At 43.2% G+C, this 144,179-nt stretch overlaps 2 protein-coding genes across 3 annotated transcripts; one reads left to right on the top strand and one right to left on the bottom strand.

The window, feature by feature from the left end:
* Positions 1-24,126: 24,126 nt before the first annotated feature.
* gngt1 (guanine nucleotide binding protein (G protein), gamma transducing activity polypeptide 1) lies at positions 24,127-34,262 on the bottom strand. 2 transcript variants are annotated; one of them, XM_055662708.1, is made up of 3 exons: positions 33,410-34,262; positions 33,175-33,273; positions 24,127-30,475 (listed from the first exon to the last, which is right to left on the bottom strand). In XM_055662708.1, the coding sequence occupies exons 2-3, from the start codon at positions 33,253-33,255 to the stop codon at positions 30,350-30,352; spliced, it is 207 nt and encodes a 68-aa protein (XP_055518683.1). In that variant the 5' UTR covers positions 33,256-33,273; positions 33,410-34,262; the 3' UTR covers positions 24,127-30,349. The 2 variants fall into 2 exon arrangements, with proteins under 2 accessions (XP_055518683.1, XP_055518674.1); XM_055662699.1 differs by having other exon boundaries at positions 33,175-34,262.
* An 8,215-nt stretch (positions 34,263-42,477) lies between these two features.
* tfpi2 (tissue factor pathway inhibitor 2) lies at positions 42,478-108,063 on the top strand. Its single transcript, XM_055649953.1, has 7 exons — positions 42,478-43,405; positions 55,246-55,434; positions 60,221-60,508; positions 66,330-66,596; positions 92,180-92,365; positions 92,459-92,632; positions 103,727-108,063. Exons 2-7 carry the CDS (start codon positions 55,281-55,283, stop codon positions 103,786-103,788), a joined length of 1,131 nt encoding a protein of 376 aa, XP_055505928.1. The 5' UTR covers positions 42,478-43,405; positions 55,246-55,280; the 3' UTR covers positions 103,789-108,063.
* The last annotated feature ends 36,116 nt before the right edge of the window (positions 108,064-144,179 follow it).

The following is a 144,179-nucleotide window of genomic DNA, read 5'->3' as shown; positions in this document are numbered from 1 at the left end:
ACCTCTTCTTAATAAAAAAAGAGTTTCATATTATTATGAAACCTAGGCATCTTGTCCTTTCTTGATTTTTTTTTCAGCTAAAATTCATCCAGGCATTTTAACAATTACTGTTGACAACTTAGCTGCTAAGGTTTGTGAGAAATTAATTCAACTAGAAGATTTTCGGAGCCGGCAATTTTAAAATACAATTTGAAATTTGTTGCAAAATGCAACGAGACAAGCCAAAATGTATATGCTATCACAGGTTAGAAAGTGAAGTTGGCCAATAGCACAATGCATTCTGTGCTCACTTTGAACAGAAGGTCAGTGGAATGGTGTTACCTGCCCTGACAGCCTTAGGTGCATCTGTACGCACGGTCACTGTTGCGGATGTCCAGAGTGAACCTCAGAAAGAAACTGGCCTGGACTGACACGACACAAGTGGCAGGAGTATTCACAGACATCATTGACCTCTTGAAAAATTAATTTCACTTGCACTTATGTGCAATGTGACAAATAAACCATATTGTATTGTATTGTATTGTATTGTATTGCTACTTTATTCTGAAGTTCCCACCTGCTTTACATAGAAACATAGAAATTAGGTGCAGGAGTAGGCCATTCGGCCCTTCGAGCCTGCACCGCCATTTAATATGATCATGGCTGATCATCCAACTCAGTATCCCGTACCTGCCTTCTCTCCATACCCTCTGATCCCCTTGGCCACAAGGGCCACATCTAACTCCCTCTTAAATATAGCCAATGAACTGGCCTCAACTACCCTCTGTGGTAGAGTGTTCCAGAGATTCACCACTCTCTGTGTGAAAAAAAGTTATCCTCATCTCGGTTTTAAAGGATTTCCCCCTTATCCTTAAGCTGTGACCCCCTTGTCCTGGACTTCCCCAACATCGGGAACAATCTTCCTGCATCTAGCCTGTCCAACCCCTTAAGAATTTTGTAAGTTTCTATAAGATCCCCTCTCAATCTCCTAAATTCTAGAGAGTATAAACCAAGTCTATCCAGTCTTTCTTCATAAGACAGTCCTGACATCCCAGGAATCAGTCTGGTGAACCTTCTCTGCACTCCCTCTATGGCAATAATGTCCTTCCTCAGATTTGGAGACCAAACTGCACGCAATACTCCAGGTGTGATCTCACCAAGACCCTGTACAACTGCAGTAGAACCTCCCTGCTCCTATACTCAAATCCTCTTGCTATGAAAGCCAACATACCATTCGCTTTCTTTACTGCCTGCTGCACCTGCATGCCTACCTTCAATGACTGGTGTACCATGACACCCAGGTCTCACTGCATCTCCCCCTTTCCCAATCGGCCACCGTTTAGATAATAATCTACTTTCCCGTTTTTGCCACCAAAATGGATAAATACTATCATGCATTGTAAGTAAAGCAAGGTTGTGTGCTTTAATAATTACTGTCTAGTGGCTCTGACATCCATGATCCTCAACTACCTTCTGAGGCAGAGAATTCCAGAGATTCACCACTCTCTGTGTAAAAAATGTTTTCCTCATCTCGGTCCTAAAAGATTTCCCCCTTATCCTTAAATTGTGACCCCTTGTTCTGGACTTCCCCAATATCGGGAACAATCTTCCTGCAGTTAACTCCTGGGAGCTAACCTCGTGAATCCAAGCTGCACTCCCTCAATAGCAAGAATGTCCTTCCTCAAATTTGGAGACCAAAACTGCACACAATACTCCAGGTGTGGTCTCACCCTGAACATCTGCAGAAGGACCTATTTGCTTCCTTCTTTCTTGGTCCTTATCTTTTGAATATAGTGCTCCACCCGATGGTTAATTTGAGAACTGACATGAAATCCCACTTTTGGTTTGACATCAAGTTCCTCAGAAACACAGAGAATAAGAAGGCCATTCAGCCCTTTAAGTCTTCTTCCTCATTCTATATGATTAACTATCAAAGCATCATTTTCCCCTTCTCTCCCCTTAGTACCTGATGCCTTTTGCTTCTGAGAAATCCATCTATCTGGGTGGCACAGTGACGCAATGGTAGAGTTGCTGCCTCAAAGCGCCAGAGACCAGGTTTGATCCTTACCATGAGTGATGTCTATACAGAGTTTGTACATTCTCCCCCTTGGCCTGCATGGGGTTTTTTCTGGGATCTCCAGTTTCCAAATCCCCAGTTCCAGATCGCGTTCAAGAAAAACCCACTCGTAAGATGATTTAAATGACCGTTAATTTACAGGTATTAAACATAAAATTCCTTCCAATTGGCCTATAAACCCATAACAATGAGCACGTGCCATGAGTAATTACTCAAGATAGGCACTAGGCAGTCAGTCGACTTTTAAAAATCATAAAATGTGCACATGCGCAGAAAAATCGTAAAACCGTGCATGCGCAGAAAATGGTAAAACCGCGCATGCACAAATCGGTCTTGAAGCCAGTCAGTTGACTTTTAAAAACTTTAAAAACGTGCATGCGCAGGTTGGTTTCCTCTCCTCTGGGCAAGCGCAGCACCTTGCGCGCAGTCCACGGTGCAAAGGCAGAATTTTAGCTGCCTTTAATGTCCGTTGTAAGTGAAGGCTTGAAGCAGCGTCCACGGCATGTGAGTTGAACATACTTACGCGTTTTACGCATACTGAGGATGAAAAGCACGGGAGAATTATGCCTACCTAAGATTGATTATTAGAATAATAACCATTTAATAATAAATACTGAATTTACTAAATGAATTGGAAATCTTTACTATTTATGTTTAATAATTACCTTTTTTTAATATTAGTCGGGGTAGGGGCTGCCTACTTTGCCTACCTTGACGGCACGTGCCTGGTCTCCAGTGAGGTCGACAGTAGCTCAAGACCTCTTTCTAGTTGTTAATAGGATGATTCAGTTGCCCGATAATAGCCTGGGAAGTAACCTGAATCTGGAGGTTTGTGTTCTCACACTTTTGTACTTTTTGCCCAATGGGAGCAGGGAGATGAGGTAGTGTGAGGCTCGTCCTTTATTATGCTGGTGGCCTTGCCGAGGCAGTGTGAGGTGTAAATGGAATCAATGGAAGGCAGGTTGGTTTGTGCACTTGTCTGGGCTGCGTCCACAATTCTCGGCAGTTTCTTACACTTTTGGATGTTCCCAAACCATGCTGTGATGCATCCTGATTAAATGCTTTCTATGCCGCATCTGTAGAAGTTGGTGAGAGTTGATTGGAACAAGCTGAATTTCCTAAGTCTTCTAAGGAAGTAGAGGCAATGTGTCCTTTTGCTCTTTTGTTCTCCATGGTTGCGTTGCTGTTTCTTTTCCATTTTATGGCAGGTAGCAATGCAGTGTTCTTGCAGTTCTTCAAGTCCAAATTTATTTGCCACATGCACCATTAGATGCAGTAAAATTAGTTTACCATGCAGCGTTACAATTAAAAAAGGACATAATCTATATTACTAAAACTCTGTTCTTGACCGCTTTTCGCGATCTGTGCTGCGATTTCCGAGAGAACGCCGCCACCTACAGCCGTCATTTTTGGCCACCTCGCTCAGAGCCCCCCTCCGCCGCATGTGTGCCGAGGAATTTTCCAGTTGATGAAAATTGACAGAGATATTAATGATTTTACAAAATTCCCCATTCTCTCTGCTGCCCCCGCTGGTGGCAGGGGGGAGGGACTATAAAACCAGGAAGTGGTGTGCCTCACTCACTCTTCAAGATGGAGGAAGGCAGAGGGCCACGTTTCTCTGAGCTGTGAATAACACTGAACACATCTCTACTCAAATGTAATTGCTCTTAGTGGTTCTAAAATGCTTGCAGAATGTGTCTATTGGTTCTAAAGCTTTCAAAAAAATGTCTATTGGTTCTAAAGCTTGCAAAAAAATGTCTATTGGTTCTAAAGCTTGCAAAAAGTGTCTCTATTGGTTCTAAAGCTTGCAAAAAATGTCTATTGTTTCTAAAGCTTGCAAAAAAATGTCTATTGGTTCTAAAGCTTGCAAAAAAATGTCTATTGGTTCTAAAGCTTGCAAAAAATGTCTATTGGTTCTAAAGCTTGCAAAAAGTGTGTCTATTGGTTCTAAAGCTTGCAAAAAAATGTGTATTGGTTCTAAAGCTTGCAAAAACAAGCTTATTGGTTCTAAAGCTTGTCTATTGGTTCTAAAGCTTGCAAAAAGTGTCTCTATTGGTTCTAAAGCTTGCAAAATGTCTATTGGTTCTAAAGCTTGCAAAAAAATGTGTCTATTGGTTCTAAAGCTTGCAAAAAAGTCTATTGGTTCTAAAGCTTTAAAAAAATGACTATTGGTTCTAATGCTTGCAAAGGCAGTACTTACTGCAAATGGTGGCTTGGTTGCTTTGGCTTGAAGTTGAAAGGCACTACTTACTGCAAATGGTGACATGAAGTTGAAAGGCACTACTTACTGCAAATGGTGGCTTGGGTGCTTTGGCTTGCAGTTGAAAGGCAGTACTTACTGCAAATGGTGGCTTGGGTGCAATGGCTTGAAGTTGAAAGGTATTACTTACTGCAAATGGTGGCATGAAGTTGAAAGCACTACTTACTGCAAATGGTGGCTTGGTTGCTTTGGCTTGAAGTTGAAAGGCACTACTTACTGCAAATGGTGGCTTGGCTGCTTTGGTTTGAAGTTGAAAGGCACTACTTACTGCATATGGTAGCTTGGGTGTGGCTTGGGTGTTGCTTGAAGTTGAAAGACACCACTTACTGCAAATGGTGGCATGAAGTTGAAAGGCACTACTTACTGCAAATGGTGGCTTGGTTGCTTTGGCTTGAAGTTGAAAGGCACTACTTACTGCAAATGGTGGCTTGGGAGCTTTGAAGTTGAAAGGCACTACCTGCAAATGATGGCTTGGGTGTGGCTTGAAGTTGAAAGGCACTGCTTACTGCAAATGGTGGCATGAGGTTGCTTTGGCTTGAAGTTGAACGGCACTAACTGCAAGTGGTGGCTTGGGTGCTTTGGCTTGAAGTTGATGGTATGAGTGCAGGCAGGTGGGACTAAGGGAAAAAAGTTGTTCGGCACGGACTTGTAGGGCCGAGATGGCCTGTTTCCGTGCTGTAATTGTTATATGGTTATATGGTTATATGGTTATATGAAAGGCACTACTTACTGCAAATGGTGGCATGAGGTTGACAGGCACTATTTACTGCTAATGGTGGCTTGGTTGCTTTGACTTGAAGTTGAAAGGCACCTCTTACTGCTAATGGTGGCTTGGGTGTGGCTTGGGTGTGGTTTGAAGTTGAAAGCCACTACTTAATGCAAATGGTGGCGTGGGTGCTTTGGCTTGAAGTTAAAAGGCTTCATTGATTGTATATTGATTTTAGATAAAAAGCTACCACTTGCCGCTGTGATTTTTGGCCATCTTACTCAGTCCCCCTTCGCTGAGCAGCTGCAGAGAATTCTTCCCATCAATAAAAAATAAAAGTGTTATAAAAAAATGTTGAGAATCTCTCTCCTGTCAGTCACTCCATGAAAGCCACACCTTTTCCGGTGGGGGGTGGGGGGGAGGGGTTATAAAACCCGGAAATGTGGATGTGGCTCAGTCTCTGCAAGCTGGAGGAGGGAGAGGTCACGACTCGCTGTCTTTAGTGGCTTTGCACCCTACTTCAAATGGTAAGAATATGCACTTGAATTTGGTGGCCTTGCACCCTGCTAGAAGTGGTAAGAAACTGCACTTGAATTTGGTGGCCTTGCACCCTGTTTGAAATAGAATTGCAAGGATTAGCCGTGAGTCAACTACCAGCCCACCAGCCATGAGTGAGTGAGTTGCCAGCACAACAGGCTTGATTGACTGAGAAGCCAGCCCAAGAATCCATTTGGCGCACAATTTGCATACTAGCCCTCTGGAAACCAGTCCCTTCAGCCCACAACACCCATACTAGCGCTCCAGAAAGCACCCCCCCCCAACTGGCCACCGATATTAGAATTGGTGGAGAGGTGGAATATTGCATTGGATGACCAGCCCTCCTGTGTGATGCTGGGACCCAACGGGTCCCACTTAGTCTAGTATACAATATAATTTAACACTGACCTCGACCACAGCATTCTTCACTGTGGTGGGAGGCAACACAGTTCAGACAGTCCTCCTCCTCCTTGTTCACCTGTGGTCGGGGCTTTGGCCCTCCGTACTCGCCGCGACGGACGGCCCGATGTTCCGGCCCTCTGGTCGGGATGGTCGGAACGCCGACATCTGGACAGGTCAAACACACCCGGAGCTCTCAATCGGCGACCTCCGTACTGGAGACCGCGGCTTCCAGATGTTGTAGGCCACTGGCCGGTGGACAGAGCTTTTCTCTGGTGACCCCAGGCGAGGGATCGCCCATTCCATGATGGAGGGTCCACTCCACGCCTGCCGCCAGAAGCTCCACAGACCAAGGCTCCAGGATGTTGTAGGCCACAGGACAGCGGTTGCAGTGTTACTCCAGCAACGGATCGCCCGCTCCACGATGGAGGGTCCACTCCACGCCTGCCGCCAGAAGCTCCACAGACCGAGGCCACAGGATGTTGTAGGCCACGGGACAGCGGTTGGAGTGCTACTCCAGCAACGGATCGCCCGCTCCACGATGGAGGGTCCACTAGTAGGCCACAAGCCAGTGGTCTTGCATATGTTCCTAAAATGTTAGCCATTGTCTTTCCACCATCAATGATTTTTAAGGAAGCTCCGCAATCAATTAGAGCCAACTCACTTCTCACACTTCACTGCTTCCCTCTGCTTAAATTTAGAACCTTGGTTTTGGATTGAATGACTTCACTTTCCATTTTAATTATTTCCCAATGATGGGAATGCCACATTGGCGAATCTTGCAGCATATTGTGCAGTGGCATTCAGTAGTAGGCTCCTAGTGTGTTTATAGCTTTCAATGTGGCAGAACCTGAATGAGAGTCAGAAGCATGTAAAGCATGATGATCCAGCCCTCATGGCAGTGCAGTGCATGAAATATTGAAGGCCGGCATACCTATTGGATTACCTATGGATTAAAGCCCTCTGGATATGTAGGAATGGGAAACTCTTTTCATCGTCAATCATGGTTTGTATGGTAAGGGAATAATGGCTATTGGGGTTATAATGGGAAGTGCAAAGCTCCTTTTGAGTGCCGTGGATTGGTGCCTGGTCCTTTGAGAAGCCCACATGGCTCATGCATTCCCAAGACTGTGTTTAGCCCGAGAGTCTCCGCTGAAGCCAAAGCAGAAGGGGAGCATCTCTGAGAAGAAGGCATTAGAGGTTATTTCTGCTGTGGTGGACTTCAAGCTAGAATCAATATTCTTGGAATATTGAGGGATAAGGGTTAATTTTATTGAAACATTAAAAATCCATGGGAGTCAGGGCAGGACAGATCGCGAGTTGTTTCCCCCTGCGGGTGAATCTGGAATCAGTTGGTGAACATCAGTAAATGTACGAGGGTGATCATTTAAAACTGAGATTCAAACTTCTCACAGAGTGTGGTGAATATCTGGAATTCTCCAGGGTTGCGAAGGCGAGAGTATTTAGAGAAGAAGTAGCTAAACATTATTGGTGAGGCAATTGAGGGCTATGGGCAACTGGAGATAAAGCCTGGGGCACATCAACCATGGCATGTAGAATTGCAAGGCAGGTTTGAGGGGCTGAGTGACTTCCTCCTGACCAAATTTGCTCATGTTCTAAGTGGTAATGAGCAATGGATCAGCTACTGTTGCTGCTGCTATTGCTGCTGTTGGTAGATAAAGAGGCTAAGAAGTTCAGGGAGACTTTAAGCAGTATACCAATCCAGACACAGGTGTATGATAGGACTAATGGACACAGAACATGGCAGATTTCTATCACCATCTATCTATATATGATATTATAAGTCACGTCTTGTATGTATGTGAGTGTGTGTGTGTGTGTGTGTTATTGTATCTTCGCCAAAACGGTACGCAGTAGCGCTAAAATCTTTGCAGAACCTTACTCAGATTTTTCCCGTTGTCGATGTGATCAAGTTTCACATCGACAACGGGTTGCATTGAGGGAATGGGTGAGTGATGGAATCTTACGTTGGGGAATGGGTTGCGTTGGGGGACCAGGCTTCCCGTGTGACAGGGACCCAACGGGTGAGTGGTGGAATCTTACATTGGGGAACTGGGTTGCGTTGGGGGATCCAGGCCTCCCGTGGGGGCTATGGGTGAGTGGTGGATTATTTAGTTGGGGGAATGGGTTATGTTGGGGGAAACAGGTGAGCGGTGGAAACTGGTTACGTTGGGGGAACGGGCGAGTGGTTGATTATTGCGTTGGGGGATACTTGGTCTAGTAGACTTTAAAAATCTTAGCCAGTGGAAAAGTTGCATCTCAGACAAGTTGTTTGTGGGGTGTTAGGGTTCAGGAATGAGAGGTTCACGCTGGCTATTTTTAGCCAGTACCCAGACAAATCTTCCTGTAACTCCAGCTAAAGCTGTGGGATTATCACAAACCTGTTTAACCTGTGTAAGTGGCCCTGTATCTCACACATGTCTCTTTGGTCGGAAGGAGCAGGGTTGAGAATCAGCCGTTGGTGATGGGATAATTCTGCAGCTGACCACTAAAGATGTGCTGAATGCTTAAATGCTTCTTCAAATAGCACTGCTTTGCAGAATGCGCCACTGTGAAAACACACTTCTGCTATGACTGGCTAATGATTACTTTGTCCTGAAAATACATGATCTAAATTCTTCAAGCTATATTTCAGAACAACTATATTCATTGCAAAACAATTTAAGTCACATCAGTCTGAAGAAAGGTTTCGGCCCGAAATGTTGCCTATTTACCTTCGCTCCATAGATGCTGCTGCACCCGCTGAGTTTCTCCAGCATTTTTATGTACCTTCTATTTTCCAGCATCTGCAGTTCCGTCTTAAACATTAAGTCACATCATGCTCATTTTCTGTGGCAAGTGAATTATTAACAAATGTGTGCATCATAAGAGGAAGTTCCCAGTCAAGTTTGCTGTGTGTAATTCAGATAGAAAAAAACAACTTAATGTAACTAACTAAAAAAAATGATGCTCAAGTATTGTGTGCTGAAAAAGTCAAGGGTTTGGAAAAAAAATTATAGACAGCTGCATCCTCTCAAATAAAGCAAGTGTGTTTATGCTAACGAAATGTGCCCTATTTTCTTTTGGCCGCTATTTTCTATGGGTTGCCTGATGCCTGAAATCATGAAAATCATAAACTAGATACAGAGCATTGGATCTGTTATACACAATGTTAAATTGATCTAAATTAGATAATATTATGTAAATTGAATCCAGCAGGTCATCTTTATTTAACACGCTGCCAAGCACTTCATCTGTTATTCACATTATTAACTATCGAGTGGAGAGTACAGGCAAATTCTGTCAAGTACTCTCGTGATTGAAGAATGGATAAAAGGCATGGGTAGCACTCACAGATCCTCAGCTCCTCATTTGAATAGTTGATGATATTTAATCACACATTATTAAGGTGCTACATTATCAAGCTGCCTTAAATATTCAGTGACATGATTATGAGAAAATAATAAAATGGCAATATTGCCACCATGCTGTTTTCATATATAATAGTAAGATTAAACGAGAACTTACCAGTTTGAAGTTTGATCTGTATTTTATGAGGAGTTACGATGAGGGATTACGTGAAGAGCCCGCTCAGCACGCATGCGCGGCATACTTCAAAGCTGCGGTGTGGAATCACAGATAGACACAGTTATTGAAGTAAACATAGTAAAGAAAAGGAAACATCAGTTTATCAGTTTGACCCATATTATTGAGGGTGGGAGCGGAGGGCATGTAATCCCTCATCGCAACTCCTCATAAAACTTCAAACTGGTAAGTTCTCGTTTAATCTTACTATTTTACTTCGGAGTCACGTTAGTGACTACGTGAAGACTTCAAAGCTCTGTGATTTCGAACTGTGTAACAGGTATTACTTCACGCACTGCCGAAGTCCTTGAGGGAGGAACTGTGTTATCATAATCAACCAATGAATCTGTTTGTAGAAAAACACAATGGTATTTTTTTAACAATAACAACAAAGAAATTAAATTGCTCCCCTGGGCTTAAATTAAATATTTGCAGTCTGTAAAATCTTTTCTGCAAATAAAACAGGTTTTTCCAACGGCTTATTATAAAATTTCTGAACGGGCTTTCCCCCTACCATCCTGCTGTAGTCAGGATGTGGTCTATAGGCACGCCCATTCTTTTAGCCGTCGACGTGGATGCTGCCCTGGTGGAATGAGATTTGTACATGTTAGTGTTTATCCCAGCAGCTTTTAGCACCTGCTTGAGCCATCTCACAATGGCCAGTTTGTGTTTAGCAGATACTTCAAGATTCAAGATTCAAGATTAAAGAGAGTTTATTGTCATGTGTCCCATATTGGACAATGAAATTGGTGCTTTGCTTCAGCACAACAGAATATAGTAGGCATGAATACAGAACAGATCAGTGTGTCCATATACCATTATATAAATATATACACACATGAATAAATAAACAGATAAAGTGCAAATAAACAGATAATGGACTATTAATGTTCAGAGTTTTGTTTGAGTTGAGTTTTACTTCGGAGTCACGTGAGTGACTACGTGAAGAGCCCGCCAGCCTGCATGCGCTTCATATCATCTATCGCATTGCGCAACGACTGGCTGGCAAGCGCGCTGCTCATCCAGCGGTAAGTTTCAAACCTAAAGGTAAGTTTTTCAACTTATTTCCAGGTTCTGTTTTCCTTGCAGGAAAGCTCTTTACAGAGTTTCCTGCTGGATGGACTGCGGGGAAGTATAATATAAGCCGCGGGGAATCCCGGTCGCACTGCGTGGAATCGGTTATGACCGCGGGAAATCCCAGTCACGGACCGCAGGGAGAACCGGCTACTGACCACGGGGAAGCCCGGTCGCGGACCGCGGGGAACCAGCTACGGAGACCACGGAAGTGCGAGTCAGCGACTTCCGGGTGCCTCTTGAATCCGCCGTGGTTCCCCAGAAAGGGGGTAAAACCAAGAGTAAGATGGATAGGAACCGCGATGGTTCCCCAGAAAGGGGGTAAAGCCAAGAGTAAGACGGACAGGCCTGTCGAGATAGGTACGTCCTCGGACGTTTAACCCAGATGGAGCATTGATAGCGGCCTCGGGCATTTATCCCACAAAATGTGATGCTCCATCCTGATATGGTCCATGGAATGGGGCCATATCAGCGCAGGTCTCCTCGGGGCCTGCAGCAGCACCTGTTTCAAGGCTGCATACAGATCTCCCTCTCTGTGGAGGGGACTGCGAGGGGTCAGTGCCTAACTTACTCCAAACTAGGAAGGATGTCCGTGGAACATAATATTGTTTTCTTTTTTTTTTCACTTACATTATTATTGATTTTTAAGAGATATGTACAAAACAGTGCAACTCCATCACCATAAATAAAACAAAGTAAGAAAAACAGCAAACAAAATTAAAAAAATAAGTAGATAGGGGGAAAAAAAAGTAAATTAAAAAATAAATTGGAATAAGACCATGTGGTTCACTTACCAAATTAAAAAAAGAAAAAACATTACATTGATTAGTTATCTGGAGATAATTCAATATTCATACAAACATACCATCTAGTTCTACATAACACAATCTTCCCATATCTAGCTTGGCATTTATCTAATTGGTGTCATGGCTCAAATAAACGGTCCATTTTTCCCAGATCTTCTCAAATGAATTCTCCTTGACTCTCAAGGAATATGTCAATTTCTCCATATTAAAGATGTCTCGCCCAAATTCTAACCACTATTCCTGTTTTGGATTTTTTTCATTAAGCCACTGCCTGGTAATGGCCTTCTTACTTGCTGCAAGATAAACTTTAATCAAATATGTATCTTCTATTTTTACAATATCTTTAATACACCCCAGATACATCACAGGGCTGGTGTTTGGGATTTTATAACCCAAGATATTTTTTACAGCTGCATTAACATTTTCCCAGTATGGCCTTATCTTTACACAGTTCCAGAAATTATGCGAGTGGTCTGCCTCCGTACTCCCACACAGCCTCCAACAGTGTTGTTGGACAGCGAGTTGTCTGCTTTTTATTTTGGCTGTTATGAAAAAGCGAGATAGATTCTTCCAGCTAAATTCTCTCCATTCTAGTGAGCTTGTGGATGAACATTGTGTTTCACACATTTGATACCATTCTTCTTCTGTTATTTGAATCTTTAATTCTGCTTCCCATTTTGTTTTTATGTAGAGCGTTGATTTTCTCCCGCTTCCCACCAGAGCATGGTAGAAAGCAGAGATGACCCGAGACCCCTTCTGTTTGGATGCATCCACAATCACCTTGATCACATTATTTGAAGTTTCATCTAGTTCTGGTCATATCTCTTTTGTAAAGTAGTCTCTTAATCAAGACCATACTTTGACTTTAAATCTTGGAAGCTCATAAACTCGCCATTTTCTGAAACTGTATACATTGCCGTTATGCCTTTTTGAGCCCATTCTTTGAATTGTGAATCATACACCTCTGGCTTAAACTTTGAGTCATATGCGAACCACTTCAATGCGTGAACCCCTCGTTTTAATTTGTATTTTTCCACTATAGCATTCCATATTTCTAACGTAATGCTACTATTGGATCCATAGCATGTCTCAAAGCCCCTCTCAGATATTTGTCTCCCACCAAAATCTGGGTCTGGTAACCCTGTATCTCCCTTTCCATTTCTTTCCATTCATAATCAGGTCTACACCAACAAGCCAGAGGTCTGAGTTGAGCTGCATAAAAGTATTTCATCAGATTTGGTAAAGCCATTCCACCCTTGCTTTTCGGCAGTTGAAGTGTTGTTAGTTTTATTCTTGGTGTTTTGCTATTCCAATTAGGTTCTGTTTTATAGTTTCCTCCCGGTTGAGGGGGGTTACTATTATCATTATTTGTTCATTAAAAAGCATCAACATCTATGTCATGTCTGAATGCATTATTAATGTTCACTCATCCTTGGTCAACTGATGCAATGTGTGACGCATGGACTCGTTTCCACAGCATTAAATCACAGAGCTTTGAAATCTTCACGTAGTCACTCACGTGACTCCGAAGTAAAATAGTAAGATTAAACGAGAACTTACCAGTTTGAAGTTTGATCTTTATTTTATGAGGAGTTTCGATGAGGGATTACGTGCCCTCCACTCCCAACCCTCTATCATAAAGGTCAGCTGGTATTCTAGTTTCTCTAATCTTAATATATTCAGTTCAAAAACTGTTATCTGTGATTTCACACCGCTGCTTTGAAGATTGACGCGAATGCGGGCTGGCAGGCTCGTCACGTAATCCCTCATCGTAACTCCTCATAAAACAAAGATCAAACTGCAAACTGGTAAGTTCTCGTTTAATCTTACTATTTAATAGCCTGATGGCTGTGGGGAAGTAACTATTCCTGAACCTGGACATTGCAGTCTTCAGGCTCCTGTACCTTCTACCTGAAGGTAGCGGGGAGATGAGTGTGTGGCCAGGATGGTGTGGGTCCTTGATGATGCTGCCAGCCTTTTTGAGGCAACGACTGCGATATACTTTCTATACATTCTATACTTGTGTGTTTCTGTAAGAGTATAGATGTGTTTTTTGGGGTGGTTTGGGATAGTTTTAGTTTAGTAGAGGAATAAGATGCAGCAGTTTTATATTCCCACCCAACTCCTTCACATTTTATATATATTGTGATCATAATATTCCTCTCTAAAATGCTTTCCCACAACTGTCTTGCCTTCTCTGCAGAAAAGCTGGTGTCTAACAGGAAATCAGTAAAGCCAGATCGCAAATCATTTTATAACAAACAGATTTCAGAAGGCAACTGAGGGAGTTAATAATAATAACTCCTTTCTATAAATGTTACAGGCCATAAGTGACTTCTAAATGTCACTGGTGGCACAGTAAAATTGTAAGTGAAATTGAATGCTATTTTTAAAAAGCAAGTAAGACCATGCAAGGTCAACAAATGTTTATGTTTAGAATTTCTACTGCACTGCCATGTTCAGTTGGTTATAACCCTGGCAAATCATTATTTGTAATTAAGCAAATAATTCCAGTGTGGCTTTAGAGTTTTGACAGATTTCATGGACATTTATTAAATTAAATACATTGGCTGTCTGTCATCTAATTTCTAATTTCTTTATCATAATTGAGGGTTTTGAGTATGCTGTGTGGTCTTCAATGTAAGTACCAGCATGTTGAGTACCAGATCACAATTGAGTCCCAATTGTGCTGCAATAAAGTTGTTTAATACAATTCAAAAACATCCAAATACAAAGATAGATTTAACCCCAAGTCCCAAGGGTGCAATCATCTATATGGACATAAACAGTGGCATCTGATCTGAAATTTAATAATTCCACCCCACACCACAATGGAATTGAAAGCCAAAATAGACCCAATGAAAATGTGAATGCTTTGTATCCTTATTTTATAATGCACAGTAGCTGCACTTTTCATTAAAATATACCGGTACTCTGTGAGAATTTTGCAATGTGAAATTGCTTCGAGTGTTGACAAAAACATGATGGGCTGAATGGCCTTCTTCCGCGTTCCAAGGAAACAAATTATTCAAGAACATATCTCAGATTTACAATGCCTTATGGGCAATCTGTACACTTTTAACTTAAAGTTGGAATTAATACAGAGCTGTTGTCAGGATCAGTTGAGGCACAGCGGAGTGTGGAATTCATGAGGCAGAGTATTCTGGTGAAGTTTCTTCACCGATTTCTACAGCTGGAAAACATGCTTTAGGAGAACTGTTTTGCTATTTTGCCTTTGCACATAGATAAACATCTCTGCTTCGGATAGGGTCAAACCACAATGCAGATCTTTAACCCAGCACAGTCAACTATTCTCTCAGTAGAAATGGCTTTATATAATTGCAATGTACCAGTTGAGTTTTGACATATTTCATGGGCATTTATTAAACTGGATACAAAGCAAACTTTGCACAAAAGCAAAATACTGTGGATGTCAGAAACTTAAAGTGTGAGAAAAAAGTTATGGAAATCCTCAGCAGGATCCAGCATTGAGAGAGAAAATTAAATGTTCATGTCTGTTACCTTTGTTTCTCTCTCCACAGTTGACCTGCTGAGGATATTCTGTGTGTTCCTTGTTTTTTTGTATGAAAGTGCATTCCTTACTTTATTGGATCATTATCTCAGGATAAGGATTGGGATCTTGAAGTGAAAAACATGTTTCTCCATCCAAAGGAAAGGGATTCATTGGAAAGCTATGGTTGTTGATTGTTTGAATACATCTAAGACTGTGCTTGGTGTTCTTCGTAAATACAAAAAATTAAAGGCTACAAAATAAAAACAGAGCCATGATCTTATTGAACATCCGAGAAGGATGAAGGGGTAAGATGGTCTATTCTTTTGTGACATCTTATGCCTTTTGAAAAACTGTAATTTTCAGTGCTCTATGCATTATCAGCAATGGGCAGGAATCCCTGAACGTATTTCTTTAATAAATGTTGGTGTTTCCTGCCAATACATAATTAACTCCCCCTAAAATAATGGCAGAATTGGCCAAAGTGTGTGCTACTACTGTGTGCCTGGCCTGGGGAGTGTATCTTAAATGTCTAATGTGGTGCAGCAATGTGTTGGAGGATGTACACAATTGGGTGAGGTCCCATTTAAATGCTAGTTTTAGTATGTTAATCATCCAAATAACATTTCAAACTGGAATTTGGCTGCTTTGTGTGTCGGTTGACTGTTTAGTTAGATAATGTCTGTTGTGCAGTCTTCATTGGTGAGCACATGTGCGGCTGGTATGACCAACCCAAGAGGCACAAGCTGCACGACACTTATATTTTCCTTAACAAAGAGCTTTTATTCAACTAATCCCAAATACAGAGTACGGAAAAGATCAAGACTGCCATTGACAGTTTGTAAATAACAAACATTGATCAAATTACAATGTTGTCAACCTTATCCACTATCCACTCGACCACCCCCCTCCCCTCGGTGATAGCTACATGACAGCAGGGCAAAGATGCTGCAGCCAATGTAAATGCTGAATCCTTCCTCTGTTCTCTGGCTCCAGTGACTCAGCCCCACCTGCGGTCCAATCTAAGGCATGGTAGAATTTTTACAAATCACAAAACCTGCACATGCTGGAACAAAGATAAAAATGCTGGAAACACTCAGCAAGTCAGGCAGTATCTGTGGCAAGTTATAAGAAACCTCTGTGTAGATAGTACTTTCCGCCAGTGGTAATGTGGTTCCGCCAGTGGGTTTTTTCTCCCTGTTGATTATTTGAAGGCGTATTTCCATTAACTGGTCCATCTTACCTTCACTGGCAAATATCAGAAAGTCACGCACCCAACTTAAAGCAGAAGTACTGAAACATAGCATGAATTGAACAATTAATGGTCTGAATTGTGCTAATTGACAGGCAATGGTTCTGAATAGTCGTACGACCTCAGTAAGTCTTGGACCAACAGCCTGCTCCAACAATGTCCAGGAATCAACATTCAGAATCAGCCTTGTCCCCTCTTTTATCTTCTGAACAGTCCGTCTATAAGCTAGGGTACTGTTCAATTTACTTCTACCCCAGTGTGGACATTGACTTTATTTCTGGAACTCTTACACTACAATGTGCGACAATGATGAGAATTATATTCTGCCCACTGTATCTTCCCCTTTGCTCTATCAATTGTACTTGAGTTTGTCTCGATTGCATTCATGTATCATGTATCAGCATGCAAAACAAAGCTTTTCACTTTACCTTGGTACACATCATAATAATGAACCTAAACCTAAAGCTGCCACATGCAGGGCTGTGTCACTTTAAACATAGACCCACCTTATCAGCAAATCAGCTGATCATAGGATCCATAAAAAGTAAGCACAAACTTTCTCTGTGTCAATGGCATCAGCAACTACAGCCACATTACAGAATGTTCAAAGTATTTTGTATGTAAATCATTATTGGTTATTTATTAAAATGATACCAAACAAGAAATATCATTAATGTATTCTTCAATTACTTTCCAGCATAGAATTTAGCTTCTAAAATTACACTGCAACTGTAACTTTATGCAAGTTTTCATAGAACACTACACATTATTAGAACTAGTTCACCAATGTAAGCAGAACTGTCACAATAAATGAAAACTTTTATAAAAGTTCTCAAATTATTGTCTCAAATTCTAAGATCAACCAATTGAAGTCCATCCTTAGCTGAATTCTACAGATATTTACCTGTTTTATGAATAATCTCATAGAAACACCTTGTCCGGACACAACGTTTTGGACACAATGTACTGAATGTTAACTGCTGTCTTGCCTTTTCACCAGTGATTTATTTTGGTTGCTTGCCAAAGTGACATCTTCAATGTTTTTCAGAGTTCTCTTTCCGCTTTGCATCTTTGCTGTTCCATTCACAGTTTTTCACACAACCCACTGATATTTTCTACTCAATTTCCCCCACTAAATCTATATGTTGCGATTTTACAAAAGGATCTTGCTCAATTATTCAGGCAGCATCAGTGGAGTGAAATGGACAGCCAATGTTTCAGGTCGAGAACCTTCATTGAGAGTGAAAGAATAGAGGGTAAGTAGCCAGTATAAAGATGTGGGGGAGAGGAGTGGGGCAAGCGCTAGCAGGTGATAGGTAAAAGGTGAGGGAGGATTGAGTGACACATCAATTAGGAGGGGGAGGGAACGGTGGAGATAGTGACACAGGCTGGAAGGTGGTAAATGGAGAACAAAAGGCTACAGTTCCCAGCATTGTTTTTGCATTGCATTGTAGTGTAAGAGTTCCACTGATGAAGTCCATTGTGCACAAAGGGGTAAAGGTTAATCGGGCAGCATCCTAGCTTATGTAAGGACTGTTCAGAAGCCTGATTACAGAGGGAAAGAAGCTGTTCCTGCATCTGAAAGTGAGTGTTTTCAAGTTTCCGTACCTTCAGCAGGATGGAACCAGGGCAAAGAAGGAATGACTGGGGTGGGACAAGTCCCTGATTATGGTGGCCACTTTCCCAAGGCAGAGTGTAGTGTAGGTGGAGGTAATGTGGAGAAATCTGGTCTGTGTGATGGGCTGGACTACATCTACAACTATCTACAATTTCTTGCGGTCTCAGTCAGGGCAGTTCCCAAAACAGGCTGTGATGCATCCCAACAGTATGCTCTCTATGGTTCATCTGTAGAAGTTTGTAATGCCCCTGTCCCACTTAGCAAACCTGAATGGAAACCTCTGGAGACTTTGCGCCCCACCCAAGATTTCCGTGCGGTTCCCAGAGGTTCCCGGAGGTTCCCGGAGGTTTTTGTCAGTCTCCCTACCCGCTTCCACTACCTGCAACCTCCGGCAACCACCTGCAACCTCCGGGAACTGCATGGAAACCTTGGGTGGGGCACAAAGTCTCCAGAGGTTTCCGTTCAGGTTTCCTAAGTGGGACAGGGGCATTAGAGTCACTGATTTCATGCCAAATTTCCTCAGACTCCTGAGGAAGTAGACACGTTAATGTGCTGTCTTCGCTATCGTGTAAATGTGGTTGGTCCACCACAGATAATTGGCAATCATCTCAGTGCAGACAGAGGAGAAAAATAATGATGGGAGCAATTCAGGAGTTTTATAAAAAGGTGTGAATGGTTGAGCGACTACAACTTGTTCCTCAGAAAAGAAAGCAGAAATTGAAAGTGCACTAATAGCAGGAGAGATCAGGGTGGATTGTATAGAAGGATAGCGAAGTTTTAGTATTTAGGATTAAAGGGACATGAGTAAGCGAGATGAAGAGAATAGAACATAAGGCATTCTGAATGATCAAATAATCACATTGATTATGTTAGACAAAAATGCTGGAGAAATTCAGCAGGTGAGGCAGCATCTATGGAGCAAAGGAAATATGCGATGTTTCGGGTCGAGACCCTTCTTCAGACTGCTTCTTCAAACCCTTCTTTAGACATATTGATTATGTTGGCTACTTTCCCGAGGCAGCGTGAAATGTACATTGGATTGGTGGGGGAAGTTGGTTTGTCTGATGGCCCACGCTATATCCACAACTCTGCAATTTAGTTTAGTTTAGTTTAGAGACACATCGCAAAACAGGCCGTGCAGCTCACCGAGTCTGCACCGACCAGCGATCCCCGCATAATAACATTATCTACATACACTAGGGACAATTTTACACTAATACCCAGCCAATTTACCTAAAAACCTGTACGTCTTTGGAGTGTGGGAGGAAACTGAAGGTCTCGGAGAAAACCCAAGGGGTCATGGGGAGGACGCACAAACTCCGTACAGACAGAACCCATAGTCGGCATCGAACCCAGGTCCCTGGTGCTGCAAGCGCTGCAAGGCAGCAACTCTACCGCTGTGCCACTGTGCCACCCTTTTTGCAATCTCTTGCAATCTTTGACTAACCATGTTGTGGATGTAGGAGGTTTCCTACAGTACATCTGTAGAAATTAATACAAGTTGTTTGAAACATACCAATTTCCCTTGTCTTCTGAGGAAGTAGAGTCATAGGTTTGCTACCTTGGCTGTAGCTTCAATGTGATTGAATGAGGACAAATTATTAGTAATATTTACACCTTGGAACGTGAAGCTCTCGACCTGCACCGTTGATGCTGACTGGAGTGTGTCACCATCTTGTTTCCTGAATTTGACGACTAGCCTCATCACTTTGCTAACATTGAAGGAGATGTTGTAGCCTTGACTCCATGTTACTAAGCTCTACCTCTTTCCCGTATTTTGTCTCTTCATGTTCAAGATCTGGCCCTCGACAGTGGTGTCATCTGCAAACTTGTAAATAGAGTTATAGCAGCATTTGTCTGTGAAGTTGTGAGTGTATAGGGGGTAAAGAAAGGGGGCAAGAATATATCCTTGCTGAGCACCATCAGTGTTATTGTGGAAGATGGTTTGCTCCAGATTTCTTCATTTATATTCTCTTGTGTATGTAATTGAGAGTCACAGATTGAGCATGCAGAATGTTAGTGTAATTGTTAGGGATCTAATAAAGAAAGTGTGTAGTGGTTGCTTGAGAGCGCAGCTTTGCACAGTCTAGTTCATTTCTAATATACTTCAGGGAAACTTCTCTTGGCTGGACCTTGTGTTAGCTATTTGAGGAGTGCAGCTTGGTTTCATGTCAAGTTGGAGAAGGTTTAGATCAAAGAACAGATGGAGGAGCAGAGGGTTAGGCAGGGTGCTAGCAGAAATAAATAAAAGTGTCATAAATCTACTGATTCTGAGGAGGTGGAGGCAAATTGAGAAGATATAAAGATATCAATGTGCTGGCAGATCAAATGGAATATGCCTGAATAATAACTCATCTTCCTCCCTTTGCCAGGCTTGATAAGCAAAACCTAGTTTCTACAGTGATATCATTGGTACTGATTAAACAAAACACAGCTCAAATCAACAGGATGGTTCAACATTTGACAATAGTAGCAAGTGGAAAAAATGATGGGAGCCTAAAACAATATTTTTGTCTTCCGGATGTTGAAAGTAAAAGTTGTGACTCTTCCAAGATAAGCCCAGACATGGGGCCACAGGAGGTATTGGGGAAGTGGGACTGTATTATCAGTCGCCACCTGGCCTCAGAGGAATGTCAGTAAAAGACAGTGAGATGAAAACAGAGCGTCATGTACATAGCATGGAAATAGGAGCTTCAGCTCAACTATTCATTCCAACCAAGTTGGCATTGGGCTAGTTCCACTTTGTATTCGTATATCTGTCCAAATGTCTTTGAAATCCGTAATTGTCTCTCCCTCTGCAGCTTCCTCTAGCAGCTCGTTCCAGATATGGAAAACCCCTGTGAGTGAAACGGTTGCTCCCGAAGTCCCTCTTAAATCTCTTCCCTCTTAACTTAAGCCTTTCCCGTCAAATTTTAAAATCCAGAATCCTCTACTCTGGGAAAAATCACTTTGGGGCTCTGAATATGCCAACTCCTTTCAGAGAGATGGAATTGAATCTTCCCTGGGAAGTTGTATGAAGCTAGAAGGCACCAGAGGAGGGTGAAATGTAAACTAGTTTGTCCTCTAAAAAGACTGTGGAGTATAAGCAGGGTAATTCATTCCCTGTTACAAGGGCTTGCTCCTTTCGTTCTGGAGGGGAACAAGATTTTACCTTGCTCCCGCCACTATTTTTCAGCATCATCAGTCCTTGATCCTCTTAATAGTCCCTGCGCAATGTTAACCAGACATTGATATCTTTGGCTAGGATTGCCATTTTGCTACGAAGAAGATAAAATGTGTACATTTAGAAGAGTGAAGAACTTTATAAGAGGAAAGCAACATGCCCAAGGACCTTAAAAATACGGTAATGGATGAGAATAAAACAGTTGAGTGGAAATTCTTTGAGGAAGAAATTATGTCTTTAAGAGGAGTGATGGTTCCTTGGATGAGAGAAACATACACACACATATATATATATTACTCCATTGTCACAAGATATTAGAAAAGAAAGTTGGTGGTCAGGAATTGAATCAAGATAGAATTATATAGGAGATAAGCTTGCAAAGAACGGAGAAGTGGCATATAATTAAGAGATATAGAGTCAAGATTGAGTGTTGTAGGAGACTGTGGAATGAAACCAAGGCCAATTTGACTCTTCCCTTTTCCTCTATTTTGTGATCCATAAAATGCATTTAAAGTTTTTAACAAAAGAAGTGGAAGAGGCCATATAGACTTGCACTTACTCCATTATTCAAATAAATCATGGCTGATAATTTACTTCAATGCTATTTTCCATCATTCCTTGATCTCTTAATAGTCCCGGAATGTACCAGTCCCTGACTTAAAAATATTCAGTATCTGAGCCTCCATAGCCTTATTTATTATAATTCTAAAAGTTCTCTGATTAATATACAGCGGCTTGCAATGGTTTCCATACACCTTGAACGTTTCCACATTTTGTCACGTTACAACCACAAACGTAAATATATTTTATTGGGATTTTATGTGATAGACCAACACAAAGTGGTGCATAATTGTGAAGTGGAAGGAAAATGATACATGATTTTCCAATTTTTTTACAAATTAGGAACTGAAAAGTGTGGCGTGCAAAAATATTCAGCCCTCCTGAGCCAATACTTTGTAGAACCACCTTTCGCTGCAATTACAGCTGCAAGTCTTTTGGGGTATGTCTCTACCAGCTTTGCACATCTAGAGACTGAAATTTTAGCCCATTCTTCTTTGCAAAATAGCTCAAGCTCAGTCAGATTGGATGGAGAGCGCCTGTGACCAGCAATTTTCAAGTCTTGCCAGAGATTTTCAATTGGATTTAGGTCTGGACATTGACTGGGCCATTCTAACACATGAATATGCTTTGATCTAAACCATTCCATTGTAGCTCTGGCTGTATGTTTAGGGTCGTTGTCCTGCTGGAAGGTGAACCTCCGCCCCAGTCTCAAGTCTTTTGCAGACTCTAACAGGTTTTCTTCCAAGATTGCCCTGTATTTGGCTCCATCCATCTTCCCATCAACTCTGACCAGCTTCCCTGTCCCTGCTGAAGAAAAGCATCCCCACAGCATGATGCTGCCACCACCATGGTTCACAGTGGGGATGGTGTGTTCAGGGTGATGTGCTGTGTTAATTTTCCCCCACACATAGCGTTTTGCATTTAGGCCAAAAACTTCAATTTTGGTCTCATCTCACTAGAGCACCTTCCCCCACATGGCTTGTGGCAAACTGCAAAAACGGGACTTCTTCTTGCCTCACTTCCATAAAGGCCGATTTGTGGATTGCACAACTAATAGTTGTCCTGTGGGCAGATTCTCCCACCTGAGCTATGGATCCCTGCAGCTCCTCCAGAGTTACCATGGGCCTCTTGGCTGCTTCTCTGATCAATGCTCTCCTTGCCCGGCCTGTCAGTTTAGGTGGACGGCCATGTCTTGGTAGGTTTGCAGTTGTGCCATACTCTTTCCATTTTCAGATGATGGATTGAAGCGCTCCGTGAGATGTTCAAACCTTGGGATTTTTTTTTATAACCTAACCCTGCTTTAAACTTCTCCACAACTTTATCCCTAACCTGTCTGGTGTGTTCCTTGGGCTTCATGATGTTGTTTGTTCACTAATGTTCTCTAACAAACCTCTGAGGCCTTCACAGAACAGCTGTATTTATACTGAGATTAGATTACACACAAGTGGACTCTATTTACTAATTAGGTGACTTCTGAAGGCAATTGGTTGCACTGGATTTTATTTAGGGGTATCAGAGTAAAGGGGGCTGAATACTTTTGCACGCCACACTTTTCAGTTTTTTATTTGTAAAAAAATTTGAAAACCATGTATCATTTTCCTTCCACTTCACAATTATGCGCCACTTTGTGTTGGTCTATCACATAAAATCCCAATAAAAACATTTACGTTTGTGGTTATAACGTGACAAAATGTGGAAAAGTTCAAGGGGTATGAATACTTTTGCAAGCCACTGTATATTCACCACTGAATGGTCAACCACTTATTTTAAGTCTATGGCCCCAGGACCATAGAGTTTTTGGACAGCCAGCCAGGAACAATAGCATCTTTGCATCGACTATGTTGGGCACCCTCCACCACCTTTCCCCCTTACCACCTGCTGCACAAACCTTTCTCCCACCCTCTCACCACTAAAATCTCCCCACTCCTTTGTCCTCCACAATATGCTCAACTCTCATTCCCAGTCTTATATTTCCCTTTTACCCCTTCCTTTCCCATACCCTCTTCCAGCATTTTCCTCGTTCAAGCTTTACATTTCACTCCCCCACATCTTTTCTGATCTGACAACCCTTTGTATCCTTTTCACTTTCAGGCTTTGTCACTTACTCTACCCATCTGCAATGACATCATCCTCACCTGCATCCACCTAATACTCCCAGTTCCTCCATCTATGCCGCATCTGTGCCCAAGCTGAGGTGTGCCATACCAGGTAATCGAATATTTCCTCATTCTTTAGGGAACAGGGGTTCCACTCTTCCATTATAGATGAGGCCCTCACTAAGGTCTCCTCGATATCCTGCAGCCCAGCACTTATTCCCCTCCTCCCATTCGTAACAAGGAGAGTTCCCCTTGTCCTCACCTTCCACCTCATCAGCCGTCACATACAGCACATAATCCTCTGACATTTTCACCACCTCCAACGGGATCCCATTCCTAACTACATCTTCCCATCTAGACCCCTTTCCGCTTTCCGCAGAGACCATGCATTCCGCAACTCCCTGGTCAAATCATCCCTTCCCACCCAAACCAACCCTCTCCAGGTACTTTGCCCTGCAACAGCAGGAGATGCAACACCTGTCCCTTAACTTCCCCCCTCGACTCCATCCAAGGACCCCAACATCTTTTCATGTGAGGCAGAGGTTCACTTGCACCTCCTCCAACCTCAACTACTGTATCCGCTGTTCCAGGTGTGGTCTCCTGTATACTGGCGACACCAAGCACAGGCTCGGCAATAGTTTAGGCTGAACACCTCTGCTCAGTCCGCTTAAATTTACTTGATCTCCCAGTTGCCAAACACTTTAACTCCCCCTCCCATTCCCACACTGACCTTTCTGTCCTGGCCTCCTCCACTGTCAGAGTGAGGCCCAGTGCAAATTGGAGGAACAGGGTATTGAACTAAACATTGTTTGTCCATTCCCTCCACAGATGCCACCTAACCCTTAACTTCCTTTAGTGCTTAGCTTTTTGCTGAACATTTCAGCAACCCTAGTTTCCTGTATCTCCCATATTTCATACACTATCTGTTCTTAATGTTTTGTAATCAGTTTAGCTCATATTCCACTGTTAGCGTTGGCCACAAGTATGTTATTGGTAACTGAATGGAAAATGCTGGGAATACACAGCAGAATAGATAAATGCAGTGGAGCACAAGGCAGAGTTAACTTCTCAGGTCAAGGGTAAATTATTTAATTGATATATATGCCAACAACAGAACAGTGATATTCTTACTTGCTGCAGCTTAATAGGTCTGCAAACACAACAACAAACTTATACTTGCATAATAATTAATAATAAAATAAATAATAGCATAATACTAGTATCCATAATAGCGTAAAACTGAAGTCCCTGGTGCAAATTAAGGCACATTCCACAGGATCATAATTATTAAGGTTAGTGTTGTATCGTGTTTAAGACTATGATAGCTGCTGGGGAAAAGGTGTTCTTTGATCTTGGTGGTCACAGTTTCCAGGTTTTTGTATCTTCTTTGTGATGGTAGGAGAAAAGTGAGAGAATGCCCAGGGCCGTTGATGAAACTGACTGCCCTTTTGAGGTGAGACCTCATATAGTTCCCTTTGATGGTGGGAGATCAGTTGCTGTGATGGACTGGGAAATGTCTACCACTCACTGTACTTTCCTTCCTTCCTGAACATGTGAGTATTCAGGCTGTGATGCAACCAGTATTCTCTCTGCTGTACACCTGTAGAGGTTCAATGGAGTATTTGGCAACATACCAATCCTCCTCAATCTTCGAAGGAAGTAGAGATATTGATGATCTTTCTGTGTGATTGCATCAATATGCTGGACCCAGGACAGGCTTTCAGAGATATGCATATGCGTGAACTTGAAGCTGTTGGCTCCCTCCATTGCCAACCTGTCCATGAAGACTGGTTTGCTGATCCCCAGCTTTCCCCTCCTGAATTCGTCAGACCCATGGTTTAATTGTGTGCTGCAATGGCAACTCAAATTTCACTAAACCAATTGGTGTATGTGACAATAAATGTCCGTTGTCCTTTGTCTAATGCTAACAGCAATAGTGTTGTTCTGGCACCATTTAATCAGAATTTCAATCTCCCTCCTGTACTCAGATTTATCATTACCAGTAATTCTGGTCAACGAGAGTAGAACAGAGGACAGTGCACTGAGCTTTGTGGTGCTACTGGGTTGATGATTATTGAGAAGGAAGTGTTGTTGTCAATTCGTACTGATGTCGATGAGGAGGTTGAGGATCCAATTACATGGGGATGAGCAAAGACTCAGTTTTCTAACTTTGATGATGAATTTGGACGGGAGGATGTTGTGGAATCTTCTTATTGTCCAAATAGTCCAGTGCAGAGTGGAGAGCCAGTGAAATCATATCCCCTGTTAATCTGTAAATGGTTAGCAAACTGAAGTGGATCTGGGTCCTTACTAAGAAGTTGAGGTCAGAAGAAATGTGTAAGAAGGAACTGCAGATGCTGGTTTAAACCAAAGATAGACACAAAAAGCTGGAGGAACTCAGAAGTCAGAAGGGGATGCATCACAATCAACCTCTCAAAACACTTCACACCATGAATGTTAATGCTACCAGTTGGTAGTTATCAAGGCACATCAACTTATTCTGCTTGGACACCAGTAATATCGATGTCCTTTTAAAGCAGGTGGGAACCTTGGTCCTTAATAATGAGGTTAGAGATTCCCACAAAATCTACAGCCAGTGATCCATGCAATTTTCAAGAACTTGCCCAGACACACCATTGTCACCGAATACACCCTCATTAAAGACCTTCTGACTGCTGAGTTCCTCCAGCTTTTTGTGTCTATCTTTGGTTTAAACCAGCATCTGCAGTTCCTTCTTACACATTTCTTCTGACCTCAACCTCAGTGACTGAGAATACAGTTTGGCTATGGGCCCCCTAGAGGGCACATCAATGTTCTCCCTTTTGTTGTGGGCCTGGAGCACTGAGTTTATTGATATCTTCAAGCAAATCAATCAGATTCGTAACACACGATCCCCCATGTACAAAACTATGCTGACTATCCCTAGTCATCCCCTGTCTATCCAAATACATATATACCTTATCCCTCAGAGTACTCTCCAGCAATTTGACTACCTCAGATTTTAGGCTCACCTGTCTATTGTTGCCAGGCCTTTCCTTGCAGTCCTTCATAAAAGAGGCACAATACTAGCCACACTCCAGTCTTCTGGTGCCTCATGCAATGATTCATATATCTCAGTCAGGGCTCTCGCAATTTCATCTCTAGCTTCCTTGGATATATCTGAACAAGCCCGGGAGATTTATCTACCTTCATATGCTTTAGGATGTTCAGCATCACTTTGACCATAATACAGACTGTCTTTAAAACATCTCCATTGATTGCCCCAAATTGCCCTGCTTCATATCTGTCTTCATGGTAAAAACAGAGGAGAAATACTCATTGAGGACCTTGCCCATCTCCTGCAGCTCCACACAGAGTTGGCTGCTTTGGTTTCTGATGGGCCCTATTCCCCCTCTAGTTACATTCTTTCTCTTAATGTATATACAATCTCTTTGGATTTTCCTTAATATTATCTGCCAGAGCTATCTTCTGCCCCCTTTTTGCCCTCCTGATTTCCTTCTTAAATTGACTCCTCAGTTCCCGAAACACTGCCAGGGATACACTTGTTCTCAGCTGCCTATACCTACCCCATACCTCCTTCATTCTCTGACCAAAGCCTCGATTTCTCTCGTCATCCAAGCTTCCATCCACCCATCTGCCTTGCCCTTCACTCACACTGAAACACATATGCCTTGAACTTTTGTCATCACAATTTTAAAAGAATCCCACGTTCCTTTGCCCATAAACAACCTACTCCAATCATCCTGAACAAGTTCCTGTCTAATACCATCAAAATTGTCCTTACCCCGTCAGAATTTTAATTTGTGCGGCTGCCCTGTCTTTACTCTTAACTATTTTAAGGCTAATAAAACAGCAGTCGCTGGTTCCAAAAGGCTCACAAAAAAACTCTTCAGTCACTTACCCTTCCCAGCTTTCCTGAACACATTTGATAAATTCCACAAATTCCACAACATCTAAGCTGTTGACACTATGACAGTCCCAGTCTATATTGAAAGAGTTAAACTCCCTACTATGACAACCCTATTAGTCTTGCAGCTGCCTGCAGTCTGCTGGCATATTTGCTTGTCTAATTCCCATTGCTCATCTCCTTTTTATTTCTCAACACCACCCATACTGCCTTACTAAAGGAACCATTTGTAACATCCTCAAATTTCTCCCATGCCTTCTCCTTAATCAATAAAGCAACATCCCCAACCTCTTTTATCCCCACTGCTGTCTCTCCTGTGTTACCTGTCCCCTGAAACATTAACCTGCTAGCCCTCTCCACACCATGAACTCATCCACCTTGACTGTGAGGCCTCTCATATTAAAATAAATGCAATTTAATCCACTTGTCCTACCTCGCTCCCTGCCATGCTTCTGCCTATTCTGTCCACTGAACCTTCTTCCATCAACTTCCGTCCTGTCTTCCAGCCTTCATCTGCCTCAGTCCTGCTTTGAATCCTGTCCCCCCTCCCCTGCCAATCCAGTTTATAGCCACCCTTGTGAATCATTAATGTCCAACAGTTTATTTTACTGCAGATTTCCAGAATCTGTAGCATTTTGCTTTCAACTCTCTCGCTGTATTTATATTGCTTCTTCCATTACAAAATAAATTTCTTACTTAAAAATAATCTTTATGAGTTTATATACAAATATCAAAATCTGCATTCTGTTCAGCAATTTTACTTGCTTCTCCTTGTGAAATCTTTACTCATAACTTGTGTTTTCTCTTTCTATATAGTTCCAATCCCATTGTTTTATCATGGTTGCCTTTTAAAAAAAAAAACATTAATTTAAACCTTCGCCAAGCAACAACTGCTCCAATTGCAAAGGTATCAGGATGAATCGTATTCATGTAAAATTGTCTGTGCTACATTGACCTTCCCAGGGACAGAATGGCCTCAATGGGGGCCACAGGCATGGCTATGATAAATATCATGAGATTAAGATTATGAAGAGTATTGCATGGGATCAGATAAAAGAGAGTACACCAAGATTGAAGAGAATCTATGCGTGTAAATACATGAAGCATGGGAAATCAGGATGGTAATAGGAAATTGCATGGCTTATAATGTTATGGCAAAGCTGAGACCTGGAACAGAATAGGATAGAACTGGGTACTGTCTTGCATATAAATATTGTATAAAACCATGATGGTAATTGACGGTGAATGCACAGTTTATGAGTACCCAGTTTAGGGGAATCAAGAATTAGAGGACTTTGGTTTCCCCTGGGGTGCACGTTTTTTCCCACACAGAAGGAGGTGGGCATTTGGAACGAGCTGCAAAAGAGGCAGACACAAAAAGCTCAGCAGGACAGGCACCATATCTGGAGAGAAGGAATGGGTGATGTTTCTGGTCAAGACCCTTCTTCAGACTGCTAGTTGAGGCAGATAATATGACAATATTTAAAAGACATTTGGACAGGTACATGGATATAGAGGTATACAAGCCAAAGCAGGCAGGTTGGACTAGTGTAGATGAGGCATCTTGGTCGGCATGGGCTTGTTGGGCCAATGGGCCAATTTCCATGCTGTATGGCGCTCTGACTCTATAAGGTGTTCAGGTCCTATGGATGCCGAAAGAAAAGAGTTGAAGTAGCAGGGGAAACCTATTGGTTAAGGGGGATTATTGGTTAATAAAGGTGCTATTTTACTTCTGGGCCATCATCTGGTGGAAAATTTCCAAATATGCAGGTATGAGAGCTCCCCCTTCCTTGGATGCTGCTCTGATCCCTATCACTGGCAGACAGGCCAGGAGACGGCAATCCCCGGTGTCATTGGTAACCGCTGGGAGCAATTAGCTGATATTGGTTTGGCCATCAGCCTGCTCCCTATAAACCCAGGCATTCTAGACAGAGGGAAGAAAGAAGAGATGCTATGGGTGGCGCAGCGATAGAGTTGCTGCCTTACAGCGATTGCGGCACCGGAGACCTGGGTTCGATCATGACTATGGGTGCCGTCTGTACGCAGTTTGTGCGTTCTCCCCATGACCGTGGGGGGTTTCTCCGAGATCTTTAGTTTCCTCCAACACTCCAAAGACGTGCAAGGTTTGTAGGTTAGTTGGCTTGGTATAAGTGTAAAATTGTCCCTAGTGTGTGTAGGGTAGTGTTATTGTGCGGGAAACACTGGTCGGCGTGGACTCGGTGTGACAAAGGGCCTGTTTCCGTGCTGATCTCTAAGCTAAACTAAAACTAAAACTAAAGAGAGACAAAGTGGGATGCCCCATTCACCCACCCCAACAGTTGATCACCCCCCCCAAAAATCAAATCCCACCATGATCATCACAATAATGGGATCTCAGCCAAGCTGCACATTTCTTTTCCCTCACCAATTTCTGATCCTCTCCCACAATGCTCCCTCTACCCATGGTTCCTTTTGCCTGCAATTCTCCATAAATACCCTCAACCACCCTCAACCCACCCTTTGCCACGCCCTATGATCCTCCCAACGCATTGCACCAAGATCCCTCCCTGTCTGTGATAGAGAAGTATAGTACAGGAACAGACCCTTCCTATTCCCATACTCCTTTTAGTTCTACTGATCCTATTCCCTCCCCTTCCCACAGATATCCTTCGCCTTCAATGCCCAATCCACTTTGTATCTTTTGCTTAGATTTAACGTATAACGATACCATGCCAACAGAGATAACAAGTCTATTGGACAATCTTCCAGCTTTAGCATCGGCAGGTTTCATTGCACTTTGGTCATTAGGTTGTGGAAATATCCTGATAACTCTTCCATGTTATGTGACCACACAGCCTCCTTTCTCCTTGAAGGGATTCCTGTCCTCGGGGATTCCCTTTACCAAAGGATCTTCTGCAGACTGTGATTCAATGTAGTCCTTCAGTTCCTCTGCACACTTGGATACCTGAAATGGTTCAATGTGAAACAATAAGCGCCATTGGCTAAATGGAGGCTTCTTAGAATTTAAACATATTACCAATGTCAAATAGGGAGTGGTAACCACATTTGCATAGAGGGTGGTACTCTTGCCTCTAAGGCAGAAGCAGAAAATCTAGCTGAAACTTTGGATCAGTGGTGAGGGAATGCTACACAGTCAGAGGGTGTCGGTCAGAGTGAACCACGTGCAGCTAAAAGGCTCTCACAGGGCGGCGCGGCATATGGAGAAGCAGCACGTAGCGAGGTGGTCGAAGTCCCAGAGGTCGGGATGGGGTCAGAGTCCCTCGATCTCAGAACCTCAAGGTAGGAGTCCTGGTGGTCAGAGTCCTGGCGTCAGAGTAACACATTGTGGAAACAGGCCAACATGTTCCAGCTGCACTAGTTCCACCTCACCGCATTTGGTCCATATCCCTCCAAACTTGTCTTATCCATGTACATGTCTAACTGTTTCTTAAACGTTGGGATAGTCCGAGCCTCAACTACCTAACAGTAAAAGGATTAGTCCAAGTCAGCATGGATTTATGAAAGGAAAATCATGCTTGACTAATCTTCTGGAATTTTTTGAAGATGTGACAAGTAAAATGGATGAAGGGGTGCCAGTGGATGTAGTGTATCTAGACTTTCAGAAAGCCTTTGATAAGGTCCCGCACGGGAGACTGGTGACTAAAATTAGAGCACATGGTATTGGGGGTAGGGTGTTGACGTGGATAGAAAATTGGTTGAAAGACAGGAAGCAAAGAGTAGGAGTGAACGGGTCCTATTCAGAATGGCTGACAGTGGCGAGTGGAGTGCCGCAAGGCTCGGTGTTGGGGCCACAACTGTTTACCATATATATTAATGATTTGGAAGAGGGGATTAGGAGCAACACTAGCAAGTTTGCGGATGACACAAAGCTGGGTGGCAGTGTGAACTGTGAAGAGGATGTTAGGAGGTTGCAGGTTGACCTGGACAGGTTGAGTGAGTGGGCAGATGCGTGGCAGATGCAGTATAAGATAGATAAATGTGAGGTTTTTTGTGGAAAAAACAAGGGGGCAGGTTATTATCTCAATGGGGTTAGGTTAGGTAAGGTGGAGATACAGCGAGACCTGGGTGTCCTTGTACACCGGTCACTGAAAATTGGCGTGCAGGTATAGCAGGCAGTGAAGAAAGCTAATGGAATGTGGGCCTTCATAACAAGACGATTTCAGTATAGGAGTAGCGAGGTTCTTCTGCAGTTGTATAGGGCTCTGGTGAGACCACATCTGGAGTATTGTGTACAGTTTTGTTCTCCTAATTTGAGGAATGACATGCTTGTGATTGAGGCAGTGCAGCATAGGTTCACGAGATTGATCCCTGGGATGGCGGGACTGCCATATGAGGAAAGATTGAAAAGACTAGGCTTGTGTTCACTGGAGTTTAGAAGGATGAGGGGGATCTTATAGAAACATATAAAATTATAAAAGGACTAGACAAGCTAGATGCAGGAAAAATGTTCCCAATTTTGATCGAGTCCAGAACCAGGGGCCACAGTCTTAGAATAAAGAGGAGGCCATTTAAGACTGAGGTGAGAAAAAGCTTTTTCACCCAGAGAGTTGTGAATTTATGGAATTCCCTGCCACAGAGGGCAGTGGAGGCCAAATCACTGGATGGATTTAAGAGAGAGTTAGATTGAGCTCTCGGGGCTAGTGGAATAAAGGGATATGGGGAGAAGGCAGGCACAGGTTATTGATTGGGGACGATCAGCCATAATCACAATGAATGGCAGTGCTGGCTCAAAGGGCTGAATGGTCTCCTCCTGCACCTATTTTCTATGTAGAGGGGGTGCCTACAACAAAGGGGGACCTGGTGGGGAGGGGGGAGACAAAGAAGGGATGAGTACTTTTTGTAACTTTGTCTGTGCCTCTGTGGCGACTCTTTTGCGTATTTTGTTTGCATAACCAATTAATGTCACTGTACCTAGGTGCAAGTGACAATAAAGTATCTTCATCATAATCAGATTTTTTTGGATGAAAGCATCTACCTGGATGTAAAAAAAAATCCTGTGAATGTGATATCTGGTGTCCCTCTCAATGGTTTAGTGTTAAACTGTGTTACTAAAACAAATCAAATGGCCATTTTCACATTGCAATTGGCAGGAAGTCATAGTGTACAACACTTGAAAAATTAAGTTGTCAGCTTCTGTGAAGAACCTCTGATATACTGCTCTATCCTGTTGCTGTGAGAGAACCAGTAAATGCAACAGAGGTCTTGCTGGCAGTGCTCCTGACACATTGGGCGGTGTGATTTAACTGATATGCTACATCTTCCAGCTTTTTCTATTTTTATGTTAGATTTCCTTTGAACTGACTACGTGTGCTGAAAGTGAAGAAGAATAACATGCGCAAGGCCCCAAAGTTAATGAGAATCAGCCAGATCTCTGTGCTGCATCAATATTGATCAATGGAAGAGTTCTTATTATTACAGAAGATTATAATTGTCTGTTAATATGTGCTTTAAATTTCAATTAGTTTCTCACATTCTTGACCTATAATAGGATTTCATTTACACTGCTGGGAAACTTACTGTTTAAGTGCAGAAATGAATCTCAACAGTATGGAGATACAAGAAATCTATAACCCCATAAAACAGCAACAGGAAATACAAGAACTGACAAGCCACTGGTCTGAAATCTTAAACAGTAGTTCTTACCAGCATCCTCTGTAAAGGTAGTTCTTTCTTGAGTTGCTCTATCTCCATTTTCAAACGGTCTTTGTCAGATAAGTCTTCCATTCCTGACTTTGTATTTGACTTTAAAATAAAAAACAAAACCTTTTGTTCACCATGTACGGTCAAAAGAAAAATCACTGTTTTTAAAACATATATTCAATTCAAGCAAAAGCCTGGCAATGCAAATGAACAGAGGGAAGCAATTCAATGGGCTCACCAGTCTTGGGTAGATTTCACTTATTCATCACTGACCAATGTTGGTCACACAGCCAATAATCCCGCAATCTGGTATTGGTTTCTTAAAGCAAAGTCTAGAATAACATAATCTGTAACTTTTTTTAAAATTGCAAACTTTTAACAGTCATTTATTAGTTGGAAGGGCAGAAAATCCCTTCTCGCCACCCATATTGTTCCAGGGTTGCACACTCAGCTTCCAAAGGAAATATTTTTTTAAACAATAATGTATTTCCTTTGGTTGATCAGGTTTCCTGACAGCTTTCCTGTACCCAATCCTGTCCCATTTTGAGCCAAAACAGTGATGTTGTACGACATTCCCATGCGACTCCTTATGCCTGCAACTGAGCAAGTTAATCTGACAAGCTTCACGCATTTACACATACACCTCTCTCTCTGTTTCTCTTGTATCCCCTTTCAGTCTGATCCCATCTGATAGTGCAGTGATGAAAAAATAAAACATAACTGAAAATTAAAAACACTGCTTGTGCCGTAAATCTGAAATAAAAACAAAACCAATTAAAATGCCGGAAACACACATGCAGTCACGGTGGCACAGCGGCAGAGTTGCTGCCTTACAGCAAAATTGCAGCGCCAGAGACCCGGGTTCGATCCCGACTACGGGTGCTGTCTGTATGGAGTTTGTACGTTCTCCCTGTGATCTGCGTGGGTTTTCTCCGAGATCTTCGGCTTCCTCCCACACTCCAAAAACGTACAGGTTTGTAGGTTAATTGGCTTGATAAAAATGTAAAAATTGTCCAAGTTGGCGATATGCAGAGTACTGCCCTACCGACTACAAAATTCAGAAGGTTCAGAGGTATCAGACAATGTTTTAGGTTTCGACCTTTCTTCAGACCCAGTCTAAAAAAGGTCCGGACCTGAAATGCTGCCTGTCCATTTCCTCTCCAGATGTTGCCTGACCTGCTGAGTTCCTCCTGCGCAGTGTGTTTAGATTAAAATATGGTGATGGAGTTAGAAGAAAAAATAAATAATAGGAGAAAGGATCAGAAGGAGTAGATTGATTAAAACAAAAATAGATATGGCAAACAATGATCTTGAGTATATATTCCAGATGGAAACACATTCATTAAACGAAAATGGTTCTGATATGATTAACAAGATCTCACATTGATGTCTCAGCACCCTCGGAAACATATTGCTGGCTGCTTAAGCCATACCCACAGGCTAAACTAGCTGTCATAGCTTTATAACAGCCGGAATGCAGCCAAAAAAACTGGTAAATACTTAGAAACGAGATGGCATTTCTGGTGAAAAGAAGCAAAGTGGAAAACACTTACTATTGCAATTCTATTATTCTTACAGCTATCTGCAATCTCCCTACATATTGATTCCTCTAATCTCCACTGCATATTGGAGGACCTATAATGTAATCCCATCAAAGATGATCATCCTCTCCTTATTTCTAAATTCCATCCATATTGCTTCACCCATATATGTTCTCCCTGGATTATCCCCTCTAAATTCCACCATGTTCTGCCTCATCAAAAATGCAGTCCATCCTCTTTGTTCAGCTACATATCTATCCTTCCTGTATCGTTAATACCCTGGAACATTGTACTGGCAGTTCTGATCCTCCCTCAACCATGTTTTTGTAATGTCATTCATCCTATCTTCCTCGTGATTTTATGCACCTCTATAAAATCTACCTTCTGCCTCCTGGGTTCCAGTGAATACAGTCCTAACCTGCCCAACCTCTCTCTATAGCTGAACCCCTCAAGTCCATTCAACATCCTTGTAAACCTTCTCTGAACTCTTTCCATCTTAATGATATCCTACCTATAGCAGGGTGACCAAGAGTACTCCAAGTGGCCTCACCAACGTCTTGTACAACTGTAGTAGATCCAGGTCCTTACTAAGGAGTTGACATGCATCATAATCAACCTCTCAAAATACTTCACACCATGAATGTTAATGCTACTGCTAATGGTAGTCATCAAGGCACATCATCTTATTCTGCTTGGACACCAGTAATGTTGATGTCCTTTAAGGCAGGTGGGAACTCCATGAACCCAGCTAATCAAGAGCCTGCAGTAATTTTTGATAATCATCTTCCCCATCTATGACACCACCCATGTAAGTGTCATCTGCAAACTTACCAATCATGCCTTTGTATGCCTTGTACATTCTCATCCAAATCCTTTATATATAGCACAAACAGCAAAGGCCCCCAGCACGATTCCTGAGACACACTACTCATCTCAGGCCTCCAGTCCAAAGAACACCTTTCCACGTCCACCCTCTTCCATGAAGTCAATTCTGTATTCAGTTTGATGCCTCTCCCTGGATTGCAGGCGATCTAACCTTCCTGGGTAGCCTATCATGCAGAACCTTATCAGAGGCCTTGCTGTCGTCCATATAGACAATGTCAATGATTTTGGCCTCATTAAACCTTTTGGTTACCTCTTCAAAAAACTCAATCAAATATATACACAATCAATCAATCAATCAACCAATCAGTTTTATTAATCACATACACATATAAGTGCAGTGAAATGAATTTACCAGCAGCGGCACAATAAAAAAAGAACACACAATACAGATGGAAGTCCACGCCACATCACGCCTGCAGCTAGAAGCTCTGCAGACCGTGGCTACAGGATGTTATAGGCCACGGGCCAGCGGTCCGAGCTCTTCTCCGGGGATTCGCAACGAGGGATCCCAGGCTCCGGACGCCGCACCCGCGGCTAGAAGCTCCACAGACTGCGGCTTCAGGATGTAACAGTCCGCGGGCCAGCGATCGGAGCACTCCCTTCTGGCAACACTGGCAAGGGCTCGCCAACTCCGCGATGAAAATCCCCGCTGCTGAAACTCTGGGCCAGACTCCGGGAAAGGCTGCTCCAATCCATGGTGTTAGGCCGCGAGGGAGGCAACATGAAAAAAGTCACCTCTCCGTGGAGGAGGCGACCAAAAGCGGTTCCTCCCTTAACCCCCCTCACCACCCCCCACACAGGACATACCGAGAGACACTAAAACAAACATTTGGACACATTAAAAAAACAAAAAAAAGTGGAAATAACAAACACGCTGCTGGCAGGGCAGCCGTATCGCTGCGCACCCACCCCCAACTAATCTCCCGTGTTTCTATCCTAATGAATATTTACCTAATTCTTCAGAATTCACTCCAGTAATTTACCTTCTACAGGTGTTAGGCTCACTGGTTTATAGCACCCAGACTTTTACTTGGGCAGCCCTTCTTAAATAAAGGCACTACCTCTAGTCTTCCAGAACCTCACCCATGTCTAATGATGATTCATACATCTCAGCTAGCGCTTCCACAATTCTTATCTAGCTTCCCACACTGTCCTTGTATATATCTGATCAGGCCCAGGAGATTTATCTACCTTCATACATCCGAGGCCATCCAATACCTCCTTGACCAGGATACGGATTATCCTGAAGACTTCTGCACTAACTGCCACATCATCCCTAGTCTCCATGTGCTTCTCCACAGTAGAAACACTCATTGAGGACCATGCCCACCTCCTGCAGCCTGTGACAGCACCCCCTTCCTTGGATATCGCTCTGATCCCTATCACCAGTTGATAGGCCATGAGAGGCCAATCACCAGCAGCTGTATCCACTTAGCTGATTGGCCTTTTTGAACCTTGTCAGTCTACTGGTTAGCGCAGACTCGGTGGGCAGAAGGGCCTGCTTCTGCATTGTATCTCCAAACTAAATTAAATTAAATCCTGAGATTACCATGACTCCTCATTCAATGGGCAGGACTGAGCTGCCAGGACAATCCCAAGATCGGCAGAGTTGCGGCACATGTGCCCTGATGGTGAGGGACCGTGCCCCCATGTGGTCCTGGACCTTCTTGCCACTATATATAAAATATATCACTCTTTTATCTATCCAAATAAATTTATCTCTTTGGATTCTCCTTCAGCTGCCAGTGCTATCACCTGCTCCCCTATCCTCCCTTTTTGACCTCCTGATTTCATTTTTAAGTACGCTCCTCAGTCCCCTAAACCTCCAGGGATACACTTGATCCCAGTTACCTTTCCCTGGCTCATGTCTTCTTCCTCTTCTGGACCAGAGCCTTGATTTCTTGTCATCCAGGGTTCCTTACTTCCAGCTGTCTTGCCTTCATTATACAGGGTCATATATGCCTTGACCTCTCATGCACTCTTTTAAAAAAATTCCACTTTCCAGATGTTCTTTTGCCCATAAACATCCTACCCCGATCAACATTCACAAGTTCTGCTTGATACCATCAAAGTTGGCCTTGCCCCAATTCAGAATTTTAACTTGTGGGCTCACCCTGTACTTTTTCAGAGCAAATTTAAAGCTAATAGAACTGTGGTCACTGGTGCCAAAAAAGTCGCCCATCAACACTGCAGTCATTTGCACTTCCCAATTGTCTATAGTCGGTCAATCTTTGTCCCTTCCCTTGTAGTGCTCTCTACATATTGTGTGTTACAGACTACCCACAGTCAACAGGAGACAGCAGAACAGATTTGCAGGCAAAGAGCAGAGAACTATGACAAAAATGTATTTACAGTACTTGGGCATGTCAATTTTCCAATTGTTAACAAGAATGCCTTTTAATAAATGCCTTTGAGGGAGCAGAATTTTTTAAGCTTAGTTTAGTTTATAGATACAGCGGTTCAACCCACCAAGTTCACGCCAACCAACAATCACCCACACACAAGTTCTATCCTACACTGTAGAGACAATTCACAGAAGTCAATTAACCTACAAACCTGCACGCCTTTGGAATGTGGGAGGAAAACAGAGCACCTGAAGAAAACCCACACTGTCACAGGGAGAACATGCAAACTCCATACAAACAGCACCCAGTCAGGATCTAACCCGAGTCTGTAAGGTGGCAACACTACCGCTGTGTCCATGTACACACAAAGGTGTGGCTGGGAGAGCTTTTGGACTCAGTATGTGGATGGACCAATGTGGGAAGGAGTACTACTAGACCTTCTCTTGGGGTCTGTAGCAGGCCAGGTGGAGAGAGAGGGCCAATGAGGGAGATTTTCTGAGATAGTGACCATAACTCCATATTTTTCAAAGTGGTTATGGAAAAGATAAGAATATACCAGGAATAAAGGTGTTAAGTATGGGGAAAGGCCAATATCATTAGAGCAAGACAGGACATGGAAAGGATAGACTGGGAGCCTCCATTTACAGGTAAGTCTACATTGACACAGTATGAAATGAGAAATAACAAGAATCAGGGCCATCATATTATTCTGTAATGGTGAAAATCAAGGGTAACAAGTACAGGAAGTGTTGGCTGTTAAGGGATATCAAGGGTTGGGTAAAAAGACAAAAGGAAACTTTTATCCATGTAGGGAGCTCTAAAAAGCTAAAAGCTACCATTTAAAAAAAAGTGTAGTAAGGTGCTTAAAAAGGAAATTAAGAAAGCAAAATTGTCAAAATTGGTAAATGTGTGAGTGGGTGATCTGAACCCCAAGGCTCAGTACTGGGACCCCAGCTATTTACAATATATATTAATGATCTGGATGAGGGAATTGAAGGCAATATCTCCAAGTTTGCGGATGACACTAAGCTGGGGGGCAGTGTTAGCTGTGAGGAGGATGCTAGGAGACTGCAGGGTGACTTGGATAGGCTGGGTGAGTGGGCAAATGTTTGGCAGATGCAGTATAATGTGGATAAAGTGAGGTTATCCGGCCCAGGAAAGCAGACTATTATCTAAATGGTGCCGATTGGGAAAGGGATTGCAGCGAGACCTGGGTTCATGGTACACCAGTCATTGAAGGTAGGCATGCAGGTGCAGCCAGTAAAGAAAGCGAATGGTATGTTAGCTTTCATTGCAAAAGGATTTTGAGTATAGGAGCAGAGAGGTTCTACTGCAGTTGTACAGGGTCTGGGTGAGACCACACCTGGAGTATTGCGTACAGTTTTGGTCTCCAAAATCTGAGGAAGGACATTATTGCCATAGAGGGAGTGCAGAGACGGTTCACCAGACTGATTCCTGGGATGTCAGGACTGTCTTTGAAGAAAGACTGGATAGACTTGGTTTATACTCTCTAGAATTTAGAAGATTGAGAGGGATCTTATAGAAACTTACAAAATTCTTAAGGGGTTGGACAGGCTAGATGCAGGAAGATTGTACCCGATGTTAGGGAAGTCCAGGACAAGGGGTCACAGCTTAAGGATAAAGGGGAAATCCTTTAAAACCGAGATGAGAAGAACTTTTTTCACGCAGAGAGTGGTGAATCTCTGGAACTCTCTGCCACAGAGGGTAGTTGAGGCCACTTCATTGGCTATATTTAAAGGGAGTTAGATGTGGCCCTTGTGGCTAAGGGGATCAGGGGGTATGGAGAGAAGGCAGGTACGGGATACTGAGTTGGATGATCAGCCATGATCATATTGAATGGCGGTGCAGGCTCGAAGGGCCGAATGGCCTACTCCTGCACCTAATTTCTATGTTTCTATGTTTCTATGTTTCTATGGGTGTGGAACATTGTTTTTCAGATTGGAGGCCTGTGACCTTTGGTTTGCCGCAGGGATCAGTGTTGGTTCCACTTTTGTTTGGCAAATGTGTTAATGATTTGGATGAGAATGTTGCCATGGTTAGTGAGTTCACGGATAACACTAAAGGTTGTGGTAGAGAGGACAGAGAAGAGGTAATTTAAGATTACAATGTGATCTAGATCAACAGGGAGATGGAATATAAATTGGACAAGTAAAAGTTGTTGTACTAGTAAGTTAAACAGGTCAGTACAATATACGGCAGGTCCTTGGAAAGTGTTGTAGAACAGAAAGACTTAGGGGTGCAAGTACATACTCCCTGAAAGTGGCGGCAGTGTACTGAAGAATGCATTTAACATTGCTTGTTGGAGGCATGATCGCTAGGTTTGCAGATGAAACCAGCATTAGTGTAGTTTTTGAATATGTGGAAGTTAAGTATAGGCTATAGGGTGATATTGATAAGCTGGTGAAATGAGATGAGAAATGGCAGATGGAGTGTATTTTCGGGATAATATTGAGGCTCGTACATACACCATGAATTCTAAAGTCCTTGATAGCACTAAGGAACAGAAGGACATCCTATGTAGGTCCAAACGTCCTTGAAGGAGGCAACACATGTGGATAACATGATTAAGAAGACATATGATGCTGATCTTCATTAGTCATGGTGCTAAATACAATAGCACAAAGTTATGCTCCACAGAAACACAAGGTGCTCGAAACGTCCACTGCCCTCTACAGATGCTGATTGATCCGCTGAAATTTTCCAACACTTCACTTTTTTGCTGGAGGTTTCTTTTCAACTTTCTTAAAATCTAGATCAGACCTCAGATGGAGTACTTATGTATTTCTGGTCACCACACGATAGGATGGACTTAATGGGGTCATGAGTGATAGGAGAAGAATTAGGCCATTTGGTCCATCAATTCTACTCCGCCATTCAATCATGGTTGATCTATCTCTTCCTCATAACCGCATTCTCCTATATTCTCCCTGACACCCATACTAATCAAGATCCTTTCGATGTCTGTTTTAAAAATATACATTGACTTGGCCTCCACAGCCTTCTGTGGCAAAGAATTCCAGATTCATCAGCCTCTGAGTAAATACATTCCTACTTATCTCCTTCCTGAAGGAATGCCCTTTCAATAGACAATAGGTGCAGGAGTAGGCCATTCGGCCCTTCGAGCCAGCACCGCCATTCAATGTGATCATGGCTGATCATCCCCAAATCAGTACCCCGTTCCTGCCTTCTCCCCACATCCCCTGACTCCACTATTTTTAAGAGTCCTATCTAGCTCTCTCTTGAAAGCATCCAGAGAACCTGCCTCCACCGCCCTCTGAGGCAGAGAATTCCACAGACTCACCACTCTCTGAGAAAAAGTGTTTCCACGTCTCCGTTCTAAATGGCTTACTCCTTATTCTTGAGCTATTCTGAGGCTATAACTTCTAGTCCTAGACTCTTGTACTAGTGGAAACGTCACATCCACTCTATCCAAGCCAAGATTCACTCTATCCAACCCAAGACTAGATTCATGAGAATATTGCCAAGCATTGAGTGTTTTAGGTGTACGGAGAGATTGGAGAGATTAGGTCTGTTCTTGGTAAAGCAGAGGAGGCTAAGTGAAGCTATGACTGAGCATATAAAATAATGAGGGTTCTACATGTGGCACAGATGGAGTTATTCAGTGGCACAGCTGTGAGAACTGCTGCCACAACGCCAGAGACCCAGGTTGGATCCTGATCATGGCTACAATCTGCAGTTTCTTGTATCGCCATCGAAAATTCTTTGCATTCAAATTTGCTAGATTACTCGATTGCACTTTGTTGTTTTTTTTTAAAATTTAAGTTGGATTGGTGTAATTGGTCTCCCAGTTGTAGCCAATGCAGACTCTCTGACCCAGACGAAAGAAGCCCGGCTCTAGAAAGGTGCTATTTGGACCAACAGCCCAGTTGTAGGTATGTTACAATACTTACCTTCAGTGGCGCTGCAGTTCTGCCACTGGCCGTATGCGCGATTTTGGCGCGTTTGAGTGGGGGACGGGGTTAAAACACGGTTTTCTCCTGCCTTGTCCTGGATTATATTTTGGTCTGAGTGCATGCTTTTGCTGAAGAATTGTTCCGACGGCCGTTCTGTGTCTTTATAAAAAAAAAATAATTTAAAAAAATCGCCCGACTAGTTCAGCGCTGAAGTCATTTTAAAATCAGCTTCTAAAGCCGTCAACGCCGACGACAGGGACGGATTTCACGTAGGTGACAGGTAAAAGAAAGCCGTTTTTTTTAATGTATAAAAGTGTTTCTTAAGATGCCTTTAGTTCCCATTTTAAGTTGCGAAACGGCAATTTAGCCCCCATATGAACCAGCAGTACTTTTCATGCCGATATGGGGGGTCTAAATCCGCAAACCGCAACGTTCCAAATGTTCGCGTTCCAGAAAAACCCACTCGCAAGTTGATTTAAATGGCCAGTAATTTGCAGGTATTAAACATTAAACTCCTTCCATTTGGCCTATAAATCCATGACAATGAGATTTTTTTAAAATTATTTTATATTGTGAATTCAGATCTAGTAATTGAATTTTGTAATTAGCTACAATTAGGTAACTAACTAATTATATGCTTTAATTTCAAGTCATCTAAGTAAGATTGTTTCATATTTGTTTCAGAATGCTTCAATCTATAATAACTGCACATTTCTTTCATTTCTCTTAATTTTTAAGAACGTTATAGGCTTTTGACTGTCCTCGATCACAGCTTTTGTGTTCAGTCAATGGAAAAGCAATAGGGAACAAGATGCTAATTTCCGAGTATGAAAATGGCCATAACTTTTTAATACTGAAGATATGAAAGTGAATTAGGTGTCAAATTAAACTTCTTTTTATGCTTTATCTGATGGGATAAATTACAGACTTGATTTTTAAAATCTCAAAATGTTGTAACATTGCTACCAGTTGATAGACACAAAATGCTGGAGTACCTCAGCGGGTCAGGCAGCATCTCTGGTGAGAAGGAATGGGTGAAGTTTCGGGACGGAACCCTCCTTCAAACGGCTCTCTGCTTGACCCGCCGAATTACTCCAGCATTTTGCGTCCTCCATCAAAAGCTCTATTACTGTGCTGCCTAACTCATTTACCATACCTTACAACCATTTACCTGAAGGAGCATGATCAAGTAGACAATCATGGAGAAATTAATAATTGCATCTCAACCGCCCGAGGCCCGAACATCCCGGTCCAATGTGGTAATGGGACTGGCGCCGTTGGTTTACCAATTGGAGCCCCACCAGACTCTGTGATCTGGACAGCGCGCAGCGGTGTGAAGCCCCGCTCTATATAAATGTGAGCAGTGAATGCGCTCAGTACAGCTGATCCGCAGCAGCATCGGGTCGCAGGAAGAAGAGCGCAGCCGACTCACCCGGACTAACCGACCGACCATGCAGTGGGGCATCTTCACCATTCATCGGCGGCTCCTTGCTGCTGTCTCTACCCGTCTCTAACGAGGCATCGAAAGGTAACGCGTTAACAAAAATCCATCTCATAGGCGGTGGGTTGATTTCCATTATAGCAGCCAGCAACGACGAGCAGAGCGTGGGTTTAGCGTGTGAATTGTCTTTGCGGGATTAACCATGCTTATCAAAGAGTGCGCTGCTAACACCAAACACATGTTGCTCGAGCGGTGAACTTTGTCGTAAATTTTACAGGTTATGATCCCGCGGGAACGGAAAATAATGTAGTGTGTCAGAGCTTGTTCATCTTGAAAGAAACAATGTGCTGAGGCGCAACTTTAGGAACAAACCTAGAAGTTCAGTGCAGCAGTCACAGTCAGGATCAACCACAGTTCCGTGTTTTACACCCGTAACTCGGGAACACGGATTAACAGTCCCCTCAATTGAATTATCAGTTTAATGTAACTCAGTGATGGCCTTGATGTCTACATTGGTAACCGTTTGCAACGAAAGAACATGATCTGTTCCCTGGCCTGTCATAGAGTTAGTACTTTCCCTCGCATATTACAATTTCCTGTGGGGTTCTTGTTTTGGTCCGGTAGAAATCTTTTGTAATTCGCATTTTGGCTTCATTTATGGTTTTAATCCATTGAACGTTTTCTTTCCAGTTCTCATTTATTTCACTTTTTAACTTTTTTTTAATTGTTTTATTTGTTAATGCTTTTGAATGTTTTTGAATGTCAGCAGCATTAAGAAACTTAAAATGACAGGTGACCAAACGCAAGCAAAACATAAAGTGCTGGAGGATGGACACAAAGTGCTGGAGTAACTCAGCAGGTCAGACAGCATCTCTGGAGAAAAGGAGTAGGTGACGTTTCAGTCTGAAGAAAGCGGCTCGACCCAAAACGTCACCTATTCCTTTTCTCCAGAGATGTTGCATGACCTGCTGAGTTAATCCAGCGTTTTGTGCCTATCTTCAGGTTAAACCAGCAACTGTAGTTCCTTCCCACACAAGTGTTGGAAGAAAGGGGCTGTCCCACTGCGGCGACCTAATCTGCGAATTCAGAAGTGTGTCTTCGACTTTCAAGCTCGAGGGCACTCGCCTGGAAAACTTCAAGCTGGATCGACCGTCAGCAATGAAACCGCGAGCTGGATCGACTGACCGTATACATACACACACACACACACACACATCGCAAAGATGGGGGCCAGGGAAGGCGGCGTAGCGCTGTCTGAAATTCACACCCGCGATGAAGAGCAAGGTACAAGACAGCTGCACAGTATACGGTAAAGGGGCTGTCCCACTGCGGTGACCTAATCTGCGAGTTTAGAAGAGTGTATTCAACCTTCAAACTCGCAGCAAACTCACAGCATGGTCCTAGGAGGTCCTTGGAGGTCGCTGGAACTCTCCTTCATGCTGGAGGGAAGTTCCCGAATACTCGTGGCCTCAGCTAGGTTACGGAAATTTTTTTAGCATGTTGAAAAATTTTCCGCGAGTAAAATTTGGTCGGCATGGTTCTTTTTAACTCGTAGTGGAGTGGGGTCGCTATTTAGTTACAGGCAATCTCCTTCACTGACTGGGCATTTTGATTGGCTCATTGGAGTTTTGAGGACCAAGGAAAACCGACCGGTAGAAATGCCCGCTAAACTTTATTCCCCCCCCCCCCCCTTTCACCCCCCCCCCCATTATTTCCCCTTCTTCTTTTCCCCCCCTTCTTCTTTTCCCCCCCCCCTCCCCCCTCCTTCTCCCCCCCCCCCTCTTCTCCCCCCCCTCTCTTCTCCCCCCCCTTCTCTTCTCCCCCCCCTCTCTTCTCCCCCCCCCCCTCTTCTCCCCCCCCCCTCACCCCCCCTCTCACTCTCTCCTCTCACCCCCTCTCTCTCCCCCCCTCTCTTCTCTCCCCCCCCCTCTTCTCTTCCCCCCCCCCTCTCTTCTCCCCCCCCCCTCTCTTCTCCCCCCCCCCCCTCTCTTCTCCCCCCCCCTCTCTTCTCCCCCCCCCCCTCCCCCCCCCCCCTCTCTTCCCCCCCCTCTTCTCCCCCCCTCTCTTCCCCTCTCTCCTCCTCTTCTCCCCCCCCTCTCTTCTCCCCCCCTCTCTCTTCTCCCCCCCCTCTCTTCTCCCCCCCCCTCTTCTCCCCCCCCCTCTCTTCTCCCCCCCCCCCTCTTCTCCCCCCCCCTCTCTTCTCCCCCCCCCCTCCTCCTCCTCTCCCCCCCCCCCCTCCCCCTTCCCCTCTCTCTCTTTCCCCCCCTCTCCCCTCCCTCCCCCCCTCCCCCCTCTTCTCTCCCTCCCCCCTTCTCTCTCCCCCCCCCCCTCTTCTCTCCCCCCCCCCCCCTTCTTCTCTCCCCCCCCCTTCTTCATTTACATTTCTTTACATTTTGTTCAAGATTCTAGTATCCGCACTTCCTGCTCTCTCCTTTCAACAAAAATAATGTTACTGGTGAGCGTGCAAACTTACCATTGCATAAAATTATGGGTCGTTTTATTTTAAGCTTTTATCCTTGTGAGTATTTCTGTCCTTTGTAATTAAAGGAATTTGAGAATGTTGCACTCGTACAAAATATGACCAAATAGTTGGGCTACTTAATTGGTACTTAAAAACCTCAAAACGATTGGTGTTTGACTCGGTGGCAGTGAATATTGCCAAATATACTGCTAACCTAACAGCTGATGGCACCTTATGGAAGTTTTTATTAAATAAAACTGTAGATGCTGGAAATCTGAAATAAAACCAGGAAATTTTGGAAATCCTCAACAAATAAGCCAGCATTGTATAGAGAACATTCATGTTTCAGATGCGACTGGGAAAAGTGGGTACAATACAATATTACAATAAAATATTTATTGTCTTTTGAACCTCAGTGAGGCTCAAACTAAACCATACAAACAAAAACGATTCCTACTAGACACACAACCAATTCACACAAATATCCATCACAGTGAACCTCCTCCTCCTCTTTTCTCTCCCCTGCTCCATTTTTCTCCCGATGTTGAAGTCCCAGGCGGGCGATGGTAAGTCCCACGGCCCTTTTAGGCCACGCTGGGCGATGTACAGCCCCGCTCCAGGTCTAAAAGTCACAAAGTTGGAGCCCCCGGCGGGTGCTGAAATGTCCCGCGGCCATTAAAGCTGCGCCGGGCGATGTACGGCCCCACTCCGGGTCATTCCAACCCCGCGATACAGGCTGGAGAAGTCGCGTTGCGGAACCTCCGGAAAGCAGTCTCCCACCCGGACCCGCGAGCTCCCGATGTCACAGTTCACTGGACCTGCAGCTGGAGCTTCCGAGCTCCTGGGTCGGGCCGCAGCAACGAGCCACCACCGCTCCCCACGCTCCGGGGCCAGCCAGCTCCACGATGGTAGGTCTGCAGGCTTCGCGACTGGAGCCCCCAGGTCGTTCCGGTTGGAAGCCGCTCCACGGTGCTAGGCCCCAACGACAACGGAGATGTTAAAAGGGAACCCCCCCCCCCCGGCTACCACATAAACACACATTTAAAAACAGTATTAAAAACAACAACTACATTTAATTAGACAAAAAAATAAAAAAAGACAGACAGGCTGTAGGGGCCGCCCAAACAGTGACATGGGTTGTTGTATTTTCGGGTCAGAGTCTGAAGAACCGCCCCGACAAAAATCATCACCTATCCATGTTTTCCAGAGATGTTGCGTGATGAGAAATAAGACCTTGTTTCTTATTTTTGTAAACCAGCATCTTCCGTTCTTGCATCTACAATGTCTGCAGAGAGTGTTTGTTGAGAGAGCAAAATAAATTGGAGAACAAGATTATCCAGTTGACTGAATTGTTTTTGATGTGAACTAGGTAATCATAACTGATTTGACTGTAGGAGTATGAAAGAGCTTGTTTGAATGAGAATAGTTGGAGAGAAAGGGAAGAAACAATAACAAGCTGGAACCTTTGCTGGAAATGTCAAATAATAGAGAATGCTTGAAATACAGTAGACAAGACAACATCCATAAAAAAAAAAGAAACCAATCGAATTGATGTTACAGATGTTACATCAGAACTGGCTAATTCAGACACATACAGTAGAGGCTGGTTAACTGAATTTGTATTGAACCCCCAAGAGCTGCAGTAAACCTCATTGAGCCCTCAGATCATCTAACCAAGCTCCACGTGGTTTAACATGTACAATTATGCAGTTCAACAGTTTGTTTTATGCTCAAGATTGCAGCATCTGCAGCTTCTTGTATCACCATTTGTCCCCAGTTCCCTTTTAGGCAGAGTCATTTTAGAAAAAGTTCCTGATTATTATTATTATTATTGATTGGCTTTCATGGCTCTCTTAAGAAGTATTGCACTAACAAATTGACACAGCAATACATCTATTGAAGATTATATAGCTCTTCTTTTGCAAATAACAATAGGTACAATGTACTTTGGATGATGAGGTTGATATTGCTAAAAAGTTAAGTATGTTTCACCAGAAAATACATAGGATTATGAATGTTTTTCCATAGATGAATACACTATCACATGCATGTTTAATCCAATAATGATATAGTGTACTTACGGGTCCAAATGGTGGTGACTATAAATGTGGTTCTGGCTAATTCACCTCTCACAGTATTGAGGCAGTAATCATGCATTGATTTCAGGTTAACCAAAACATTTTGAATTTTACAATCTGCGCTATCTTTACCAGACAATAATAGCTTGAACATTAGAACACAGATCGGCACAGGAACGGGCCATTCGGCCCACAATATTTGTGCTGAACATGATGTCAAGTTAAACTGATTTCATCTGCCTGTTCAATGTCCATATGCCCCTATTCCCTGCACTTCCATGTGCCTATCCCAATTCTTCTTAACGTCACTGATATTTACCTCCACCACCACCCCTGGCAGCCCCCACTACTCTATGTGTAAAAAGACTTCTCTACCAAACTCACTTTATAGCTATGGTTTCTAGTGTTGGACATTTCCACCCTGGAAAATAGTTTCTGACTGTTTACCCTATTTATGCCTCAAAATGTAATATACTTCTATCATCTCCCCTCAATCTCCGACGTTCCAGAGAAAACAAATCAAGTCTATCCAATCTCTCCCTGTCGCTGAAATCGTCTAACCCAAGCAGACGTCTGGTAAATCTCCTATGCACCCTCTCCAAAGCTGCCATATCTTTCCTGTAATGGGGCATCCAGAACTGCACGCACTGCTACAAATGCAGCCTAATCATAGTCATATAGAGCTACATTATTACCTCCTGACTTTTATATTCAAAGCCCCAATCAATAAAGGCAAGCATACCATACGCCTTGTTAACCACACTATCTACTTGTGTTGCCACCTTTAGTGAGCTCTAAACTTGGACTCCACGATCCCTCTGCACATCAATGTTGTTAAGGGTCTTACCATTAACTGCATACCATTACCTCTCTGCTCACAATCAACTTTCCAAATTGCATCACCTTACATTTGGTCGGTTTACGTTCCATCTACAATTTCTCCTCCCATTTCTGCAGCAAGTCTACACTATATCCCATTGTATCCTTGACAGCCTTCTTCACTCTGTGCGACTCCTCCAATTTTGGTGGAATCAGCAATCTTACTCACCAACCCATCTCAATTTATGTTTAGGTCATTTACATATATCACAAACAGCACAAATCCCTTCCACTAACACTCATATATGAATAAGCCAGTTCTGAATTAATTTGGGACCCAGATTTGGATTGGCTCAATCGTTATATAGTTTTATAGAAATTATTGAAATAATTAGGGTTTTACTGGAGAAGAGGGATATCTACTCACAGCCAATGGATATTGTAGAGTCATAACATTTTGTATTTCTACAATCTTGCAACTCAGAAGTGTGAGGAGTTCCTTTATGTTTTCTGCATGGAGAATGATAATAACTTCTTATCAAAGTCTGACAGCATAGCACTTTGTGGAAGAATGATGGGTTCTATTCAATTTTTTTTCTGATTTAGTTAAGCAGCTTTTGCCAAGAAAACATTTTGGATTTTGGTTTAAAAGAAAATGTGACAATGTGAAATAATTGAAAGGCTTTGGCCTATTTTCTGTTATCCAGAGGTACAGTCAGAAAGAGATATATTTTTGTACATACAATACAATACAATACCTTTCATTTGTCATTTGAATATGTGACATAGGGCATCATTTGAGCAGCACAATGGCATTGCCAATAAAGTTGCTGCCCTAAAGTTTCAGACCCAAATTTGATCCTGACTTCAGATGCTATCTGTGTGGAGTTTGTACATTCTCCCTGTGACCATGTGGGTTTTGTCCGTGTTGGTCCAGTTTCTTCACACACCCCAAATATGTGTGGGTTTGTAAATTGATGGCCTCTGTAAATTGCCCCAAGTCTGTAGGGAGGGACAGGAGAGTTAGTTAACATAGAACTAGTGTGAACGGATGATCGATGGTCGCCGTGGACTCAGTAGGCCGAAGGGCCTGTTTCCATGCTGTACCTTTAAAACATCAATTCAAACATACATCGAGCATTCCCTTTTTGATGTTGGGATTTAATAAATACTAGACCGAGTACTGACCCATTGGGCTGCTCCTTAATGCTAGATTCCACCAGTTACCCGTTCACCCAACCAAGCTGTTCCCCCAACGCAATATTGCACCACTCATGCATAGACCCCCAACTGCGCAGGCACGGCTCATTTCTCCTCATCCCCCAGCACGACCTCCTTCTCCTCCTCCTCCTCTTCACCCTTCCTCTTCAATTCGTAGAGAGGGAGGGGGGGAGGGTATAGTGGGAGGGGGTAGAGAGAGAGGGAGAGGGGGGAGGGGAGAGGGAGGGGGTTGAGAGGGAAAGGGGTGGAGAGAGAGCGGGGTAGAGAGAGTGGGAGGGGGTAGGGAGGGATGGTGTGGAGAGGGAGGGGTTAGACAGGGTGAGAGTGAGGGTAGATAGGGAGGGGGCATCTCCCTCCTCCACCCCTTCCCATCTCCCTCCTCCACCCCTTCCCCTTCCCATCCCATCTCCCTCCTCCACCCCTTCCCATCTCCTTCCTCCACCCCTTCCCATCTCCCTCCTCCCATCTCCCTCCTCCACCCCTTCCCATCTCCCTCCTCCACACCCCGCCTCCCCATCTCCCTCTACCACCCCATTCCCCACCCCATTTCCCTCCTCCTCATTTCCCTCATCCTCCTCCCCTCACTCCCATTCCCTGCCCCAGGATCTACCCAGGTCGTAGAGCAGCGCCAGGGCTGGGAACTCGGCCTGGTTCTCGTACTCAGCCCGGACCTGGCTGTAGACTCCAGCCGTCAGCTCGGGGGCTACAATATCATCTCCGGGCTCATCCCTCACCACGGACCCAGGCTCGTCCTTCGATCCAACGGCGGCTTCTTTCTCGGCCCTATTCACGGCCCCATCCCAAGCCCCGGGCTCGGCTCCATCCAGGGCCTGCGGCACCACCCTCGCCATCGGGCGCCGGCCACCACGTGAGCGATGAAATGTCCCTCCCTTCCGGAGTGTCCCGTCCTGCCTTGTGAGTGCATTGTAACGTCACCTGGGGTTTGTTTCCGAAAAGGGTGGTTTTTATATATACTTTAAACGATTAAAAACTTCAGAAATATAGGTGGGAATGCGAACAGAAGATGTTTATCGCCTCGACGGGAAAAATGTGAGTAGAATATGTGAAAATGGGAAGGCTGTAGCCTAGCGTTTGGAAGTAAATAGGAATTAACCAGATATTGACACGCACACGCAGACACGCACACGCACACGCACACACAGCCACAAACAAGATGAAGAGTTTTAGTATTATAGAGATTTTTCTCTTAATCACAAACAAATCCATTGTACATGAAGCAGGTTCAAAATTGTTATCCTAGCTGAAATAGCTCCAGACCCTGCCTCACTATGGAATTACAAACAATCACTCCTGTTCTTAAACCAATCCATGCACAAATCTTTCTGAATGGTTATTCAGCTTTACAGTTAAGGATATTTTAGTTGCACAGCAGAGAGCATGCTGACCGGTTGCATCGTGGCTTGGTTCGGCAACTTGAGCGCCCTGGAGAGGAAAAGACTACAAAAAGTAGAAAACACTGCCCAGTCCATCATCGGCTCTGACTTTCCTTCCATCGAGGGGATTTATCGCACTCGCTGCCTCAAAATGGCTGGCAGTATCATCGAAGACCCACACCATCCTGGCCACACACTCATCTCCCTGCTACCTTCAGGTAGAAGGCACAGGAGCCTGAAGACTGCAACAACCAGGTTCAGGGATAGCTACTTCCTCACAGCCATTAGGCTATTAAACCTGTCTCGGACAAAACTCTGATCATTAATAACCCATTATCTGTTATTTGCACTTTATCAGTTTATTTATTCATGTGTGTATATATTTATACAATAGTATATAGAAACATAGAAAATAGGTGCAGGAGTAGGCCATTCGGCCCTTCGAGCCTGCACCGCCATTCAATATGATCATGGCTGACCATCCAACTCAGTATCCTGCTCCTGCCTTCCCTCCATACCCCCTGAACCCTTTAGCCACAAGGGCCACATCTAACTCCCTCTTAAATATAGCCAATGAACTGGCCTCAACTACCTTCTGTGGCAATGGACACACTGATCTGTTTTGTAGTAAATGCCTACTATGTTCTGTGTGCTGAAGCGAAGCAAGAATTTCATTGTCCTATCAGGGACACATGACAATAAACTCACTTGAACTTGATTTTATTTAAATCTCAGCTACCAAAATAAATATACTCAGAAAAATTTAAACACAGCAAGTGATCATGGAATGGACTTCATAGTTCAGCCTTGTTTTATATTATTTCTGAAATTATTTGATAACAATAAAGCAAAAAGATTGAAAATGTTCCTGTGCAATTTTTTATATTATAAAACTGATTATAATGATTCGAATCTGCCAAACCTGCAGACAGTTCAGACTGAATTTTAAATCCTTAAAATTGGAGTAAGGCAAGATGTAATATTTTTAAATTCTTAAACTGGCCCCAGTCTCTATTTTTCTTCAACAAGCAGTTGAGTATGATGAACTGGATACAGCCCAGTATAGTTATCACATGAGTACTTCACAACCTGACATACAGTGCCCTCCATAATGTTTGGGACAAAGACCCATCATTTATTTATTTGCCTCTGTACTCCACAATTTGAGATTTGTAATATAAATAAATCACATGTGGTTAAAGTCCACATTGTCAGATTTTAATAAAGGCCATTTTTATACATTTTGGTGGTTTCACCATGTAGAAATTACAGCTGTATTTATACATAGTCCCCCCCATTTCAGGGCACCATAATGTTTGGGACACAGCAATGTCATGTGAATGAAAGTAGTCATGTTTAGTATTTTGTTGCATATCCTTTGCATGCAATGACTGCTTGAAGTCTGTGATTCATGGACATCACCAGTTGCTGGATGTCTTCTCTGGTGATGCTCTGCAGTCATCTTTAGCTTATGCTTGTTTTGGGGGCTAGTCCCCTTCAATTTTCTCTTCAGCATATAAAAGGCATGCTCAATTGGGTTCAAATCGGGTGATTGACTTGGCCACTCAAGAATTGACCATTTTTTAGCTTTGAAAAACTTCTTTGTTGCTTCAGCTGTATGTTTGGGATCATTGTCTTGCTGTAGAATGAACCGCCGACCAATGAGATTTGAGGCATTTGTTTGAACTTGTTTCAGAATTCATTATGCTACTACCATCAGCAGTTGTATCATCAATGAAGATAAGTGAGCCAGTACCTTCAGCAGCCATACATGCCCAGACCATAACACCCCCACCACGGTGGTTCATAGATGAGGCGGTATGCTTTGGATCGTGGGCAGTTCCTTCTCTCCTCTTTTTGCTCTTGCCATCACTCTCATATAATTAAATCTTTGTTTCATCTGTCCACAAGACCTTTTTCCAGAACTGCGGTTGCTCTTTTAAGTACTTCTTGGCAAACTGTAACCTGCCATCCTATTTTTGTAGCTAACCAGTGGTTTGCATCTTGAAGTGTAGCCTCTGTATTTCTGTTCATGAAGTCTTTTGTGGACAACAGTCATTGACAAATCCACACCTGACTCTTGAAGAGTGTTTCTGATCTGTCGATCAGGTGTTTGGGGATTTTTCTTTATAATTAAGAACATTTTTCTGTCATCAGCTGTGGAGGTCTTCCTTGGCCTGCCAGTCCCTTTGCAATTAGTAAGCTCACCAGTGCTCTCTTTCTTCTTAATGATGTTCCAAAGAAGGGTCTCGACCCGAAACATCACCCATTCCTTCTCTCCAGAGATGCTGCCTGAGCCGCTGAGTTACTCCAGCATTTTGTGTCGATTTAAACCTTCGATTTAAACCAGCATTTGCAGTTCTTTCCTACATATCTTAAAATATTGCCTGCTGCCGTGTTTGGTTGGCGGTATTTTCAAATAGATATTTGACCTTAAGCAGATGGGCTTTACATATATGGGTGCAAAATCATTGCCGAATCCAATGGAATAGTGGAGAGACTGTTTAGAGAGACTGGAGCTGATCATCAATGTGAATCAATCAACCTTTATTGTCATCTTGCAAAGCAACAGTTGTACAGTGCAAAATGAGAAGACATTTCCCAGGGAATACCGGAGCATCGCACATGAAACTTAAAACATTTCACACATAATAACAGTAAAAATAATCCAGTCCCTGATGAAACAGTATAAATAGTTAAAAGCAGGTAAAACAGCAACATTAAAATACAGTAAAAACAATAATTAAAATGTCCAGGGCAGCTGATTTGAGTGGCCAATGCCAGAGTTATTAAAATGTCAGTGTAAAGCCGCAGAATCAGGTGACTGGAAGTACAGAGTGACTGTTTAGCAGCCTCACAGCCTGTGGCAGGAAGCTGTTTAGCAGTCTGGTAGTCCGGAGTTTGATGCTACGGTATCTCTTGCCTGATGGCAGGAAATCCAGGTGTGTGTGGAGGGCGTGCAGTTTGTCCTTAGCTATTCTCAGAGCTTTTTTCAGGCAGCGGCTCTGGAACAGTTCTTGTACTGAGGATAGGGAGACGCCAATGATCCTCTCTGCTCCCCTCACTACCCTCTGCAGAGCCTTCCTGTCTGAGCAGTTACAGTTGGATTACCATGTGTTTATGCAGTACGTGAGTACAGACTCCACCGTGCCCCTGTAAAAAGTCTTGAGGATGTTGGTGGGGAGTGAGGCCTGTTTGAGTTTCCTCAGGAAGTGTAGTCGCTGATGGGCCCGTTTGACAATCCAAGTGTTGTTCCTAGACCAGGTGATACTGTCTGTAATTTGCACTCCGAGGAACTTGATGCTCTCCACTCTCTCCACCGTGGTGCCACTGATGTTGAGGGGTGTGTGTTTTGGCTGCGCCCTCCTGAAGTCGCCAATCATCTCCTTTGTTTTGTCGACATTTAATGCTAGATTGTTGTTGCCGCACCAGTCCACTAGTTGTTTTATTTCCTCCCTGTACATTGATTCGTCATCTCCGCTGATGAGTCCCACCACTGTTGTGTCATCCGCGAATTTTATGATCTTATTGTCCCTGAATCTGGCAGCACAGTCATGTGGGAGCAGTGTGAACAACAGCGGGCTGAGCACACAGCCTTGAGGGGAGCCGGTGCTCAGCGTGATCGAGCCTGAAGTGTTTTTGCCAACACGGACTGACTGCGGTCTCTCTGTCAGAAAGTCCAAGATCCAGTGAGTCAGGGTGGTGTTGAGGCCCAGCAGGGTTAGTTTCTCCACAAGTCTGTGTTCAAGAGTCCAATTGCACTCTTACAATGCTAAGGCAGTAATTGTGTATTGATTTACACAGGCTCGGGTTAACCACCTCATTTTGAATTCTAGTCAGCACTACCTTAGTTTGGATTTTATTTGTTTCTTGTTTCCAGACTCCAACATTTGGGCTTACTCAGTCAATGTGTCACTATACAGAAATTACATGTCACAATTTTTGTTTCTCTAGGCAAGAGTGAGGGTACATACGTGTGCTTACTACCAATGGATACTGGGCCCTGCAAAGCCTTGCTTCGCCGCTACTTCTTCAATCGTTTAACTCAGAAGTGTCAAATGTTCCATTACAGTGGCTGCAAAGGGAATGAAAATAATTTTCTATCACAGAAAGAATGCCGATCACGTTGTGGAAGATTTATTCGTAAGTTTCTACTCAAGTATTTATTTTTCTGATTTAGTCCTGCAGCTTGGATTTGGTTAAAAAACAAAATGTGACAATGTGAAATTCCATGATTAATTGTAAGACTTTAGCCCATTTTCTGTTATATAGTCAGCAGAATCTACATTATTGTGCATGCAAATACTAACTAATCCTTTACATGAATCACATTCAAATCCTCAGCCTAGGGTGAAATAGCTCCAGACCTTGCCTCACCACAAAATTGCACGCGATCGTTTATGTCCTTAATTCAATTCGGGAACAAATCTTCTTTGTAAGGTTATGGAGCTTTGGAGTGATTTTTTTTTCTTTGTATCTTAGGCCCTAAACATATGGGCACATTTACAGCAGATCTGCAATGGCAAGTGGTAGTAAGATTAAACGAGAACTTACCAGTTTGAAGGTATGTCAGGACAACGCTGACATCCCAGGTCTTGGTATATCTAGGTCTAGGGGGGTTTGAATAGAAGGTACCTCTCATTAATTTGGCCACCAGTGGATGAGACTCTATGGCCTGTTTCCCTTGATGCTTGTCTTAGATAGGCTGACTGTGCACTTCTAGCACATTTGATAGTGCTAAAGTTCAGACCTTCATCGTGGTGAAGGCTGGCCAGGAACTCTGGTACATAGATATGGTGGTTGATTGGTAGGTTGTCTCTGTTCTCAAGCAGGATGTTTCCCATTTTCTTATACTGGAGAGATATTGTTTCTTGGTGGAAGTCGGTGAGATGCTGTCATCGTGTCCATGGTCCTATTTGACAATCCCAGGTCCATCAAAAAGGTATTTTTGGAATCTGCAACCCAGTAGGCTTATTCTGTCATGGCATGGGTGACTTTCGCCTGATACAGGGTGGATCAGTAGATCTGGTCCGCTGGGAATGGTTATGGTCATGGGTTTCAATGACCCTGTCAAGGACACTGGGAACCATGGCTGTGTAGGCCAGTCGGGTACTACCAAAAAGTCCGAAGCAGAGTTCATCTGTATTTTGCGTAGTACCTGACTGATGAGGCAGAAAGGGGGAAAAAAGCATAGAGAGATTAGTTCCTTCAGTTCAGCGAGAATGCATCCATCGCCGCTGCCTCAAGGTCTGGTTCCCAAGTGACATACATCGGTACGTGATGATTCAGTCGGGATGCAAAGAGATCGATATCTGGTGTTCCATATTGCTTTGTAATTTCAGCAATACTTTGGGGTTTAACATGTCTGCCACTGTATTTAGCTTACCTGGTAGGTAAGTTGCTAATAGCCAAATATGTTTGTCAACACACCATTACCAGATTGTGTTGATCAAATTATCACGTTATCTCGATTTTATCCCGCCCATGTGGTTAGTATAAACCACCACTGTGATATTGTCAATTTGTAAACGAACATGCAAAATGGTGCACTTTTGAACAATATGCTTTTTACCCATAGAATGCACCCAACATTTCCAACTAAGTTTTATGTCCAGTGTCTGTAGTAGCGATGACTCTAGATTAGTCCATCTACCACCTGTTCTGGATATGGGTTATTGATAAATGATGGGACTGGAACTATGCCAAATGTTCTCTTTCCATCATGATGTCTGAAAATAGGCAATTTCATGTTGTTTAAAATGCTAGCACGTTTGTTCTAATGCAAAGGTCCAAGCTAGGTAGCTGGTAATGCTGCTACTAATTTCCCAATTACTCTTGCCACTTTGTCAAAAGGTTGGTTGATTGTTAACCATTAATTTGTTGCAGGTTTGTGCCAATTCTGCTGATTTTTCTTTGGCAACGTAATAGACATGTGGACTGAGTTAATTGAATACCAGATAGTCCATAGTTGTGGATGGTGTCAATGTAGATTTATCTGGATGTATGACAAGCCCAAGGTTAAATAGATTTTTAGTAGCTAATGCTGCTGAATTAGCTAATTCCATGGTCTTGTCTATTATTAAATATCATCGAGATATGCCATGACAATATGTTTCCTTAATGGTGTCAGGGCTGGTTTCAATATATTGAAAAACAGTTTTGGCTCGTATTAGCCCATTAGTCAATAATTCATACTGCCAGTTACCCCATCCAGGTAAATTTTTAGGTATCTCCGATGATCTTTATGAATGGGTACTGAATAGTATGCATCTTTTAAGTCGATGCCTGCCATAAAGTATCCTTATGAAATCCATTGTTTGGCAGTTACAAATGTTTTCCATTAAAGTGTGTATACCTGACGAAAGTATTCAATGTGGTTAAGTCAATGATGGTGCGGCATTCACCATCTTTTTTGGTTTTAGTAAATTTAATACGAATTCCAAAGGTTCATATTTAGACTTCTCTATGACTTCTCTATGACCCCTTTGTATGTAACTTCTCCAGTTCAGCTTGTCCCTCATGTTTTTCTTTTTAGTGTTTCTGGTTCCTTGTCTGTCGGGGTGGTGTTGTTGGGGGGTGGCGCATTTTCCATGGGGCCCCTGTCCCAAAAGACCTGCGGGGATGGTATGCGGGCCCCGAGCTTTCACCAGTACCATGAAGTTGAAGCCTACTGGTGGATGCGTAGAGGTACTGCCGTCTGGGTTTGCGTGGTTTGCTCATTCCAGATCCTGCCCTCATGAGGCCAAATGCCTTGGATTCTTTGTCCAGATTTTAGTCTTGATTTGGTAATTCTTTGCCAAATAGCAGGATCTGTGGTTCTGAGGTCTGCGTTCTGCACAGTCCTGCAAATTTTTGAGGTTGAGAGCAGGTCATCGGCATGTCAACCCTGTCCATGGAATGAGCATATGAAGTGATAGCCGACGTCAGGGGTATCAGCATTTTTTGCAATTTTAAGTTTTTGGGTTTAAATACCCTGCTCAATGTACCCCCAGTAACGGCAGGCACATTGAGCAAATGCAATTTTGGGGAGGCGTGATAAAGTCCAACGCCTCAATGACTACCTGTCTTGGAGAGGTTTAAAGGACAGGTAGTAAGTTGGCCACCAGTTTTAGGCTGTAACGGCCGTCCTGCTCATGGTGTTGCCACGTAGCGGTTCACCACACCCAGCAGCTCTTCCTGGTCCTATACCTCAAGCATACTCCCGATTTTGTTCAGCCAGTGACCCCTCTTCTTGACCAGCCCAGCCCTGGTCGCCAATGCTGCCCTCTGTTAAGGTAGATGCGATGGCCAATGCTGTTAGTGCACTGGAGCAGGAGTGTTTGTGCTCCCTTGGTGAGCTTGCCCCATCTCCCGGAGCAAGTCTTGCTGGAGCTTTTGCTCCATGAGCCTTTCCATAGGGCTTGAAACGGTCACCTTTTGCCGCTATCGGGCAGTAGTCTACCGTGCCGGGCTCGTCTGAGTAAACCGGTCAGTCCGACTTCCGTTGTGCCTTTCATCCAGCCCGCTGCGGTTGGTCGCCAACGTTCCCTTTTTGAGCTATGCTAGTGGCGCTGGGCTCAGCTCGGAATGCTGTCGGTGACTGTGGACTGCAGCGTGTGCGGTCCAGGTTCCGCCGGTCGCCCCCCACTGCTGGAACCCTCCTGGTCCATAGCAGCATGACGGGAACGACCTTCCTTGGTGTTTTCCCTGTTCCATTCCAATTTAAAAATAAAACAGAACAGGGTCTCAACACCATGTCCTCAGAGTAAGATTTGCTTACTTGAAGGTCCGTTTTCAAATTGTTGCGGGAGAGCTCATACTCCCGTCCGTCGCTGTGCACTGCATGAGACGCTATGTCGCGCATGCGTGCTGGACGGGGTCTTCACATTGTCACTCACATGACTCCGAAGTAAAATCATAGAATGGGCATCATAGGTCAGCCTTGTTTTATGTTAGTTCTGAAATTACTGATTGATTGATACTTGATATTGTCATGTGTACTTGGTACAGTGAAATTCTTTGTTTTACGTATGGTACACAAGAATGCAAAGAGTCGCACGTAAAAGGAGCTAGTTACAAACGTGTTTGGTATAGTCCCTCTTCATACCCACCTCCCCATCCCCAAGTCCCTCTTTGTTCTCAGCGTTCCCCCCCCACAGCGGGTCCCTCTTTGTTCTCAGTGGCATGCCCTCGGCTGACAGCCGAGACTTATGCGGACAACGCTCCCCGACGTCCCTCCACTCTCATCGACGTCCCTCCACTCTCATCGACGTCCCTCCACTCTCATCGACGTCCCTCCACTCTCATCGACGTCCCTCCACTCTCATCGACGTCCCTCCACTCTCATCGACGTCCCTCCACTCTCATCGACGTCCCTCCACTCTCATCGACGTCCCTCCACTCTCATCGACGTCCCTCCACTCTCATCGACGTCCCTCCTCGCCTGGCAAGCGGCAGAGCCCGATCCTGGTCGACTCCGTGCTGGCAGCTGGGTCCGCTCCACCACGGCTGTGAAGCGCTCACTGGGAGCTCCGTTCATCTCATAATAGTAAATGATCGAAAAAGTTCATGCTACAAGATATTATCTATCTGATTAAAATTAATCAATTCTGTTACATCTGATAACAATTCAGTCTGAATTTTAGCTCCTGAAAGTTGGCGTAAGGCAAGATTTAATATTTCTGAATTCTTAAGCCTGGATCCAACAAGCAGTTGAATATGATGATCTATATTCATCCCAGGTACAATATTATAGTTATCACGTTGGGATGGGACTTCACTATCAGATATCCATTTTGAATCAAAATATTGTTGGTGTAGTTTGCCTGGTGAATTTGTCTGTGAACATCAATGAGTTGATAATCAGATACTTAATTGTGATATATTGGCTAGGACATTGATATGAGCTCCTCTGGTAATAGGTTGGATTTCAATAATTTCTTGTTTCCAGGCATCGACATTTGGATTTCCTCAGACAAGAGTGGAATCTGCTCTAAGCCAATGGAAGTGGGTCCCTGTAAAGCCAGGGACATTCGCTATTACTACAATATTACAGCTCAGATGTGTGAACAATTTGTTTATGGTGGATGCAAGGGGAATGAAAATAACTTTTTATCAAAGGCTAACTGCACAAAGCAATGTGGCAGAACTATGAGTAAGTTTCAACTAAAGTATTTAGTGTTCCTATTTAGTCTTGCATTTGGATACAAAGAAACTGTGACAAATGTGAAGTTCCCTTATTAATTAAATGATTTTAAACTGAAAGAAGCAGGTAGACAAAAGTGCTGGAGAAACTCAGCAGGTGTGGCAGCATCTATGGAGCTGAGTTTCTCCAGCACTTTGGTCTATCTTTGATTATCCAGCATCTGCAGTTCCTTCTTAAACAATCTAAAATAAGCAAATGGGGCTGAGGCTTAGCTGGCAATTTCACAGGATGTACAGAGGACACTGGAGGCACCATTGCTGATCATCTTCAATGTGTTCCTAATATCTGGAACTAAAGGGTTTGATAATATTTTTACTGGTTCCTTAGCTTAATGCCAACTAAAACTAAAAAAGAATATACTACATGGAATACTATAGCACAGAAACAGTCCCTTCAGCACACAATGTCTATGCCAAGACCAATTCTCCTCTGACTGCACATATTCCATATCCCTCCATACCCTGTGCCTACCTAAACATTTCTTAAATGTTGTTATGGTATCTGCCTCCACTGCCAACCCCACTCACTACCCTCATTATCGGTAATTTGATTTGATAAATTAATCATTAATTTCAAATTGATAATTTGATAATTCCATCCTAGGAATGTAGCCTAACCAAAGTCCAATAAAGCTACATCATAACTTCCTTACTTTTCTACTCAATGCCACAACCAATGAAGGCAAGCATACTGTATGCCTTTTTTTTTACTATTCTATCTACTTATATTACCATTTTCAGAGAGTTGTGAACTTGAACCCCAATATCCATCTATTCTACAATACTGTTAAGGTTCTCGCCATTAATTTTATACTCCCCTTATATTCAACCTCCAAATGGTGCGATATCTCACACTTTCCCAGATTAAACTCCATCTGCCATTTCTCTGCCCATTTCGTAGATGATCTATATCCCGCTATTTACTTTTACAGCCTTCCTCATAGGCTGTGATCCCAGCAATCTTGGTGTCATCTGCAAACTTACTACGCAATCCGCCTACATTTACGTCCAAGTCATTTATATATGTATATATCACAAACAGCAGAGGTCCCAGCACAAATCCCTGTGGGACTCCACTGGGCTCCAGTCAGGACACTGCCATTCCACCACAGCCCTGTCTGCTATCAGTAAGCCTGTTCTGAATCAATTTGACCAAGCCACTGTTAATCATGTGCATCTTAATCTTATGGAACACCCTATCATGGGGGACTTTATCAAATGCTTTATTAAAATCCATGTATATAATATCCATTACCCAAACCTCATTGAGCACCTTTGTCATCCCCTCAAAGAACTCGATCATGTTAGTAAGACACCATCTGCCATGTACAAAGCTATGCTGATTGTCCCTAATTAACTTACATGCCTCCAAATGTGAATACATCTTTCCCACTAGCTTCCCTACCACTTACGCGGGCATCACCATCGTATAATTGCCTGGATTCTCTCTACTTCCCTTCTTCAATAAAGGATCAACATTAATTACCCTCCAGGCCTCTGGGACCTGGCATGTTGCACGTGAAAATGTACAGATCATCATCCAGGTTGCTGCAATCTCTTCTCTTCTCTCAAAAATCTGGGATAGATCCCAACAGGCCCTGAGGATTTGTTCACCTTAATGGTCTCCAAGAGCTCCAACATCTCCTCTGTCTCAATCTCAAACAGCCCCAGACTTTAGAATCATCCATTCATTAGAATAGGGTTTACTGAACTTAATTAAAACATTTCCAAGAGCTTTTCTTTAAAGATGAGTGCAGTTTGGCAGCAGATATGTAGTTGCATTTAATAGGGGGCAGGAATGGTCCTCTGCCACTTTCTTAAGAGAGGTGAGATCATAAGGTACTTTTGGCTGGGGATAAGCTCCGTTGAATCAATCTTAAAAGCGAGTTCGGTATTCCGAAAAACGCAAGGAATCATGGGATTTGTCAAAGGTCATTCACTATAAAGAAAAAGCAAACAAAGTGCTGGCTGTATAAACTGTGTATAAATTCTTATCTTTATTCATAAATTATGTATAAAAATATATTTAATCTGAGGAACAGAGGTGCCAGGTAGCAGGAGAGCAGGAGAGAGGGGAGCGGATGCCTCTGGGAGATGGGGAGAGATTGGACCAGCTGTGCTGCTTTGCGCACACAGACCCGTGCCTCATCTGCAGCTAGGATTGAACCCCGGTCCCCAGTGCCGCAAGTGCTGCCGAACCACCACTGAACCATCCCCGTTCTCCCCTCCCTCCCTTCGGAGGCGGCTGGAGACGTCCGGGCCGACCCCGGAGCAGAGGCCCACAGGCCCGCAGCCAGGCTGAGAAGAACCGCCAACTGCAGCTCAACTCCGCCTGCAGCGCAGCACCACGTGTGCAACCCCACTGATGACCGGCGCTCGGCCCCCGCCGGCACCGAGGGGGCCAACTGACAGCCACTGGACAAGGCGAGAGGCACAGCAAATGGTCCCCGGCCCGCCCAGGAATGGGCCCCCCGGGAACTCGAGCAGAGCCGAGCCAGAGCTGCAAGCTCGGGGCCACCCCGGACAGGGATGGGACACCTGAGAGAGTTTGGAACGGCCCAGCAGCATCTCAACAGCGCCCGTAGCGCTGGAGATCCATGCCCGACCTCGGCCATGGACGAAACGCAGGTCTGCACCGCTACCGAAAATGTTTAAAGCGGGTCAACTGGACCTGGGAATACCGAACTCGCTTATTGCAACGTCACAACTTTATATACTGTTGATAGATAGATAGATAGTAACTCTTTAACAGGAAATACAACATGTATGATGAGAGTATTCCTTTCCTTCATACTACTTTTTCTTTCAGATTTGTGGACCAAATTTTAATTTCAGTGAAATGCTTTTGGACTTTAACATGGCCACAGGCAATACTCCAACTGGATTTCTCATTGATTTCTTCAGAATAGAAACTTCTTGCTCTGTTATTATATAGTAGTTTACTGAGTGTTCATTATGTTATTCCAAGACCAAGTTATTTGTTTAATAATCATATTAAATTAACTGACTACAGAAATGATAATTGTGACTTTTGATTCATACAATACAAATTGTAATTGTTCACAATCAGCATTTCTGACTGGTAAACATAATTTTAATCAACTCTTTCCGCTTTAGTTCCTTTTCATATTGCACAATCAAAAGGTTTATATAAGTGTCGCTAGTTATTCTATCACTGTGGGTTAACTAACCTTTACTACTGCTTAGCAATGCCTCTTTAGCCAGTCGTTCCATACAATGTACGTATGCATGCAAGTCAGAAAATTTGAAGACCTCGTCTGCTGGCAAACTTGGTTTTAACATTCTGATTTAATCACCACTATAAACCTTCCTTCAGAGATGACTGTTAAAAAAATAATAAAAAATAAAATAAATTCTACCTCCCTCTTAAATATAGCCAATGAACTGGCCTCAACTACCTTCTGTGGCAGAGAATTCGAGAGATTCACCACTCTTGTGTGAAAAATGTTTTCCTCATCTCGGTCCTAAAAGATTTCCCCCTTATCCTTAAACTGTGACCCCTTGTTCTGGACTTCCCCAACATCAGGAACAATCTTCCTGCATCTAGCCTGTCCAACCCCTTAAGAACTTTGTACGTTTCTATAAGATCCCCCCTCAATCTTCTAAATTCTACCGAGTACAAGCCGAGTCTATCCAGTCTTTCTTCATATGAAAGTCCTGACATCCCAGGAATCAGCCTGGTGAACCTTCTCTGTACTCCCTCTATGGCAAGAATGTCTTTCCTCAGATTAGTTCACGTTCAAGTGAGTTCAAGTGAGTTCAAGTGAGTTTATTGTCATGTGTCCCTGTATAGGACAATGAAATTCTTGCTTTGCTTAAACACACAGAAAATAGTAGGCATTTACTACAAAACAGATAAATGTGTCCATATACTATGATATAAATATATACACACATGAATAAACCGATAAAGTGCAAATAGCAGAAAGTGGTTATTAATAATCAGAGTATTGTCCGAGCCAGGTTTAATAGCCTGATGGCTGTGGGGAAGTAGCTATTCCTGAACCTGGTTGTTGCAGTCTTCAGGCTCCTGTACCTTCTACCTGAAGGTAGCAGGGAGATGAGTGTGTGGCCAGGATGTTGTGGGTCTTTGATGATGCTGCCAGCCTTTTGAAGGCAGCGACTGCGATAAATCCCCTCGATGGATGGAAGGTCAGAGCCGATGATGGAATGGGCAGTGTTTACTACTTTTTGTAGTCTTTTCCTCTCCAGGGCGCTCAAATTGCCAAACCAAGCCACGATGCAACCGGTCAGCATGCTCTCTACTGTGCACCTGTAGAAGTTAGAGAGAGTCTTCCTTGACAAACCGACTCTCCGTAATCTTCTCAGGAAGCAGAGGCACTGATGAGCTTTTTTGATAATTACGTTAGTGTTCTCGGACCAGGAAAGATCTTTAGAGATGTGCACGCCCAGGAATTTGAAGTTCTTGACTCTTTCAACTTTGATATAAATGGGGCTGTGGGTCCCGCTCCTACTCCTTCCAAAGTCCACAATCAGTTCCTTGGTTTTGCGGGTGTTGAGGGCCAGGTTATTGCGCTGGCACCATATGGACAGTTGCTCGATCTCCCTTCTATATTCTGACTCATCCCCATCAGTGATACGCCCCACAATAGTGGTGTCGTCAGCGAACTTGATGATGGAGTTCGCACTGTGGTTGGCTACGCAGTCATTGGTATAGAGTGAGTACAGCAGGGGGCTGAGCACGCAGCCTTGAGGTGCTCCCGTGCTGATTGTTATCGAGGCTGACACATTAGGAGACCAAAACTGTATGCAATACTCCATGTGTGGTCTCACCAAGACCCTGTACAACTGCAGTAGCACCTCCCTGCTCCTATACTCAAATCCTTTGCTATGAATGCTAACATACCATTGTGATATATTGGCTAGGACATTGATATGAGCTCCTCTGATTTTCTTCACAATTATGGCATTGTGTCATTTTCCAGCTGCTTAAAGTTACTGATGTGTTCTACAGTAGATTCAAATGCATAGAATAGAATAGTTTCTTTATTGTCATTGTAACATGAACCATGTACAACAAAATTTAAAAATGTCAGCCAGTCAGTGCACCATTCAAACATTTCTAAAAGCTAACGATACATACAAGATAAAATATTAAAAGATAAACAACTAAAATAAATATCACGAAAATAGCACGCATAAACACCCAACCCTCCATCCTTCTGTCGATTTCACAGTGTACCACAGTCCCTTAGTATGTCTCGCCCCTGCGTTCCTTGGCGGCTACATTTAGTGCTTTTATACAAGTGGGGTAAAAACTGTTTTTTAACAGTCATTTAGTCAACAGTCAAAAACTGTCATTTAAACAACTGCTTCTCCAGCAACGTAGATGGCCTTCAGAACTTTCAGCATCAATTTTGTGCTCAGGTCCCCAGAGTTGATGTCATATATCAAATGATCACTTAGGCACAGATTTTACCTGTTCATGCTGGATCAGCAATCGTGGGTTTGTTTCGTGTTTGATGCAAACATGGTCCACTGTCCTCGGTGCTCAACTGTTTTGTTAATGTCACCCAATCTATTATGCAACTAGCATGGAAGTAAAAATATTTTATAAAATTGAATGCAGTTTTGTTTGCTTGGCTGCCTGAGTTGTGTATCTATGTACCTTTATGACCCCTGGCAGATGGGCCTCAATTGGAGTGTGCAACAATATTGCCAAATCTAATACAATAGTGGCTCCAACTCCACTCATCCATACTCACTGTCTAGAGAGACTGGGTGTGATCATAAATGTGATTTTGGCTAGTTGCCTTCTCACTGCTAAGACAATAATTGTAAATTGATTTACGCTGGTTTTGGTTAACCACCATATTATGAATACTACAATCTGTTGGCACCTTTACTGGAAGGTAATAGGTTGGATTTCAATTATTTCTTGTTTCCAGGCATTTCCTCAGACAAGAGTGGCATCTGCTCTATGCCAATGGAAGTGGGTCCCTGTAAAGCCAGGGACATTCGCTATTACTACAATATTACAGCTCAGATGTGTGAACAATTTGTTTATGGTGGATGCAAGGGGAATGAAAATAACTTTTTATCAAAGGCTGACTGCACAAAGCAATGTGGCAGAACTATGAGTAAGTTTTAACTAAAGTATTTAGTGTTCCTATTTAGTCTTGCATTTGGATACAAAGAAACTGTGACAAATGTGAAGTTCCCTGATTAATTGAAAGATTTTAAACTGTGTAAGCTGACATCTGAAAGAAGCAGGTAGACAAAAGTGCTGGAGAAACTCAGCAGGTGTGGCAGCATCTATGGAGCTGAATTTCTCCAGCACTTTTGTCTATCTTTGATTTTCCAGCATCTGCAGTTCCTTCTTAAACAATCTGAAAGAAGCAAATGGGGCTGGATCAGGCTGAGGCTCACCTGGCAATTTCATAGGATGTACAGAGGACAGTGGAGGCACCATTGCTGATCATCTTCAATGATTTCCTAACATCTGGAACTAAAGGGTTTGATAATATTTTTACTGGTCCCTTAGCTTAAGGCCAACTAAAACTAAAAAAGAATATACTACATGGAATACTATAGCACAGAAACAGTCCCTTCAGCACACAATGTCTATGCCAAGACCAATTCTCCTCTGACTGCACATATTCCATATCCCTCCATTCCCTGTTTATCCATGTGCCTACCTAAACATTTCTTAAATGTTGTTATGGTATCTGCCTCCACTGCCAACCCCACTCACTACCCTCATTATCGGTAATTTGATTTGATAAATTAATAATTAATATCAAATTGATAATTTGATAATTCCATCCTAGGAATGCAGCCTAACCAAAGTCCAATAAAGCTACATCATAACTTCCTTACTTTTCTACTCAATGCCACAACCAATGAAGGCAAGCATACTGTAAGCCTTTTTTTCACTATTCTATCTACTTATTTTCAGAGAGTTGTGAACTTGGACCCCAATATACATCTATTCTACAATACTGTTAAGGTTCTCTCCATTAATTTTATACTCCCCTTATATTCAACCTCCAAATAGTGTGATATCTCACACTTTCCCAGATTAAACTCCATCTGCCATTTCTCTGCCTATTTCATAGATCTATATCCCGCCATATACTTTGACAGCCTTCCTCATAGGCTGTGATCCCAGCAATCTTGGTGTCATCTGCAAACTTACTACGCAATCCGCCTACATTTACGTCCAAGTCATTTATATATGTATATATCACAAACAGCAGAGGTCCCAGCACAAATCCCTGTGGGACTCCACTGGGCTCCAGTCAGGACACTGCCATTCCACCACAGCCCTGTCTACTATCAATAAGCCTGTTCTGAATCCATTTGACCAAGCCACTGTTAATCATGTGCATCTTAATCTTATGGAACACCCTATCATGGGGGACTTTATCAAATGCTTTATTAAAATCCATGTATATAATATCCATTACCCCAACCTCATTGATCACCTTTGTCATCCCCTCAAAGAACTCGATCATGTTAGTAAGACACCATCTGCCATGTACAAAGCTATGCTGATTGTCCCTAATGCCTCCAAATGTGAATACATCTTTCCCACTAGCTTCCCTATCACTTACGCGGGCATCACCATCCTATAATTGCCTGGATTCTCTCTACTTCCCTTCTTCAATAAAGGATCAACATTAATTACCCTCCAGGCCTCTGGGACCTGGCATGTTGCACGTGAAAATGTACAGATCATCATCCAGGTTGCTGCAATCTCTTCTCTTCTCTCAAAAATCTGGGATAGATCCCAACAGGCCCTGAGGATTTGTTCACCTTAATGGTCTCCAAGAGCTCCAACATCTCCTCTGTCTCAATCTCAAACAGCCCCAGACTTTAGAATCATCCATTCATTAGAATAGGGTTTACTGAACTTAATTAAAAATTTTCGAAGAACTTTTCTTTAAAGATGAGTGCAGTTTGGCAGCAGATATGTAGTTGCATTTATTAGGGGGCAGGAATGGTCCTCTGCCACTTTCTTGAGAGAGGTGAGATCATAAGGTACTTTTGGCTGGGGATAAGCTCCGTAGAATCAATCTTAAAAACGAGTTCGGTATTCTGAAAAACGCAAGGAATCATGGGATTTGTCAAAGGTCATTCGCTATAAAGAAAAAGCGAATAAAGTACTGGCTGTATAGACTGTGTATAAATTCTTATCTTTATTCATAATTTATGTATAAAAATATATTTAATCTGAGGAACTGGGGTGCCAGGTAGCAGGAGAGCAGGAGAGAGGGGAGCGGATGCGTCTGGGAGATGGGGAGAGATTGGACCAGCTGTGCTGCTTTGCGCACACAGACCCGTGCCTCATCTGCAGTTAGGATTGAACCCGGGTCCCCAGTGCCGCAAGTGCTGCCGAACCACCACTGGACCGTCCCCGTTCTCCCCTCCCTCCCTTCGGAGGCGGCTGGAGACGTCCGGGCCTACCCCGGAGCAGAGGCCCACAGGCCCGCAGCCAGGCTGAGAAGAACCGCCAACTGCAGCTCAACTCCACCTGCACCGCAGCACCACGTGTGCAACCCCACTGATGACCGGCGCTCGGCCCCCGCCAGCAGCGAGGGGGCCAACTGACAGCCACTGGACAAGGCGAGAGGCACAGCCAATGGTCCCCGGCCCACCCAGGAATGGGCCCCCCGGGAACTCGAGCAGAGCCGAGCCAGAGCTGCAAGCTCGGGGCCACCACAGACAGGGATGGGACACCTGAGAGAGGTTGGAACGGCCCAGCAGCATCTCAACAGCGCCCGCAGCGCTGGAGATCCATGCCCGACCTCGGCCATGGACGAAACACAGGTCTGCACCCATGCAGCAGCACAGCTACTGAAAATTTTTAAAGTGAGTGACCTGAGCATGAGCAGTCGGAATACCGAACTCGCTTATTGCAACGCACAACTTCATATACTGTTGATAGATAGATAGATAGTAACTCTTTAACATGAAATGCAACATGTATGTCGAGATTATTCCTTTCCTTCATACTACTTTTTCTTTCAGATTTGTGGACCAAATTTTAATTTCAGTGAAATGCTTTTGGACTTTAACATGGCCACAGGCAATATTCCAACTGGATTTCGCATTGATTTCTTCAGAATAGAAACTTCCTGCACTGTTATTATATAGTAGTTTACTGAGTGTTCATTATGTTATTCCAAGACCAAGTTATTTGTTTAATAATCATATTAAATTAACTGACTACAGAAATGATAATTGTGACTTTTGATTCATACAATACAAATTGTAATTGTTCACAATCAGCATTTCTGACTGGTAAACATACAGTATTTTAATCAACTCTTTCTGCTTTAGTTCCTTTTCATATTGCACAATCAAAAGGTTTATATAAGTGTCGCTAGTTATTCTATCACTGTGGGTTAACTAACCTTTACTTCCGCTTAGCAATGCCTCTTTAGCCAGTCGTTCCATACATAGAAACATAGAAAAATTGAAATTAGGTGCAGGAGAAGGCCATTCGGCCCTTTGACCCTGCACCGCCATTCAATATGATCATGGCTGATCATCCAACTCAGTATCCTGTACCTGCCTTCTCTCCATATCCCCTGATCCCTTTAGCCACAAGGGCCACATCTAACTCCCTCTTAAATATAGCCAATGAACTGGCCTCAACTACCTTCTGTGGCAGAGAATTCCAGAGATTCATCACTCTCTGTGTGAAAAATGTTTTTCTCATCTCGATCCTAAAAGATTTCCCCCTTATCCTTAAACTGTGACCCCTTATCCTGGACTTCCCCAACATCGGGAACAATCTTCCTGCATCTAGCCTGTCCAACCCCTTAAGAATTTTGTAAGTTTCTATAAGATCTCCCCTCAATCTTTTAAATTCTAGCGAGTACGCCAAGTCTATCCAGTCTTTCTTCATATGAAAGTCCTGACATCCCAGGAATCAGTCTGGTGAACCTTCTCTGTACTCCCTCTATGGCAAGAATGTCTTTCCTCAGATTAGGAGACCAAAACTGTACGCAGTACTCCAGGTGTGGTCTCACCAAGACCCTGTACAACTGCAGTTGGACCTCCATGCTCCTATACTCAAATCCTTTTGCTATGAATGCTAACATACCATTCGCTTTCTTCACTGCCTGCTGCACCTGCATGCCTACTTTTAATGACTGGTGTACCATGACACCCAGGTCTCGTTGCATCTCCCATTTTCCTAATCGGCCACCATTCAGATAATAGTCTACTTTCCTGTTTTTGCCACCAAAGTGGATAACCTCACATTTATCCACATTATACTGCATCTGCCATGCATTTGCTAACTCACCCAGCCTATCCAAGTCACCTTGCAGCCTCCTAGCATCCTTCTCACAGCTAACACTGCCCCCCAACTTTGTGTCATCTGCAAACTTGGAGATGTTGCATTCAATTCCCTCGTCCAAATCATTAATATATATTGTAAATAGCTGGGGTCCCAGTACTGAGCCTTGCGGTACCCCACTAGTCTCTGCCTGCCATTCAAAAAAGGACCCTACTCCTACTCTTTGCTGCCTGTCTGCCAGCCAGTTCTCTATCCACACCAATACTGAACCCCCAATACCGTGTGCTTTAAGTTTGTATACTGATCTCTTATGTGGGACCTTGTCGAAAGCCTTCTGAAAGGCCAGATATAACACATCCACTGGTTCTCCCTTATACACACACACACACAGACCACCATTGTGGCCACATTTTACAAGCAGCAAAGAATTAAAATTTTGCATTTCTGAACTTAACTGGGTAAAAGAAACAACACAAATGAGTACTATAACGGCTGACTGCTTGGCTATTCAAAAAGACGAGCTATTAAAATTTCCCAACAGCAAAGGAACTACAAATTGTAAGGGAATCCCTGTGAACAGGGAAATGGCAGAGCTCATGGAGGATCACCGTTATAGACAATGGCGTTAAGAAACACCGGGGAGGCCTCCATCGAGTACAGCAACATGGTTGACGTGGCAGATGGCATGCACAATTGTAGGGCGGGAAAGTATGACCATATAAGATTCGTATAAGAAGTCCAGATATGACCTGATAATGTTATCACAAAGGTTAAAAGAGACTTTTGCTTAAAACTGGATAATGGGATGGGCATTCAACAGCAGTGGCAGGGCTTGCACTTACCACAAGGTGAAACCAAGGGGCAGCTCAAGTGACAGTAAAGCATCACTCCCAGAAGAGCTCAATGCATTCTATGCACACTTCAATAGGGAGAACACCAGTGTGCTTTCCCGTGCTCCCATAGCCCCCCAATAGTGTAGCAATCGCAGTCATCGAGGCCAATGTCTGAAGATCCTATAGGAGGGTGAACTCTTGAAAAGAGTCTGGACCAGATGGTACACCTGGGTGTGTTCTCAAAACCTGTGTGAATCAATGGGGCTAGAGTTTTATGCAGACATCTTCAACATTTCATTACTTAAATCTGAGGCTCTCATCTGCTTTAAAAGGGCATCAATAATACCCCAGGTAAGGTGACATGCCTCCGTGGTGATGGTATGCTTTGAGAGGTTGGTTATGGTGTATATCAACTCCTACCTTAGCAAGAACCTGGACACATTACACATTGATGCACTCATAAAGAAAGTCCATTAACATTTCTACTTCCATAGAAGATTGAGATGATTTGGTTTGTCGACGAATACTCTCTTGAACATCTTCGAGTGTATGGTAGAGAGCATTTTGACAGGGTTGCATCAAGGCCTGGTTTAGCAACTTGAATGCCCAGGAACAAAAGAGATTTCAAAAAGTGGTGAGCACTGCCCAGTCTATCATGGGTATTGAACCTCCCACCATGGAAGGGATCTGTATAGGAGTTTTATGAGACTTCAGAAGGGGATTAATTTTAGCCGGCTTGCACATTCCAAACCAGTGTTTGAGACAGTATTTATAGAAGTGGGAACTATAATTTTGTGCTTATTGATCTCACACAAAAACATACCACAACCATCACTTGAGTTTCCCTCATTGAGCAAAGATTTAATTTTGCATGTATCTAATCTCTGTGGCTTGGTTTACATGACACTGTAAAATTACCTGCACAGTCACCAATTCAGAAGAACTGTAGAATGTATTACACAAAAATTAATTAATTATTATTTTAAAGGTAGACAAAGAAAATTAATTTAGGAGATCCAGATTTGTTAATTGAAAAGCTGAATGATTTCACACTATTCTCTGTTATATTGAGGCACGTCTTGGATGCATAAGCCTCTTGGTTAAATACATCTAAAGAAGATGGTAGGCACCACGTATTGAGATTAATACAATCAGCATGACTTACATTTTTGTGTACATACAAGCACCTGGTTAGCTTTTATGATGATGGTAGTAATAAGCATTTTCACTTTATCATGAATTAATCCATTGTACATGAATCAAGTGCAAAATCGTCATTTTAGGCTGATATGGATCCAGACCTTGCCTCACCTGTGGAATTACGGACAATCTGCCTTTAATCCAATCCAAACACAAATCTTTGTTAGTTTATTCAGCTTAAGAGTTAAGCATTTTTCCTTTAAATCTCTGCACCCTAAACAAATACAGTAGACTCATTTAAATTAGAACACAGCAGAGCTACAACGGCAACTGAACATGGAATGGATTGCAGAGTTCAGCCTTGCTTTATGTCCTGAAATTATTTGATTAATCCAAAAGATTGAAAATGTTACTGTTGCAAGTTTTATAATTATTAATTTGATTAGAATCAATTAACCGATCATATCTACTAACAATTCAGACTGACTTTTACAGTATATTCTGAAAGTTGGCGTTAGGCAAGATTTAATATTTCTAAGTTCTTAAACCTGGCTCCAGTCCCTTATCTTCTCCCATAACCACGTCATTATGCCAAACTGTATTCATCCCAGTGTATTTATCAATTTAGTGCTTCATTATCTGACAGTGTTTCAGGTGCTCAACTGGTTTGGTTAATGTCATTCACTCTGTATTTCGAGATTTGCATGGAAGTTAATATCTTTAATACATTGACTGCGGCTGTGTTTGGTTGGCTGCTCTCGTGGTATTTCTAAGTAGCATTTTGACTCAAGCAGATGGTCTCTCCATAGGTGGTTGCTCACCACTGCCAAATCCAATGTAATAGTGGTCCAAAATCCACTCACCCACACTCACTGTCTGGAGAGATTGGGTGTGATCATAAATGTGATTTGGGCTGATTGCCCTCTTACAGTGCGAAAGTGGTAATTGTGAATCGATTTACACAGTCATAGGTTTACCACCTCATTTAGAATTCTCCAGTCTGTTGGTACTTGTACTGGACAGTAATAATCACGATTCCAATTGTTTCTTGATTCCAGGCACCAGTATTTGGATTTACTTAGTCGATATGTCTTAATATAAATTACATGCGACAATTTGTGTTTTTCTAGACAAGAGAAATGTCTGCTCTCAGCCAGCGGCTGAGGGACTCTGTTATCACAGTATCCTTCGCTATTACTTCAATGTTAAATCACAGGAGTGTGAGAAGTTTATTTTTGGTGGCTGCGTGGGGAATGAAAATAATTTTTTATCAAAGACAGACTGCCTATCGTACTGTGGAAGAACTATGGATAAGGGTCAACTCGAGGGTCAACCGCTCAGTCCGCCAAGGCCTATGTGATCTCTCGGTTACTAAACACTTTGACTGCCCCTCCCATTTCCACACTGACCTTTCTGCCCTGGGCCTCCTTCACTGCCAGAGTGAGGCCCAATGCAAATTGGAGGAACAGCACCTCATATTTTGATTGGGCAGCTTACAACCAAGCAGTATGTATATTGCTTTCTCTAACTTCAAGTAACCCTTGCTTTCCCCCTCTCTCCGTTCCTCCCCACCCTAGTTCTCTAACTAGTTTCACCATCCTGATGGTTAATTTTTCTGTTTATATGCCTCGTAGTCAACTTCCCTTCATCCAACAATGAACCATTGTACATTTCCTTGATCAATGTCTGCTTTGATCCTTCCTTTTCACACCTTACATGCTTTTTGTACCCTTCCATATCTCTAGTTTCCCTCTCCTCTGACTCTCACTCTGAAGAAGGGTCTCAACCGATAACACCACCCATTCCTTCTCACCAGGGATGCTGTCTGTACCGCTGAGTTATTCCAGCATCTTCAAGGATTTATTTGTCTGATTTAGTCATGCAATTTTTCCAAGAAAGCATTTGGATTTGGAAAAATAGAAAAGATGACAAATGTAAAACTCCCTAATCAATTGAAATATTTTAAAACAGTAACTGAAAAGCTGATATTTGAATGAAACAATTGATATAATTGGATTAGGTTGAGGCCCAGCCAGCAATTCCATAGGGGAGCACAGAAAGCACTGGCAACACCATTGCACACCCTTCAGTGATTCCTTAATGTCCTGATCTGAAAAATTTGCCAAGAAACCATTTAGATAGAAAGAAAATGTGCAAATGGAAAATTCACTGATTAATTGAAAGGTTTTAAACAGTTAATGGATAGATGTCATCACAGGCTTGTTGCCAGATAAACCATCCTGCAGAGATGATCTGAAAAGGTTTTAAAACAAAGACTACCCACACACGCACACATGAACGCGCACACACGCGGGCAACCCAACTTTATCACTCAGAACATGATTGGTATATGGAATGAGCTGCCAGAGGAGTTAGTTGAGGCAGGCACTCTAACAGCATTTAAAAGACACTTGGACTGATACATAGATAGAGAAGGTTTGCAGGGATTTGTACTAAACTCAGGCAAATAGGACTAGCTTAGATGAGGCATCTTTGTCGAGATAGACAATTTCAGCTGAAGGGCCTGTTTCCATGCTGTAGGACAATATGACTCCATGACACACCCACACATACATGCTTCAGTGCGATGAAGAAGTAAAAGCATGTTTCATAGTACACTGATTAAGAACAGCTGTCACCTTCTGTGTTTTTGAAAAATGTAAGAACATTAGAGCAGGAGTAGGCCCCCAGGCCCCTCGATCCTGCCCCACCACTCAATATGTTCACGGCTAATTTACACGGGCCTCAACTCTTCTGTGCCAGTTCCTGGAAACACTCAATTCCTTACAGAAATACTTTTACTAGTCAGTAAAAACTTGGATTTCAATTGAGTTATTGTTCGTGAGTGTCATGATTACTGCTTGCTCCCTTATCATGCAGTTTTAAAGATGTTACAAACCACAATCTGTATTTTTCCAGGGAAGAAAACTGAATGTACACTACCACATGTTCAAGGACTCTGTAGAGGCAGATTCCCTCGCTATTACTACGACTCAAAACTTAGGAAGTGTATCAGTTTTAACTATGGTGGTTGCAAAGGCAATAAAAATAACTTCAAATCAGAGAAAGAATGTACATTGCATTGCCAATAATCTAAAAGTAAGTGGTAACCATTGCTCTTTCTCATGTGGTATTGCCAACAGGGTGTATTTGTACAGGGGAAAGGAAACTAAGGAGGAAGGGAGGGAGTTCCTGCTTGTTCGTAGTTTTATAGCGAGTGTGAGCAGCCAACATCCAGACAATTACATTTATTCCAATTACATTTATTGAGCAAAAAAACAAAGTTAGAAACGAAGAACGCAGGCAGCAGCTGTGGAAGAAAATGCAATGAGGGGTAGGGGTGAGCCAAAGCCCGGTGATACATGAGGAGAAGGGAAGAATTTATTGGCAAATGTCAGATAAGGAAGAGGGTGGAGTGAAATGTAAAGCTGGAGGGAGGAAGGCAACAGGAGGGAGAGGGAAGAAAGTGTATTAAAGGGAAAAGGGAGTCAGGGGTGGGAGGGGTGGGAGACGAGTGGGAGGAGGAGAAAGGGTGATGGAGTGGGAAGAGAAATGTGTGCAGACCGTCTGGGGTTGGCAGGGGAATAACAAGTGAATTCGGAGCAGGTGGGGGGGGGGGGGGGGGGGGGGGGGGGATAATTCAAATCAGAGAAATCAATGGTCATCCTGTAGGCTACCCAAGCAAAATCGGAGGTACTGTTCATCCAGTTTGTGTGTGGCCTCACTCTGGCAGTGGTGAAGGCTGCGGATAGAAAGAAACGTACAGAAAAGGAGGAGGAGTTAAAATGATTAACAACCGTGAACTGCAGCAGTCCTTGGTGGACAGGGCGAAAATGTTCGGTGCAGCAGTCACCTAGTCTGGTCTCGCCAATGTAGAGGAGGTTACCTCGGGAGTACTAAATGCCATTGACAAGATTGGAAGAGATGCAAGTGAATCTCTGTCTCAGCTAGAAGGGCTGTCGGTGTCCCTGGATGAAAGTGAAAGAGGGGTAGGGACATGAATTACACCTGCTGCAGTCGCTGGGGAAAATGCATGGAGAGGCAGGGTTGGGTGGGGAGGGATGGTGGGAGATCATAGAGGAAACAAGAAAGGGATGTGGATGAGAAGATGTTTACCCTACTCTTTCCTCTTCCCCCGTCCTCTTCCACCTATATCCTACCATGCGTCTTTACATTTCACCCCCCCCCCCCCCCGTTCCTTCCTTATCCGACACCCCTTTTTTTGTCAATTTCACCTCCAACCTTTGCCACTCTCTACCCATCTGCTAGTCCCCCACCTCTACCATATTCACCAATCACATGCCAGACTTTTCTCCCTCTTACAACTTTGCCAGCTTTCTTTCCCCCCCCCCCCCTCCCCCCCCCCTCCCTCCTCTCCCCCCCCCCCCCCCCCCCCCCCCCCCCCCGCCCACTCTGTCAATCTGAAGAAGGGTCTTGACTCAAAATATCATCTTGTCCATTTCCCTCCACAGATGCTGGTTGACCTGCTGAGCTCCTCCAACTTGTTTTTTCTTTAAGATCCCAGCAACTATAAGTCCCGGACTACTGTTGATTCTTTGTATCCCTCCCCCCTTGGAGTTCATAATCACCTATTGTTCTACCCCGTGACCCATTATAGCAATCTCCCGATCCCTCCATGATCCTCGACCACACACAAACCAAGATTGCAACCCAGCTCAGATGTTCAACAATTCCCCAATTGCCGACAGCAACCAACACATCCCTGCTTCTAGTTTAGTTTAGTGATACAGCGTGGAAACAGGCCCTTCATAACGCCGAGTCTATGCCAATCACCCATACATTAACACCATAGTTCGCACTTGGGGGCAATTTACAGAAGCCAATTAACCTACAACTGTGCTTTACCAGAGTGCTGGCACAGACAACTGTGCAGGACTCCTATAGACGTGTTTTTCCCTTATACTGTACCATTGCAGACTCTTGCTATAATGCTGGCCATTGCTGAGGTCTGATTCAAAGCCATGTCTACAAATACAATGGTTTTCTTTCTTGATTATGTTCATTTCCACCCCACAAGTCATTCAACAGTCCATTGCCAAGTCAAGAATAATTGGCTTGATGCTGTTAAATGTTGTCAGATATGATCTCTCTTTTATAGTGCACCTCATTTGTGTAGTTTTATACGAGTGTATATAGTTATTCGTTATTCTCCCTCAAGTCAGTAGAGGCCATGGTCCTTTTTGAGTGCTTATTGGCGACAATGCTTTGATCTAGGGCAGACAGGACTTTGGTTGATCTCTGTAAGGCATGTGGCTGCAAACATGTACATTCAGCTCATTTACAGAAAAGAAATAAACATCCATTGTGATGACATTTGGTTTGCTTCTTTTATGTTTGCAAAGATATAGCAAGTGAGGTAGAACTTGAGCGAAACTTTAGCAAGAGAAAAAAAGATCCAAGCAAGAGAAACAATCACACACTTTAAAAAACAATAAGGAAAACAAATTGTGTCTGACTTTAGGCTCAACTGCAGCATATGGCTGTTGTACTCAGATGTGAGGAATATTGTGAGATTCTGTTAACTTATTATATAGAACATACAACAGTAGAGCGGGAACAAGCCTTTTCAGCGCAGATTGCTGTGGAGAACATGATGCCAAGAACAAATATTCTCTGCCTGCACTTGATCTATATCCCTCCATTCCTTGCATATCCATTTGTCTAAAAAGTATATAAAAATCTTAAGGGATCAGACAGGTTAGATGCAGGAAAAATGTTACTCATGTTGGGGGAGTCCAGAACCAGGGGTCACAGTTTAAGAATAAGGGGTATCTCGTGGCATAGTGATAGAGTTGCTGCCTTACAACAAAATGCAGCGCCGGAGACCCTGGGTTCGATCCCGACTACGGCCACTGTCTGTACAGAATTTGTACGTTCTCCCCGTGACCTGCGTGGGGTTTTTCCGAGATCTTCGGTTTCCTCCCACATTCCAAAGACATACAGGTTTGTAAGTTAACTGGCTTGATAAATGTAAAAATTGTCCAGTGTAAAATTGTCCAACTTCCAGTATAGTCCCTGGTGGACTCTTCAGAAGGTACAAGGTACAAAGTAGGCCATTTAGGACTGAGATGAGGAAAAACGTTTTCACCCCGATAGTTGTGAATCTGTGGAATTTTCTGCCACAGAAGGCACTGGAGGTCAATTCACAGGATGTTTTCAAGAGAGTTAGATATAGTTCTTAGGGTTAACATAAACAAGGGATATGGGGAAAAAGCAGAAATGGTGTACTGATTTTGGATGATCAGCCATGATCATATTGAATGGCAGTGCTGGCTCGAAGGGCGGAATGGCCTACTGCTGAACCGATTTTCTATGTTTCTATCCAAAAGTCTCTTAAATGCTGCCATCATATCTTTCTTAACCATCAGTCCCCTGCAGCGTGTTCCAGGCAGTCACCATTCTCTATGTAAAAAACTTGCTCCATACATCTATATACTATTAAAACTCTGTGTGGGTGTGTGGGTGTATGTCATATTTTTGGCCTTTGATTTGTTCCCCCCCCCACACACACTCACTAATTTGTGTTTTTTGGAGAGCCCGGCTCTCCTCCAAAAATGCCGAGATTTTTACCATTTCGCTAGCGATTTCACTTCCTCCACTGCCTATCAACCATACCTGTGCCATTTATATACTTCCATAAGGTCTTACAGTAACCTCTGGCATTCCAGAGAAAACAATCCCAGTCTGTTTGTGCTCTCCCTGGAGCTAATATCCCCTAATCCAGGCATAATTCTGGTAAATCTCTTCTGCACCCTTTCCAAAGCCTCAAGTCCTTGTTAAACCGATGTATCTCATTTTTGATCAGCCTACAATAAGGTTTTTAACAAATGTCTTACCAAAATCCATGTAGACAACATCCTCCACCCTACCCTAATTGATTATCTTCATCATCTCCTCAAAAAATTCGATCAAGTTATTAAGACACGAAGCCAGGCCGACTGTCCCAAATTAACCAATTAACTCCAAAATGGGAGTAAATCCTATTCCAAAGGATCCTCTCCAATAGCTTCCCTGCCACTGATGTGAGGCTCGCCAATCCCTAATTCCCCGGATGCTCCCTACCTCCTATCTTAAACAAAGGAACAACATTAACAACTATCCCGCCCTCCGGGACCTTGCCTGTGGCTAGAGAAGATGCAAAGATCTTCATCATGGAACCCACAATCTACTTTCTTGCTTCTCTCAATAACTTGACATAGATTCTACCAGGTCCTGGGGATTTATCCACCTTAATGCTCTTCAAGAGCCCAACAACCTCCTCCTTCTTAATCTGCAACAGCCCTTACATATTAGTATTCTCCACACTGAACTCACTATCCTCCATGCCCTCCAACCTGGTGAAAATGCAAAGAAAATGCATCTCGCCTACACCCGCAGACTCTAGTTACAAAGCTTTATTTTTGAGTAGTCATAACTTTCCCTCGTTACCATTTTATTTTTTGAACGTAGATGCTACAAACACCATCAATGGTGGTAATAAGCGGAGTCCTTACATACAGTTCAACCAGAGTGGAACCTGGAACAATCATGATTCAAATTAACTAAGGAAGTGGTTTATTTGTTAAAAACAAAATCACATTAACCCAAATCAAGTAATTCATAGTTAAGAGAAAACTACCAAACAACAATGTCTGAGTTTGCAGCCAAATTGAGAAAATAACAACATGCACTGGAGACACGTAGCAAAACGCTGTTCCAGGGAAACCAAGTATTATATATTTATATTTAGAAAGGATGTTACTGCTGTGAAGGGAAACAGATGCAGCCTGAATGTTGGTTCAGCCAAGGAATGTGACACATATGTGGTTTAAACGACTACGTTGCTACAACATGGCCCCACCAAGTCGGTGCCAACCACCATATTACCCGTTCACACGTGTTTTACGTTATCCCTCTTTCACTACGCCATCCATTCCCGACAAACTTGGGACAATTTACAGAGGCTAATTAATCTACAAACCTCCACATCCTTGGGAGATAGGAGGAAACCGGAGCCTCGAGAGGAAACCCATGCAGTCACGGAACAAAAACATGAATTTAACAGAGGGTCCTGTTGGCGGGAGGGAGAACAAAGAGGGACCCGGGAGTGGGTGGGGGTGATGGGGGTCGCTGAGCGCAGAAAACAAAGATCATTTGGACTATAATGAATCAGTGCCAGATATGTGGCGAATCTTTGCGTACTTGTGTATTGTAATGGCCCTGTCTCATGGTGCGAGTCCACCCACGAGTGATCACGAGTGAAAGAAAAAAAATCACACTTGTGGTTGTCTACGGGATTACAAGTTTACGTTCATGAGTTTAAATGAGTTCCCACGTGTATGTCTAAGTTTGCCGTTTACTTCTCATTTCGGCGATGTACCAAGTTCCTCTCCCGAGTTACTCTTGAACCAACCGTGAATAATAATAATAATAATAAATTTTATTTATGGGCGCCTTTCAAGAGTCTCAAGGACACCTTACAAAAATTTAGCAGGTAGAGGAAAAACATGTAAGGGGAATGAAATAAATAGTAGAGACATGACGTACACAAAGTAAATACAGAATTCAACACAGTACGAGGCAATTAATGCACAGATGAAAAGGGACGGCACGTGGGGCTAAGGATAGGCAGAGGTGAAGAGATGGGTCTTGAGGCGGGAATGAAAGATGGTGAGGGACACGGAATTGCGGATCAGTTGGGGGAGGGAGTTCCAGAGCCTGGGAGCTGCCCTGGAGAAGGCTCTGTCCCCAAAACTGCGGAGGTTGGACTTGTTGATGGAGAGGAGACCGGCTGATGTGGATCTGAGGGACAGTGAGGGTTGGTAGGGGGAGAGGAGGTCAGTGAGATATGGGGGGGCCAGTTGGTGGAGGGCTTTGTAGGTGAGGATCAGGATTTTGTAGGTGATCCGGTGGGAGATGGGAAGCCAGTGAAGTTGTTTGAGGACTGGAGTGATGTGATGCCAGGATTTGGTATGGGTGATGAGTCGGGCAGCTGCGTTCTGGACCAGTTGGAGTCGGTTGATGTAGGTGGAGCTGATGCCAAGGAGAAGTGAGTTGCAGTAGTCCAGCCGGGAGGAGATGAAGGCATGGATGAGTCTTTCAGCAGCGGGAGGTGTGAGAGAGGGTCTGAGTTTGGCGATGTTGCGGAGATGAAAGAAGGAGGTTTTAATGACATGGCGGATGTGAGGCTCAAGGGAGAGGGTGGAATCAAAGATCACGCCAAGGTTGCGGGCCTGGGGAGATGGGGAGACAGTGGTGCCGTCGATGGTGAGAATGGGGTTATTGATTTTGCTGAGTGTAGCTTTGGAGCCTATGAGGAGGAATTCTCTCTTATCGCTGTTGAGTTTGAGGAAATTATGTTGCATCCAGGTTTTTATAGCTGACAAACAGGAGTTGATATGGGAGAGGGGGGGGGGGGGGGTTGGGGGGGGATTTGGTGCCAAGGTAGATCTGGGTGTCATCAGCGTAACAGTGGAAGTCCAGATTGAAGTGGCGGAGTATCTGACCAAGGGAATGAAGGTCTGTTTTAAGTATGAAATAGTGGAGCTGGACAACATCTCACACAGTAAGTATATTCTGATTCAGTATTGAAAGTTATTCAATTTCAGAACTTAAAAAAACTAGGCAGAATCTCGGCCCCGCACTCGCTGCCATTGTGCAGCCAGGAGGCGATGAAACAGTGTTAAAGTAGACAGCTCCATCCTGCGGCTTTGAGTTAAAGATATAATTCAGCGCGGCCGCATCTATTGATGTGACCTACAAAGGGGAAATACGCACCGCCCAGTGCCAGAGCAGTTATACTTATGATTTGTTTGAAACACGCATCACGTAGTTGGAAGACCAGAGTGCGGAGGTTTGCTATATATTTTAATTGAATTTACTGCCAGGTCTCCACACTGCGGGGAGACAGGAGATGACAGGCAGGCGCCATTAATCTGTCTGGGATGACAAGGCTCTTGGGTTAGGCTGGGATCATTCTCTGCTCTCATCTCTCTCTTTCTGTGTGTGCACTAGCACGAGCGGTCTACCTCGATGGGGCACAGACCTCTGCCGCCTGCCCCTTGCAGCCATCAACTTGTTTGTTCCTTTGGTTCGCCTCATCTGCCCTGCTCCAGCTCTATGCCCAATTTTCTCCTGGAAATGTTGCTTCCGCCGCTGTAACGAGGAGGGGTCTGGTTGGCTGGCTTGGTGGGTGGGGTGGGGCGGGAGGAGGAGGGTTAATGGGTACAAACCACCTAATCCATTCTCAAAAGTCGGGCAGAGCCGTATAGACCTCACATTTCTCTCTGCTGCTCCCCCCCCCCCCCCCCCCATCATCTTTACTTCCCAACTCCAGTCCCATCCCGACCCCCTGGGAAACTGAAGGGAATGATAATCAACTGCCACGGATACAAATAATGTCTTACACAAGAAAGGCAGATGCTGGTTGACAAAAAGTGAACACACGGTGCTGGAGAAACACAAACACGCAGCAAAATTTTGGAAACGTCATCCCTTCACCCATTCCTTCTCTCCAGAGATGCTGCCTGTCCCGCTGAGTTAAAGAGTCACTACGGTAAACTCACGGGCTACTAGGTTCTTACAACGAATTTAAAAGTTTAAAATTTTTACTTCAAGAGTAAATTTGACTCGTGGAAATCTTTCATCATGTTGAAAGATTTTCACGAGTTAACAAGTTTCCCGAGGACCTGCTGTTAGCGTTACATGCCCGGAGCATCAGCAGCAGCTGTCTGCCTCAGAGTCAGGCTCAGCGCCCAGGCCTCGTATCCTTGGCGCAGCCTCAGGCTGCCGCGTGGGCCCAGGGCAGCAGCAGCAGCTGTCGGCCTCAGAGCCAACCTCAGCGCCCAGGCCACGGATCATCGGTGTGGCCTCGCCATACTCTCGGAGCCAGCTGCCATTGCTACAAGGATGTGGAGGTTTGTAGGTTAATTAGCCTTTGTAAATTGTCCCAAGGCGGCGGATTCCCGCGGGCCCAGAGTAATGGGAAAATGGAAATAATGTTACCTGTTTCGCCGTTGTGAAAAAAAAATGGCGACCTGAATTCAGGAAAGGCCCCAACTGCGCAGGCGTGGCTGAGGACCTGTTGGGTGAATACGCGCATTGGGAACTCTTTCCCCAACTGCGAATGCGTGGGTGGGGGTGCTGTTTTAAGTTGTTTTGTTAACCTTAATAATTTTTAAAATATACCATCAATCTGAACAAAATTTATTTCATTTACAGCACAGGACAATGGTGAATAAGGTGGGGCAAAAATTGTAGCATTATCATGTACCATTTTTGTGCAAATAGAGGTTCAACACAAACCTGCAAACAAACAAGATGAGAGTTTTAGTAATATACTAGACCAAGTGCAGACCTATTGGGTCTGTTCCCCCAACGTGTGGTTGTGGGGGGGGGGGGGGAGAGGCGGCATGCAGCATCACACACACTAACTATCCCCCCCCCCCCCGGCACTCACGCTAATTACCCCCCTTGATATTATATTAATATTTTTAATTTGCTCCTTTTACCACATAACCACCTTATCCACTGACGTATAGCCCCCAGCTTGCAGTCACATCTAGAGAGGGAGGGTGGGGTGGGGTGGGGGGGGGGGGTTAGAGAGTGAGGGCAGAGAGTGAAGGGGCAGAGACAGAGAGCGACACAGGGACACAGAGAGAGGGGCAAGAGGGATAGGGGGGTGGAGAGGAGGAGAAGAGGGAGGGTGGGTGAGGGGGGGAAAGGTGGGGGAGGAGAGGGAGAGGGTGAGAGTGAGGGGGAGAGAGAGGGGGTGCAGAGAGGGGGAGAGGTGGGGAGCAGGAAGGGGGAGGGGAGGGGGGGGGGAGGGAAGACGGTAGGGGGTGTGGAGGGAGGGGGGGGGGGGAGAGAGGGGGATGGGAGGAGAGAGGGGGGGGGGGGGGGGAGAGGAGGGGGAGGGGGAGGAGAGAGGGGGGATGGGAGGAGAGAGGGGGGGGGGGGGGAGAGAGGGGGAGGGGGGAGAGAGAGGGAGGAGGGAGGGAGAGAGGGGGGAGGAGGGAGGGAGAGGGGAGAGAGGAAGTGAGGGAGAGAGGTGGGGGGTGTAGAAGAGGGAGGGGGGGGACAGAGAGGGAGGGAGAAGAGTGGGGGGAGGAGAGAGGGAGGGGGAGGGGAGGAGAGAGGGGGGGGGGGGGAGAGAGGGTGTGAGATGAGGGGGGGGGGGGGAGAGGTGGGGAGCAGGGAGGGGGAGGGAGGGTGGAGAGAAGGGGGTAGGGGTGTGTGAAGGGGAGGGGGGTTTAAGGGAGGGATGGTGGGGGAGGGGATGGAGGGGAGGGGAAGGGAGGGGGAGAAAAAGAGGGGAGTGAGAGAGAGGGGGGAGGGGGGAGAGGAGAGGGGGGAGAGGAGAGGGGGGGAGAGGAGATGGGAGAGGAGGAGGGGGGGGGGAGGGGGGGGGGGAGATGAGAGGGTGGGGGAAGAAAGGGGGGGTGGGGGGGGAGATAAGAGGGGGGTGATGGGGAAAGGGGGATGATGGGGAGAGAGTTGGGGAGAGAGAGGAGGGGAGACAGAGAGAGAGTGACTTTTTACCCAAACCCCCCAAACAACCATTTGCAGGCAGTGCTTTTTTCTTCAAACTAACCATATTTTCATTTTCAAACCACATTATGGGTACTCACAGCTGTGGAGACATTTGTTCAGTGTTATTCAGAGCTCTGATTGAGGCACACCACTTGCAGAGACTGATTGAGGCACACCACTTCCTGGTTTTATAGTCCCTCCCCCTCCCTCCAGCAGGGGCAGCAGAGAGAATGGGGAATTTTGTAAAAACATTAATATCTCTGTCATTTGTCATCGACGGGAAAAATCCTAAGCACACATGCGGTGGAGGGGGCTCTGAGCGAGGTGGCCAAAAATGACGGCCGTAGGTGGCGGCGTTCTCTCGGAAATCGCAGCACAGATGGCCAAAAGCGGTCAAGAACAGACTTTTAGTAATATAGATAGATAGACTAGAGAAATTTGGCCCCGTTCCCCCAACACAATATTTCACCACTCACCCGTTCCCCCAACGCAACCCGCTTCCACCATTCCCCCAATGCAACCCATTCCCTCAACGCAATATTCCACCATTCATCCATAGCCCCCAACTGCACAGGTGTGGCTGATTTCCCCTCCTCCCCAACATTTCCCCCCCCCCTCCTGCCCTCGTCATCCTCCCTCTTCACTTCCCTCCTACTCCCCTCCTCCACTCTCTCCCTCACTTCTCCCTCCCTCTCCTTTCCCCTAACGTCATTCACTCAATCCCTTCCCTCCATAATCCTTCTCCCCTCCCTACCTCCCTCCTCTACCTCTATTTACCCACTCCTCACCTCTCCCCTATCCCACTCCCCCACTAAACACAATGTTTAAATAACATTTCTCCTCCTGCCCTCACGCACTCCCTCCCTCTCCTTACAACAATGTAACAAATCTCTCATTGCACTGGGCGGTTTATGTAAGTGAGATCCCATTGTGACATCATACGTTGCTAACTGCCAGTGGAGCACTGGTGAGGGGCAGTTTATGTAAATTAGATCCCATTTTGATATCATAGCTGCTGACTGCCAGCGCAGATGAACGATTTTTCGCTAAGTGGGATTTTGAAAAGTTAAAATTGTGAATAAAGTATAACATCAATCTGAACAAAACTTGATAAAAACACACTACAGGACAATTGTGAGCAAGGTGGTCCAAAAAATTGTAGCGCTATCGTGTACCATTTTGGCGTAGTTCAGGACATGAATCACAGACAGACAGGCAGACTCACAAACAAACAAAATCAGAGTTTTACTAATATAGATAGATGAAGTACCTGGGGAAACCTCATATTGGTCAGCTTACAATCCGATGGTTCTCCAATTTAGGTAGCCACACCCCCTCTTTTCCCCCCATAAATCCCCATTCTTTCCCCTCTCCCCCCTGTGCCCCACCTGGCCTCACACCTTTCTCCCCCCACTCTCTTCTGGGGCTAATTGAAATGTTAAACATTGAAGTGGAGCTCTTGGGATAACATATTCAAAAAGCCTGTACATAACTAGATACTGAGTGGGAGCACCAAAGAGTGAATGAATGGGAACACAACCAATGCGTTTCCACCGGGAGAATATTCCATCAAAGAATTGGCCACGGGGGTCTGAGTGCTCAGAAAACCACTTTTACTTAAAGTAAATGCAATCACTTTTAACTCAGCCGCACCAAATGCTGATGTTCAAAATCTAAAGTCACAAGTGTTTTCCCAAGATCCATGTTAAACTGATGTAAGAAAAGCAAATATATCTTCGAAGGGTTGCAGAAGACGCTACTTCAAAAGTTCACTGTGTTTAAATTGCAAATACAGGTTTGGATAGTGAAAACTGCAGATTGCGATCCAGTCCATCTGTGAATATTAACGCTCCAGTGCTCCCTGTTAACATTGGACATCAGAAATTCATGCTGGCCCTTAACATAAACAATAGGTGCAGGAGTAGGCCATTCGGCCCTTCGAGCCAGCATTGCAATCCATTGTGATCATGGCTGATTATTCCCAATCAGTACTCCTTTCCTGCCTTCTCCCCATATCACCTGACTCCACTATCTTTAAGACCCCTGTCTGTCTCTTGAAAGTATCCAGAGAACCAGCCTCCACCGCTCTCTGAGGCAGAGAATTCCACAGACTCACAACTCTGTGTGAAAAAGTGTTTCCTCGTCTCCGTTCTAAATGGCTTATGCCTTATTCTTAAACTGTGGCCCCTGGTTCTGGACTCCCCAACATCGGGAACATGTTTCCTGCCTCTAGCAGGTCCAAACTCTTAATAATCTTATATGTTTCAATAAGATGCCCTCTCATCCTTCTGTATTCCAGAGTATACAAGCCCAGCCGCTCTCAGCATATGACAGTCCCGCCATCCCGGGAATTAACCTTGTAAACCTACGCTGCACTCCCTCAATAGCAAGAATGTCTTTCCTCAAATTAAGGGGCCAAAATCCATACATATCATCGTTGAAAATATTAGCGACGCAGTGGCGCTGGTTTCCAGTGGCCCTTAACGTAAATCTAAACTGCCCTTGAAATCACTCCAGCTTGTGGATATGGTTTAGTTCCTTTGAGATCTCAGTGCCTTGATAATTTAAAATGTTATCTCACTCTCAGAGTTTACATTAACCCATCTTTTTGTTGCTATTTTCAAAGCAGTTCCTTGGCAGAGACCATTATTCAATACATATTCATTAAGAATTTCCATACGTGAGCTATCTCACGCATGGCCACTCATATTTGCACACGCATAGCGACCCTTGGACTAGGACACTGAGAATCCTCTGTTGCTCTGCATCTCGCTTACCCAAGGCTGTACCATTTTATTGGTTATGTCCCACAAATGCACCAAAATCTTAGTGAGATTACAATTTGATCGATATCTACATGTATCATATGACAACCCTCCTTAGTGTTAACAACGTCACAATTTTTACATCACCTGGATAGGGTGATGTAAACATCCAACATACTTCCCATATTCACATCCTAATAATTCCAGTAAGTAAGAAAGAGTAAGGGTCCCAGCATTGATCCCATGCAGAGTACCACTGGCCTCAAGCCTCCAACCACAGAGATAAACCCTCCGCCTTCATCTTTTGTCTCCTATAAAAAAGTACATTTTGGATCCAACTTTCCAATTTGTCCTGTTTCTCGTGGGAAAGTCTTCTTGTAAAGTGCCCTCCATAATGTTTGGTACAAAGACCCATCATTTATGTATTTGCCTCTGTACTCCACAATTTCAGATTTGTAATAGAAAAAAAAAATCACATGTGGTTAAAGTGCACATTGTCAGATTTTAATAGCTTGTTGTCTGCAATTCACAGACAACATCAGTTGCTGGGTATCGTCTCTGATGATGTTCTGTCAGGCCTGTACTGCAGCCATCTTTAGCTTATGCTTGTTTTGGAGGCTTGTCCCCTTCAGTTTTCTCCTCAGCATATAAAAAGCATACTCAATTGGGTTCAGATCAGGTGATTGACTTGGCCACTCAAGAATTGACAATTTTTTAGCTTTGAAAAACACCTTTGTTGCTTTAGCAGTATGTTTGGGATCATTGTCTTGTAGAATCAACCGTCGGCCAATGAGAGTTTCGAGGCATTTATTTGAACTTGAGCAGATAGGATGTGTCTATACACTTCAGAATTCATTATGCTACTACCTGTACCATCAGCAGTTGTATCAACAATGAAGATAAGTGAGTCAGTACCTTCAGCCGCTATACATGCCCACGCCATAACACCCCTGCCACCGTGTTTCACAGAGTGGTGAATCTCTGGAACTCTCTGCCACAGAGGGTAGTTGAGGCCAGTTCATTGGCTATATTTAAGAGGGAGTTAGATGTGGCCCTTGTGGCTAAGGGGATCAGGGGGTATGGAGAGAAGGCAGGTACGGGATACTGAGTTGGATGATCAGCCATGATCATATTGAATGGCGGTGCAGGCTCGAAGGGCCGAATGGCCTACTCCTACACCTAATTTCTATGTTTCTATGTTTCTATGAGGTGATATGCTTTGGATCTTGGGCAGTTCCTTCTCTCCTCCATACTTGCTCTTGCCATCACTCTGATATAAGTTAATCTTCATCTCATCTGTCCACAAGAACTTTTCCAGAACTATGGTTGCTCTTTTAAGTACTTCTTAACAAACTGTAACCTGGTCATCCTAGTTTTGCAGCTAACCAGTGGTTTATAACTTGCAGTGCAGCCTCTGTATATCTGTTCATTAAGTCTTATGCAGACAGTGTTCATTGACAAATCCACATCTGACTCCTGTAGAGTTGTTCTGATCTGTCGGACAGGTGTTTGGGGATTTTTTCTTTATTATAGAGATAATTCTTCTGTCATCAGCTGTGGAGGTCTTCCTTGGCCTGCCAGTCCCTTTGCGATTAGTAAGCTCACCAGTGCCCTCGTTCTTCTTAATAATGTTCCAAACAGTTGATTTTGGTAAGCCTCAGGTTTGGCTGATGTCTCTCCCAGTGTTATTTTTCTTTCAGTCTCATAATGGCTTCTTTGACTTTCATTGGCACAACTGTTGATAAACAGCAATACAAGTTTCCAAATGTGATGGAAAGACTGGAGGAAAGACTAGAGCTCTCTTGTACCTGCATTAATGAGGCATTTAAACACACCTGAGCAATTACAAACACCTGTGAACCAATGTGTCCCAAACTTTATGGTGCCCTTTTATTTGGCTCCATCCACATTTTGCTATTCTTGTCCTCTGTGCTCCCTACTCTTTTCCTGCTTGCCCTCTTGCCCTTAATATACTTAACAAATGACTTGGGATTTTCCTTAATCTTGTCTGGCAGTAAATTCTGTGCACCTTATTTTCTCTTATAGGTACCTCCCCATATCCATAGTCCTTGATACCCCTTGACATCCAGGAATTACTGTCTGTACCTTTAATGCTCATGAGGGCAGGTTGGTCCTGAACACATTATTTTACCATTAATGCCTCCCACTTCAAAGTAAAGTTCAAAGTAAACTTTATTATCAATTCAATTATGCAACAGTAGTTACACAGAGGATTGAAATTACGTTTCCCCATACTCCAAATGTGCAAGTAATATTAAAAACACAGACAGACAACATACCAATAAAAATAGACAATAGACATTACATTATTTAAAATATTAAAATATTCACAGTGTGCCAAAATGTAGCAAAAACTTTGAGGTATTTTAAAAAGGGTGCAACAATGAAAGGTGCAATATAGAAAAAGTGCAAATTTCGTACTGGAGACATTAAGCCAAAGTTATTTTCACAGTTTGTTTGTCTTTGTTTGGGTACTGTTCATGGAATTTTCTTAAGTGTGTTGAATAGTCTGATGGCCTGAGTAAAAAAGCTGTTTTTGAATCTGGTGGTTTTGCTCCGCATGCTGCGGTAGCGCTTACCGGAAGGTAGGAGGGTGAACAGTTTGTGTGCTGGGTGGGTGGTGTCTTTGATGATATTGCTTGCTCTCTTGCGACAGCGAGATGGGTATAGGTCCTGGATTGCTGGTTGGGGTGATCTGGTGATCTTCACTTGTGCAGACATATGAAATTAGCTCTCCAAATTTACAGAATTATGATTATTATCCCTGAAATCTTAGTCTATTGGCACTCCAACCATTTGTCTTTCAATATTCCCCAAGATTAGGACTGGTATTGCCCCCTTCTCTATCCCTTCAGCCACTCATTTATCCAACTTATCCTCCTACTTCTATACTGACGAGCATGTGGCACTGAACATTATCCAGAGATGCCTGTTCTGCTGTCAAGGCCAGTAACCCATCTGCCTAGATTTATGTTGCAGGACCTCATCCCTCCTTTTACTTTTATTCTTTTTTTTTACCAAATGTGAACCATGACCTCTGGCTATTTACCCTCTGGGTTTAGAATGCACGGCGACTGTTCTATGACATCCTTGGCCCTGGCACCAGGGAGGTAAAACACCCCAATGGTATTCTGGTCCTGTTACTCCTGAGCAGCCGGTGATTCTGGCTTGGCAAGCACAGCAATTAGAACAAAGTCCAGATCAGAACTCTATGTGGCCTCATAGAATCACAACGGGGATTGAAAATGTTGAAAGATGAGCAAACTAGTAGTTTTTACATTATTATTTATCTCGTATGAAAGCGGGGGGTGCGGGAGGGGGGCTGGGAAAGGGGGGGGGGGGGGGGGGGGGGTTATCCCAAGCTGACAGACAATACATTCACAGTGCCCAAGCTTCTCGTAAAGTAAATGCGTCATTTACATTGTAAAAACAAGGAACTGCAGATGCTGGTTTAAACCGAAGATAGACACAGAATTCTGGAGTAACTCAGCGGGACAGGCAGCAACTCTGAAGAGAAGTAATGGGTGACTTTTCGAGTCTTCAGAATGCTGGGGTAACAGCTTCGGTATTCAATGTCTTTCCATGCCATTTACATTCCCGATAGGGTGACCTGCTGTGCATTAGATACCTGAAAAACAAGAGACCACTGACTAATGTTTAAGAAAGAACTGCAGATGCTGAAAAAAATCAAAGGTAGACAAAAATGCTAGAGAAACTCAGGTGGTGAGGCAGCATCTATGGAGAGAAGGAATAGGCGACGTTTTGGGTCGAGACTCTTCTTCAGACTGATGTCGGGGAGGCGGGAAAAAGAAACAAAGAGGCGGAGACAATAGGCTTGTGTGAGAGCTGGGAAGGGGGAGGGGAAGGAGGGAGAAAGCACGGACTATCTGAAATTGGAGAAGTCAATGTTCATACCCGCTGAGTTTCTGCAGCATTTTTGTCCACCTTTGTCTCTAGACCACTGACTAAGTTCAGTACTGCACTGGAAGTACTTCATATGATCCCTGATTGTCTCACAGACACTAATTGTGTGTGATTTTTCATAGATGGGAATGTGCCCTAGCACCCTTCGCATAATATGTTTATAGTATTATATTATAATAAGGTTATTTTGTTCCCAGCTGCAGAAATTTCCAACAAATGTAGGCTGCCACAAGAACCAGGAATATGCCGTGCTTACCTTCGAAGGTATTTCTACAACTTCAAGACAGGAATGTGTGAGCGGTTTGTGTATGGGGGATGCGAGGGCAATGCTAACAACTTCAATGACCTATATTCCTGCCAGCTGGAGTGCAATCCAAGTTCATGTAATTCTTTCATTTTTTTGTCTTTATTTCAAATTGAATAATGCTTTTGGGCATAAAGAAAGTTTCCATAATTTACATATGATTTTGTTACAGTGGTTCCCTCATTCTGCACGAAACCCAAAGATAGAGGAGCCTGTAAGGCTAATATCCCACGACTTTACTTCAACCCAGATGCATATCGTTGTGAGAAATTCAGCTACACGGGTTGTGGTGGAAATGACAACAACTTTTCTACTCTTAAAGCTTGCCAAAGGATTTGCCGACCACGTAAGTCAAGCATTCCCTAATACATTGTGGTCTGGGGAGGTACCTTCAGATTAGGAGATCAATTGGGAAATCAGGAAGGAAGTTGTATGCCAGTTTTATGCGTGACTGATTGGTGCATAGCAGAGAATGTGGATTGAGAGAGAAATCGTGGACAACAATGTTGGGAAGATCAGGTATTGTGCGGAGGTCAGGGAGTGTGGGAAGGTCACCAAGTGTGGGGTCAGGGGGTGTATGGAGATCTGTGGAGATCGGTGGGATGGGAGATATGGGGTGGAGTTCCAGGCCGGTGTAAGGTGTTCAGGGGATGGGAAGGTCAGGGAGTGTCGGGATGTCAGGTGATGCGAGGAGGTCAGGGAGCATGGGAATGTCAGGGGCGCAAGGAAATCAGGAAGTGTGGGGTCAGGGGGTGTAGGAGGGCCAAAGAGTGTGGAGATCAGGGGTGTGGGGATGTCAGGGGGTGAGGGGAAGTCAAGGAATGGAAGTACAGGGAGTGTGGGGAGTACAGGGAGTGTGGGGAGTAGAGGGCGTGTGTGAAGATAAGGGGGATGGTGAGATCAATGGGTAGAGGAATACAGGGAATATGGGAAGTACAGGGGGTGAGGGGACAGGGGGTGTGGGGGGCTTTGAGGATGTGAGGATCAGGGGTTTGGGAAGGACAGGATGCGAGGAGATCAGTGGGTGCATGGAGAATACAGAGTGTGGAAATGTCAGGGAATGTTGGAACTGGAAGCAAGTAAGAGTATCAGGCTGTGGGACACATTCCTGACCCTCTGGACCCACAGCAGTCATCTAAATGCATATTTTGGTCTCCCATCACCTTTTGGATTTCCCAAGCCAGGGGAAGCATGTCTGAGAAAAGCAGGGAAGTGAGAAGACTGTAACAATTGAGGCACATCACCTCTTCAAAACTGTTACTGGTCAACCTATGCCACAGAGTAGATTAGTTTCCCATCCATCTCGCATTCCTAATGAAGCTAAAAATGGGTAGATGTGAAGCATATTGTAGATGTTTAATGTCAGTTGACCCCAAAATGTTCTCGTGAATAGAGGAAAGATCTAATTATTCCCCTTATCCAAGTGTATAATTTTCCAGTAACCAATTGCAATTTATTTGTCAAGAAATTTGCACCACCAAACTAGATTCTTATGGGCCTGTCCCACTTAGGTGATTTTGCAGCGGACTGCCGGCGACTGTTAAGTTGCCGGCAGTCGCCTGAAAAACCGGCAACTGGAACGGCAACTGTCAGAGTAGAACACACACACACACACACACAAACACATCGCTTCCTTCACAAGCCCGTTATGCAGACGGGGGACAGGGAAAGAGGGGGGAGCGCTGTCCAAAATATTCACACGGTGTAAAGCCAAGGTGAATCAGACACACAATGAACAGGAAGGTTGGCGCTGTAAAAAACCGGCTAAAGCACAGTGTACGGTAAGTCCTTTAAAAGAGGGGGGAGAAGGAGTGGAGACAAATAAGGTTGTATCATAAGGTGTGAAAACAAATTATAGAATCTCACATCTCTGTATCACTGCTAATCGTGGAGATATACCACACAAAAAATTATATAAAAATTAGTAATGCAAACTATAAATTTCAATGCAAGGAATAGGTCAAGATGGAATATAATGTCCCTTCTTTTCTACAATTAGAAATACATAAATAATATCACACCATGTGACAAGAACAAATTAATAATAGTAATCAAGGATGGTATTGTTGTGCATCAAAACCCTGTGCTGAGAATGGTCTTCTGGCCTGTATGTGGGACTGTTATGGTTCGTTTCATTTCAAACAGACAAAAACACAATAAAATTAGTAATCAAGTAGTAAAATCTTTATTTCGCCAGGCGGATGTGGTAGTAACTCTTACAGTATGTAGATACAGATTATACAGAGCAACTCTATCCCCACACAAAGGGGTAATGTTTAATCAGATATATTTATACCCCAATAATCAGCGATTCAGCAATACTTTATCTCACAGAGCATTGTACAGCCCCTTGCTTCTTAAGATTGACAGGTTCTTCCGAGAAAGGACGGGTTAGCCCATATATGGTCATGATTGAGGAGGCTATTTTTCTGCAAATCAAGCATTTGGGTTTTTTACTTTATTGACGCACATTATAATCTTATAGAGCGAGGGTAGGAGCCAAGAGTCTGAACATTCCCTTGATTGTTTTGCTCTATGTTATAAACATTCATGTATTGTGCTGTTATCTCGCTAGTGGAAGAATGGCGAAAACATATTTGTTAGCCTTGCAAGTGTAATAGGAGAAAGGTGAAAAGCAGTTCTTGCTTCTAATTCTACAGCTGAATCCATTTTTGTAACTTTACATTTTTTAAACTTTCTCAGGACAACATCCAGACATTGATCTTTTATAATCCATTCATTTTATGAATTATTCTCAGTTCTGTGTTAAACACCTAGCTTCAGGTAAAAGCCCAATAAGTTAGAAATCGGAGGTGCAAAGGGACTTGGGAATGCTGGTGTAGAATAATGATAGTGTACGTCAAATCGATAGTAATTTATTTAGATAGCATTAATTTAGATAGGACAAGAATATAAAACAGGGATGTAATGCTGATGCTTTATACGCAACTTTATAAGCAGGCATTGGAGAGGGTCCAGAGGAAGTGTACAAGAGTGATCCCAGGGATATTTGGATTAACATGATAAGCATTTGACAGCACTAGGCCTGCACTTGCTGTTTAGATGAGGGGGGACCTCCATGAAACTTACTGAATAGTGAAAGGCCTGGATAGAGTGGATGCAGAAAAAATGTTTCCACGTGTGCGAGAGCCTCAGAATAAAAGGATGGATCTTTAGAAAGGGGAAGGGGAGACATTTCTTTCATCAAAGGATGGTGAATCTGTGCAGGTAAATGCATAATTTTAAGGTGGAGGTTCTTGATTGGTATGGGTATCAGGGGTTATGGAGTGAAGGCAGGCGAATGGGGTTGAGAGGGAAAGAAAGATCAGCCATGATTGAATGGCCTAATTCTGCTCCTATGACTTATGAACATGAATTATGAAGTGGCTGTATCCCATATCAAGCTGCTTACATCAGTTTTCACTTACAGAAATTGGATTACGCATTAACACAAACATCTAAGGACAGAAATAATCAGCTATTTAAAAATATATATTTTCAGACAGTGAGTATGGCTAACAAAGACTGCTTTGTAAATGACAGACCGTTTGCACACTGTAATCTGTTGAAAAACAAGAAACAAGTCTCTAAGATCATTCTGGACAATGATAATTGAGGTCCACAGATTCCTTAGGCTGGGATAGGTGAGATAAGTAACAGACAGTTACAGATAACCCTGTCATGCAAGTGTGAAATGCTTGTTGTAGGACAAAAGTCTCTACATTTTTAGTTCTGAGTGAGGACAGAAAATGTCTGCATGAAATCTTGAAATCATATCAGTGGAGGTAACAATATCTGATCACGACTGAAGTAACAAATATTGATTCCATGTCCCTTATCTCCAAGGTGTGTAACTAGCCTGTTGCTTGCCCACAGAATGCATTGCAGTTGGATTTTAAAGAGTCGAGTTGTTTCAGAATGAATGTTGTACAAACTGCATATTAGTTCTTTAATGTTTCTCTAGTATATATAGGTTCATACATGATGCAAGTTGATCTATGGTGCCCATTTTTCCGCTTCTGCCAATAATTGTCCCAATTATACAGACTCAGCTCATCCATGCCGACCAAGTTGCCTACATGAGTTAACCCCATTTGCCTGCATTGGACCATATCAGCTTTTAACATTTCCTATCCATTACCTGTGCAGATTTATTTTTCAAATATTGAACTGTACATGCCTACAATACTTCCTCTGCACCTCGTTCCATCATTCATTGTGTCAGATCCCCTTTAAATCTTTCCCCTCTCACCTTAAACCCATGCCTTCTAGTTCTAGGTTCCCCTATCCTGGGAAAAAAACTGTAACTTTCTACCCTATCTATTCCTCTTATAATTTTGTCACCTTTAAAAAGTCACTCCTCAGTCTCCTTTACTCCAGAGTAAATGGTCCCAGCCTATCCGATTTCTCCTTGCTCTCTAGTCCAGGCACTATCATAGTTAATTTCATTTGTGGCTTCTCTAGCTTGATCACATGCTTCCCAGTGTGTAGTGACCAGAACAGTGCTCAATAGTCTAAGTGTAGTCAAGCCAACATTTTGTACAGTTGTAAAATGACGTCCTCACCACTCCACCACCATTCTCACCACATGCTCTGTCTCTTTCTTAACTTGCAATTGACTAAGTCATAGGACAAGGCCTCTGGGTCAAGACGAGCTGGAGAGACCAGTGGAAGTTAGCGGAACCAACTAGGCTACATCATTACATCGATGACCCCATGTACGTCCCTGGCCAGGACCCTGTATTATACTGGGTGCCAAGACCAATAAAGGCAAACTTGCCATAAGCCTTATTCAGCCTGTGAACCAATATTGCCACTTCCAGGGAACTATGTACTTGTACCCCCTCAGTCTCCTGTTCTACCACACTCCCCCGGGCCCTGCCATTCACTGTGTATATATATTTGTTCAACTTAATTTCCATCTGGCGTTCCTTTGCCCATTTTCCCAGTTGATCTAAATTCTTTTGTATCTTAAGACAACATTTTTCACTGCCCATGATATCATTAGTTTTGGTGTGATCAGAAAACTTACCAACTTACTAAATTGCTCAGAAACAAGCTTCTTCCTTTCAATTATCAGGTGTCTGAACGGTTCTTCCATAAACTAGTTTCCTGTCCGATTCACCTCTACCCCATTGTGGACATTGGACATTGTCTACGGGACTGATGCTAAAAACTATATTCTGTACTTTCCCTTTGCTTTATCCATTCTACTTGACTTTGACTAGATTGTATTTATGTTTAACATTATCCGATTTGATTGGGTAGCAGTCAAAACAAATCTTTTCACTGTACCTCAGTACAATGCGACAATAATAAACCTAAACCGAATCATGCCACCTGTAATATCATCCAAATCATTGATAAATATAACAAACAATAGGGGACTACTAAGCACAATCCCTGTGGCACATCATTAGTCGCAGCTCTCCAATCTGATAAGAAACCATCCACTATTATCCACTGCCTCGTACTACCAGTCCAATTGTTTATCCAATTGGCAATATCATGCTGGATCCCATGTGTTTTAACCTTCGGGGCAGCCTAGCATGCGGGACCCTGTCAAAGGCTGTGCTTAAGTCAATGTAGACAATATTTACGTTCAATCACCTTGGTCACCTCTTCAAAAATTTCAATCAAATTTGTGGGACTTGATTTCCCACACATAAAACTATGTTGACTATCTCTAATCATTCTTTAATTTCTGTACCCTCTAACCAGAGCACTGGGAAAACTGAATACAAGTGCTAGGCCACAACTGATATATAACTAAAATGTGGCATCACTATAAAAATGGCCAGCTGCAATAAAGACAAAAGGGAAACACTTTTTCCAACAATGGGAAGAGACCAGTAGAACTTAACCCTCACCAGCTATGTTGAAGATGTGAGCAGCAGGAGAATTATGCCCAGGCTCAGAATGCACAATGAAAGTGGTTTAATTACCTACTCGGGTCAAGAAAGTGAATCTATAAACCAAATGCGATGCTACAAGCTTTGTATTTTCTCATTTGTTGGAGTTGCCTGTCGCATCACTTCTCATGCAGGAAAAAATTGCTCGCATTCATGCTTGACATTCAATTCATACAAGAAACCTTTTACAGGGAGATAGTTCTGCCTCAGGAAGTGCTCAACATTGTTACATTGTTTGTAGATGTTTCACAGGAAAAACAAATGTTGTACCACATTATATCTGGAGTGGCAAGACGTGGGCAAGTTCCTCAGGGACAATTTCTCCTCTGTTTACCTGTGGAGAAAAACACGAAGATTAGGAAACTTGGGACAGTTAATGGGGATGTCTTGAGGACAGACCGTATTACAGTCAATGAGGTACTGGAGGTACAAGGCGGTATGAAAGTAGATAGATCTTCCAGGCCTGATCAGGTACATCTGAGGACAGTGTGGAAAGATAGAGAAAAAGTTGCTGAGATGTACGACATGGGCGACATGCCGAATGTTGTTCCTCGATTTAAGAAGGGTTGCAAGAAAAAGCCTGGGAACTATAGACCAGTGGGCATAACATCTGTGGTAAATAAGTTACTGTAGAGTATTCTGAGGGCTAAGATATATATGCATTTGGATAGACAGGGGCTGATTAGGGACAGTTTCATTAGGGACAGTCAGCATAGTTTTACATGTGGGATATTGTGTCTTACAAAATTGATTACATTTCTAGAAGAGGTAACCATCAAGGTTGACATTGTCTATATGGACTACAGCAAAGCCTTTGATTCAGGGAGAGCTAGCTACCTGGATACAGAATTGACTTCATGGAAGGGTGGTGGAGGTTTTTCAGACTGTTTACCTTGAGCATAATATATGATATAACGTTATTTCTTTAAGGTAGACATCCTGCCTGTTGTTTCCATCTTGAATCAAATTCCTGTGAAGTATTCAGTTTTATTACAGCATCTGTTCATTGTTACCGCGCACACATCCTAACGACGGGCAGATTGGTGGATTCATGGGCCACTGCAAATCACTCCTTGTGTGTCGGTGAACAGTAGGATCTGAGTGGAAGAGTAAATTGGATTAATGCAGAGTTACTTTAAATCGATGCTCCAGTCTGAGGAAGGGTCTTGACCCAAAACATCATCTGTCCAATCCCTCCATAGATGCTGCTTGGCCCACTGAGTTCTTCCAGCACTTTGTGTTTTGCTTAAGATTCCAGCATCTGTAATTCCATAAATTGATGCTTGATGGTCAATCCAGAATTGCTGAGCTAAGGGACCAGTTTTCACATTGCATAACACACATGTGTATCATGCTTTATTGGAAGTTCTCTATCCTTTCCAATATGTTAGGGAATGAAAATATAGGGGTAAAATGTCATGTAGAATCAATTGGATGTTAATTGTGATGAAAAAATATTTGCTCACTGATACTTCCAATGGTATGACTCTTTTTGAAGGACAAGACATTGCAATTGTTGATTATGAGGTGATTTAGATGAGATGGAATAAGTAATGCTGTGGGCATGTGAAGCATATCCATCTGCAACTGCAACTGCATGCCTAATCACCTCTCAGTTCATTTCCATGCCAAAACTCGTGGAAAATCCAGAAGTGTTTATTGAACCTTTCCAATCTTTAAAATAGGCCTGCCTGGAAATTCTATTGAATTATGATGGTGATGTTGGATGGGCTGAGATTCAAACTCCTTCAAATGTTTGGTTTTCTACTACAAGCTGGCAATTGACCAAACTTTTTATAGTCCTAGAATAACAAATAGTGGTAGCCAGTATTATATTCAGAAGTTTAGTTCAAGATGGCTTGGAGCCACAGATCCAATAGTGAGAGGGGGATCGGCCATGTTTGGACTGTTAGATAGTATAACATTATATTCTGCATTCTTGCGTATTTATTTCTTTTGCACTACCTAATTTATTCATGTTAGGTATGAGTTGCCTGGATAGCACAAAAAAATAGTTTTGCTCTGTTTTTCCGTAGAGGTGACAATAATAAAGCAATACCAATTCTAAGTTGAGGTGGCAGAAAGAAATGAGCAGTTGAATAGGGGGTGGAGGTAGTTGTTTCATGGTCAGAGGGGGTTGCCATATCAGGGGCTTCTTCTTCTGTCATATGTCTTTTAGACCTGCAGCTCCGTTGAGGCGAGCCAGGCCAACGTGTCATCGTCCAGGTTAATCAGACCTCGTTCACCATTCGGTGGCCGGTGTTTTGGGCAATTGGTGACTATGTGCTCCACTGTCTGTGTTGGGTCCCCACATTCTCAGGAGGCGCTGTCCACGAGGCCCCACCTCTTTATCGCTACTCCATAGCGTCCGATGCCTGTCCTCAAGCTGTTGAGGGTTGTCCACTGCTTTTGGGGCAGGTCCTGGCCAGGGACGTACATGGGGTCATCGATGTAATGATGTAGCCTAGATCGTTCCGCTAACTTCCACTGGTCTCTCCAGCTCGTCTTGACCCGGGGCCTTGTCCTATGACTTAGTCAATTGCAAGTTAAGAAAGAGACAGAGCATGTGGTGAGCATGGTGGTGGGGTGGTGAGGAATGCAGGACAGGTGTTCTGGTCCAGTGCTGTGATTGACCAGAGATTGCTGGAATTGACCAGAGATAATAACTCCAGGAATGTACGAGGAGCGTTTTATGGCTCAGTGCCTGTACTCGCTGGAGTTTAGAAGGATGAGGGGGATCTCATTGAAACCTACCAAATAATGAAAGGCCCAGATAGAATGGACATGGAAAATCTAAAACCAGAGGACACAGCATCAGAATAAAACACGTGTTTTTAGAATGGAGATTAAAGGAATTTCTTTAGCCAGAGGATATTGAATCTGTGGAACTCATTGCCATAGAAAGATGTGGAGGCCAAGACATTGGGTATTTTTAAAGCTGAGATTGACAAGTTCTTGATTAAGAAGGGCATTAAAGGTTATGGGGAAAAGGCAGGGGAATGGTGTTGAGAAGGAAAAATAGATCAGCCGCGATCAAATGGCAGAGTAGACTCGATGGGCCAAATGGTCTAATTCTGCTCTTGTGTCTTATGGTCTAATGATCTTATGAATAACAAAGCTTAATTTTTTCCAGAAGTTACGGACTGGAATATTGGATTTCTTCCACTTCTGTGTTACTATGGGGAAATTATATCAGGGGGTAACGATAAGCCATGGCCAAAGATTTTCAGCCAAATTTCTCAACTGACTCAGATTTTCATGCCAAATGACAGAAAAAATCATTATTACATTTCCTTTCAGATAAGGTCAAGTTTTATATACTGGAAATGTTGTATTATGCAGTTGAATTACAGGACACACAGTGAGTGAGGGGACCACCGATTGTGATAAAAACTCTGGTCATGTTTAATATCCCATGAACATAAACAAAGTCTTCTCACATTTTCTAGTTATCATCGCTCCACTTTACTCATGAAGTAGATTTTATAAATAATAAAAATTATAAATAATAGCCTGAAGGTTTTACATTTAATTTTGGCATAATGCTGAATGGATTCACCTGTCTTGAATATATTTTCTGGAATTGTGACTCACCAAACGTGGACAACAGCTAAGCTTCTTCTGAAACATTTCTTTGGGCAGTGAGCCGATGACTGTCTTCCATTCAAAAGTACACCTCTTTAACGTACAAAAATCAAAAACTCTGCAGATGCTGGAAACTGAAACAAAAATAGAAATAACCAAAGGCACAGAGCAGATGGCAACAGGACATATGGCAATCGATGTTTCAAGGCACTTCCCTGAAGCTCAGGAAATCAGCTGAGCTGTTTGTTTGAACAGATGCTGTTTACTTGGCTGAATCTCCCTTGCTTTTCCTTTTATTTTCATCTTGCTTTATCAAATATCAGATGATTTGGGAATACTCCATGAAATGCCAGAAGCAAATACACCAACCCAGAAGCCTCCTTAGTTCTTTCATGTTCAGAACATTTAAATTCTGCACAGTCTGACCAGAGCTGCCCCATGTCCAAATTATTTCAATCCTTTCATTCTTGTACATGATGAACCAGTGTTTCTTAACCTTTTTACCATTGCAGAACCCTTGAAATAATTTTCATGTCTCAGGGAGCCCCTACATAAAAATTATTATATATCTTTATTAATCTCTTTCTTTCTCTTTCATAAACTTAAAGTTCATAAGGCAAACATAGTATATTTTTCTGATAACTGGTCTAAGCAAAAAATAACTTACTTTTTGTCGAGTTTATTGACAATGCAAAAAAAAAACTGAAATCAAACTGCTTGTTCAAAACTGAAGCAAATAAAGGCAAACAGAAGAACTAACCTTGGAGGAGATAGTGAGTGAGAGAAAAAACAACACACATAAACGTATCATAAACTAACAAAAACATACATAAATAAACTTTTGATAACCTAACAAAAATAAACATAAACATACTTAAAAAAAAAAAAATCATATAACAACCCTAAATGATGGGTAAAAATTACTAAATAACGTGGGTGAATGAGGGACTGTACCGGCATGCCAGGAAGCACAGACAGGACTGATAGAGACCGTGCATGCATCTGTACTCGAGTGACTCATGATGATAGACGAATCCGTCACGTACAGCTCCTGTCCACTGACCACTAAAGGCCGTTTCACACATGCCGTATAGACGTCGCTAAATATGCTAAATAATAATCGCTAAATATGCCGTACATGTATCATAAAATTGCGAATATGAAATTAAACACAAAATTGACTCAAAAATGCATTTACATATGATTAGCCTCTTTATCACTATTTCTCTCAGAACCCCTAGCGACCTTTCACGGAACCCTAGCGGTCCAGGGAACCCCAGTTGAGAAACGCTGGGATGAACAATTTCCTTTACCACTGCCCACCTTGGCTGAGCCAACATGTATTTAAAACCGATCAAGCCAGGCCTGCATAACTACCAGAAAGCAATGATATCTGAGAATTCTGTGATAAATGTGGTCTATCCATCAAAATCACTGTCTCATTAGCCCTTTTTGAAGGTATCGGTCGAACATTATTTAAGCTAAGAAAATATTTTATAGTAGTTTAATAAGTCAAGCTAAGAAAATATTTTAAACTGTTAGAGGATCCATACAAGTATGAACTAAAAATATAATTAGAACAACTTTACCAGCAAATGCCAACTTAAATCAATTGCATAAGGTATTAGACATGAAAGACATTTGAAAATTTAAAGTGACTGGAAATGTAATATCTACATCATGATAGACACTCCTTATGTTATGGCGATATATTGAAGTAATGAAAAGCAAAGGGCACTTCACTTTTGTTCTATTATTATTTAATATATTGCCTAAATATAGCATAGATAAAATTCAGATGAAAGTTGCTGACTGAAAACACGGACTGTTCATTTCCCAACTCAGATGCTGCTCGACATGCTGAGTTCTTCCAGCAGATTGCTTGTTGCTGTGTATAACACAATATGAATCATTTTTTAACATTTTATTTCTTTTTTTGCCAGGAGCCAGAAAACAACTGAAAAAGAAACCTATTACTGCACTCAAATATTATAAACAACACTGAAGAAGATAACAGTCTATAAAAATCTGAAGATGCTGAATTAGATTTCCATTACCCTTATCATTATTCTAGCTCAGCGGTTTGCTATATATTTTGTAAACATTTAATGGAAGTTAAAATACCTTGCCTTCAAAGTTTCTAAACATGAAAATAAGGATTTCAAGCCATGTTAAATCTCCCTGAATATTCCTAAAGTAGAGATTCCTCCAGATTATTATTTTGATACATTTATATAGGTATGTTACAAAACGTACCTTCAGCGGCGCTGCAGTTCTGTCACTGCCCGTGTGCGCGACTTTGGCGCCTTTGAGAGGGGGGCTGGATTAATATGCCGTTTTTTCCCAGCCTGTTCAAATCAATTTTTGTCATGCTGTTGAAGAATAATCGCTCCGACATCGGTTTTATTAAGTTTTTTATAAAACTGCACTGGATATTTTAATAGCAGGAGTAATTTAAAAATCAACTTCTAAAGCCTTTAACACCGACAACGGGGACGGATTTCACATACGGGCCAGGTAAAGGAAAGCCGTTTATTTTACATATAAACGTGCTTCTTAGGATGCCTTTAATCAAAATTTTACATTGCGAAAAGGTGGCTTAGGACCCATATGAACCGGCAGTATTTTTCCTGCCGATATGGGGTTTAAATTCACCGCAACTGCAACGTTCCAAACGATCGCGTTCCACAAAATCCCACTCGCAAGATGATTAAAATGGCCATTAATTTACGGGAATTAAACACTAAATTCATTCCATTTGTCCTATAAATTCATGACAATGAGATTTAAAAATCATGTTATATTGTGAATTCTTGTATGAATGATATTTGGACACTTAGGTTATTTAAAAATGTTAACCTTTCTTAAGAAATTGATTGATGTTTAGATCTAGTAATTGAATTTTGTAATTAGCTACAATTAGGTAACTAACTAATTATATGCTTTAATTTCAGGTCTTCCAAGTAAGATTGTTTCATATTTTTTTCAGAATGCTTCAATCTATAATAACTAAAAATTTCATTCAGTTCTCTTAATTTTTAAGAAAGTTATAGGCTTTTGACTGTCCTTGATCACATGAGTTAAGTCAAAGGAAAAGCAATAGGGAACAAGATGCTAATTTCCGAGTGTGAAAATGGCCATAACTTTTTTAATACTGAAGATATGAAAGTGAATTAGGTGTCAAATTAAACTTCTTTATATGCTTTATCTGATGGGATAAATTGCAGACTTAATTTTTTTTATCTCAAAATTTTGTAACATTGTTAATATATACAAATGTCATTAATTATGGTTATAGAATATTTCTGAAATATTATATATCCATATAATAGTATACAAAAGCATATGAATCATTTACCTGTAGAAATGTTTAATGGGCCAAATTGTGGCTGTGGGGGGAGGAGAATCAATGAAATTCAAAATTAAATGGAGAATGGATAAAGTAGATCATTTGCTCATTTTTGGAGCAAAATGTGCGCACCTTTTTCCTCAGATGATCACTCGTTAGCATAAGCATTCCCTCAGAACCTTTTTGTATTGTCCTTGCTGTTCATTTCAGTAACTTCCTAATGTTTATAGCAATGAGAACCACCTGTTTTCTTTATTTCCCTCATAATTGTGCCTTACATCAAAAAGCACTGACAAGATATGCATGCAATGTAATTGTGGTTAAATGTTGCTTATCTTCTCTGTTCTATTTCTTAAAGTGAGGTGGCACAGCAGGGCAGAGAAGTGAACACCAACAGGAGCAGAGTTATAAAAAGGGGAAATAAGCTCTATTCCAAAAAGAAAAGCTTGGTAATTCATTGAGACTTTTGGAATGCAATGTTGCACTGTGGCTTTTAGTGATTGGGTTCAGTCGAAATCCTTTGAATAATTTTGTTATGCCCTTTGTTTAATTAGGTGCACACTGAATACATTAATCTGAGTGGCACAGACAGTCAGAACCTGGCATAGATAGGGTAGATAGTCAGAACATTTTTCTCGGGATGGAAAAATATGATACTAGAGAGCATGGCTTTAAGGTGAGAGGGGCCACGTTTAAGGGAGATGTGCGGGGCAACTTTTTTTTTACACAGAGGGTGGTGAGTGCCTGGAACATACTACTGGGGGTAAAGGTTGAGGCAGATACGATAGTGGCATTTAAGACATTTTTGTTAATGGATAAGGATTTTGTGCAGGCAGATGAGAGGTGATCTTGGCATTATGTCTTAAACACAAACATTGTGGACCAAAGGGCCAGTTTTTGTGCTGTACTATTCTGTTCTATATTAAATATAATGAATTTAGGATATGTAAAACGTGTTGCATTAATACCAAATAATTTTTCTTGGTGGAATTCTGTATTTCATTCTCCCCCATGAAGTCAATGTGCTTGCTTTATAAATATTGTATTAAACACATAATAAAATGTGATCATGAAATGCAAATATTGTAGCAGTAAATCTGCGAACTATGTGATTATATTTCTGAATTTCTTGTGCACAATATATATAAGCCCACATTAGTGTTTGGAAAAATGTTTGTTTTCAAAACATTCAGTGTTGCTTCAATGATTCGACCCTGTTTCTAATAGTCAGGGCACTGATCGGTTCAGTAGTGCAACTGTAAGAGCTGCTGCCTCACAAATCCTGAAACCTAAGTTCTGTGCTGCACTTCATTGTTGTCTGTGTTGAGTTTGCACATTCTTCCTTGACGGTTTTACATTTCGTCTAGATGCTCCAGTTTTCGCCCACATTCCAAGGACATGTAGGTTGGGAGGTTACTTGACCACTAAAAATTGTCTGTGGTATAGAGGTGAGTGGTAGAATCCAGGGGAGTAGATGGGATTGTCGGGACAATTAATTACAGGGAAATTTAGTAGGTGAGTTGGATTGCTATGTGACAGAACAAATGATCTCCTTTCTGGATGGTACATTGATATGAAAGGATTTAAGGGATATGGGCCAAATTTGGGAAAATTATGACTATGGGCACCTTGGTCAACATGGATGAGTTCAGCGGAAGGAACTGTTTCTGGTTTCTGAATCGATGACTATGCTGAAAGAAATATGTATTTGTATTGATGATCTATCCTTTAATGCTGGGTATGAGCAAGTGCTTATCTCTTACAGTATTTAATCGCAATCTGAATCATGAATTTGCGTTTTCCATGCCCGCTTGTCGCTCCATGAGATTGACCAACTCAGAATTCCTTGAGTGCCCACAGTTAGTGAACGGTTCCCTACACAAACTAAACTTTTGGTATAACAATACTGCAACTGGCTTCTGGACTTTCTGACTGGCAAACTACAGTCGGTTAGGATTGGTCATAACATTTTCTCCACCTGACCCACAATACTGGTGCCCCTCAAGATTGTGTGCTTTATCATTTGCTCTACTCGTTGTATACCCATGGCTATGTGGCCGAGTAAACCAACAACTTGATCTTTATGTTCATCGAAGATACCACTGCTGTTGGCCAGGTCAACAGCAACGATGAGAAACAGTCCAAATTAAAGGTTGAGAAAATGGTGGCATATATTCCCAGGACAATTATCTGCCCTAATGTTAACAAGACAGAAGAGTTGGTTGTTGACCTCAGAAGCGGGAGGGTGACCTCAACCTTGTTCTCATCAACAGACCTCCTGTACAAATAATCGAAAGGTTTAAGTTCTTCGGCATTGATATCATGAACAACCTAACCTGGTCTCTTCACACTAATGTGATCTCAGGCTTCTAAATAGATCTGCCATGTCCACAAGGATTCTCTCAAACTTCTAAAGATGTGCTACAGAAAATATTCTTATGGAAGGCGTCTCAGCCTGGTATGGCAACCACTCTGCTCTTGAACATGTGAACCTGTAGAGAATGGTGAACACAGTCTATTCTATCACAGGCTCATCACTTCCTTCCATCCAGTCTATCTTCACTGTGTACTGCATCAGTAAGACTTAGGAACAGCTTCTACCCACTGCTAACCTCTTTCATAATGCCTTCCCATACGTGCTGCCACGTTCACTTACTCTTTTTTCAACCTCATTTTTTTTTCCATTATTAAACTTTAATTTTTTTGCACTACTATGATTGCACTACACACCTGCTCCATTCCACTGTTTTGCACTCTTCCTTGGATTTATTGTTGTATGTATCATTTATGTACGTATACCATTTAAGCAGTGAGTTTCTTGTGAACAAGGAATCTTATTGCATCCCTCATGCACAAAACAATAATCAAAATCTGAATCTGAATATAGTGTGATAATACAACATCAGCTATATTTTTGATTGCCTAACTGAACAACTCTCCATGCTTGTCTGCTGTTTGTGTTCTACAATGAACAACATTTAATAATTGAAAGAAAGACATCAATGTCCATTTAGTTTCATAGAAACATAGAAACATAGAAATTAGGTTCAGGAGTAGGCCATTCGGCCCTTCGAGCCTGCACCGCCATTTAATATGATCATGGCTGATCAGCCAACTCAGTATCCCGTACCTGCCTTTTCTCCATACCCTCTGATCCCCTTGGCCACAAGGGCCACATCTAACTCCCTCTTAAATATAGCCAATGAACTGGCCTCAACTACCCTCTGTGGCAGAGAGTTCCAGAGATTCACCACTCTCTGTGTGAAAAAAGTTCTCCTCATCTCGGTTTTAAAGGATTTCCCCCTTATCCTTAAGCTGTGACCCCTTGTCCTGGACTTCCCCAACATCGGAAACAATCTTCCTGCATCTAGCCTGTCCAACCCCTTAAGAATTTTGTAAGTTTCTATAAGATCCCCTCTCAATCTCCTAAACTCTAGAGAGTATAAACCAAGTCTATCCAGTTTCCCATCTTAAATCCAGTAATTCCCAAATGAATGAATGAATGAATGGATGAATGAATGAATGGATGAATGAATGAATGAATGAATGAATGAATGAATCTCTTTATTGTCATTCGACATGGTACAACAAAATTTAAATGTCAATCCAACGGTGCGATTCAAAAATATATACATATAAAAAAATTACAGATAAATAACAATAGCAGCTGAGGTATTCGGTGTTGTACAATGCTACAAATCTGCTCTAAATTCATACTCTGACATCTCCCTGATCCGATCCTGATCTCTACCCGATTCACGTTCACCCTCTCTCAGAGGCTATTCCCCATTCTCCTTCAATGCATGCTTCATTCGCCGAGGACCTAAATACCAAACTGCTCTAAGCTTTCTAAACTCATACTTTCCAGAAAAATATACTTAAACATCCACCATCTCGCTCTCCAAACCCACCATCCCAGATTCCAACCCACACTCCATTCCTCTCTATCCCACTGTCCCACACCCCAACCCCCACAAAACATCTCTTGAACCCTCGCTCCAACAGAAACTCTAACCTTCAGTAATACACCCACAAACCTCTTCCAAAACAGTCTCTAACTTTCCCATCGCATATTCCAATCTCCCCCAACCCACATTCCAACCTACTCTCACACCAACCTCCCCAACACATGTTCTGATCTCTCGCAACCCATGATTGAATCATCTCCAGCACGCCCTCCAGCCTCCTCCAAATAAACCTCAACCTTCATCAACACATTCTCCATTCACCTCCAACACATGCAACGACCTCTGTTGGCCATTGTTTCTGTCCAATACAAATAATTGGCATGGCAGAGTGGTGCAGCTGGTAGAGACATTGCCTCGTGGCACAAGAGACTTGGGTTCAATCTTAACCATAGGTGCAGTCTGTGTGGTGTTTGCACATTTTCCTTGTGACCATAGGTCTCTTCCAGGTTCTCTCAATTTCAGTCACATTCCAAAGATGTACCTATTGGTAGGTTAAGGGGCCACCATAAAATGCCCCTTGTGTGCAGGGGAGTGGCAGAATCTTGGAGCAGTTGATGAGAACATGGGGAGTATAAAAAGGAAATGAGTAGAAGATTAGTATACATGGGTGGTTAATGATCAGTGTAGGCTCAAGGACCTATTTCTGTGGTGTAGGTCTCAATGACTAAGTACAAATTTCCACCAAGCCATACACTATTTCAACTTCTGCCAACACATGCTCTGATCACAATTGTGCTATGTTTCAATCCCTTTCAACACACATTCAATTTTTCATGTATCCCTGATTTGCTCATAACTTCTACCCATTCCTCCCCTTCCTTGAAATATAGCTCTTCAACCACAGCAGGTGGAACATCTGCCACTAAAACCCTTCCTTCACCACCATCCAGGGACCAAAACAATCCTTCCTGATGTCACTAAGATTCACCTGCACCTCCTCCAACATCACCTACTGAATTCAGTGCCTACATTCCAATGGTATAAACATTAAATTGTCCAATTTCAAGTAATACCCCCCTTACTCCCCATTTCCCTTGCCTCCAACACCACCCCAGTACACACACTTATCTACCACCATCTCCCAGCAGTCAGCTCACCCTGCTCCATTTTCCTACTCCCTGTGCACATCTCCAATCCCCGAGTCCCATATTTCCTTTTAATCCTTCCCTCCTCTTTCCTCTTCTACCCATATCTCTCTCTCAACCTTTATATTTTAACCTCCTAATTTTTGCTGATCTGACACCCCCTTGTCTCCTTTTCACCTCTAGGCTTTGTTACCTACTCCACCCACCTGTCATTCAGCACCATCACCTGTATCCACCTATCACTTGTGTAGGAAGGAACTGCAGAAATTGGTTTAAGCCGAAGACAGACACAAAATGCTGGAGTAACTCAGCGGGACAGGCAGCATCTCTGGAGAGAAGTAATGGGTGACATTTCGGGTCGGGACCCTTTTTCAGACTGAGAGGCCCGGATTCAAGAAGGGTCTCGACCCAAAACATCACCCATTTCTTCTCTCCAGAGATGCTGCCTGACCCGCTGAGTTGCTCCAGCATTATGTCTAACTTCCAACTATCAGACAGTAATCCTCCGGTGTCCTAATTAATGTTGTTGAAGAGTTCTGACTAAGTGCTGCAGTCCAATTTGTCATTGGTACAATAGACAATAGACAATAGGTGCAGGAGTAGGCCATTCGTCCCTTTGAGCCAGCACCGCCATTTAATGTGATCATGGCTGATCATCTCCAATCAGTACCCCGTTCCGGCCTTCTCCCCATATCTGCTGACTGCTCTTTAAGGGCCCTATCTTGCTCTCGCTTGAAAGTATCCAGATGACCTGCCACCTGAGGCAGAGAATTCCACAGACTTACAACTCCCTGTGAGAAAAAGTGGTTCCTCATCTCCGTTCTAAATGGCTTACCCCTTATTCTTAAACTGTGGAATTCTACACACTGCTGCCAGCGATGCAGAGAGTGAATGTTTGGGGTGGTCTTTGGGATGGTGTTATTCTCAATGCTATGGAGGTTCACTCATCCTTGGAGAACCTTCTATCATGGTTCTATCCTCTTGCCTTGTAAATAGTGCAAAGGCGTTGGGAAGGTAAGAGGTGGGAGTGCAGCCATTAAATTTATGTTGCTGGTTGCGCTGTGTTTCCTATCAGTGGTAATCAGAAAAATTGACCTAGAACAGCATTAATAATCATCTGAAAAGTGAATGTTAAAACAAGCCGGTTTTAACTAGTTCATGCTGGTCTTCGGCCATTTAGGTGAACTGAACTAAACCCAGCCAGAGTGAAGGCAAGGCAACCATCCCATAACCTCACGACTGGAACAACCAGGATGTACTTACAAGAAATTAGGGTATTAGCCATTTACATGATGTAACATAAGATGCGTGCATGATCATGCACATATGGACACGATGGCTCAAGATGTTGAACGTGTAGTACGTGACCCGAGTAATGGAACTACAGGTGCACAACCTTTAATCCGAAAGCCTTGGGACCAGACACTTTTCGTAATTCAGAATTTTTCGGCTTTCGGAATGGAAGATTTTTAGCGTAGATTTTAACGGCTGGCTCAGTGGTAGAGTGCTCGGCTCATATCCGCAAGGTCGCGAGTTTGCGCCTCGATCCCGGCAGTTACTCGATCGCGAGTTTGAGTCTTCAATGTAGTTTTTTCTTGCAGAATACGAGAGAATAGGGAGGGTTAGGCTGGGATCATTCTCTGCGAGATAATCTTAGTGCGGGAGACAAGTGTAGGAGAGGTGTACTGACTGTGTGGGCAGAACTTTGGAAGTGATTGCCCACCATTCTCAAAAGCCGCTGTGTCTCCCTGTCCCTCCAACTCCAGAGGAATCCGCTCCCCGATGGGCCGCTACAGCGACAAGTGGCAGTTCGCCCACAGCCCGAGCTGCGCCCCCTCATCCGCAACCCGGGTTCCTCTGGAGTTGGAGCGGGGCTGGGCTAGAGTTGCTGCTGGCTGTGAGTCTCTGGGATCTCCGTGCTTGCAGTCGGTGTCCCGTTGGTCCTGACGTCCCCGGTCACCCCCCTGGAATGGAGCTGAGACTGGGAACTGTACCGCCCTTGCCCCCTCCCTCTGCAACTGCAAACAACTCCACCTGCAAGGGCAGTTCCCAGTCTTAGCTCCTGTACAGGGGGGTGGCCGGAGACGTCACAGCCCGAGCTGCGCCCCCTCATCCGCAACCTCAAGACCAAGACACACCTTGCACACCATCAGCTTAGGTCCCTACGGGGAGCGTGTTCCTCTGTAGTTGGAGCGGGGCTGGGCTTCTGCTGGCTGTGGGTCTCTGGGATCTCCATGCTTGCAGTGGGCCTGGGGGCCGGTGTCCCGTTGGTCCTGACGTCTCCGGTGACTGGCACTAGCTCCGACGTGAAGACAGTGCAAAACCCCCGCGCCGGTGCAATGGGCGGGGAGCTGGAGAGGGGAGGGAAGGGGTCACACACATGGCCGGGAAGCAGAGGGGTGTAGGTGGGGTGAAACTTAAGGGAGCGACAATTTGCTGCTGCCTGCCCGCTGAGTTAAAAAGTTCTCATGCAAGACTCACGATACACTGTGTATCGTGAGTCTACCGTGAGAACTTTTTAACTCAGCGGGCAGGCAGCAGCAGATTGTCAATTATTAACCCTCCCGCGCAATATACCCTCACCTTCTCATTTATGAATGGGGATTTAGTTCCCCTTTCTTCGAGGACCGACCGGAGGTTCCGCTGTCACCTATGCGGGCCGCCCTCGGTGAACGTTTTCAAGGACCTTTCTTCAAGGACTGAAAAAATGTCGCTATTCGGAGGTTTTCGTTATTTGGATCTTCGGATAAAAGGTTGTGCACCTGTACATGCAAATTATATATTCTATTTAACTTTATATATTCATTTATCCAAATTAATCAGAGATAAGGAAGTGGGGTGGGAGATTGCAACCTTCATGTGGTCAGCCCTGTTTCGACGAATGCAATCAACCTGGCGTGCACAATCAAATAAGATCAAATAGAACAAGTTGTCCTACAACTTTAGGCTGTGCACGCCATACGCAAGAAGAAGAAGAAGAAGAGATAAGGAAGTCTGCAAAAAAAGGGTTTTACTGTAGTGTGGGGAGCATTTTTGTCATCAAATGAATGACTGCTCGTGTAATAAGGTTTTCGAAAGACAAAAATGCTTTCCACGTGGATTATTTAGCTTCTTCAGCAGGATTCAGGACTGAAAGTTACAGGTATAAAATGAAGATGAAGAGAATTAAGACTGACATGAGGAAAATATTTTTGAACAATATTTGATTTGGATTGTGTTCTTCTTTTTACAGGACCAAAATGATTCACTGCTTTTTTTTAGCTGTAAATGAACTTCATAGAGAAAATTGTGACTATGATTAAGATATACTATTCACAAAGGACTGTAATTTTAGCTCCAGAGTATTCATTATCGCGTGAGTGAGCCCCATACTGCAATTTTAACCAATTGAATATGTAGCTCTGAAAATAAGTAATGTCCAAATTTAGTGCTATGGTCACAGGCAATGGAGTCTACTCATGAATGCTACTGCAAAACCTTTGAAAACAAACATAATCCTGTAAAGAAATTGTAAAATGGGTTTCCGCTGTGCATAATAAATTCAGAAATGTAACCAAATAACCTGCAGTTACAAATACATTCACACATCAGACCACCTATGGGGTATTCCTAGTTTGTCAAAATCCTACTCCTCAGTAATTTGACAATATAATTACGAGTTGAAAAACAAAATATATTCTACTATGTCAAAAGCTATGTAATTAGGTTTAACGTTTTCTACGAATGACGGGAAAAAAACACACAGCTTCTACATTTTTTAATTAAACACATTCAATGCGTGTCTAAAAAAAGGGAGAATTAATATCTGCCATCAAAATCTTAATGCTGATTATTTGCTAGGGATTTAGCATTAGTGCAACCAGAGATTATTTGAGAAAAAACGGTGCATATTATTTACACCAAAAAAAATTAGCAAATAAACTTTGCATCTAAAAATCCCTCCAATTTAACCGTGTGCATTTTATATTTTACAAGCATCAGGATAATATGTTAATTGGTCATCTTCTACTATGAGCAAAGTTTCTGTTAATCATCATGGAGTAATTACAGCCTTTTCCCATTTTTTTTGTTTTTAAATCAAGTTCTGTCACTTTTTCTTTTCTGCTTTATAAATGTAGCATCTGACAGATCCCATCACCTTACCACTCCAACTTATCACGCAGACCAAGAAGATTAATGTGCTGCAAACTACCACCATTAAACCATTTTGAAACTTCCTGTCCCAATAATTCCGATTCTTATGCACATCCTTCCCCCATCTTCTTGCCATTGAAAACTGACTTGAATCTCTCCATTTCCCAGTGCTGGTGAAGGGGTACAGTCCTAAAATGTTCATTGTTTTACTTTCCACAGATGCTGCCTGACATGCTAATTTCCTCAGTATTTTCATTTTTGTTTCAGATTTCCAGTATTTGCAGTTTATTTTATTTGCATTTGGTGTTAATTCAGTCAGTACTTCAGCTCTCACATTGAATATTTTTTGCTAAAGTTCCCACTGCTCAAGAAATAGTGAAGGTCAGTGATATGCAGATTCCCAACATATTTTTTATTTGTAGTTAAGGTTAAATATTAAGATAAAATATATAGTAGACCAAATGTGTAGGAAGGAACTACAGATGCTGATTTACACTGACAATAGACACAAAATGCTGGATTAAACTGTACCTTATCACACCTCTAGTTTCCCTCTCCCCTGATTCTCAGTCTGAAAAGGGGCCTTGACCCGAAACGTCACCTATTCCTTTTCTCCAGGAATGCTTCGTGACCTGCTGAGATACTCCAGCGTTTTATGTCCATCATCAAGATAAAACTCTAGAGGTACTGCGCTGCCACAAAGTGTGAAACTTTTAATAATACATTCTGCAGGCATTTCCCAATATTTCTGAAATCTGATCTCATTTTTGTACATTTCCACATACAATATATATTCAAATGTTGTGTCTGATTTTATCTTCTGTTCAGTGATTTTCTCTCGTGATTTTTCAATTGCAGAATCGATCTACTGTCAGTAATATTTAGCCTGTGAGTTTCTGTTGACTTTTAACATTAAAACAGTGATAACAATGATACAAATCCGTCTCATGCTGCGAGATCATTGAGTACAGACAACGTGTTGAAGTTTTAAAGCGTATAGTGACTTCAGTGCTCTTGAGATTATCATTAATCTATTTTTACAAAAATGGCATCAGTGGGAATTGTACATTTCAAGTTACGGCAAACTGAATGATGATCTGTAAGCTGCACCCATACTGTGACAGGATCCAAGTTGATGAACATAATAGTCATAACATGAAGCAGAAACCTATCTCTACTGCCTTGATACTAAGCATCAAACAAAGGGAGCAGAGTGAGGAACACTTGATGGGGAAGGGCTTCTGAACTCCAGAAAACTTTATTTCCACTCATTAAAACTTGGACTGGTTATGTTAGATGATGTGCAATTCCCTCGATCAGTTATTAATCATAATGGATGATAAAAAATAAATTTCATTGACATGTCTTTTGAATATAAGAAAATCCCCCCATGATACATTTGCATTATTTCTTTAGACTTTAGAAATACAGCATTGGAACAGGCCCTTCAAACCACCAAAGTACTCTGCATTTTGTAGGAAGGAACTGCAGATGCTAGTTTAAACTAAAGAAGATGTTTCGGATCAAGACCCTTCATCAGACTGAAGAATGGTTTAAACACGAAACAACACGTATTCCTTTTCTCCAGAGATGCAGCCTGGCCCGCTTAGTTACTCAGGCTTTTTGTGTCTATCTTCCAACTACTCGGCATTATTTGCCTGGTGCTAGTAGCATCAAAAATGCAAAAAGCACACGTTAAAATATTTTTTTAGGAAATCAGATGTTCCTCAGGTATCAACCTACCACCATGCTGTTGATCCGGATGGCATCTCGCAGGCTCCTGCCTGAGTTCCAGATGTCATACATCAAGAATGATGCAGATAATGGAGATAAGAGGAAAAGTTGCATCTCATTCTGTGTCCAGGGCCCTTTCTACCTGTATAGAAACAAAGAACTGCAGATGCTGGTTTATATCAAAGATGGACACAAACTGCTGGAGTAACTCAGCGGGTCAGGCAGCAACTCTGGAGAAAACGGTTAGGTGAAGGATAAAGGGGAAATCTTTTAGGACTGTGATGAGAAAAACTTTTTTTACACAGAGAGTGGTGAATCTGTGGAATTCTCTGCAACAGAATGTAGTTGAGGCGAGTGTTTGTCTATATTTAAGAGGGAGTTAGATGTGTCCCTTGTGGCTAAAGGGATGAGGGGTATGGAGAGAAGGCAGGTTCAGGATACTGAGTTGGATGATCAGCCATGATCATATTGAATGGCGGTGCAGGCTCGAAGGGCCGAATGGACTACTCCTGCACCTATTTTCTATGTTTCTTTACCATTTTTAAAATCTCACTGTCATGAACTTATATGCCAAATGGAAGGAATTTAATGTTTAATCCCCATAAATTAATCGAGAAACATCCACTCTCAATATAATCAAAATTATAATTTTTTTGTGCAATGCATGTGACTAAAACAGTTGTGGATATTTAGTATAAAAATATTGATTATGGATAGACAATTACACAAAATATAGACGATTTAGATGCCCTTTTGACATGATTGTCTAAAAAAAATGAGGGTTTAAATCATCTTGCGAGTGGGTGTTTCTGGAATGCGATCGATTGGTGAATTTTAATCCCATATCGGCAAGCAAGACATGGCCGAATCGCTTGAGGACTAAATAACATTGTCGCATCATAAAATGAGACTAAAGCCACCCCAAGAAGCAAAATTATATGTGAAATAGATGACATCCTTTGTTTTGAACTGATATTGCAATCCGTCACGTTGAGGGTGTTGAGGGCATTCAAAGTCGCCTTTTACTTTAATCCAACTAATAAATTGTCCAGCGATTAAAAAAAATATGGGAACGGAATCGATCGATTTTTCTTCATCGACTGGTAGTCCGAGGAAATCCCTCTTCAACAAGCAATACAAACCTGTATTTTACTCATGCCCCCCCCCCCCCACCCCCTTCTCCCCAAGGCGCCGGAATCACACACACAGCCAGTGGCAGATTTGCAGCGCCGCTGAAGGTAGGTTTTGTAACATCGCTACTGGTCCAGGCTGTGTCTGCCGCTGCCACCGCTAACCCTTGAATGCACTCTGGCTTCCCGCGGCCATTAACGACACAGATCCTCGCTTCTCTCCCAGCTGCCAGCAAATCAGGGAAGAGCCGGATTTTCCACTAGGCTTCATAGGCTGAAGCCTAGGGCCTCGAAATCTAGGGGGCCTCTGGCTAAGGCAGGACAGCTGCCGTTCAATTCTGAGCGACCCCCCTCTCTATCTCTCTCTCTCTCTGTCACTCTCCATCTCCGCCTGCCATCCGTATCCATGCCGGGGCTCCACTCTCCGCTCGCTCCTCATCCGCCGGCACAGCCGGCCACCTTGCACATGCGCACTGCTACGGCCAGCTCATCCTCACCCTGCACATGCACACAACCACCACATCATCGGCCACCCTGCACATGCGCACTGCCATGGCAATTGGTAGGTGCTGGGCATTTTCTCCCTCTCTTTGAATTGTGGGAGATTTGACCGCCATTGCTGTCCGGTCGCCACCTCGCCGCAACCGCTGGAAACCAACGCAGAATCACTCCCTGGAGCTGGAGTAACTCCCTGGAGTAACGCTTGCTTCTGGTTTCCTGGTCCTCCAAAAATATTCTAAATGGAATTTAAACTGGAGGTGGTGGAGGGTCCATCACCAAAACTCCAAACTCTGAACATTAACAGACTATTGCATTTTATCGGGGGGGGGGGGGGGGGGGGGGAGAGGACGCGACTCAAATATTAGTTGCATCCTCTCCAGGAAGCGACTGAAGGATGGTATCTCCCTTACCGTACCCTCTTCCCCCACATAAAGACATAAAAACCCCACAAAAAACACACTTCAAAGATAACAACATAACAAAAACATACCAGACTGAAGGCGGAGGCAGCTAGCAACAGCGTCACCAGATGTTACCAAGTTGACATAAGTCAACAGTCACGTGTGTTTTATTCTCACATCCCGGTTAAAACAAAGAAATCCTTACTTGCAACAGCAAGAGAATATGTAAAAACATAGTAATCTGTAAACAATGCTATAAACGAGAAAACAATACGGTGTATAAATATAAATGAATATATAACCATATAAATATATATATATATATTTTAGTATATATATATATCTATATATATATATAACTCTCGTCCCATCCGACTGCCTGCCGTACGGCGCCCTTCCTGCCTTTCGATTCGTTCCCGCCGTGCGATGTCACAATGCCCGATGCTCGCGGACGTCCAATCGCGATGTCCGATGCTCGCAGACGTCCAATCAGAATGGATCCATTTGCATGTACGGCTTCCGGCCGCGTTTCTTCCTTTGATTCCCTGCAACTCCGAAACCGGACGCAGAATCGCCGACATATTTTCCATTTCGGTAGAGATTTCGCTTTTCTTTCTAAGTATCCGCTCCTCATTACATTTCGTTGTGTTTAAGTACACGTTTTTAATCAAATCCTTCGCCCCCCCCCCCACCTCGATATTTCAAAAATAAACTGGCTTCTCACCCACAGAAGCAGCACCAGCCCCAGCCCCTGATGAACGTTCCATCGTGTGATGTCACAATGCCCAATGATCACATATGTTCAATCGGAATGGATTCATTTACATATGCCTTTGCAGGAGCCCAGCCCATGGTGAACGTTCCATCGTGTGATGTCACAATGCCCAATGCTCAAATACATTGTTGCCATAGAGAACGCTCAGCGATTATTTGAATTCTTCATTAACCGTCATTCTGACTTTGCTTGTGAAGAGAAAAGTCCTGAATTGCATTTGTCTGATGCAGGAAGATTGTTCCCGGTGTTGTGGAAGTCCAGGACAAGTGGGACACAGTTTAAGGATAAGGGGGAAATCCTTAGTACTGAGATGAGGAAAACATTTTTCACACAGATAGTGATGAGTCTCTTGAACTCTCTGCCACAGAAGGTAGTTGAGGCCAGTTCATTGGCTATATTTAAGAGGGAGTTAGATGTGGCCCTTGTGGCTAAAGGGATCAGGGGGTATGGAGAGAAGGCAGGTACAGGATACTGAGCTGGATGATCAGCCATGATCATATTGAATGGTGGTGCAGGCTAGAAGGGCCGAATGGCCTACTCCTGCACTTAATTTCTATGTTTCTATGTGTCCCTCTCCTCACCCCTGTCCCTCTGCCACCCATCTCTCTCCCCCACCCCCTTCCCTCTCTACCACCCCCCCTTCCCTCTCTACCACCACCCCCTTCCCCCCTACACCTCTGTCCCTCTTTCACCCCTCCCCCTACCCTCCCCTCCCCACCTTTCCACTTCCCCCCCCTTCCCCCACCCCTCTCCCACCCCCCCCCACCTCTCTTCCCCTGCCCTCCCCTCTCCCCCCCCCCCCTTCCCCTACCCCTCTGTCCCTCATCCACCCCTCCCCCCTCCCTCTTCTACCACTCCAGCTACCCCTCTACCCCTCCCTCCCTCCCCACTCTTCCACTTCTCCCCCTCTCTCTCCTCCCCCTCTCCTCACCCCTCTCCCATTCTCTCTCTACTCCACCCCCTTCCCTCTTCCCCCACCCCCTTCCCCATATCCCTCTGTCCCTCTTCCATCACTCCTGCTACCCCTCTCCTCCTCCCTCCCCACTCTTCCACTTCTCTCCCCTTCCCCTCCACTCTCCCCACTCTTTCTCCCCACCCCTCTCCCCATCCGTCCCTCCTCCCCTCCCTCCCCATCCCCCCCCCCCACATCCCTCTCCCCATCTCTCACCCCCTACCCCGCTCTCCTTTCCCTCCCAAATCTATCCCGTTTCCTCCTCCTCCCTCCCCTCTTCTCACCCCCCCGCAAACGCTGTTGGGGAAACAGACCCAACGGGTCTGCACTTGGTCTAGTATATTACTAAAAGTCTGATCTTGACCACATCCTGTTGATCTTTAAATTGATTTTAGAAAAAACGCTGACACTTACGGCTGTGATTTTTGACCCTTACCCAGAGTCCCCCTCCACTGTGCAGGACAAGAGGATTTTTCCCATCGATGAAAAATAGAAGAGTTATTAGTGTTTAAAACATGTTGAGATTCTCTCTCCTGCCAATCATGCCATGAAGGCCACGCCCCTTCTTGTGGGAGAGGGGAGGGATTATAAAACCCAGAAGTGTGGGTGTAGCTTAATCTCTGCAAGATGGAGGAGGGAGAGGTCACAACTCGCTGTCTTTAGTGGCCTTGTACCCTGCTTGAAATGATCTGAAACTGCACTTGAATTTGTTGGCCTTGCACCCATCTTGAAGTGGTAAGAAACTGCACTTGAATTTGGTGGTCTTGCTCCCTGCTTGAAATGGAATTTCAAGGAATAGCCGTGACTCAACCGCCAGCCCACCAGCCGTGTGTGAGTGAGCTGCCAGCACAACAGGCTTGAGTGACAGAGCCTCCAGCCCAAGAATCCATTCGGCCCACGATGTCCATACTAGTCCTCTGGAAACCAGTCCCTTCACCTTGCCCCCTCCTCTCTGACACGGACACTGAGCGATCGCCGGCCACCTTTTTGTGAAACATCTATTTCCTTCGGGTAATTTTTTTAAAATTTTCCCCTTCCCATTTCCGTACTTTTTCGATAGTTGCCATGACCCGTTTAATGTCATCCTTCACCCTGCTCCTGGTCTCAGCGGTGTGTTTTTTTGGCGGAGTCTGAGTGGAGAAGCGCCGGCACCAAGAGCAAGCGAACGCGCGGGCAGACAGACGAAAGCAATGATCATATAGCGGAATAGATGACATTTCGGGCCGAGACCCTTCTGCAGACAGTCAAGGGAAAGGGAAACGGGAGGTATAGGCATATCTTCCATTAATTTGTCCTTAGTACCATCTATATCTCTTGTTCCTCTTTCCCCCGACTCAGTCTGAAGAAAGGTCTCGACCCGAAATGTCATATATTCTATGATCGTTGCTTTCGTCCATCTGTCCGCTCGCCCTTGGATTAAGTAGAGCAGGACAAGCTGCGAATTCATGCACAGAATGGGAACTGGAAACTGGAAACTAGGGGAACGCCGTCCACCCCCGATTTCCATCACTGGGAAACAGTGGGCTGTGGGAGAGCTGGGAAGGGGAGGAGAGGTGGGAAGGGGAGGAGAAAGCAGAGACTACCTGAAATTGGAGGTCAAGGTTCATATCGCTGGGGTGTAAACTGCCAAGCGAAATATGAGGTGCTGCTCCTCCAATTTACGGTGGGACTCACTCAGGCAATGGAAGAGGCCCAGGACAGAAAGGTCGGATTCGGAATGGGAGGGGGTGTTGAAGTGCTGAGTCACCAGGAGGTCAGGTTGGTTATTGCAAACTGAGCGGAGGTGTTGGGCGAAGCGAACGCCAAGCCTTAGCTTGGTCTCACCAAGGTTGATCATACACTGAAAATGGGGGGGGGGGGGGGGGGGGGGGGGGGAAGAGGAGGGTGGGTGCTGGTGCAGCGTGATCAGTGACTCTGGGTGGACGGATGGACCAGACTGTCCCCAACTCCACTGCAACTGACAAAGAGACGTTGCCGGCTGGTGGTGGGGGGGGGGGGGGGGGGGGGGGGGGTGGGGGGGTGGTGGGTAGTCGGGGGGTTGGGGTGCCGGTGGGGTGGTCGGGTGCCAGTGTCAGTGCAGTGACTCTCGGTGGGCGGAGGAACCAGACTGTCCCCAACTCTGCCGTAGCTGACGGGGACGTTGTCGGGTTTTCGGCCCCATGTGTCCACTGCCCGGAGTCGCAGCCCCGTGTGTGGGCGCTGCCAACCATGCCAGTGTGGCTGCACAGGGGGAGACGAGGCGGAGGGCGGCCATGGCTGGACAGAGCTGACCCCGGGGGGAGATTGGGGACTGTCCCGAGGGATGCATTCCTTCGGTCGCTTACACCTTGATGCTCGGGTTCAGGGCAAAGATACTAGAGCATTTGGTTCAGAGCGTTCAGTCATCCTCCACAATTATTTACAGCAAAAAAATTGACCGTTTTGCATTTTTTTACTGGTAAGAAAGTATGCGTTTCGTGTGTTAACAGTGTATGCCGGAGGCCGCCATGTCACCAGAAGGATTGAGCTGCTCCTTGCATCATGTGCTTTAACCCGATGACCTTATGTGCAACCCCTTTATAAACATGGATGCAATAAAACAGTCATTTAGGAACCGACTATTTGATAATTCGGGGCGTACCAGTACATTGATTGTACACTGACCAAAAATGACAACCATTTTGTGAATTTGAGTTCAGGCAGTACTTTTACCAATCATCTTGGAATAGGTTATATTTCAATTGTTTCTTGGCATCAAGAACTGTGTTTGTTGAACAATTTTGTCGTTTCACAGACGTTACAAAACAGGATTTGTATTTTTTAGATACATGTTACCTGCAAAGAACCACCGGTTAAAGGGCCCTGCAACGGCTTGTTTCTTCGCTACTACTACAACAAAGCTGCCAATGTGCACTTTAACCACATGTGAGTTTTTCTATTGCAAATCTCTAATTGTGGAGTACAGAGGCAGATAAATAAATGATGGGTCTTTGTCCCAAACATTATGGAGGGCACTGTAGATCAATACAGCATAGGAACAGGTCCTATGACACGCAGGGTCCAGGGCAAATATAATGCCATGTTAACCTAATCTCCTCAGCCTGCATATGATCCATATCTATTCATTTCTTTCATATCATGTACCTATTTAAAATCCTCTTAAATTTCACTTTGTGTTTTAATAGTAATTTATTATGGCATAAGCTTAGCTAGAATTATCAGATTTAACTTATTGTAAAATTATGACAAAAAGCTCATATGCACTAAATATCGTCATTTATTGTCCTAATAATTTCAACAATAGCAATTTAAATCAATAATTTTGAAACTTAAGAAAGCTTCTCCTTTTGAAGAGTGCTCAGACGTTCATTCTTTAAGTCTGATGTTGTCCTCTTGGTCCCGTCTCTGTCACAGATTTCCAAAAACATGAGCTGCTGTCACTGAAAAACACTTACACCTTTTAGAAGCTAAAATGCTTAGAATTACAAGGCAGAACCATGACAGGAATAAGTAAAATAAAGACGTACATTCATTATGAACTAAAATAAAAATATGAATAAAAATACATGCATCTTATGAACAATATGTCAAGGCAACTAATCAGGATTGATTAGCACGATATAATGTAAGAAGAAACATGTACACATTTGGCACCAAAACATTTGTAAATAAGATTTACATCTACAATTTCTCCACTTTATCTGTATTTCTTTTTTTTAAAATTATTTTTCATTTTAATTCTCGTAGAAAGATAATTTAGCCTGGCAAGTTTACTACAAACAATATCAGTTTCATAATTATTTTTATGACCTGCCTCTTTCATAGTGTTTTCTAAAGGATAATTTGAAGAAAGTGCTTATGCAATAATCTGGATATTTAGATATAGATATATGGTTTCAGACTCAAAGTGTGATGACAGGTTGGTTTAACTCTAGATTTTCCAATATTAAATGTAGCTGAATTCCTGCAAAGCACAAAAAACCTTTAACAGTTCATATTTGAACTTTTAAATGTCAATCTTTTCCGCAGAATGATTACATGCAATTGCAAGAGGAATACACTGGTATAAACGGTTCTGCAAAATGGAAAAATAGATGTACTTTGGAATCTTCGATCAACCCATCTATATTACTAAAACTCTGTTCTTGACCAGTTTTGGCGATCTGTGCTGCGATTTCCGAGAGAACAGCGCCACCTACGGCCGTCATTTTTGGCCACCTCTCTCAGAGACCCCCTCCGCCACATGTGTGCCGAGGATTTTTCCCGTCGATGAAATATGACAGAGATATTAATGCTTTTACAAAATTCCCCATTCTCTCTGCTGCCCCTGCTGGAGGGAGGGGGAGGCACTATAAAACCAGGAAGTGGTGTGCCTCAATCAGTCTCTGCAAGTGGTGTGCCTCAATCAGAATGACATGGAACAAATGTCTACAGCATTGTGAGTACCCTTAATTTAGTTTGAAAATGAAAATATGGTTAGTTTGAGGTAAAAAAAAGCACTGCCTGCAAATGGTTGTTTGGGTTTGGGTTGAAGTAAAAAGGCATTTTTTTTTCTCTCCTCTCCCCTCTCCCTCCCCTCTCCCTCTCCCTCTCCCTCTCCCTCTCCCTCTCTCTCTCCCTCCCTCCCCTCTCTCCCCTCCCTCTCCCCCTCTCTCCCCTCTCCCCCTCTCCCCCCCCCCCCCCCTCCCCCCCTCTCTCTCCTCCCCTCCCCCCCCACCTTTCCCCCCTTTCCCACCCCCTCCCTTCTCTTTGTCTCTCCCCCCTCTCTCTCTCTTTCTCTCTCTCCCCCTCCCCCTCTTCCCCCCCCCCCCCCCCTCTCTCTCGCTCTCTTCTTCTCTCTCTCTCTCTCTCTCTCTCTTTTTCCCCCCCCCTCCCCTCCTCCTTCCCCCTCCCTCCCCCCCCTCTCCCCCTCCCCCCCCCCTCCCCTCTCCCCCCCCTCAGTTAGAGCCAGTTACGAGGCTGAAATCATCAGAGATAGGAGTTTTAGTGAGATGGTTATACCCAAGATGCAAGCGCCAGGTAGCTGGGTGTCCACCAGGATAGGCAGAGAGGATAGGCAGAGAGTAGAGGATTCCCATGTGGCCATTCTCCTCAGGAACAAGTGTATTGTTTTGAATACTGTTAGGGGCCGATGGCTTTTCAGAGAACAGCGGCAGGCCGTCAGTGACACCGTGACTGGCTCTGATGCTGACCACAGAGATGTGGAGGCAGGGAGAGCTATACTGATAGGAGTTAGGGATTTGTCCAATTAGGCTGTTTGGATGGAACTGCAAAATAAGAATGGGGTGATCACTTTAATGGTTATTGTTGTACAGCCCCTTCTCACTCTTACGCAAATAGTCAACGGGAATTAGAGGAATTAGGACTCGAATTTTAAGTCTTATTGGAGGAGCACTTTTAGAATTGTAATCACTAGTCCCACAGCTTTAAAATGAAAGGATTGGTCCAAAAGCTGAAGTCCTAAATTGGGGTAGGGCCAAGTTTGAATCTCATTGAATCAGCTCTGATGGGTGAAGAACATTTCCACGTGTCTGGCACATGATTCCAAAAACATAATATTTTGTTAACAAAATAAAACCTCATCTGCACAGGTGGAGATTGCAATTTTCAAAATTTGAAGATATTTGTTGAAAATGGAATATAAAAAATGATAAAATTTGTTATAAAACCTTGAGGTCGTAACATGCAATATAAGTTTCCAGAGAGAAGGAGTCCTGACTAACATTTACAAATCATCATTAGACAAGGGTGAGGTGCCGGAAGCCTGGACGGTGGTTACTGCAGTGCCTCTACTAATGAAGAGATGCTTGAAATGCCCTGGAATTACAGACCAGTAGGTGGTTTGAATCCCCACAGGTGGAATCACCAGAGAATCTGGAATTTCACCTACGCAATAAGTAGGCAAGTTACTGGAGAGGATTCTGAGGGATGGTATGGAAATATGTATTTGGTTAGACAATGGTTAATTGGGTATAGCCAGCAAGGTTTTTGATGGTGGAAGCACCGATCCCGAAGGCACACCATTAGTCACAGGCCTCCAGCCTGAAAAACAACCTTCCACCATCATCCTCTGCTTCCTTCTATGAAGCAAATCCTCAATTCAGTCAGCTCATTCTCCCTGGATCCCTTGCAATCCATATAGACAACAACTGTGGCTTTGGCCTCATCAAACTTTTTTTTAACTTCTTCATAAAACTCAATTAAATTCTTAAGACATAATCTCCCACATCAAAGATCATGCTGACTACATCCAATTAGCTATTATCTATCCAAATACATATTTTTATACCATCCCTCAGAATCTCATCTCAAGATGTACAAAATCTTGATGAGTCTTTTACCCAGACCTGGGGAATCAAGAATGGGAGAACATGGGTATAAGGTGAGAGGGAAGATTTAATAGGAACCTGAAGTGGAATGAGAATGGAAGTAGTTGAGGCTGGTACCATAACAGCATTAAAAATGCATTTGGACAGGTACGAAGACAGGAAAGATTTACGGGGTAGGGCCAAATGTGGGCAGGTGAGACTAGCATAGAATGGTTTGTTTCAGTGCTGTATGATTCTATGACAGAATACTTTTGTTAAATATTTATTCATTATTAACAGCAAAAATGAAATACGTGATAATATCTTGTTGTAGCAAAATAATATTGCCTTTAATAATATTGGTCATTTCTGAGGTTGTTGGTCATTCAGACTCTTTATTTGAAATTGTTCCACAATGCAATAATTTTCTCCTTCTTCATGCATTCACTTGTTTTACCTCAGGTGAACATACTATAGTGTGATATACTTTGTTGATTATGCAGAAACAAAAATGTTGGATTAGATACTTACTTTTATCAATTTCCACAAGCATCATTGCAATCTTTTAATGTAGGAAAGTTGTTTGCATTGCCTTTGCAGCCTCCATATACAAACTGTTGACATACCCCGATGGCTTTGTTGTAGTAGAAGCGAAAAAACATGGCTTTGCAGACTCCGACAAGCCTTGGTAGATCGCAGGGATTTATTGACCCTAAAAAATACAAAGCACAAAACAGTGGGATTTGAATACTTTGCAGCTGTTAGGTCGGGACCCAGCTGGCTTAGAGAGGAGGGCGAATGACAATAGACAGTAGACAATGGATAATAGACACAGTAGGAGGCCATTCGGCACTTCGAGACAGCAATACCATTCACTGTGATCATGGCTGATCATCCACAATCAGTACCCTGTTCCTGCCTGTATTTTGCCATGATCTGAGGGTTTAATAAAAGTGGGAAACACAAGTTTAGCAACAGGAGGACAGCGAGGATTTCCTGTCCACCTCATAGATATATAAATGTTGCCCGAGCTCACTGCTCTTCCAGTTTTGGCCACTGTTGGTGAGACACTTGGAAGACGAGCAAGGGCGGAGGTGGAGAGCAACTACCAAATGTCTCGGCACAGTCACCGATATCATCCACAAGGAGCACCAGTGAGCTCTTCTTCTTCACCAGCTGCAGCACCATCCAGTTGACGTGACAGTTGTTGGGGCTCATGTTGTAGCAGGGGCGGAAAACCTCGCGGGGCCAGAGGGGACACGTCCCCCTCCCACCCCCCCCATGTTTTGAGAGGTGCGGGAAATATGGCCAGCGCGGAGAAGCAGTGCTGGTATCCTGTCAGTCCAGACAGGGCTGTTGGTTATCCTGGCGAGACAGGCACAGTTGAGCTGCATTTAGCGCTGGATTGAGCCTCCGAAGCCACGCGCGTGTGAGTGTGCGCAAGCGCGTGCGGCCGCCAAAAAATGGTGTCCCCGTCCCCTCCACGTTTTGATAGTGAGTTCCACTCTTGTGTTGTAGGCACTGGCCAACAGCAATTTATTCAGCCCGTCGCTACCGACAGGATGCGCTCGGTTTCCGTGTGGCTCCCTCCACTCTCACCAACTGCTGCTTCCTCCTGTGGAAGATGTCTGCGACACTGAGGAAGAAGGAGGAATAGGCAGTGGTGGAGTGAACAAAGCGACGGCCGACAGGAAGAGCTCGCTGGTGCAGATCAGCGACATCGAAGCCCTAGTTTTAAGGTGAAATGACACAATGTGCTGGGTGGAGTAACTCAGCAGGTCAGGCAGCATCTCTGTAGAACATTGATAGGTGATGTTTTGGTCAGGACTCTTCTCCAATCTGATTTAGGCATAGATAGACAATTAAACCAGTTTCCCAAGGCCAGAAACATCAAAGACTGGAGGGCAAAGGTTTAGTCAGAGGGGGAAAGTTTTAAGAAGTTATGCCTGGAACCAGGGCTGGTGGTGGAAGCTTGTGACAAGTCAAGAGTGTTTAATTCTCATGTGTACCAACAATAAAACATTAATCTCTTAGTTGCAGCATTATAACAGGCATGTTAACACAATGCACACGAATAATATATATTTTTAAATGCAATAAATTAATAACCACAATACTAGTGCAAAAAAAAAATCCCAAACTACTTAGTGCAACCTTAGACAGTCAACATAAGTCTATAAATCTATAAGGAACTGCAGATGCTGTTTTTTTTACAAAATAAGACACAAAGTGCTCTGGAGATCATGCAGAAATAGGCCATTCGGCCCATCAAGTCTACTCCACCATTTAATCATGGCTAATCTATCTTTCCCTATCAACCCCATTCTCTTGTATTTGCCACATTACTCCTGACATTGGGGTAATTGAGGCCAGTTCATTTGCTATATTTAAGAGGGAGTTAGATCAGATCCGGTGGCGGCATGCTTTGCTAGCAGTCGCAAATCTTTTAGCTCCGCTGAAAAAATCGCGATTTTTCGCGTTAAAATCGGGTTTGGAGGTCGGGACCGATCTTAAAGACTTACCGGAGTTTCATGTCGCGGTGCTGATGACGTCATCAGTAAGCGCCGTGGATTTAACGGAGGGAAACCGATTTTAAATGAAAAATACAGCTACAGGTCAGAGTCCTCAGAGGAAAGTGTCAAAACAACTTCTGAAGACTCAAGAACACCAAGAAACTGCAACACTAACCTCTGGAGTGGATTCTGGAATGGCTACACGATCTAAGACTGAGTTGATCACAAAAGAGAAAACTGAAATGGAGGAATTAAAGAACTCGGTAAGAGATTTGAAAGAAGATGTGAAAGCTGGAAATTTAAACTTGATTGCTGGTAATGAAAAAATACTCGCGGGCATTGGTGCTCTGCAAAAAAAAGTTGATGATGTGCAAGAAGAGCTCACGGGGAAAATTACTAAGGTGGCAGAAGAGTCCACAAAGATGTTTGAGGCTGTGCATGAAACTATTTCCGCAAATGCAAATGCAGTGAAAGATTTGGAAGCTGTTGTGGAAGAGATGGCTGGAGAAATGGAGGCAATGAAGTTAGAATTAGACAGCCTCAAGAGCCAATTTACAAAAGTATCTGATAAATGTGTTGATCTAGAAGCTCGCTCAAGACGTCAAAATATACGAATACGTGGAGTGAAAGAGGGAGCTGAGGGGGAAAACGCCCGTGAGTTCACTGCCAATTTAATTAAACATGTACTCAATTTACCTGAAGCACCAGTAATTGAAGAAGCACATCGAGTACCTAGATTCAAGCCAAGATTCACTGGAGAACAAGCCTACCCACGACAGATTATAGTCAAACTTCGGGATATCCCAACAGTGGAAGCGCTGTTGAAAAAAATTAAATACGGAGAGAAGATGATATATGGAAATGATTCTATTAAACTTCTACGGGACTACCCCTATGAGATTGTGCTAAAGAGAAGAAAGTTCTCACAGACCAGAGAAGTTCTCTACGGTGTCAAGGGCGTCATATCTGGTGTGTTTTATCCGGCGAGGATGCGTATCACTTTTAAGGGAATCTCAAAAACATTCACTAACCCGGTAGAATCCCTTAAATACGCTCAAGAAATCGTGGCTAAGGCAGCAGCAGCAGAAGAAGATTGATCACCAGACGTCAGGACCTAATTAATGTGCTTATTCCCCTAACAAGAATATTAGTAGAAAATGTAAAAAGTGAATACCATCAAGATTTAAAAATGGCTATTTGCAGCAGATTTTCCATGAGGCTTGTCTAGACATTATAATCTTCTCTCGAATTTAATTCAAGGACATCCGATGTTTAAACCAGGAAAACAGATATAAGCACATCTGCCGAAGCTGAGAGAGAGTGAAAAACATCACATGGCCTTCCTACAGATTTTCATAGATTGTGTAAATAGAGAATTATTACTAACTAATTACTAACAATACTAATACATAATACATAAACTGTTATTAATAAATATGTGTTATAACGTAGATAACATTGTAATCTCACAGGTTTCGCAGCTCGAGTGGGGAGGGGAAGAGACTCAGGCACCTGGCTTAATTCCAGGAGCCTGACTCTGGTTAACCCTTTCAACGAACAGCTCACTTTTAACAATACTAAAACCAATTACAAATAGTTAAGAGATAAAGAGAGGAATATGTGTAACTGAATAATTGATTAGATTTGATAAGTCGGAATGAAAATATATATATATATATATATATATATATATATATATATATATATATATATATATATATATATATATATATATATATATATATATATACTGTAATGGGGTGAAATAGAACTGATTTGGAAACGGTACCTACCCCCTAGGTTATGAGCAATAAATTCAGCGGGGCTAACCTCATAACAGCTACGCCGGAAGCAATATTGATGTCATATCCCACAGACGAGTGGGCCACTCACTACGGTGTAGGAAATCCAGACACCGTACATCTATTTTATATACTTTTTTTTTTTACTACCACAATATGTCACATTTGTGTGTTTTTTTTTTCAAGGACAATCGCAGAGGGGTACTACCAAGAAAGTCTATAATATAAATGCTTCCAAAATAACCAGAGTCCGGAGGTATGGATGCACCATAATAAGTAAGGTCATTAAAATTGGTAAAAATGTATGACGACAATCAAAGGAAAATGGGAGGAGTCACACTATGTAGTTGGAATATAAGGGGTATTAATGAACCTATTAAAAGGGGCAAGATACTAGCTCAGTTGAAAGCATACAACACGGACATTTCGTTCCTACAGGAAACTCATCTTAAACATCAAGATCAGACGAGATTGAGGGCTAACTGGATAGGCCAAACATTTCACTCTTCATTCACTTCTAAATCTAGAGGCACTGCAATTATTATCCGTAAAGGAATCCCATTTAAATCAAAGAATATTATTTCAGATAAGGAAGGGAGATATCTTATAGTAGCAGGAGAGATCAATAATATGCCAATTACGCTGGTAAATATATATGCGCCCAATTTTGATAACCCTCAATTTTTTACTAAAATTCTGAATAAAATTGCCGAATTTAATTATCAAAATGTTATAATCGGAGGGGACTTCAACTGTGTTTTAGACCCTTATTTAGATAAATCGATGCAAAAACAAAAAGGTAATATGAAATCTAAAACCAGTGAACTCTTACATACATATATGGAAAACACAAATATATCAGATGTATGGAGGATTGCAAATCCGACGGGAAGGGACTACTCATTCTATTCAACGGTGCATAAAACATATTCACGGATAGATTATTTTCTTGTGGATACAAAATTAATTACACACACTATGAATCCTAAATACCACATTAATGCGATTTCAGATCACTCTCCTTTAACCTTTGTTTTAAAATTAGAAGGAATGTCCATGAATAAATCGTTCTGGAGGTTTAATTCGCAACTTTTAAAAGACCCACAAGGGAGTATATATCTAAAAAAACAGATGGACTTATTCTTTGAGATAAATGATACACCAGATATATCCCCCACGCTATTATGGGAATCCTTTAAAGCATTTATTAGAGGAGTCATTATTTCATTTCAAGCTTACCAAAATAAAAAGAATAAGAAAGAACAAAGACATTTAGAAGAACAAATAAAACAATTAGATATAGATAATGCTAAAGATCCAACTATGGATAAACATAATAAAATCCTATTATTGAAATTCAAGCTGAATAAATTATTGTCAGAGAAAGTTATAACATTATTCCAAGTTACAAAACAAGAACACTTTGAATTCGGGGACAAACCCCACAAACTCTTAGCACGCCAGTTGAAAAAACGGGAAAAAGAGAATGCAATACTAAAGATTAAATCAGATAGTGGGGAATTATTAACACTACCCAAGGATATCAATAAAAGATTTGCTCAATTCTACGAAAATTTATATACATCTAAAACGTCAATAGATAATAATAAAATTTCAGAATTTCTGGAAGATTGTAACCTTCCAAAATTAGAATTGAGGGAACAAGAGGAACTGGGAGCAATAATTACTTCTAAGGAGATAGAAGACACAATAAAAACACTAAAGAATGGTAAAACACCAGGACCAGATGGATTCAGTAGTGAATTCTATAAAGCCTTTTATGATATAGTTACCCCACGATTACAGAAAATGTATACACACGCTTTTAAAGAGCAAAGCTTACCCGAAACATTAGCAGAATCAACGATCACATTAATACTTAAAAAAGATAAAAACATAGAAGAACCAGGTTCATATAGAGCTATTGCTTTGTTAAATACGGATCAAAAAATAATAGCGAAAACATTAGCCAGTAGATTAAGCAGGTACGTTAGTAGATTAATAAATGGAGATCAAACAGGATTTATACCTAAGAGACATTCATTTAATAATTTGAGACGTTTGCTTAACATAATGCACTCACATAAACCTCACGACCAAGAGTTATCTATTATCTCACTGGATGCAGAAAAAGCGTTTGATCAAGTAGAATGGGATTATATGATTAAAGTATTGCAAAAATTCCAATTGGGAGAAAACTTTATCGCATGGATAAACTATTATATAACAAACCTACGGCTAGAATATTAACTAATAATATCTTATCCTCGAAATTTGAACTATCAAGGGGCAATAGACAAGGATGCTCATTATCACCGCTGCTATTTGCTTTGATAATTGAACCCCTTGCTGAAAAAATAAGAACGCATCCGGATATTTATGGTTATAATACAAAATACTCAAAGAATAAAATATCCCTATATGCCGATGATGTACTACTGTACATCACAAAACCACAAATTAGTATACCAAACATATTAAACTTAATAGAGGACTTTGGATCCTTTTCAGGATATAGAATAAATTGGAACAAAAGTGAAATTATGTCGATAAAACCAAAAGACTCAACACAGCTTCGGAAATTTCCCTTTAAAATAGCCACAGAAAAATTCAAATATTTGGGAATTGAAATTACTAGAAATTACCAGGATATGTTTAAAGCCAATTATAATCCTTTACTCAAGAAATTGAATAATCTGATTAAATTCTGGAAAACACTTCCGATGTCCTTAATAGGCAGAATAAATGCTATTAAAATGGTTTTCTTACCACAAATTCTATACCTATTTCAATCAATACCTATATACCTCCCAAAAAAGTTTTTCAAAAAATTGGACTCAGACATTACAAATTTTATATGGGATTATAAATCCCATAGAATACAAATAGCACACCTTAATAAACGAAAAGAGCTGGGGGGTCTAGCGCTCCCTAATTTTATGTATTATAACTGGGCAGTAAATATTAAAAATATGATTCACCTGCTGGACAATTCTGCACAGCAGGCGGACTGGATGGTAATGGAAAAAGGGGACTGCTCCCCGAGTAATATAGGAGCGATCATCCTCTCACCAACAAATTTGAATAATAAAAATTATAATAAAAATCCAATTATACATAACACAATAAGAACATGGAAACAAATAAAACAGACTCTAAAATTAAGAAACCTATCTCCTTTAATACCAATAGTCAATAATCCATCGTTTAAAACATCAATCATAGACAAATCATTTATACAATGGGAAAGAATGGGAATTAAAACGCTCGAAGATCTGTATGAATTAGGGAATTTACTGTCATTTCAACAACTACAACTGAAATATAATTTGAAAAATAACCAATATTTTAAATATCTTCAAATCTGTGATTATTTGAAAAAATACACAAAAGACTATCATAATATGGCTTCCGACTTATTGGATGAAGCAATGAAGACCAAGGCGGAATCAGCTAATTTAATATCGTACTTATATAACATCATTTTAAACATAGAAATACCCATAACAGATGGAATTAGAAAAGATTGGGAACAAGAATTAGCTATAAAAATCTCAAAAGGGACCTGGGATAATCATTTACTACAGGTGCATAAATGTTCGATCAACGTACGGCATACGCTCATCCAATTTAAAACATTACATAGATTATATTATTCAAAAACTAAATTAAATAAAATCTTCCCTAATGTTTCACCAATCTGTGATAAATGCCTATGTCAAGAAGCTACCATAGCGCACTCTTTTGTTTTTTGTACAAAAATCCAAAAATTCTGGTATGAAATATTTGATATTTTTTCAAAATTGATCAAAATAAAACTGGTACCAAAACCAGAATGGATTATCTTCGGAATATCGGAAGATAACCCTGAATTAAACGTGTTTCAGAAGAATTTATTTAATTACGGGCTAATAATGGGAAAAAAGCTTATAATTAAATTCTGGAAAAATGCGCCGACACCAACAATAAAAATGTGGATATCAAATATGTTTGAAACATTACACCTGGAAGAGATGAGATTCCTCCTAGCAGGTAAAGCAGACCAATTTCAAAAGACGTGGTCTATGTTTCTGGACCTATTACAAGTATGAGGTGCAATAGTAATCTAAAAAAAAAAAAATATATATAAATAAGCGGAATCAGGACCTGGTAATGGGAGGTAAAATAACAAAAACAGACTTGGTTGGTAGTCCCCTCTCTGCGGAGTTTAATGTTATAATAGAGCGATTGTTTCTACTTTCTCTTTCTTTTCTTTCTAGGGTCTATTTTCTCACTTTACTTCCTTCTCTAACTTCTTTCCTAAGGGGCTTTCTTTTCCTTACACTCTCGCACTGCACGATTCTCTTGCACTTTCTTTACTTTCCTAACTTCTACCTTTTTTTCTTAAAGCTCTAAAAAAAAAAATAAAAAAAAATGAAGCGGTATAAAAAATGTATCAAGATATATGTGTTGTGTAGAATTGTAATTTACCGTACTTCTAATAAAAAAAAAAAAAAAAAAAAAAAAAAAAAAAAGAGGGAGTTAGATGTGGCCCTTGTGGCTAAAGGGATCAGGGAGTATGGAGAGAAGGCAGGTACAGGATACCGAGTTGGATGATCAGCCATGATCATATTGAATGGCGGTGCAGGCTCGAAGGGCCGAATGGCCTACACCTGCACCTATTTTCTATGTTTCTATGACATGCATTCTGGTGTAACTCAGTGAACCACTCGACAAAGTACTGGTGTAACTCAGCAACTCAGTAAGTAACGCCACATTTAGTGTCGGGACACTTCTTGAGACTGGAGAAGAGTCCTGACCCAAAACATCACCAATCCATGTTCCCCAGGAATTCTGCCCGGCCTGCTGAATTACCCCAGCAGTGTCTTCTATTTGCAATAATAGTCCATAACTGAGGTTCGTGTTGTCGTGTTCCAGAGCCTAATAGTTGTTGGGAAGAAGGTTATTTATACCTCTTGGTCATAGTTTTAAAACTCCTATACATTCTTAGTGGGGGAAATGAGAGTGGTCTGGGTGATGTAGGACTTTGAGCATACTGGCTGTAATTATTACATTGGAATCAGATACAATAGTGGCAAATAAGTGGCTTTTAGAAAAGAACATGAAAATGCAAGTTATAGAAGGATATGGATTAAGTACATGCGGAGAGATTAGTTTAATTTGACATCCTGTTCAGCACAGATATTGTGGGACAAAGAGCCGGTTTCTATGCTGCACTGCTCTATATTGTATGTTTTAAGTCAATGATGATGGTCATTGGTTGCTCTGTGCCTCCCCAAATGTTGATTTACATAATTGTTAGAAATGTTTGCAATAGTTTACCCCTACACCACACTACTGACTGTCCTCTTGTTATTCAATCCATTGCCTTTTCCCCTATTAAACAACAGCAAACATTAACAAGTACGTTGATATCTTGCCTATTATGAACAAATTAGAGAATTATGGCCAGTGCCTTTGTTTGTTGCCTATGTTTTCATTTCTTTGGGCATGTTGATTTACACCTTTTAAACCTCATGAAAATACACAAAATTAAAACATTATCTAGACTTACTTGAAAGTGCAGATGCTGGAATCTGGAACAATAAACCATCTGCCAGAGGAACTCAATAGACTGACCAGCATCAGTGGAGGGAAATGGACAGAAAACATCTTGAGTTAAAGTCCATCATCTGGACTGAGTAGATGCAGTATAAACCAATGAGAGGAGAGGTGGAGCAAGAGTTGGCACATGAGAGATGGATACAGGTAATGAGGCAGATTCATTGGCAGATTGAATCAAATGGAAATAGTGACAGGGAGTTGATAGGTGAAGGAGACAAAGGGAATGGAATTTGAATGGAAATGACGGTGAAACACGAAATGAATAAAAGGGAGGTGAATTGGACCAATGGGAAGTGGATGAGAGGTCCCAGCCGGAAGATTACGAGACTGATATATAAACGCCAGAGGATATTGTGGTATATAAATACAAGTGTATGGTGAAGGGAAAGTGCACAGGGTTATTGTGGGCTTTGGGCTTGTTTATCTGAGAAAGGCTGAATCGCAGATGTCCTGGTGCAGCAAGTCAAGACCAGTTAGTAAAATTTGTCACAGTTCATTCACACATTCATTCATCATCGTTAAAAACATTAGCGATGCAGTGGTGCTGGTTTCCAACGGGAATGGTGATGGACTCACCACACATCTCTGTTCTCCAGTTCCTGCGTGCTACCGCCACTGGAAATATATAGGATTTTGATTTGCTTTATCATCATTCCTTACAATGTTATGTACGACAGTGATCGCAGCTTCTACTCAAGTGTGCATGGCCGTTGGCTCGCTAGAAGCTCATCTGCTCTTTGACAGGTCTTGTTTTGGTCCTGCTGGGGGTCCACAGCCCCCTCCTCACCTGGCAACCCAAGTGGGGAAGGTGGTTTAGTCGCCAACTATCCGACCATGGAGCAGGTAGCACTGGATTACATAGTATCTGTGGCGGGGGGAAATCCCCCCAACCTGTCCTGACTCAGTTCGATGATGGGAATTTTCAAATGTTGGACTCACTGTTCCGAAGTTAAAATCATTACAGACCTCGTTAGTTTCTGGAGCAATATGACACCATTTGAACTTTTAAAAGGAAAATGTTGCTCAATATTATGAGATAAAACAGAGGCAAAATCTGAACATTACACGATGCAAATATACATTATGTTCTTATGGGGGCAGTGGTGCTTGGAGCCAGGCAGCGGAGCCCAGAGCTAGGAGCAGCGGAGCACGGAGCTAGGAGCAGCGGAGCCTGGAGCTAGGAGCAGCGGAGCCGGAGCTTGGAGCAGCGGAGCCCGGAGCTTGGAGCAGCAGAGAACCGGAGCTTGGAGCAGCGGAGCCCGGAGCTTGGAGCAGCGGAGAACCGGAGCTTGGAGCAGCAGCGGTTCCCGGAGCTTGGAGCAGCGGAGAACCGGAGCTTGGAGCAGTGGTTCCCGGAGCTTGGAGCAGGGGAGAACCGGAGCTTGGAGCAGCGGTTCCCGGAGCTTGGAGCAGCGGAGAACCGGAGCTTGGAGCAGCGGTTCCCGGAACTTGGAGCAGGGGAGAACCGGAGCTTGGAGCCGGGCAGCAGGCAGCAGGCAGCGGGTAGAGGAGCTTGGGGCTGGGTACCAGGCAGCGGGGGAGCTGGAGCATCAGTTGCGGGCAGACAGCAGGCGAAGATGGCGGGCATTACTCCTGTTCTTAGCGAGTCTAGAGTAAAGCCTGAGATCAACAAGGCTGTTGACGGTAAGGTTATTGTTGAGGACGAGCTACTTAACTTTCGCGCTGTAAAAATTAAGACTTTAAGCCAGGACCAGATCATCCTTTTGGCTGCAAACATTTTTGATTCTGAGTGAATAGAGTCCTCGAAGAAAGTTCTGTTTGAACTCTGCCCCTTTACACAGCGGGCGTTTCCCATAAAGGGGCTCAGAACGACGTCAACAACATAAAGAGTTGCCTTAGAGTAACAAATGAGTGTGGAGAGAATACCCCCAGATTTGTGTCTCATTACTTGGATGAACTGCCACCGGTGACATTTACTAACATGGATGTCTCAAGAATGGAGCAGCTGTACGCTGAGGTCTGTTCTATGAAGCATGTCATGCAGATACAGGCTGATGTAAGTGAAGATTTTCATGCCATCACAGTGGAAATGAATCACCGAGTGTGTGCATTGGAGCGCACCACTGACCTGACTCAGGGCGGTGGTCCGGATGTGTTGGCGGCGATGGATGGAGCCATTTGCATGGAAGGCACAACATTGGGGGAAACCGGCAGGAGCCTCGGGCTTGGTTGTTGGAGCGAGGGCTGCGGTGGGGGGGCCTTGCCTTAAACATGCAGAGGGCTATGACAATGGATAGTCCCAGTGGATTAACGTCTTTGCCAGGCTCTCCAAAGTGGAGTCATGTTGTGAAAAAGGGTCGACGGCATGTTCCAGAGAACACTGTTGGTAAGCCAAGATTGCGCACTATTAACCCCGGGTGAGAAAGAAATCCGGTAACGTTATGCCTTTTTCATCTGTCTATGAAGGTAAGCATGCAGTTACAGCAGGCGGTGAAGAAAGCAAATGGCATGTTGGACTTCATAAGACGAGGAGTCGCGTATAGGAGCAAAGGGGTACTTCTGCAGTTGTACAGAGCCCTAGTGAGACCACAAATTAGGGGAGCAAAACGGCACACAATATCGTGTGCAGTTTTGCTCTCCTAATTTGAGGAAGGATATTCTTGCTATTGAGTATTGTAAGCCATTTGGAACAGAGATAAGGAAACACTTTTTCTCACAGAGATTGTGAGTCTGTGGAATACCAAAAGGAGTTGGCCATTCGGCCATGTGAGGCAGCACTGCCATTCGCTGTGTTCATGGCTGATCATCCACATTCAGTACCCTGTTCCTGCCTTCTCACCATATCCTCTGAATCCGCTATCCCTTTATTCCTCCACTGCCTTCTCAGGCAGAGAATTCCACAGATTCACTCTCCAGGTGAAAAAGTTTTTCATCATTTCCATTCAATATGGACCACCCTTTCTTCTTATCTAGACTAAGTGGGGCCCGTTGGGTCCCAAGTTCACACGGGAGAGCCCCCCCGACGCAATATTCCACCTCTCCACCAATTCCAATATTGGTGGCCAGTAGGGGGGCTTTCTGGAGTGCTGGTATGGGTTCTTGGGGTGGCAGCTCAGTCCCTCAAGCCTGATCTGCTGACAGCTCACTCATGGCTGGTGGACTGGCAGTTGACTCATGACTATTCCTTGAAATTCCTTTTCAAGCAGGGTGCAAGGCCACCGAATTCAAGTGCAGTTTTATTCCATTTCAAGCAGGATCCAAGGCCACCAAATTCAAGTGCAGTTTCATACCACTTTCAGCAGGGTGCAAGGCCACCAAATTCAGTGCGGTTTCACACCACTTCAAGCAGGATGCAATGCCGCCAAATTCAAGTGCAGTTTCATTCCACCTCAAGCAGGGTGCAAGGCCACCAGATTCAAGTGCAGTTTTATTCCATTTCAAGCAGGATCCAAGGCCACCAAATTCAAATGCAGCTTCATACCATTTCATGCCAGGGTGAAACCACCATAAAACCACACAAAACACCAAACTCACACTTCAGTAGACATTCAGTGTGTTCAGTTCATTCACAGCTCAGACAGTCATTACCTCTCCCTCCCCCATCTTGAAAAGACTGAGCCACACCCACCCATCCAGGTTTATTTTATAACCCCCCCCCCCCCCCCCCCCCCCCCCCCCCCCCCCCCCCCCACTGGAAAAGCTGTTGCTTCCATAGCATGATTGACATGGGAGAGATTCTCAACATTAAAAAAAAACTAATAACACTTTTATTTTTCATTGATGGGAAGAATTCTCTGCACCTGCTCAGCGGAGGGGGACTGAGTAAGATGACCAAAAATCACAGCCGTAATTGGTAGTGTTTTATCTAAAATCAATATACAGTGCAAACAGGAAGTAAGTGCATTTGCAATAGGGCCTTTTAACTTCAAGCCAAAGCACCCAAGCCACCATTTGCAGTAAGTAGTGCCTTTTCTACTTCAAGCCAAAGCTCCCAAGCCACTATTTGCAGTAAGTAGTGCCTTTCAACTTCAAGCCAAAGCAACCAAGCCACCATTTGCAGTAAGTAGTGCCTTTCAAATTCAAACCAAAGCTCCCAAGCCACCACTTGCAGTAAGTAGTGCCTTTCAACTTCATGCCACCATTTGCAGTGCCTTTCAACTTAAAGCTAAAGCACCCAAGCCACCATTTGCAGTAAGTGGTACCTGTCAACCTCATGCCACCATTTGCAGTAAGTAGTGCCTTTTCTACTTCAAGCCAAAGCTCACAAGCCACCATTTGCAGTAAGTAGTGCCTTTCAACTTCAAGCCACAATTTGCAGTAAGTAGTGCCTTTCAACTTCAAGCCAATGCACCCATGCCCCCATTTGCAGTATGTAATGCCTTTTAACTTCAAGCCATTAAACCCAAGAAACCATTTCCAGTAGGTAGTGCCTTTCAACTTCAAGTCAAAGCTCCCAAGCCACCATTTGTGGTAAGTGGTGCCTTTCAACTTCAAGCCAAAGCAACCAAGCCACCATTTGCAGTATTTAAGAAGGAACTGCAGATGCTGGAGAATCAAAGGTACACAAAATAGCTGGAGAAACTCAGCGGATGCAGCAGCATCTATGGAGCTGAAGAAGGGTTTGAAGAAGGGTTTCGGCCCGAAACGTTGCCTATTTCCTTCGCTCCATAGATGCTGCTGCACCCGCTGAGTTTCTCCAGCTTTTTTGTGTACCCACCATTTGCAGTAAGTAGTGCATTTCAACTTCATGCCACCATTTGCAGTGAGTGGTGTCTTTCAACATGCAAGCCACACCCAAGCTGCCATTTGCAGTAAGTAGTGCTTTTCAACTTCAAGCCAAAGCTCCCAAGCCACCATTTGCAGTAAGTAGTGCCTTTCAACTCCATGCCACCATTTGCAGTAAGTGGTGTCTTTCAACTTCAAGTCACACCCAAGCCACCATTTGCAGTAAGCAGTGCTTTCAACTTCAAGCCAAAGCACCCAAGCCACCATTTACAGTTAGTGCCTTTCAACTTCATGCCATCATTTGCAGGAAGTAATGCCTTTCAACTTCAAGCCATTGTACCCAAGCCACCATTTGCAGTAAGTAGTGCCTTTCAACTTCAAGCCAAAGCAACCAAGCCACCATTTGCAGTAAGTAGTGCCTTTCAACTTCATGCCACCATTTGCAGTAAGTGGTGTCTTTCAACGTCAAACCAAAGCTCTCAAGCCACCATTTTCAGTAAGTAGTGCCTTTCAACTTCAAGCCACACCCAAGCCACCATTTGCAGTAAGGTGCCTTTCAACTTCAAGCCAATGCTCCCAAGCCACCATTTGCAGTAAGTAGTGCATTTCAATTTCAATTCAAAGCACCCAAACAACCATTTGCAGGCAGTGCCTTTTTACTTCAAACAAACCATATTTTCATTTTCAAATCACATTAAGGTGATTCACAGTTATAAACATATAACCATATAACAATTACAGCACAGAAGCAGGCTATCTCGAACCTTCTAGTCCATGCCGAACACATATTCTCCCCTAGTCCCATATACCTGCGCTCAGACCATGACCTTCCATTCCATGTAGAAATTTGTTCAGTGTTATTCAGAGCTCGGAGAGACGTGACCTTTGGCTTCATCCATCTGAAGAGATTGAGTGAGGCACACCACTTCCTGGTTTTATGGTCCCTCCCCCCCCCCATCAGGGGCAGCAGAGAGAATGGTGATTTTTTTAAAAACATTAATATCTCTCTGATTTGTCATCGTTGGGAGAAATCCTCTGCTCCTTTAAGGCGGAGGGGGGCTCTGAGCGAGGTGGCCAAAAATGACGGCTGTAGGTGGCGGCGTTCTGTCGGAAATCGCAGCACAGTGGGCCAAAAGCGGTCAAGGTCATAGTTTTAATAATATAGATAGATTATAGACATAGATCAAAGAAATGTAAGAAATACACAAAAAGCACGAGTAAATCTGCGGGTCAGACAGCAGAGATGATGTTTTGGTTCAAGACCCTTCAGACCTTCATTGAACCATGAACCAATCTGCATCTCGTGATCCCCGTCTCCTATGATCTGCCTTTTTGACACCTTACCAGGGCCAACCTTAAGCCGATTGGACTGATTGTTCCCAATTGGGCCCCGCGCCTAAGGGGGGCCCCGTACTAATGTTCCGTATTTCGTACGGAAATACGAATTTGCTTTGTTAAATAAAGATTTAAAAAAAAACATTTGCCATCCGGATTTTTTTTTTAAATGAACATGGATAACAACCGTTGCACGGCTATCAGACACAAACAATTTGTTTATTACTACTCTTAGCACCTGTTAACAGCCAGTAGTCAACAAGTAGTTATACAATGTGTCATCAATGCATCTATCCACATACCTCAGTAAATGTAATTGTGTTTTGAACAAGTATTAATGACGCCGCATTCCTTTGAATTAAATTCATGCGGCTTCATTAATACTTGTTCAAAACACAATGACATTTACTGAGGAATGTAGATCGATGCATTGATGACACATTGAGAATTTCTTAAAACTCACCATCATGATTGAGGGCTCCGGACCGCGAGAAGGGTCTTCACCTTGGTGTGTAGATTAGTCATTCACCTACCGACCCACGTCGTGTCACTCTGTTTTTCGCTCTCTCTCTCTCCCTCTCTCCCTCTCTTTCTCTCGCTCTCTCTCCCGCTCTCCATCTCGTCCCTCTCTCTCACCCTGTCACCTCGGCATTCCCGGAATCATTGACGTTTTGCGGTAGACAAAAATGCTGGAGAAACTCAGCGGTTGAGGCAGCTGCCTTGCCCACTGAGTTCCTCCAGCATTCTGTGTTTTTTGTTTGGCGCTGAAGTTGAAGGTGGCTCAGCGGGAAGGGCATGGGCTTTGGGAGGAGGGTTGCGTTCCTGGCCGAGACCCTTCAGACAATCACAAGTACTCTTACCGACAAGAGTTCAGTTCAGTCTGTAGAAAGGTCTTCTCTCCAGAGACGCTGCGCTGCCTGTCTTGCTGAGTTACTCCAGCTTTATGTCTATCTTCAATTTCAGAGAAATTTTATTCTGTGATTCAATGAAACAAAACGATAAAGAGATGGTTTCAGTTCAACAGCAGCCTGAAGCACTTCAGCCTCTTAGCCCTGTGATCAGTTGTTTCAGGTTTTGTACTGCTGTTGGACTGAAACCAGCTCGTTATCTTTTTATTTCACCCCCTGTCCATCCACATTCATCTCCCTCTCCTCCACCTTCCTCCCACGGTGACTGCTGCTTTGGTGACAGGCACACCATCACGTTTACATTACCAGTTAACCATTGACTTATATTCAAGTGGTCAGTGCAAAGTCTGCCTTTGAAACTGGTATCGCTGCCAAAAGTGACTTGCTTCGTGAAAATGGGCACTTGTCAAATTAAACGCCAGTGTCCTCTGAGCTACGTGTTACTGTGTTGTTCAATATTCTTGCTAATTGTCGTATTAGCATTTCAAGCATGGGCCATCCATTAGTTAGATCGCAGCGGAACGTAGTATTCAATCGCAAGCGACTGCAGATGCTGCAGATCTTGAGCAAAAAAAACAAATTGCTGAAGGAATATTGAGTCACACCATTTAGTGAAGCCACTGAACAAAGGGTTGCTCTTTGGAGGAGAATAGTCACTTCCTAACTAACTGCTGACGCTGCACCTTACCCTCCATATCTCTAATTTCCTCTCCATGAAATGCAATAGTTGAGTACTCGGTATACATCAGGACAGTTTTCCTTATGATGTTTTTGCAATAGGAGTAACATTAACGTCAGAGACCAGCAGAGGAGGACAAAGGGCTTAATTAGGAAAGGAAAAATAGATTATGAAAGAAAACTGGCAGGGAACATAAAAACTGACTGCAAACGTTTTTATAGATATGTGAAAAGAAAGAGATTAGTTAAAACAATTGTAGGTCCCTTGCAGTCAGAAACAGGTGAGTTGATCATGGGGAACAAGGATATGGCGGACCAATTGAATAACTACTTTGGTTTTGTCTTTACTAAGGAAGACATAAATAATCTGCCGGAAATAGCAGAGGACCGCGGGTCAAAGGAGTTGGAGGAATTGAGTGAAATCCAGGTTAGTCGGGAAGTGGTGTTGGGTAAATTGAATGGATTAAAGGCCGACAAATCCCCAGGGCCAGATAGGCTGCATCCCTGAGTACTTAAGGAAGTAGCTCCAGAAATAGTGGATGCATTAGTAATAA

Source organism: Leucoraja erinacea, chromosome 2, assembly GCF_028641065.1.
Source record: "Leucoraja erinacea ecotype New England chromosome 2, Leri_hhj_1, whole genome shotgun sequence".
Taxonomy (NCBI): Eukaryota; Metazoa; Chordata; class Chondrichthyes; order Rajiformes; family Rajidae; genus Leucoraja; species Leucoraja erinaceus.
Note: the sequence above shows the minus strand (reverse complement) of the source record. Positions and strands in the feature narration are given on the sequence as shown.

Excerpts from the sequence above, each read along its gene's own strand:
- gngt1 (XM_055662699.1), bottom strand. The coding sequence starts at position 33,255 with ATGGAAGACTTATCTGACAAAGACCGTTTGAAAATGGAGATAGAGCAA. Across the intron at positions 30,476-33,174 it reads TACCTTTACAGAGGATGCTG|GTATCCAAGTGTGCAGAGGA; the intron begins GTAAGAACTACT and ends GAACCATTTCAG.
- tfpi2 (XM_055649953.1), top strand. The coding sequence starts at position 55,281 with ATGGATACTGGGCCCTGCAAAGCCTTGCTTCGCCGCTACTTCTTCAAT. Across the intron at positions 60,509-66,329 it reads GACAAATGTGAAGTTCCCTT|ATTATGAATACTACAATCTG; the intron begins ATTAATTAAATG and ends GTTAACCACCAT. Across the intron at positions 92,366-92,458 it reads GGAGTGCAATCCAAGTTCAT|TGGTTCCCTCATTCTGCACG; the intron begins GTAATTCTTTCA and ends ATTTTGTTACAG.